The 106,296-nt window shown below is 36.9% G+C and overlaps 1 protein-coding gene, 1 non-coding gene and 1 pseudogene across 2 annotated transcripts; 2 read left to right on the forward strand and 1 right to left on the reverse strand.

The window, feature by feature from the left end:
- Nucleotides 1-38,524: 38,524 nt before the first annotated feature.
- IL23R (interleukin 23 receptor) lies at nt 38,525-99,291 on the forward strand. Its single transcript, XM_044236431.1, has 10 exons — nt 38,525-38,594; nt 41,683-41,979; nt 46,955-47,078; nt 60,314-60,474; nt 65,164-65,309; nt 77,199-77,355; nt 90,066-90,155; nt 92,804-92,909; nt 95,453-95,543; nt 98,638-99,291. The coding sequence occupies exons 1-10, from the start codon at nt 38,525-38,527 to the stop codon at nt 99,289-99,291; spliced, it is 1,896 nt and encodes a 631-aa protein (XP_044092366.1).
- LOC122898733 lies at nt 54,915-55,226 on the reverse strand (annotated as a pseudogene).
- On the forward strand, nt 56,973-57,079 carry LOC122901587. Its single transcript, XR_006383583.1, has one exon. It is a non-coding gene; the product is annotated as a U6 spliceosomal RNA (small nuclear RNA).
- Nucleotides 99,292-106,296: the final 7,005 nt, after the last annotated feature.

Here is a 106,296-nt window from a genome sequence, read left to right on the forward strand (position 1 = left end):
GCTCATAAATTTGCACAAAGGTGACATTAGCTTCTTAAACAAAGGAGAACTGAATTCAGAATGTTAGCTACTCACCAATTTATAATCGATAAAATTTATAAAGCATGAATCTTATTAAAGTTCTTAGAATATTGCCATTATCTCGGTTAGTATTTATGGAATGCATACTTTGTGTCACAAGTTACAGTAGAAATTTTTAATGTCATATCTCATTTCATCCTTCATCTTTCATTAATATGTAATCTTTAATATTAAATTAATATTAATTTAAAATATTAAATTAAATATTTAAAATATTAAATTAATTAAATTTAATTAAATTAAACATTTAAAATATTAAATTAATATTAAATTTAAAAGATATTAATCTTTAATTAATATCTATGAGGAAAGTATTATCTTGAGCTTTAGAAATGATAAAACTCAAAGAAATTACATGACTTCCCCTAGTAACAATTAATATAATGAAAAATATTTTCTCTTTAATAAAAAACATTCAGTAAAATGTACACTAAAATAATCAAAATGAATTCTCTCAGTTAAATTCAACAGAAAATTACTGAATGAGATCATGAACCTGTTTACAGATAAATACTGAGTAAAAGAGCTTAATGAATGGTTTTATTTTAAAAGTAGACAATTTCTTGGGGCACTTGGGTGGTTCAGCCATTTAAGCACCCAACTCTTGATTTCAGTTCAGGTCATGATCTCAGGGTCCTGAGCTCAAACCATGCACTGGGCTCTGCTCTGAGCATGGAGCCTGCTTTAGATTCTCTCTCTCTCCCTTTCCCTCTGTCCCACCCTCTTGTGTACTCTCTCTCTAATAAAAGAAAAAAAAAAAGGCAAAAGTATACAATTTCTTAAAATATAAACTGAATTCTATAAGAAAGCAAAGAAAGTAATATTTGCAGACTTTTTCCTGCAAAGAGTGCAGACCAACCACAAAGTTAGAGGGTACGTTCCCAAGACCACACTCACTTCTGCCACCAAGTTCAAACCCTTGGTTTAGTAATTAGCTAGGACCCACAGAACTCACTGAAAGCTATTATACCAGGATTATGGTTTACTACAGGAAAACTATACAGATTAGAATCACCAACCAAGGGAAAAAGAGCATAGGGCAGAGTGTAGGAGAAGGACTAAATGCAGAGTTTCTGTTGTCTTCCTGAGGAGACAGGCCAGGTTACTCTCTTGGTGTGAATGTATATATACATAAGGAGTACTGTCAATGAGGGAGACTCACCTAAGCTTTGCAGCCAGAGTTTTTAAGTGGGCTTCATCAATTTGACTGATTGCCTACATGGTTAATCTCAGTTTCCATGTTGACCCAAAACACCCACCTTAGGTCACATTGTTGGTCCTTCTGGAGCAGCCAACGCCCACCTTAAAACATATGGGTGTGGCCAGCCCTCCACTCTAAATCACACTGCTAGAATATTCAATATGACCCATGGCCCCAAGTAAACAAAGACATTCTATCAGGCACAACATCCCTAGGACCCAAAGATTACCCCCTAGAATAGCAAAGGGCAAAGGCCAGAACTTCTCTTTGGGCAAGGGAATCTTGACTATAAATTCTTTCCTACATACCTACTATATTTGGTTTAGAAAGTATCTAAATTTTTACTTACCCCTTCTGAAATTATGAAAAGCCTGTGATTGCCCATCCCCATCTTCTGTTCTCTCACATAAACCATGAGGCCTAGGAGACATGTCAATATTCTTCAGCCTTCCTATTGTCCCTTTCATATCAATATTATTTCTCTTCTTTTGGAGAGGTCTCCTTTTAGGAGGTTTATGCCAAACATCTCTGCACACCTACTTACTAACAAAATTTCTAACCATTTCCCACTTGTACTAATTTAGGACTGTTCTCAGTATTCCTTTCCATATTAAACCCATGAAGACAAAAGCTTTGTCTCTAAACTCATTAACCTATAACCAGATTAAAGCTACCTTTACTTTTTTCTTTATCCTCTAAAATGATGAGTCTAAAATCTTGAGATCTGATAGATCATCTCTAACCACAACCTCTTATCCCTTTAGTTCATTACCTCTCTTCTTCCAGATAATAGGCTCTTTGTTCCCTTAATCATCGACCTTTATTCCATCTCTTCCATTTTCAAATCCAATGGACATCTTTCAGACCCTATGTTATTTGATCTTTGTGTTGAATTTGACACATTAATTCTGGTTCTTTGAAATATTACCATCCCTTGGCTTCAAGGATCCCACTCTCTACTACTTCTCCTGCCTTACTGACAATTTCCTTACTATCCTCCCTTACGAACTCCTGTTTCTCCACTCATTCCCTCGGATTCTTTCCTATTTTCTTCTCCCTTCATTCCCTTCCTGGGCTTGACATTGCCTTCAGAATACAGTCAAAATTACACAGCATAGACTATGGAAACTTGCATCATCTGAGTCTTATCTACGTTGAACTGAGTTCTGATTTCTTTTCCAGCTTTTCTTCAGCTAACCTATTGTACACAAAGTGACAACCTTACCAGTTAATGTGAATTCTTCAGATGTTCCAGATTTTTTCTATCTCTATGTCTTTGTTCATGCTGCTCCCCCTGCACAGGCACTTTAAAAGAACTTATTAAACCCTGTGGCTCCAGAGGAGGAGCACTTTATTTGTTCAGTGCCAATGAGACCACTGGCCACAACTCTGACCACAATGATTGGCTCAGGAAAAGGGGAATGACTCAGGTGAGGTCAATTAAGACCCAGAAAATTCAGTTCTGGGATATGGAGCCTCTGAGAAAGCAAATTCTCTCTCTTCTCCTAGTCCGTTTTGGCTTTGGGGGCCACCATAAATAGTCTGAAAATGTAGCTGATCCAGAGGAAACAAAGTGATAGATAGATATTGGAGGTATCATCTGAGCCCAGGGCAAAGCTACCACGGATGCTAGACCTTGTCAGCTTATGTGATGAAATAAATTTTCTTTGCACATAAACTAGTTTGGATTTATTTTTTCACTCTGTATAAGAGGAAATCCAAAAACTGATACTATGCTCAACATATATTTGTCAAATGAATGGAAATGGTAAAGTTAGGAGATTAATGATCCCATAGGACTAATCTGAGAATTAAAGGATTTACCAATCTGAAGCATCAAACACGGTGCCTACTCAAAACTTTCCTTATGTTTCTGTGCCCCTAGCCCTTTCCCTTTCCCCACAAAGTCCACACAACACAATTCAAAATTGTTGCCTGCACTTGATTTTATAGTCTAAGAAAATACATATTCTTAAATATTTCAGTTATTAAATCATAGACTTTTTCTCCATAAATCCTTTCCTCCTATTAAAGACCACAAGTTTAAACACATTCTTTTACACAGCATCTTAAAATGTTTTGTCTATATCCATGCAAAAATGCGATATTTAAAGTAAAATATTGTTAGATCTGACTTTATATTAAAAATTTCTGCATGTTAGAAAACACAATAACAAAATTTTAAAACATATTGAACTTGGGAAACTGCCCAATATATGTAAACACAGAGTATCTTAAAATCTTACAAATCATTAAGAAAAGGAAAAATACCATACTGAAAACAAAATATGTGTTGGATATAAACCATCTATTTGCAAAAGAATAACTACAAGTGACCATTAATTATATTTTTAATATCAACAAACTATTCAAAGGCATATATGTGCATTAAACCAACAAAATATGAATTTCTCTCTTATATTGGTAAGTTGGAGAAAGGAGCAGAGAAATACATATTCATATGTTCTGAGGGCACAAGAGTAAGTTATTAGGATGGTAACTTACAATTTACAGAAAACTTTTAAAAATATATAACCTATGGTCCCACAATTCCACTTCCAAAAATTTATATTTAGAAATTAATCATAGAAATCCACAAAGAATTAGAAATAATGATATAAATGTAACAAGTCTTTATAACAGTGTGAAAAATTAAAAATAGAATAATTTTATATAATTAAATAATTATATAATTAAACAATAATAATCTATTATTTATTTATTATCAAATGGTATACTTAGTTTCACAAACATTGTCTCACTTATCCTTTATTCTATAGATTTAAAATTGGATTCAGATACATTAAGCATCTTGGTCAAAACCATAAAGCTATTAAGTTGCAGATTCAGAATTGAAGTCCAGTTATATTTGTTTCCAAAACCTATGATCTTTACTACTGTTTTTTCATTTTCTTGTCTAAATTCTTGACTAGCCATATAAAGTTATATATAATGCATCTCTTAAAAGTGATATAAAGGAGCATTAACGACATAGGAAAATGTTTATATTTGTGTTAGTTTAAAAAAGCATATAGTAAGACTTTACATAGAGAATTATTTTCTTCTTAACAAAATAAAGTATGGGTCTCTGATCTCAAAAAAAATTCTGTAATCAGTTGCATTTCTCTACACCAACAACAAGACAGAAGAAAGAGAAATTAAGGAGTCAATCCCATTTACAATTGCACCCCAAACCATAAGATACCTAGGAATAAACCTAACCAAAGAGGCTAAGAATCTATACTCAGAAAACTATAAAGTACTCATGAAAGAAATTGAGGAAGACACAAAGAAATGGAAAAATGTTCCATGCTCCTGGATTGGAAGAATAAATATTGTGAAAATGTCTATGCTACCTAAAGCAATCTACACATTTAATGCAATTCCTATCAAAGTACCATCCATCTTTTTCAAAGAAATGGAACAAATAATTTTAAAATTTATATGGAACCAGAAAAGACCTCGAATAGCCAAAGGGATATTGAAAAAGAAAGCCAAAGTTGGTGGCATCACAATTCCAGACTTCAAGCTCTATTACAAAGCTGTCATCATCAAGACAGCATGGTACTGGCACAAAAACAGACACATAGACCAATGGAACAGAATAGAGAGCCCAGAAATAGACCCTCAACTCTATGGTCAACTAATCTTCGACAAAGCAGGAAAGAATGTCCAATGGAAAAAAGACAGCCTCTTCAATAAATGGTGTTGGGAAAATTGGACAGCCACGTGCAGAAAAATGAAATTGGACCATTTCCTTACACCACACACAAAAATAGATTCAAAATGGATTAAGGACCTCAATGTGAGAAAGGAATCCATCAAAATCCTTGTGGAGAACACAGGCAGCAACCTCTTCGACCTCAGCCACAGACATCTTCCTAGGAACATCGCCAAAGGCAAGGGAAGCAAGGGCAAAAATGAACTTTTGGGATTTCATCAAAATCAAAAGCTTTTGCACAGCAAAGGAAACAGTTAACAAAACCAAAAGACAACTGACAGAATGGGAGAAGATATTTGCAAACGACATATCAGATAAAGGACTAGTGTCCAAAATCTATAAAGAACTTAACAAACTCAACACCCAAAGAACAAATAATCCAATCAAGAAATGGGCAGAGGACATGAACAGACGTTTCTGCAAAGAAGACATCCAGATGGCCAACAGACACATGAAAAAGTGCTCCCTATCACTCGGCATCAGGGAAATACAATTCAAAACCACAATGAGATATCACCTCACACCAGTCAGAATGGCTAAAATCAACAAGTCAGGAAATGACAGATGCTGGCAAGGATGCGGAGAAAGGGGAACCCCCCTACACTGTTGGTGGGAATGCAAGCTGGTGCAACCACTCTGGAAAACAGCATGGAGGTTCCTCAAAATGTTGAAAATAGAACTGCCCTATGACCCAGCAATTGCACTACTGGGAATTTACCCTAAAGATACAAACGTAGTGATCCAAAGGGGCACGTGCACCCGAATGTTTATAGCAGCAATGTCCACAATAGCCAAACTATGGAAAGAACCTAGATGTCCATCAACAGATGAATGGATCAAGAAGATGTGGTATATATACACAATGGAATACTATGCAGCCATCAAAAGAAACGAAATCTTGCCATTTGCGACAACATGGATGGAACTAGAGTGTATCATGCTTAGCGAAATAAGTCAAGCGGAGAAAGACAACTATCATATGATCTCCCTGATATGAGGAAGTGGTGATGCAACATGGGGGCTTAAGTGGGTAGGAGAAGAATCCATGAAACAAGATGGGATAGGGAGGGAGACAAACCATAAGGGACTCTAATCTCATGAAACAAACTGTGGGTTGCTGGGGGGAGGGAGGTTGGGAGAAGGGGGGTAGGGTTATGGACATTGGGGAAGGTATGTGCTTTTGGGTAAATTGGAAGGGGAGATGAACCATGAGAGACTATGGACTCTGAAAAACAATCTGAGGGCTTTGCAGTGGCGGGGGGGTGGGAGGTTGGGGTACCAAGTGGTGGGTATTATAGAGGGCACAGCTTGCATGGAGCACTGGGTGTGGTGAAAAAATAATGAATACTGTTTTTCTGAAAATAAATAAATTGAGAAAAAAAAATTCTGTGATAAAATGTCCTAAAAGATGGTTATCTTAGGGTGGTATAATTTTACCTTGGAATATTTTTATTGCTTTACACTCTTAAATTTTCTAAATGCACAAAAACTAACACATAGAGAATACATAGGAATATGTATTAGTTTTGCAGCCAAAAAGTTATTTTAAGACTTCAATATGGTCAATATGGCCTCTTTTTGTGAGGTTTGAACAACCAAAAGCCTTTTAAAATAAAAGAATTAAAATGTCCTCCCATTTAACATTCAAAAAAAGTTTTTACAAAAGTACATAAAGCTAAATACAATAATAACTTAATGATTTCAAAAGTAAAGGATAAACCAATGAAAAATAAAAAGCTGAAAGTAAACAAAAGAAAGATTGTTGATACTTTGCGAGCAAGCCCTTTAAAAATCCTTTTGTTCTCTGTTTCAGGCTGAGGCACTTTTTTCTTGAGGAAGGGCCCAAGACTCGCTTCTGGGAATAAGAATTGGAGCCTCCCCAATTAGTCTGCTCTCCAAGATAGTTTACAAATACAGTATAATCTGCAGGAGAACTCTGAAATGAGCAAGACATTTTAATTTTGACTGCTGGACTCCTAAGTACAGATTGTATCCCAGAGTAGAAATAATAGATTAGTTTTTCCTATGATTCAAAATAATATATAAATATTTTTATTGCAAAAACTAGTGAGGATACAACCAATTGAATTAAAATAGAATCTCTAATGCTGAACTGAACATAGAATTCCTGCTTAGATTACCTTAATGTTGGGAACCTTATAATTCCAAAATCAGGGTTTCAACTTTTGTAGAACAGTGATAGAAAGCCAGTTTAACATGATTTTTGCAATATTTATACATTTTGGGGGCACCTGAGTAGCTTAATCATCAAGTGTCTGCCTTCGGCTCAGGTCATGATCCCAGGCTCTGGGATTGAGCCCCACATTGTGCTTTCTGCTCAGCGGGAGCCTGCTTCTCCTCTCCCTCTCTATTCCCCTGGCTTATGCTCTTTCTCTCTCTCTGTCAAATAAATAAATAAAATATTTTTAAAAATTTATACATTTTCTTTGAAATTTTGCAAAGGGGTTCTATTACTTTTTTTAAAATGTTCTCAGAAGTCTTAGTATTTTAAACTACTTGAAAAAATACTTTAAAACTAAACAAGAAAAAATATTATTATAGTCCTCACAGACCAGTGACAAACCACAGTCAAAGGTGGGCAGAGGAATGTAGGTAGAGAAGGTAGAAAGAACACAAGAAAGAGAGAAAGCAGAACAAATTGAACGGGAGGGGGTGGAGATAAAAGAGCAAATAAATTATTTATAAATAAGGAAAAATAATCATGGAAGGTTTTATGATACAAATAAGACTGTTGTAGATATCTCTTTTGTTATTTTCTTTTTGGTACCATGTAGAGAAAGAAGGTGAAATTTTTTTTTTTTAAAGATTTTATTTATTTATTTGACAGAGAGAAATCACAAGTAGATGGAGAGGCAGGCAGAGAGAGAGGGAAGCAGGCTCCCCGCCGAGCAGAGAGCCCGATGCGGGACTCGATCCCAGGACCCTGAGATCATGACCCGAGCCGAAGGCAGCGGCTTAACCCACTGAGCCACCCAGGCGCCCCCAAGAAGGTGAAATTTTAAGAGAAAGAGTGTAGGGAGAAAGAGCAAAGACATGTGTGGTACGTTTTATGTCCGTTATATCATTAAGGAATAAACCACTTTTACTGAGACTGTGTTAAGGCGTAACCTCATTCAATCTTCCCCACAGGCTTAGGAAAGAGGTATTATTATCTCCTTTTTATAGATGAAAAAAACTGACACTCAGATAAAGTAATCTGACAAATTTACTTAGGTAGTGAGAGGTTAATTTTCCTTTTCCTTTCAAAGCCAGGATCTTTCTACTGCTCCTCACAACATAACAGAATCAAAAAGTACACATGAACTTCATGGACAGAAGCCAAGCAGAGTGAATATCCTGTCTGTGACTCAAGACAAATCTGATAGTCTGCTAAGAGATAAACAATCTTTAGATTGTTTGAAAATGAGTAACATAGCAGGATACCATGGTGGGAAGAATTTTTGCTTCAAAAGTAAAATTAAAGGTGAATAGTTAATGAAAATATAAAGATCATTATAAAGGGTTCCACTGTCTTATTTGGGTTCTCCCAAAAGGAGAACAAGCAAACACATAAGGAGTATTTTGGTATACGTTGTTTATTTAGCAAGTATAAGGAGTTTATTTAGCAAGTAACCCTATAAAGTATGATGAGGAAGTAAAACAAAAGAAGAAAAAAGTTAATATGGTAGTGAATGGGGTCACTGCTCCTGGAAACTGGGGCTCAATACCCTTGGGTAGCTCTGAGAGCAGATGGAACTGATGTAGAACTCACAACAGAATTGTCTCTTCCATGGGTAAGGAAGCTAGGGTATTTATCTGCAACACTCATCTCTCACCGATTAATGGTTATTCTTTGTCTTTATATCCCTGTCACTTTCACTCTGCCCACAAATGGACTGAGCTCATACTTGAGACCAGAGAAAGTCTCCAGGCAGAGGGACACAAATGCTTGAGGTAAGATTTTATTGGCATATAAAGGAATTCTCCATGAAGTTGCAGGTGACCTGAAGAGTGGGCTAAGGGAGTGAGTACAGACAGGACATCAACCAATTTGGCCATAGGGACCAATAAATAATACCATGTGTGTCTGTGCATGTGTGTTTTACTTCAGTTTAAAAAAAACAACAACACAGTTTCAGAAGTATATCTCAGTAGAATAAATGAAGAGAAAAATATTTGCTTACTTGTATACATCCTCCTACCACTTGGTGGCAGTATACCAAAGTCTAGATGGAAGAGAAGAGAAGAGAAGAGAAAGAAGAGGAAGAAAGGAAGGAGAGAAAGAAAGGAAGTAAGAAAGCAAGGAAAGCAGACAGAGTAGAAAAGACTAACTTGAAGTGATAGAAATACGTCATGATAATGGTTACAAAACAACTTCCTCAAAATGTGCCCTTTTCCAGTTGGAGATTAAGCTACTACTACTATATTGGAGGGTTTTCAGCAAGGTTTTCTCCATTGCTTCCCTTCTACCCTTGGCCCTGACCATTTTTACACCTATTACAGTTGTGAAATTACTATTACAGTTCACTGAAACTATTGAATTAATACTTAACCCACTTTTTTTGTATGTCTCTTTACTCTTTGCTGCTACTTGAGGCCTGATTTTTCTCTTTATATTGACATTCTTTATAGAAACAGAAAGATCTTTCTTTTCAGTAAGAGAGGAGCTGTTTTCCTAACCAAAATGCTGACCAGGAATTATTATAAATGCTATAACTATAACCTTTTTTTTTGTATTCTTGTGTTATACTCACATTTCTTCTTAATCTACTTACAATGATTCATTTAAAAACATGTTAAGTAAATGTAATTAAAAGCTTGTATAAAACACCACCTTTGTTTTTGAACTAAATGTAAAATTAAATATTGGTAAATTGTTATTAATTCTTAAAGGACTGACATACTCTCACACTCAACTTCTACTTCCTTTTTGGTTTCCTCCTACTGATTAGGTGTTTTCCGTACTGGGCTCTTCTTTCTCTCCTCACTTTTTAAGTGTTGATATTATCCAGGGTTCTGTGTCCAAACTTCTATTTTCCCTCAGCTTAGTCATTTCCCCTAAACAATCTCATTCATAACTAATGTTCATCATCTCCTTCCACTTACTGACAATTCCTAGACTTATATTCCTAGCCTTATCTCTCCCCAAAGCTCCAGTTTTGTTTTGTGATTGCCTATTAAACATCTCCACTGGAAGTCCCACACACTGCAAATTCAACATGTCTAGAAGGTAATTTATTGTTTTTTAAAAGATTTTATTTACTTATTTGAGAGAGAGAGAAGTAGTGAGAAAGAGCACGAGCAGGGGTGTGAGAAGAGGGAGAAGCAGGCTCCCCACTGAGCAGGGAGCCCAATTTGGGGCTCAATCCCAGGACCCTGGGATCATGATATGAGCCCAAGGCAGGGGTTTAACCTACTGAGTCACTGAGGTGCCCCCAGAAGATAATGTATATCCCTTCCCAAACGTGTTCCATCCCACAGCCTTTTCCCTTTCACCTGATCATTAGAATGAAATACTGAAATCATTTTAATATGAATAATGATATTATTAATTGAGTTCCTACCTTGTCCCAGGAACTGAGTCTTTTATGTGCATCACCTTATTTAATGCTCAAAACAAGCCTATGAGGTAAGTACTATTGTTAAGATCATTTTACAAATGAGGAAACAGAGACTTGGCCACAGCTACATGGCTAGAAAGTAGAGGAACTGGGATTTAAACTCAGGCAGTAGGTTTTGAGAGTCCATACTACTAATCCACACTGGTAATGATAACAGCACCAAATATCCATATGTGTCTAACCCTTTTCCCACCTCCCTCACAATTAGGTTGGGACCATCCATCTAGTTCTGGTCAGTAAAATAAGAATGGAAGTGATGCATATCTCTTCCAGGCCAATGTATTTAAGAAGTGGTATTCCTCTCAATGTTTTTTTCCTCACCTATGGCATCCTTAGAGGTCATGAATTACAGATGGCATAGCTACAAGATAGAGGAGACTCCATACCAGTAAGGATAAAACCTCTGTGATAAGCTCTGGGATTTCGGGGGTTTTTGTGAGCACAGAGTCCTAACTAATACAGGCTATATCTTCCAATAAATTTCTCCCTCTCCTTTACTTTCCACATTCAATCAATCAGCAAATCTCATTCCTCCATAATTCTTCTTCCTCTCTGTTCTTTCCACAGTGCCTAAGGCTAAGCCCTCATTGTCTGAATTGGGACAGCTCAGGTTAGCCCTTCTAAATAACTGATCTTCCTGCCCCCATCTCCAATCCATCCTCCACAGTCCACCCCAGAATGACCCTTCTGAAATAATATTATATTAACATCCTGTTCTCATTTAAAATTTTTAAACGGCTTTCCATTCCCCAGTATATAATGCCCTAATTCTGCAGCATGAGCTACAGGATCCTTGACAAGCCTAATAACAAGTCACTGGCCACTCCCCTCAGCTTCATGTTCATCCCATTCAGGTTCCCAAAGGTAACTTATTCTGCTTTTCTAATATGCTTCTCTTCCTGGGAATGCCTCTTCTATGTATCTTTAGAAATTCAACTTAGGGGGCACCTGGGTGGCTCAGTCAGTTAGATGTCCAGCTCTTTTTTTTTTTTTTAAAGATTTTTATTTATTTATTTGATAGACAGAGATCACAAGTAGGCAGAGAGGCAGGCAGAGAGAGAGGAAGGGAAGCAGGCTCCCTGCTGAGCAGAGAGCCCGATGTGGGACTCGATCCCAGGACCCTGAGATTATGACCTGAGCCGAAGGCAGAGGCTTAACCCACTGAGCCACCCAGGCGCCCCATTGTCTAGCTCTTGATTTTGCCTCAGGTCATGATCTCAAGGTTGTGGGATCAAGCCCCATGTTGGGCTCCCCACATAGAACAGAATCTGATTGCCCCTTTCCCTACTCCCATTTGTGTTCTTTCTATCTAGAATAAATAAATAAAATCTTAAAAAAAAAAAAGAAATTCAACTTAATTGTTGCCTTTTAGGAAGAAATCTTCCCTGACACTTTGTTCCATCTCCTCTTTTTTCTGCTCCCATGGCCCTCTTTTTTCTAGTTCTTATGCACTGCATGTAGCTCTTTATTCCCTTATCTGTATTCATCTCACTGTCAGATTCATGTTAATGTCTTCATTACCATGCACTGGCTCTGGCACATATTAGATAATCAAATACCTATTGAATGAAATAATGAATATGTAAATTAGTGAATGTTATTTTTAGCTATAATGTATTTCTTACATAGCTTGTAGGAAAGGCAGGATCATTTTAAAAAATCCATAAAGCTGCATTCTCTAGCTATAGAAGACATTTTGCTGAAATAGTCCCTAAAGAACTATGCCTCCCAGTACTCACACCTAATGTAAACCATTCTCACATTGAGTCTGGACTGGCCCTGTGGTTAGTTTTAGTTAATAGAATGTGGAAGAAGTGACACTATGCAGCCTTTAAGATTGGACTTAAAATATCTGCAGTTTCTAATTTCTCTGCTTCAGAGATTCCTCTTTGGAAAACAGACAGCATGCTCTGAACAGCCCAAGCCATGGAGAAGATACAAGGAGGAAAAGTGAGGCACTTTGGTTAATAGTCCCAGCTGATTTCCCAAAAGCCAGATAACACAAGCTATGAGCTCAAAGCATAAGGCCTTTTGATATTCTAAACAAGATGACTGCATGTCCCATCAATATCATGTAGGACAGAAGAACCTCTCAGCTTAGCCCAATCAACAGCTTCTCTCCTATTCTGGCTTAATGTGGTCATGTCTTCTATGCATGTAATGACCAAAGTACCGATTCTGCTGCTTTGCAAGTCCTTGCCATATCAGACTGATTCCCAGAGCCTGCCAATGTCTTTGCTAATGCTGTTGATACTTAACGTTGAGAGTGCAGATGTCTATTCTGGTGTGTGGTCTCAGGTCTCTACAGAAATTTTGTCATGGATACTGCTAACTTCTCACACTGTGTCCCACAGAGATCACTATATAATAGCTCTTCTGACTGACTCACATTTTTATGGTACCCCTTTCAGTCTAGGGCTTGGGCATAAATCTATGAGGGCATGGCTAAAAACCAATCTGAGGGATAGACAGAAAGAATGCTACATTCATCATCATTTCTCTTCCTTTATTCTGGACATTGTCTTAAAACCTTACTCTGTGCCATGACATTCCCTTCCCTTGCAATGAAGTCTTTCCAAACAGGCACCAAGGTCCTTCATGGAAACAGATCCTAGGATAGAAGCTCACAGGACCTTCAGACATATCTAGAGAAGGCCAAAACCAAGAGTCAACATGATCAGATTCTAGTGAATTAAGACTAGAGACATTTATTGTTTTTTGTTTGTTTAATCAGTGCAGAGTACCTCTCCTTTACTCATCTTCATTTACTAACAGATACACTTCTGGTTGGAGAAACTGCCTTTCCTTCTTCCCAGTTAGCTGTGGTTGGACTGTTAATTACAGTACAGAGATACTAACCCACAGGGATAGTAACACCACCCTGTTCCCATGATAGAGCAATCAGAACCTTTCTTTGAGACTCTTTCTAGGAAGACCACTTTTTCATTCAACAATGAAAGAATTGTAATCTGGACTTCTATGTGAAAGATACTTGGAGAGAGCAAAGTCTAGAAGAATTAAGCAGATGAGAGATGAATGATATGAAAGAGAATGGGTCCTGGTCAGGTCAAGTTAGAAGTTCTCTCCCTGAAATACCTAAAGTGATCTGCTCCCCATAGAAATTCCATTAGAAGTTCTATAACATTAGTTCTATAACATTCCTTCCCCATTGATTCTCACTTTTTACTTAGGTCGTTTGAGTTGGATTTCTATCAGGTATAGTAAAAAAAAGTTCTGACTATTGCAAATACAAGCATGATAAAGTGATAAAAATATCTTTTTGTTTTGTTTTTAAGTAATCTTTTATTCATAATGGGAAAATGACTTAAGAAGTTGCACATATTTAGAGTTATCTAATAAGAAATCAGTGTGCTGTATATAATTTGTGGTTACTATGATCTACCATGGCTCATAGATTGTTCAAGAAAAGGAAATTGGATTTTCAGAGTTTTTTGTAATGGAAAATATATGTTTTGTTGTAATAAAATAACTTCAAAATCACTCAGCTTTACTATTTTCTCTTGTAACTCCAATTTGAAATTTTGCCTTAAAAAAAGAATGTATCTATAATTTTGCCATCCAGAAAATAAGAGATATAATATACAATATGAAGTAATGAAACTCTTCGAGAGTTCTTTACTACTGAAAAATACTAAGCTCTGGATTTGTTTTCTATTGCTTTTAGAGTGAAACATGAACAAAGATTTAGCTCTAACACATTGAATCATTCTTTTTTTAAAACACTTGATTAGTATTAACTGAAGAAGGATATCTCACCCAAATATAAATGTTCTTATAAACAAGGCTGTACAAAATGTGTAAAGTATAAAGGTGTCTAAAGAAGACAAATTACTTAAATACATCAGCCAAGATTTAGTCTGCAAAAATTTGACAACCTAATTTATATTAGATATCACCTTTTTAAATGTGTTTACAAGTGTAAACACTTTGATTTCCCAATACCAGGAGGAAAAGGAAGCACCATCCTGATGCCTCTCTCTCACAAACATAAAGATCAGATCAGGCCACAATCTACTCCTAAAGAAGCAGCAACTAGAAAAAGAGATATTAACTTGGAATCCTCAAGGATGCTTTCTTCAGAACTTAAGAGAGTTTATAGGCAAAATTATATTGTTTCAGGTGAAATATAACATTTCTGTTTCTCCTTTCAGATTCTATCTATAAAATTCTTAGTATAGTACTTGTTATATTGTAAGACTAACTAATTCTCTTCCAATTGCTCTCTACTTTAGCATTTTGGGATTGATATTTGTTTGCCCAACATCCAGTCTTTCTCTGGGAGCTGTTTCTCACATCTACCCTTTGTGGTGGATGAAATGATTCAGCCTCATCCTTTCCAATCCTCTCCATCTCACTTTGACTATAGTTTCACTGTGGGTAAGAAGTACTTTTCTGCCCTTTGACTTATTGTTTAGCCATGTGATTTACACTGACCAATGGCATGAGAGTAGGAGAGGCAACATTGGGATGGTTCTTGGTCTAAACTTCAGAGGCTACCCACGAACCCTGGCTAGCTTGCTGACTCCAGGGAGGATGACCAAGTTGTGGAATACAGATATCCTGGTCACCACAGTCTGAAGTAGAGCTGCACCAGCCAATCAGCACATGATGGAAATAAATGACAGTTGTTTTAAACCACTAGTTTGGGATGTTTGTTATACAGCATTAAAATGTTAATGGTTAGCTGATATAACCTTCACCCCATTCCATTCCCAATCATATGGTTTCCACAGGACTTACCAAGTTCTTATAAGATCTATAATATCTTCTTATAAGGTCCTGTCATCAGTTGGTCCAGAGGCTGACTGGGCTACTTATAACTCTTCTCAATGTTTTTAACTCAGAGGGAGAACATCAGGCATTCTTTCTATGGCAGAAAGACCAAGGTGTAAAACCTGGGAGCTACCATCAGCCTGTAGAGAAAGTACATTTTCAGAGAGAAATAAAATGAGTCAGGAGGAAAAGAGCAACAGCTAGGGGCTTTTTAGAGTCCCTCCTTGGTAGTTTTCTTTAAGGCTCTGCAGTATCCTTACCCTACGTTAGGTTCTCTGAACCAATAAATTCTCTTTTGTTTGACTAAGCTATTTGGGTTAGATTTAATTACAATCGAAGGAGTATGGGCACAGTCACATTTTTTCTTTTTATTTTTTTTTAAATTGTGGTTAAAAAAATAACACATAGCATAAAATTTACCATCTTAACTATTTTAAAGAATGGGGCACAATAGTGTTAACTATATGCATGTTATTGTACAATAGCTCTCTCAACCATTTTTCTTCTTCTCTATCTCCTCTCTACCCCAGCACTCCATTCTACTTTCAGTTTCTATGAGTTTAATTACTTTAGATACCTCAGTGAAGTGGATTCATTCAGTATCTGTGTTTTTGTGATCAGTTTATTTCATTTAGCCTAATTTCCTCAAAGTTCATCCATATTGTAACATCTGATGGAATTTTCTTCTCTTTAGACTGCAGAATATCCCATTATGTGTATGCCACAATTTCCTTATTCATTCATCCATTGATGGCCATTTAGATTGTTTCTACCTCTTGGTTATTGTGAATAATGCTGCAATGGACATAACTGTGCAAATATACACTTATTTTCTTAATGGATTCAAGCTAATAATTATTTATGCAATCTCTGCTTTTGTACTTTGGAAGGAAAAAAATGAATGAAATATGAATAACAATAACAAGGGTTTGGGGACATGACCACCCACCAGTGAAACATACTCCTGAGTTTTCCCACGTCAGGGCCTTTGTTCATACTGTATCTTCTACCTGTCAATATCCCATTCTACCCCATATTTTAGGGGCTATCTTCAATGCCATGTCCTCTATGGAGATTCTCAGATGCACCCAATGGAGAATCACCTTATTAACTTGACCCTCCATGAGGTATGTCTGCCTCTCTATGTCTCTTATCATATTTTACTTAGCTTATTGTCAATTTTTCTGTTGCAATCTTTCTGAAGAAAAAGTCTAATTTAAATTATCTGTATTTCCCCATTTACCCTTTCAAGTGACAACAGGCACTGAATAAAAACTGTGAAATTGTGTGCTTCCCCATTGAAACCCTTGAGTTAAAACTAGATCTCGATCTCTCTTTCTCTTTTGTTCAAGTAAGCCCATTTATTCTAATTCACCCATTTTGGACAGGCAGTTCATATTTCAAGCATTGCCAATCATTTGACTGAAATTAAATCCATGTTAGAATTTGATGAATGACTCAGTCAGCTAGTTTTTTTAAAGGCCAAGGTATTTTTTGCCAAAATGTCAACAGGTTGAATGTCATCATCCCTTAGGTTAAGGTCTATGTTACCATCAAGATTCTTTAGCTTTATGATATAAGCATTTAATTCTTTTTTCCAATCATAAATAAATGTACTTCCTAGTAACCTTCTTTGAATAGTTGGTAGAAAATTTGGCCTGGTTTATTTTTCCTGATATCTTTGCAAAGCAATGTTCTGGGCACAGTCCTAGGCTTCTCCCCATTTTGGTCTCTAGTTTATATCCACTTTCTTGGTAATCTCACTCATATTTGTGGCTTTAAATTCCATCTGTGTGCAGGTGACACTCAAAACTTTCTATCCCACCTGCTTCTCTCCTCTGAATCTCAACCTGATGTGACCAGCTGCCTACTGAACATCTCTGTCTGAAGGCATATCAGGTACTCTAAACTTAACATGTTCCAAAACAGATTTCTAATTCCCTTCCCATTCTTCTGCAAAATATTTTCCTATTCAGGTTTACCCCGTCTCAAGGGTCACTTTATCCAATCTTTCTAGTTGTTTAGACCAGAATCCCTGGAGTCAAATCATTGTCATTCCTCTGTTTAGATCCTCCAATGGAGGCTGGGTCCAAGATGGCAGAGGAGTAGGAGACCTTAGTTTTGTCTGGTTCCAGGAATTCAGCTAGATAGGTTTCAAATTATTCTGAATACCTGTGAACTCAATCAGAGATTGAAGAAAAGAGTTGCTGCAATTCTACAAATAGAAAAGTGACCACTTTCTGCAAGGTAGGAGGTATGGAGAAGTGAATCCAAGGTGATATATTAGAAGATAGACCACAGGGGGAGGGTGCTTCCAAAAGATGGCTACTAGAAAAGTGAGATAGCAGCAAAGCACAAAATCAGAACTTTTAGATTTCTGCTCTGGTGAGGGACATTCCTGCCTGAAAGGTACTCAGGTAGCAAAGTGGGGCAGAAACCTAGGTGGTTTTCTCAGGATCCTCAGGGTATCAGGAAGACCTGAGTGCAGCAGAGTTCCTGAGCATTGGAATGGGGAAGCTGGTTGTAATTGGTGAGCCCAGAAGTTGGCTCTCAACTCACTGTTGCCATAAACCATGATTCAGCGTGGTTGGGCGACCACTGTCTGAGCAGGGGCCCAGCAAAAGGCAGGTCTGAGGTGAGATTCCCCTTAGCCCAACCCCCAGGAGGAGTGGCATGGGAGATGGCCACAGGAGTCTATGAGTTTTGGAGACTCATAGAAGGGTTGCCTGCCTGAGATAGAAACACTTGGTCACAGGCTGGGTGAACACGGAGTGCAGGCTGCAGATGGAGGCCAGGGAGATAAGACTGATTCACTGCTTTTCCCTGAGGGCACACTGAGGAGTGGAGCCTAGAGATTTCAGCTCCAGGACTGGAGATTGGGAGGCTGCCATTTTCATTTTAATCCTCTAAAGCAGAGTGGAAAACCTTCAGGGAACAAAAGCCACATTGAGCAATCCAGAGTTGCAGCTCACTTGGCTTTGCCTTCTGGCAAGGGTGGTGCAGTTCCACATGGGGCAAAGACACCTGAGAATTGGCGCAGCAGGCCTTGCCAGCAGAAGATCAGGAAAAACATCTGGTGAAGACCAAGTTTACCAATCACACAGAACTGCAAAACTCCAGCACTAGGGAAACATAGTATATAGAATACATAGTTTTTTGCTCCTAATTCTTTACTCTTTTAATTTTAATTTTTTCTCTCTCTCCTTTTCAACCAATTTATTTTATCAACTCTTTTTTTAGGTCTTTTTAAATTTTCATCTTTACAGTTATATTCTATCCTTTTACTGTATTTAATTTTACATATATACAAATATTTATATATGTATGTGTGTGTGTGTGTGTATATATAAGTATTTCTTTCTTTACACTTTTGGGATGTAGTTTCTGCTAATAAACAGACCAAAATACACACAGGATCCAGTGTACTACTCTGTTCTGTTCACCTGTCTATTCATATTCTTTTTTTTGGCTTTTAATTTTCATTTTTACAGTTACATTCTATCACTTCATTGTATTTAATTTTATTTTTGTGTGTGTGTGTGTATATATATATATATTTTTTTTTAAACCTTTTTAAAAAGGTTTTTACTTTTTTATTTGACAGAGAGAGACATAGTGAGAGAGGAAACACAAGAAGGGGTGAGTGGGAAAGGGAGAAACAAGCTTCCTACTGAGCAGGGAGCCTGATGCGGGGCTCGATCCTATGACCCTGGGATCATGACCAGAAGCTGAAGGCAGATGCTTAACAACTGAGTCACCCAGGCACCCCCAAATTTTTCTTTCTTTAAAATTTGGGATGTATGTTTTCTAACAGACCAAAATATACATAGGATCCAGTGCATTGCTCTTGTCTGTTAATCTGTCTAATTATATTTTATTTTTTAATTTTCATTTTTTACAGTAACATTCTACACTGTAAATATATTTAATTATATATGTGTATTTATGTGTACATATGTATGCATCTACACATATATACACATACATATATATATTCTTATATATATATATAAATAATATATATGTATATATATATTCTTTCTTCATAATTTTGGGATATAGTTTTCTAACAAAAAGTCCAAAATATACACAGGATCCAGTGTATTGCTCTGTTCCATTCACCCGTTTGACTATATTCTCTTTTTATCTTCCTTTTATACTTTCTACTTTTTTTTGGTTTGGGGTCTCTTCTGATTTGCTTAGTATATATTTCTCTGGGTGCATTGTTACCCTTTTAGCATTTTGTTCTCTTGTTCATCTATTATTCTCTGGACAGAATGACTAGATGGGAAAACTCACATCAAAAAAGAGAACAACAGGCAGTACTGACTGCCAGGGACATAATCAGTATGGATATAAATAAGATGTCAGAACTAGAGTTTAGTATAACTATTATAAAGATACTAGCTGGGCTTAAAAAAAACATGGAAGACACTAGAGAATCCATTCTGGAGAAATAAAAGAACTAAAATCTAATCAAGTCAAAATAAAAAAACCTATTAATGAGATGCAACCAAAAATAGAGTCTAGGGTCACCTGGATGGCTTAGTTGGTTAAAGGTCTACCTTTGGCTCAGGTCATGATCCTGGGGCCCTGGGATCAAGTCCCACATCAGGCTCCTTGCTCAGTAGGGAGCCTGCTTCTCCCTCTGCCTGCTACTCTCTCTCTCTCTGACAAACAAATAATAATACCCTTATTATTTTTTTAACAAAAAAATGGAGGCTCTAACTGCTAGGAAAAATGAAGCAGAAAAGAGAATTAGTGATATAGAAGACAAAATGATGGAGAAAAAGGAAGCTGAGAAAAAAGAAGAGATAAACAACTACTAGATCATGAGGGGAGAAATCAAGAGATGAGTGATAACATAAAGTGAAATAATATTAGAATAATTGGGATCTGAAAAGAAGAGGGAAAAAAGGGGGGGCAGAAGGTATATTGAAGCAAATTATAGCAGAGAATTTCCTTAATCTGGCATTCAAGTCCAAGAGGAAGAGAAACTCTCTCAAAAATCAATAAAAATATGTCAACACCTCAATATATAATAGTGAGGCTTGCAAATCTCAGAGACAAAGAGAAAATCCTGAAAGCAGCTAGGGACAAGAAGTCCATAACCTATAAGGATAGAAATATTAGACTGGGGGAGAGGAATCAAGATGGCAGAAGAGTAGCAGGCTGAGATGACATCAGGTAGCAGGAGTTCAGCTAGATAGTTATCAACCCATTCCAAACACCTACAAATCCAACAGAAGATTGAAGAAAAGCAGAGCAGCAATTCTAGAAACAGAAAATTGACGACTTTCTGAAAGGTAGGACCTGTGGAGAAGTGAATCCAAAGCAATGGGAAGACAGACCATGGGCGGGGGCTGGCTCCCAGGCAAGCAGCTGAGCAACAGAGCACAAAACAACAACTTTTAGAAGTCTGCTCCACTGAGGAACATAGCTCCAGAGGCTAAGTGGGGGCCGAGCCCTTGTGGGGACAGCGTGGTCTTAGGTCCAGCAGGGTCACAGAAGGATTGGGGGTATCTGAGTGTAGCAGAGCTCACAGGTATCAGAGCAGGGAAGCCAGCTACAGAGATAAGAGCAGGGGAGTGAGCTTTCCGCTCAGGGTTACCTTAAACTGTGATCCATAGAATAGTCAGACCACTGCTCTTTGAGCAGGGACCCCACAAGTGGCAGATCCGGGGAGACCCCACTGGAAGAGTGGCAGGCATCTGCTGGGTTTGGAGACTCCAAACGGGGCTGTGTGCCAGAGACAGAAATGCCCGGTCACAAACCGGGTGAGCTCGGAGTGTGGCTGGAGACCAGGTAGATGGGAGTGATTGGGTGCTTTTCTTCGAGGGCACACTGAGGAGTGGGGCCCTGAGCTCTCAGCCCGCCAGGCTGGAGATGGAGGCCACCATTTTCATTCCTATCCTCCAGAGCTCTACGGAAAGCATTCAGGGAACAAAAGCTCCCAAGAGCAAACTGAGCAGATTACTTATTATGACCCCTGGCAAGGGTGGTGCAATTCCACCTCAGGCAAAGACACTTGAGAATCACTATTACAGGCCCCTCCCCCAGAAGATTAGCAAGAAATCCAGCCAAGACCAAGCTCAAGGAAAACAGCGGAATTCCAGAGGAGAGGAAAACAAAGCATGGAATTCATGGATTTCTCCCCATGAGTCTTTAGTCTTGCAAAGTTAATTAAATTTTTTTAATTTTATTTTTTTCTTATTCTAACTTTTTAAACTTTTACTCTTTCCTCTTTTAACGTTTTTTAACTAGTTTATCTAACAGTACCTTTCTTACAAAAATATCTTTTTGAATCTTTATTATTATAGTCATATTTTATCCTTCAGTGTCTCTAACTTTATCTTTGCATACACATAGGGTTTTTTCTTCTAAAAAAATTTTGGGATACAACTTCTTCTAATAGATAAAAATATACCCTAAATCTAGCACAGGGTTTGTTCTAGTCTCCAGCCTGAGCAAATTCTCTCCACTTTCTTTTTCTTTCTTTTACAACTAACTTATTAACTCTTTCTTTAGAATTTTTTTAAAATTTTCATCTTTACAATCATAATCCATCCCTTCATCAGGTTTACCCTTATTTGTGTGTGTGTGTGTTTGTGTGTGTGTATATATGCTTTTCTTTCTTTAAAATTTTGGGAGGTAGTTTCTTCTAAGAGACCAAAATACTCCCCAAATCAAGTGGGTGGCTCTGTTCTATTCATCAGTCTAATATATATTTTTTCTTTTTCTTTTTTTTAACTTCATTTTACTCCCTTTCTTCTCCCCATGATTTGGGGTCTCTTCTGATTTGGTTAACACACATTTTTCTGGGGTCTTTGCCACCCTCTTAGTATTTTATTCTCTTGTTTGTATATTCTTATCTGGATAAAATGACAAGGTAGGAAAACTCACCACAAAAAAAAGAACAAGTCGCAGTACCAAAGGCTAGAGACCTAATCAATATGGACGTTGGTAAAATGTCAGATCTAGAGTTCAGAATGATGATTCTCAAGATGCTAGCTGGGCTTGAAAAAGGCATGGAAGATATTAGAGAGACACTGTCTGGAGAAATAAAAGACCTTTCTGGAGAAATAAAATAACTAAAATCTAATCAAGCTGAAATCAAAAAAGCTATTAATGAGGTACAATCAAAAATGGAGGCTCTTACTGCTAGGATAAATGAGGCAGAAGAGAGGATTAGTGATATAGAAGACCAAATGATGGAGAATAAAGAAGCTGAACAAAAGAGAGACAGACAACTACTGGACCACAAGGGGAGAATTTGAGAGATAAGTGATACCATAAGACCAAACAATATTAGAATAATTGGGATTCCAGAAGAAGAAGAAAGAGAGAGGGGGACAGAGGGTATATTGGAGCAAATTATTGTAGAGAATTTCCCTAATATGGAAAAGGGAAAAAGCATCAAAATTCAGGAGGCTCAGAGAATCTCCCTCAAAATCAATAAGAATAGGTCCACACCCCATCACCTAATAGTAAAACTCACAAGTCTTAGTGACAAAGAGAAAATCCTGAAAGCAGCCCAGGACAAGAAGTCTGTAACACACAATGGTAAAAATATTAGATTGACAGCAGACTTATCCACAGAGACCTGGCAGGCCAGAAAGAACTGGCATGGTATATTCAGAACACTAAATGAGAAAAACATGCAGTCAGGAATACTATAGCCAGCAAGGTTATGATTGAAAATAGAAGGAGAGATAAAAAGCTTCCAGGACAAACAAAAACTAAAAGAGTTTGTAAACACCAAACCAGCTCTATTGGAAATATTGAAAAGGATCCTCTAAGCAAAGAGAGAGCCTAAAGGTAGTAGATCAGAAAGGAACAGAGAAAACAGTCACCTTATAGGCAACACAATGGCACTAAATTCGTATCTCTCAATAGTTACCCTGAATGTTAATGGGCTAAATGCCCCAATCAAAAGACACAGGGTATCAGAATGGATAAAAAAAACAAAACCCATCAATAAGCTGTCTACACGAAACTCATTTTAGACCCAAAGACACCTCCAGATTCAAAGTGAGGAGGTGGAAAACAATTTACCGTGCTAATGGACATCAAAAGAAAGCTGGGGTGGAAATCCTTATATCAGTTAAATTAGATTTTAAGCCAAAGACTACAATAAGAGATGAGGAAGGACACTATATCATACTCAAAGGCTCTGTCCAACAAGAAGATCTAACAATTTTAAATATCTGTGCCCCTAACATGGGAGCAGACAACTACATAAACCAATTAATAACAAAATCAAAGAAACACATCCACAATGATACAAAAATAGTTGGCGACTTTAACACCCCCCTCACTGAAATGGACAGATCATCCAAGCAAAAGATCAACAAGGAAATAACTTAATTCACTTGTGAATTCTACCAAACATTTGGAGAATTACTGCTAATCTTTCTCAAACTCTTTCAAAAAAGTGGAAAAGACTAATTTTATGAGGGCAGCATTACCATGATAACAAAGCCAGACAAAGACACAAGAAAAGAAAATTACAGGCCAATATCTTGATGAACAGAGATGTACAAATCCTTAACAAAATACTAGCAAACTGAATTCAATGGCACATTTAAAAGATCATATACCATAACCTAGGGGGGTTTATCCCTGGAATGCAAGGATGGTTCAACACATGCAAATTAATAAATGTGATACACATTAACAGAATGAAGAATAAAAATCATATGATCATCACAATAGGTGTAGAAATAGCATTCAGCAAAATTCAACATTCTTTCATAATAAAAACCCTCAACAAATTAGGTATAAAAGAAATGTATCTCAACAAAATAAACCCACATGTAACAATCCCATAGGTAATATCATCCACAAGAGTGAAAAGCTTTATAAAGTAAGATGAAAACAGAGAAGGAGACAACCATAAGAGACTCTTAACTATAGGAAACAAACAAACAAACAAACTATAGGAAACAACAGGGTAGTTGGAAGGAAGGTGGGAAGGTGGATGGGGTAATTGGATGATGGGTATTAAGGAGGGTACTTGATATAATGAGCACTGGCTGTTGTATACAACTGATGAATCATTAAATTCTTCCCCTGAAACTACCCCATATGTTAATTACATTGAATTTAAATAATAAATTAACAAACAAACAAACAAAAAACAGTGTAAAGCTTGTCCTCTAAGATCAGGAATAAGACAAAGATGTCTATTATTGTCACTTCTATTCAACAAGCCAGAGCAATTAGGCAAGAAAAAGAAATCACAGGTATACAAATCAGAAAACAAGAAGTAAAATGATCTCTGTCTGCAAATTTCATGATAGTATATATAGGAACCCTAAAGGCACCACCAAAAAAATAATTAACACTAACAAATTCAGTAGTTTTAGGATACAAAATCAATATATAAAAATGAGTTGCATTTTATATAGTAAACTATCTAAAAGAGAAATTGAGAAAACAATTCCATTTATAATAACATCAAAAACAATAAAATATTTAGGAATAAATTTAACCAAGAAGGTGAAAGATCTGTACACTAAAAACTAGAAGACACTGGTGAAAGAGATTGAAGAAGATACAAATAAATGGAAAGATGTCTTGTGTTCTTGGATTAGAATTAATATTGTGAAAATGTCCATACTACCTGAAGCAATCTACAGAATCAATGCAATCCCTATCAAAATTCCAATGGCATTTTTCACAGAAATAGAAAAAAAATCCTAAAGTTTGTGTGGAACCAAAGAGGACTCCAAATAGGTAAAATAATCTTGAGGAAGAACAAAGCTGAGGACACCACACTTCCTGATTTCAGACTACAGCATAAAGCAATAGTAATCAAAACTGTATGGTATTGGCTTAAAAACAGACATACAGATCAGTGGAACAGAATAAAGAGCCCAGAAAAAAACTCGTGCATATATTAATCTTTGACAAAGGTGCCAAGAACACACAATGGGAAAAAAAAATAAGTCTCTTTAATAAATGGTGCTGGGAAAACCAGATATCTACATGCAAAATAATGAAACTATCTTTCACATGCACAAAAACTAACTTGAAATGAATTAAGGACTTAAATGTAAGACCCCAAACCCTAAAACTCCTGGAAAAAAACATGGAGGGAAAACTCCTCAACATTTGTCTTGGCAATGATCTTTTGGATATGACAACAAAAGCACAGGCAATAAAAGCAAAAGCAAGGAAGTGGGACTACATTAAACTGAAAAGCTTCTGCACAGCAAAGAAAACAATCAGCAAAATGGAAAGGCAACCTTTGGAAGGGGAGAAAATATTTGCAAACCATATATTTGATAATGGGTTAATACCTAAAATATATAGAGAACTCCTACAACTCAATAGCAGCAAAACACATAATCTGATTTAAAAAACAGACAAAGGAACTGAATAGATATTTTTCCAGAAAAGATATACAAAAGTGAACAGGTACATGAAAAGGTGCTCAACATCACTAATTGTCAACAAAATGCAACTCAAAACCACAGTGATAACTCATACCCCTTAGAATGGCTTTTATAAATAGACAACAGATAAGAAATATTATGTATAGGGAGAAAAGGGATCCCTCATTTACTGTTAGTGGGAATGTAAAATGGGACAATCGTTATGGAAAACATTATGAAGCATCCTCAAAAAATTAAAAATTGAACTACCATAATATCCAGCAATCCTACTCCTGGGTATATATCCAAAAGAGCTGAAATCACTATCTTGAAAAGATACTTATAACCCATGTGCGCTGCAGCATTATATAAAATAAGCAAAAATGAAACCTAAGTTTCTGACAAGATGAGTAAAGAAGATATGATACACTCGTGCATACACACACACACACACACACACACATGCACACTCCCCAGAATATTATTCAACCATGAGAAAGAAGGAAGTTCTGTCCTTTGCAACAGAGATGAATCTGGAGAACATTATACTAAATGAGATAAGCCAGAAAGAAAGACTTATATTGTATGGAATCACATATAGGGAATCAAAAAAAAAAAGTTCAACTCATAAAAACAGAGAGTAGAATGGTATTTGCCAGTAACTATGGGATAGAGGAAATGGAGAGATGTTGGTTGAAAGGTGCAAACTTTTAGTTATAAGATGAATAAGTTCTGAGGATTGAATGTACAGCATGGTGATTATAGTTAATAATATTGTATTACATACTTGAACTTTAGGGGTGCATGGGTGGCTCAGTTAAGCGTCTGCCTTCAGCTCAGGTCATGACCCCAGGGTCCTGGGATTAAGCCCTGCATCAAGCTCGCTGCTTAGGAGGAGCTTGATGCTAAGCCCAAGGAGTATTTAAGGAAAATATTTGGTAGACTACTGAACTAGAGTCTTGGCCTGCTAAGAAGACTGGTTCTCCCTGATAAGAGAGACATCCTCCCCACTCATGCTCTCTGTCATTATCTCTGTTACTATCTCTCTCTTTCTCCCTCAAATAAATAAGTAAAATCTTAAAAAAAAAAAAAAAAAAGAATTTGATAAGAGGGTAGGGTAGATCTGAAGGGTCCTCACAAAAAAAAAGTATGTGAGGTTATGAATGTGTTAATTAACTTCATTTGGGTAATCATGTCATACATATATGAGACATATATATATATACATATATATATATATACAGAAAATCATCATGTACACTTGAAACAGATAATTTTATTTGTTGATTTTACTTCAGTTTAAAAAATAATTATTGCATTTTTTCATTGGCCTTCTTTCCTTTGGGCCATAAAGGCTTAAGGTCTATATTAAAAGGTATAAAAGAATTTATTTTTCTTCTAAAGGAAAAAAGAACTCTCCTCATTCCTACCCCTTATGGTTAAGTATGCATATGAAATGTGTACATCAGTAGACATATCAATAATTCCCTCAAGCTGTCATATATTTTAGAATCAACTAGGAAGGAAATTCCTTTTATATTCCCTCATTTAAAGTTTTCCTTGTCCTTGATGTAATTACTATTTTTTCTTTTCTTTGTGTGTGTGTGTGTGTGTGTGTGTGTGTGTGTGAAGTGATAGAAGTTTATTAAGTGAAGACACAGGAAAAGCTCTCAAGAGTGAGGAGTGCCGACAGGGTTCCCCATATTTAGTATTTTTTTCAATATTTTAAAAGTATCATATAATATACTTATCCTAAAAAATTGAAAGTCATAGAAAAGCAAAAGAAAGAAAAAATAACCATAATTCAATAATCCAAAGAAACCACTATTGATATTTTTATGTTTTTTTTTTCCACCACGTTTTTTTTAACCCACTGAGCCACAAAGGTGCCCCTCACCATGTTGTTGTTTTTTTTTTTTTTAAAGATTTTATTTATTTATTTGTCAGAGACTGAGAGAGAACAAGAGAGCAAGCACAAGCAGGGAGAACAGCAGTCAGAGGCAGAAGCATGGTCCCTGCTGAGCAAGGAGCCCGGGATCATGACCGGAACTGAAGGCAGACGCTAATGACTAAGCCACCCAGGCATCCCTCCAACACGGTTTTTGGTTGGCTTGTACAGTTGATCTCTAGTGCAGTAGTCTACCAAATATTTTCCTTAAATACTCCTAGAAGAAGCTTTTAAAAATAGGTACCCACTGACTTTTTTTATATATATTTTATAAATTTTTTATAAACATATAATGTATTATTAGCCCCAGGGGTACAGGTCTGTGAATTGCCAGATTTGCACACTTCACAGCACTCACCATAGCGCATACCCTCCCCAATATCTATAACCCCACCACCCTCTCCCTACCCCCCTCCCCCCAGCAACCCTCAGTTTGTTTTGTGAGATTCAGAATCTCTTATGGTTTTCTCCTCCCGATCCCATCTTGTTTCATTTACTCTTTTCCTACCTCCCAAACCCCCCACATTGCATCTCTACTTTCTCATATCTGGGAGATCATATGATAGTTGTCTTTCTCCGATTGACTTATTTCACTAAGCATAATACCCTCTAGTTCCATCCACATAGTAGTAAATGGCAAGATTTCATTTCTTTTGATGGCTACATAGTATTCCATCATATATATATAAGTATATATATATTTTTATATATATGTCACATCTTCTTTATCCATTCATCTGTTGATGGGACATCTAGATTCTTTGCATAGTTTGGTTATTGAGGACATTGCTGCTATAAACATTCGGGTGCATATGCCCCTTCAGATCACTACGTTTGTATCTTTAGGGTAAATACCCAGTAGTGCAATTGCTGGGTTGTCGGGTAGCTCTATTTTCAACTTTTTGAGGAACTTCCATGCTATTTTCCAGAGTGGTTGCACCAACGTGCATTCCGACCAACAGTGTAGGAGTGTTCCCCTTTCTCCGCATCCTTACCAACATCTGTCATTTCCTGACTTGTTAATTTTAGCCATTCTGACTGGTGTGAGGTGGTATCTCATTGTGGTTTGGATTTGTATTTCCCTGATGCCACTGGCATATTTTTAATTAATATCTAAAAGAGTAAACATAAGTCTAGACAAAATATAGATATAGACATAGATATAGAAGTTTATATAGATAAAGACAATAGAAACTATTAAACATTGAGATGATGATGACTTAGATTTAGATGATGAAACAGGTTCAACTAAGCTGGAATAGGAACAAATATGCCATGAACTACCTTATGGAATGAAGTACATTAAATCTGAAAAAAGTAACATTTTAACACATGCATTTTATCCAAAGTGTCTAGAAAAACTGCAATAGTGCATCAAAAATTTCATTTACATTTAAGTAAATAACTGGCATGCCTGGGTGGCTCAGTTGGTTAAGCATCAGACTCTTGATTTCGGCTCAGGTCATGATTTCCGGGTCATGAAATTGAGCCCTGTGTCAGGCTCTAAGCTCAGTGTGCAGTCTGCTTGAGTTCCCCTCTCCCTTTCCCTCTGCCCTTCCCTGATCTCTCTCTCTCTCAAGTAAATTTAAAAAAAAGAAAAAGAAAAGAAAACATAAGTCCCCATATTGCTTCTGACACCTGGCACTCAGACTATTCCAAAACAGATCCAAATTGGCTATCCCCAAATTGGTTAAAGGTCAGAGAACCTCAACATAAGCTGAAATGCAAGAATTTTGGTAATATTTCACATTTCTAAAAATATATCTAAAATGCAGGCAAAGACTAGAGAAGTCTTGAGTGTTTAAAGCACCTGCAACTATTTTTACCCAGGCTCATTCTCTGAGGAATCAAATTTAGAAAAGGGCACATGGTGATGAGGGAAGTCCACCAGACTCAGGAAACTGACCTCCTTAAAAGTGTATATGCTGTCCAAGAGCTAGAAATAAGGACAAGCTTTTGAAATCACCCACTTCTAAGCATTCTTAACTCTAACACGGGGATAGTAAATGAGATAAAGCTGACCTTTAATGCACACCTCACAGGAAATAGTGGTGATTCAGCTTGTACATATGTCAGCTTTCAACATAGTTAAACCTACCATCAGGAGTTTGACGCTGAGAGGAATCAAGCAGCTGAGAGGAATCAAGATACCATCTTCTGGATGAGTCATAAGATTTATGATATTTATTTCTCTTCAAAGAGTCTATATATCTCTTTATGAATAATGGGGTTATTAATTCAATGGTTGAGAAAATTAACAAAATGACACTTAATTTATCTGGCAAAATTGAAGAATGAATTCTTCCAGGTAAGACAACCCTCGAGATAATTAAAATACAACTTCAAGGCCATGAAATTCAAAAAATAAGTACAATATTTTTGATAAAAAACTTACTGAAATGAATAACATTTTCTGTTACCTTCTTAAATAAAGACTGCAAAACTAAAATTGCACTTTTTATAATTACTCAGTCGTGAGTGTTGAAAAGCAGGGCAGGCTCAGACACTGAGTTGGACGCCACCGGTGAAGCAAAGTGGGCATGGTATGGTACACACTCACTGAAGGATGACGGGGCAGGAGAGGTTGAAAGAGGGATGCTGACAGGATAAAATCGCCTTCAGAGGCACAAGTGTGATCAAACTGGAGGGAACACACAAGAAACTGAGCCCGAGTCCTTGATCCAGGTCAGTTTTATCCTATAGGAGTTGGCATTCAGGCCTAAGGCTTGCAAAAGTGTGGACCGGAGGCTGTTGTACATTCCTTTCTGTTCCCTTAACTGTTTTCCTATCTTCCCATTTAGCATTTTATTCCTTTGCACTTTAATTTTTAAATACAATCTCCTTTCCCACTGAAGAATCCTTAAAAGTCATTAACATCCTCTCTGTAGTCATAGCCCCACGTACAGCACATGGCTGGTACAAGAAAGGCACTAAAAAATACTCAGCTCTTTCACTGGGCCTATAACAGCATAAAAGCAGGATTCACAATAAATTAGCGAAAGAAGTCTTCACTTCAATTACACATACAGTCTACAGTATATTGGAGAGCACGGAAGAGTCCTTTAACCTGGGATTAAGTCCCTTAATGCACTATGTACAGGTCTTACCCAGGTTATGACATGTGACTCACTGTCCAAGTCATCCACAGTCACAGTGGGCTTTTCTGCTTTTATCCTTACTCTCTGGAGACCCACCCCTGCAGATGCAGTCACACTTAACCCATTATAGTACCATATACCCTCTTAAACAGGGACATCTATTTTCCACCCATGTATAGAGACAGACCAGGCTATACCCTGCACCCTACCTACCAATATGCAGATATGTATAAAGCATCTTCCCTGAGCATACCCATGTATCAGGGGACTTCCTCTGGCCCTTATGGGTAGCTACTGCCATCTTCTCTGCTTCAAAAACCAATTCATCCAACCACCTATCAGTTTCTCCCACCCTTCAGTGATATTGATTTTCTTATTTTTATTTTTTTAAGAAAAGATTGTATTTATTTATTTGACAGAGAGAGATAGCAAGAGAGAGAATACAAGCAGGGGGAGTGAGAGACGCAGAAGCAGGCCTCCCACTGAGCAGGGAGCCTGATGCGGGGTCAATCTCAGAACCCTGGGATCATGACCTGAGCCAAAAGTAGACACTTACCGGCTGAGACACCCAGGCGTCCTGATTTCTTTATTTCATACAGAATTGCTAGATAACTCTACAAAATCTTAAGCCTCCTAAATCAGTCTACCTAATGGGATTTGCCAATTTAGTGGTACCTCCCATGGAGTGTCTCAGGAGCTTTACACATGATAATATTCAGTCACTCACCTTTGCTAAAGCTACCACAAAGAAATGCAGTAATCTAAGTAAAAACGGTGTACCCTCTATACGAACTCAGGACTAGTTTCCTACTCCCCTTCTCTAACCAGATTATTTAATAGCCCTAAACCAGGCCTATTAAAACCACGAGGGCCTCTGTATCACTTCCCCATATAGAGGTTAGGTTTTCCATCTCTCTTCAGAGTCAAGTCTCTAGGTTCCCTTTTCAGAGGTCAACAGTCCACTCCCTGGTCTGCTCATTCTCATCAACATTTGGCATCAGTGTCCCGAGGCAAGGAAGAGCCCTCTAGGCCTGCTCCCTAGTGGGTAGACCAGTGTTGCTAGGCAACCAGTTTAACATTACAGGTCTTGGGGAGCACCTGGGTGGCTCAGTGGGTTAAGCCTCTACCTTCGGCTCAGGTCATAATCTCAGAGTTCTGGGATCAAGTCCCGCATCGGGCTCTCTGCTAGGGGGGGAGTCTGCTTCCTCCTCTCTCTCTCTGCCTGCCTCTCTGCCTACTTGTGATTTCTCTCTCTATCAAATAAGTAAATAAAATCTTTAAAAAAGCAAAAAAACAAAAAACATTACAGGTCTTGGTCCAGGTATACTTCTTAAACTGGGAAATCCTAACTAATCTACTTCAAGGAGTTTCTTCTAGTAGCCAGTTAGTTTATGACAATGTTTGTTATCTCTGGATAGGGAAACTGGAGATATTTTCTTTTTTTTTTTTTTTTAAGATTTTATTTGACAGAGAGAGATCATAAGTAGGCAGAGAGGCAGGCAGAGAGAGAGAGAGAGAGAGGAGGAAGCAGGCTCCCTGCTGAGCAGAGAGCCCGATGCGGGACTCGATCCCAGGACCCTGAGATCATGACCTGAGCCGAAGGCAGCGGCTTAATCCACTGAGCCACCCAGGCGCCCGAAACTGGAGATATTTTCAATCCACAATAGTAAGGTCAATTTATAGAAAAGCACAATTACATAAGTACATAAGTACTACAGTTCTAGCTGTTTTCTTCTATTCTAGCCTTAAGTGCCCTAAAGAGGATTTTTTAAAATTTGGGGGAAAATCTGAAATGCTCCATTATGATATATTTGCCTTGATGATGTGCTAACTCAAAATATGCGTACTAATTTAATATGATGTTTTCTGGATCACGCATTTTATACTAAATCATCATTTTCATTCCCCTCAGCCGACAACTATTCCAAACTTCTACCAAATACCAGAGAAAACTTGAAATAGTATGACTTTTCGGAAACTCTTAAGCCTTTAAAAGAGTGGCAATATATCTCCTACACTAGAAAAAAAATTTAAAAAAAAAATTTTTTTTAGGGGCGCCTGGGTGGCTCAGTGGGTTAAGCCGCTGCCTTCGGCTCAGGTCATGATCTCAGGGTCCTGGGATCGAGTCCCGCATCGGGCTTTCTGCTCAGAGGGGAGCCTGCTTCCCTCTCTCTCTCTCTCTCTCTCTCTGCCTGCCTCTCAGTCTACTTGTAATCTCTCTCTGTCAAAATAAATAAATAAAATCTTTAAAAAAATTTTTTTTTTAAAGATTTCATTTATTTGACAGAGAGAGACACACAGAGAGAGGGAGCACAAACAGGGAGAGTGGGGGAGGGAGAAGCAGGCTTCCTGCTCAGCAGGAAGCCCCATGTGGGGCTTGATCCCAGTACTCTGGGATCAGGACCTAAGCCTAAGGCAGATACTAATGACTGAGCCATCCAGGCGCCCCAAAATTAGAAAAGTTTTGAACATAAAATGGAGTGCTTTTTGTAATTACCCTGGGACATGTTTAAATTAGATTGTCCTGGCACACCCAGATGGCAACCTTGTCTATGGAGAAAAAGCCAAGACAGTGGGTCTTCATGCTTTCTGATTAGCAAATGAAGCCAAACCACTTACAAAGGAGATTTGATATAGTTGATCCTCATCATTCCCAGATTCCAAATTTGTGAATTCTTTAACCAGCTAAAATTTAGTTGTAACCCCCAAATCAATACTTGCGGCATTTGTCTGTAATTTTTAAGACATGTGCAGAGTAGTGAAAATTTTAAGTCACGCAATGTGCAAGTTCCCAGCTAAAAAAACTTGTTTCAGCTCTTGTACTATAAACAAATGTCCTTTGGGAGGTCTTCTTAGTACCACATTTCCCCCATTTTATATTTATGTTTGGTGATTTCACTAAAACAGCCCCCAAGCATAGTCCTGAAGTACTGGCTAGTGTTCGTAAATACAAGAAAGCAGCAATGTACTTTACAAAGAAACTCCATGTGTTAGATGAGCTTTGTTCAGGCATAAATTATAATGTTGGCCCTGAGTTCAATGTTAATCAACAATATAGATTAAGTAAGGTGTCTTTAAACAGAAACACACATAAAACAAGATTATGAATTAATCCGTTGATGAGAATGCAAGCATCACAAAACAAATGAAACAATAAAGTAATTAATGAATTAAACTTGATCAAAATTAAAAATTTCTGATCTCAAAAGGCATTGGTAAAAAAATGAAAAAACAAGCCACACACTAGGACAAAATATTTGTAAAATATATATGATATAGAACTGGTTTCCAAAACCATGTAAAGAACTCTCAAAACTCAACAATAAGAAAAAAAACCAACCAATGAAATGGATAGAAGATGTGAACAGACTGCTCACCAAAGAAGAGAACCGACAAGTGACCTCCACTAAAAAAATAAATCCTCATTTGCACTGAGCTTTCCATCAGTCTCATCTTCACTCTCCAAATTCCTGAAAGGTTAGCCAATGTCCTCTTTGGTTTTTATTCTAACTCACTTCAATCCCTTTTCTACCTCCATTTCTTTTCTGAAACTATTCTAAGGGAAGACTACTGTCAAATCCAATACTTTCTTTTAGTTCTAATCATATTTAATTTCTGACCATTTGATGAGGGCCACAAACTCCTTGTATCTCTTCTTGTCCTTTGGTAAGATTTTCTGTGTTTGGCCCCCTACTTCCTTCCCTTATCATTCTGGATGTGCTCTGTTTTCTTATTCTTATCTTAGTTTTAATACTATTGACATGCTGAAATCTTCCAAATTTAGATCTCCAGCTCAAACTTCTCTCCCAGGTTTACCTGTATCTATAATGTCCCACCCACCAGGCAGTTCTGTCTGGCTCCTCCAAATGAACATGACCAGAACCAAACTCATCACTTCCCCACGTTTCTTCCTGCTGTGTGCTCGGTTAATGTTGTCTACTAGGTCAGTAAAAATTACCACCAGAGTCACTCTTCATGCTCCTGAATTCTTACCCTGCCACACACATGTGTTGTTCACTGCGTAACTCCAGGGGTTTCTGTTCCCTTACTGTCACAATGGACTGTCCAGTCGTCCTCCACATAGCTCTCAGTTCCATATTTCCCCCTTAGTTCTGGCTACCTCTGCTTTGCTTTGGACCCTCATTAAGCTTTTGCTTTTCAATAGCCTCCTAACTGGGCTCTTCAATCTTCATTCAATTCTCCACACAATAATTAGAATTATCTTTTAAAAATCAAATCTAATTATGTTATTTCTCTGCTTACCAACCTTGGCTATCTCTGACTGACTTCAAGACAAAGATTAAACCATTTAGCAGGCATACAAGACTCTTATTAATTACATTCTGCCACTGACCTTAGTTTTCCAGCTTATATCCTATTCCCTTCAACCTGAAGAAACAATTAGTCAGTCCCAAAACATCTCTATTACATGCACATTCTGTTCTTATATGTGAAATATTTCCCATACCCTCTCTTTCACAGCTTGGAAAATTGTCACTAATCATTAAAACCCAGGCGACAGTCCATTTCTCTGTGTGGTCTTCAAAGACACTCTTATTCTTAAATTCAGGTAGTTCTCAACTCTGACTCTTTATTGAAATCACTTGGAATTAAAAGAATCAATGCCCAGCCTTCACCCACACAATTTCTAATTTTCATTGTTTAGAATAAATCTGAGTATAGAAATGTTTCAAATGTTTCCCCAGAGTATTCTAATGTGCTGGATACCAAAGATAAAAACATTTAAAAGGCAGGATGGAGTTTCTGGCTTTAAGAATTTCATTGATGGAACTGGAGGGGATTATGCTAAGTGAAATAAGTCAAGCAGAGAAAAACAATTATCATATGGTTTCACTCATATGTGGAACATAAGGAATAGCACAGAGTACATTAGGGGAAGGAAGGGAAAACTGAAGGGAGTGAAATCAGAGGGAGAGATGAACCATGAGAGACTATGGACTCCAGGAAATAATCCGAGAATTACAGAAGGGAAGAGGGTGGGGGGATGGAGTACCTTAGTGACAGGTATTAAGGAGGGCACATGTTGTGATGAGCACTGGGTGTTATATGCAAATAATGAATCATGGAACACTACATCAAAAACTAATGATGTACTATATGGTGACTAACATAACAATAAAAAAATGTTATAAAAAAGAATTTCATTGAAACAAGTAACTTAATTGTCATTTACAATAAAAAGAAATACACGAAGTGGAAAGATACTCATGTTGAAGTAATAAAGGATGTGAGAGGAAAGATTATGCTGGAAAAAGCCCCTGGTGACACCGACTACAAATGCACCAAATATCTGGTAATTTTTTATTTGCTTGTAGAATCCTGTTAAAGCATGGGTGATAGTTCAACTGATCTGTAATTAAATCACTTTAAACATACAACAAAAGAGCTGTCTGGTATTAATCAACATTATATCTTTAATGCCCAGAACAATACCTAACACATATTAGACACTCAAAAATGCTCAGTAAATAAATAAATGGTCAACAGTAGCATTTAAACTGTCTTAAGAAACTGGTTCATAATAAATATCAACACTAATTGCAAATTAAAACTAAACATTATATTTTTGTATATTTTGGTGTTATATTTTGATAGATAGACTCTACATATGTATTCTACTTCTTGGATGAGACAGATCTTTTTAAATTAAACTGAGAAAAAAAGTACTAACAAAGCAGTTCACGTTCAGTAATCTGGGTTTTCCCAAATAGTGACATGTGAGCCAGTCATTTCGAACTGGACAGTTTTTGAGTTCCTTTTCAAGAATCTGAAATGTAGGTCAGGGCTTTGCTGACATTTCCATTTGCCTCATTGCTGAAAATCTGAAGTGATTATTGACAAGCAGGCAGTGGAGATGGAGGACATGACGCAGGCTACAAGATAGCAACCTGGCCCTGAAGTGGAATTACGTGCTTCCAGCAAGTTAAAAGGTAAAGAGACAATGATCACCCAAATACCTAAAAACAGCTACATTTTTGTTTGGAAATACATGGGCCAGGTTGTTTTTTTCTTGTAAGTTCTTATGATATTTCATATGGTGGTTACTGATGAAAGGTGAATCTAAAATACTGTCTGATATCACATCATTTTAAAAAATAATTACTGCAAATATTCTATCGGGTGAGTAGTTAACTTCTAACAAGGAACATATTAGGCCTTGCTTTGCCTATTATTTATAAAGAGAAGACCTAACATTGCTAACAAATTATGAAAGGGATTCTTATATTCATGGGGGTCATGGGTACCCCAGTTTGTAAAAATGTTATCAGATATGGATGGGGTGCCTGATAGCTTAGTTGGTTGAACATCTGACTCTTGATTTTGGCTCAGTTCGTGATCGCAGGGTCCTAGGATCGAGCCCCATGTCAGGCTCTGTGCTCTGCATAGAGTCTGCTTCTCCCTCTCCCTTTGTTCCTGCCCCTGCTCATGTTCTCTCTCTCTCAAATAAATAAAATCTTTAAGAAAAAAAATGTTATCAGATACTTACGCTATATGATAAGTCATGATTTTGTTTTGCTGTTTTATATGAATGGCTCAGGTTTTATTAAACAGATAAAAATAATTAAATAATGTTGGTTATTGAGTAAGTGAATTATTCAATAATGTAGGTAACCGACTAAATAATGTAACTCTAATTGTGAACTGATGGCAATATTGTTTGGAATTTATATAATGCGTTTCTTTTCAACTACCTACAGATGAATAGGCTTTTTAAATTTTATTTTTTTTCTTCAATTTATTTATTTTCAGAAAAACATTATTCATTATTTTTTCACCACACCCAGGCTTGCATGGAGCACTGGGTGTAGTGAAAAAATAATGAATAATATTTTGCATGAATAGGCTTTTTTTAAATAAATGTAACTGGTGAGAGCACCTATGCCTTTGTCTTACTTAATCTTCTGTAATCAAAATTATGCTTTCTTTCTGGAAGTTCTTTTTTCTTTTTCTTTTTCTTAAAGATTTTATTTATTTAGTTGACAGAGAGAGAGAGAGACTGTGAAAGAGGGAACACAAACCGGGGGAGTGGGAGATGGAGAAGCAGGCTTCCCGTTGAGCAGAGAGCCCAAAGCAGGGCTCCATCCCAGGACCCTGAGGTCATGACCTGAGCCCGAATGTAGACGCTTAATGACTGAGCCACCCAGGCACACTTTTCCTTGCAGTTCTGGAATTTTTGTCTTTTCCCAAGTTTAACTCATCAAAGACTGATACTTCTGGAGCTTCTTAGGCACAGAAATCTGGTCAGGAGAATTTATCATCTGGAGTTAGAGCAGAGGTTTCTGATGAGAGAGATAAGATTAGATAAAACTGTATTTTATCAAGGGTCAAAAATCTACTAAGGTAATTCGCAGTGACTTTTGAAGGATAAAAGCCATCCTTTTGCTTTATTCTTCCATCTGTATTATATCTCCTCACATACCAGTGACTTTTCTTTGCCTTGTTTCCTCCTCCCTTCCGTTCTCACCTTCCTCTTTTCTTCCTTTCCTCCTTTCTTCTTTTCTTCCTATTGAAATGATCTCATCAAAGGCAATACTAAATGTTGGGGAAAAAAACGTAATGCCTTTTATTATTGTTATTTTATTAAAATATTATAATTTAAACATTTTTCATATTTTTTCTTTCCTAGAGGGGAACAACGAGCTTTTTCCTGCTTTTAGGAATGAACCAGGTCACAATTCAATGGGATGTGGTAATAACTCTTTACATATTCTTCAACTGGTGTCACGGAGGTATAGTATTTTTAGTACTTATTGTTATCTTTTATTAAAAAAATGTTGAGTGTTTATTATTTTCAAAGCATTATGGTAAGATTTCTGAAGAATGAGAAATTGTAAGATTGGAAAAACTATATGCACATAAAAATTTTATGCGTAAATGAAATAAAACAGTCCAACCTCCCTCCTAATGGCAGGATTCCTTTTTCAAACATCCCTAAGGATCAAACCTCTAACTCATATATGAATATTTCCATGAAAAACCTAAATATTCTGAGCTGGCGTGTTCTATCTTTGAACTCTTCTAACTGTCACATGATAATCCATCAAACATTTGAATTTAATTCAACTCCACAAACCACTGTTGACAGTTACTACAGTAACAAGCACTGTGCTGAACCTTTTATTCCTCACAACTTTGTGCAATAGTATTGTGCTATTATCATTTCCATTTTATAACCCACACAAACATGTAGCACTATTACAGATACAGGCATAAGCAGCGTTGAGGAATCCAGGAGGGGGATCATCAGAAATTTAGGCAGGATAACTGTTGGCATTTGAGTTTCTACTGAGGGCTTTGTGTCCTGGGCAGGTTTCTAGACCTTGAATAAAGTTTTAAAAATTGTGCAAGTTACTCAGAATAACAACAAAAGGAAACTCTCTTCTGTAAGTTGGAATACGATTATATTGGAGATGTAGAGGTAGCCCTATCATCAGAATTAGTATTCCTCCAGCAGGTATCAGACACTCCCAGAGTCAGACCACAGGTATCTAAGAAGATTTAGAAGAAATAAGTCCCCAGCTAGCTTTTTCCAGCTTTTTGAAATATGCAAACAATAAGTTGGACTTGTGTTCATACATTCAAGTAATTAATAAATGAGTCAATCCCCTCTGATATGGCATTAGAGACCCTCAGGCTGTCCCTTAGAAATTATTTTATAGGGATGCCTGGGTGGCTCAGCTGGTAAAGCATCCTCCTTCAACTCAGGTCATGATCCAGGAGTCCTGGGAACACTGAGCTCCCCGCTCAGCCAGAAGTCGGGTTCTCCCTCTGCCCTTCATGTTGCTCATGCTCTCTCTCTCTCTCAAATAAATAAAATCTTTAAAAAAGATAAAAGAAATTATTCTATATATTATTGTTCAACCTATGAATAGTTTTAAAATCATCCAGACTACATTTTTTCCAAGTTCCCCCTTTTCAATAAATAGCTCTGCCAAAATTAAACAAAAATTTAAGAGAAGTTTAACACTCCTCCGATCAATTGACTAACCCTATTAAAAGAAGAAATTAACGTATTTGTATAACTTATTCTTACAAAATCTGTGTTGATTCCCACTGGCTACTGATTTTTTTTAAGTACTGAGAAATCATTGGCTTACTAACTTATTCCTGAATATACTAAAGCTCTGTGGTCCAAAGTTTCTGGGGTTCTTCTTTATTCTATTTTTGAAAACCAAGACATTTGTCCAAATCTGAAGTCTTCTGACATTTTTTATATTTTTCTATTTTTTTCAAACACTACTCATAATAATTCTTTTTGGTATTGATATATTTTTTTTAAAGTCCTGGGGATTCAGTTTGTCTAAACTTGAATTGCTGACCTTATTTAAAGCAGTTGGATGCTTTCTTAAAACTTCCTTTTCATGTCTTTGGTTTCAGTGTCCTCTTAATAATGATGGAATTATTTTTATCAGTATTTCAACATTTAAATATTTATAGTTTATACATAAATGTTCATTATGTAAATGGAAATATTGAATTACATTTGTATTATACAAGTTAATTCTTTAGGCATTGAAATCTAAAGATAAGGACCTTTTAAAATCATATATTTACCTTTATCATTATTTTAAGATATTTTAATGCAAGTATTTCCAGAAGAAGACAAAAATATATTTTCCTTGATACGAACTTTATTTAACTGATACTGCATTGCACTGTCATTTGAGCTTATGAAAATGACTTTAAATTATTATTTTGGGCTATAAAAGTAATACATTCACTATGTAATTTTTAAAACACAGAAAAAATGAAATTAAAAATGAAAAATTAGTCTAACACACAGATCATCATTGTTAATATCTTAGTGTATTTCTCTTCACTCATTTGTTTCTGATATTGAGCCTATATTAAATACGTTGTTCTGCAATTTGCTTTTTAACAAAATATATTCTGAATATTTTCCCATATTTTTAAATTAATGATGAATTTTAAGTGGTTATCAAACAATAGATTTTTTCATTAGTAAGAGTGTAATTTTATTCATTAAACTCATAATCTTCTTTTTTTTAAGATTTTATTTATTTGAGAGAGGGAGAGAGCACTAGCAGGGCAGGCAGCAGAGGGAGAGGGAGAAGCAGGCTCCCACTGAGCAGGGAACCCAATGGGGGATTCGATCCCAGGACGCTGAGATCAGGACCTGAGCTAAAGGCAGACGTTTAACCAACTGACCCACCCAGGCACCTCTAAACTCATAATTTTCTGATAAAAGTAGCCATTATCTACAGAGCAATGAACGACTGATTGAGTAGATAAAGAATGGGGTTTGGATTCTGCAATGCCAAGTATTATTTCTAATCTTACCTTTGAAAATGGCCTAGCTTCATAATGCCCCACTCTACTTTAAAATAGAAGAGCCAATTACATTTGTTCTTGAGACAGAGTAGCTTAAAGGCTGACCCTTAAAGATTTGTATCATGTTGCTGAGCATCAACAGAAGCACAGTAAAAACATTATAATAAACTAACCAGGGATGCCTGTATGGCTTAGCGGGTTAAGACTGCCTTTGGCTCAGGTCATGATCACAGGGTCCTGGGATCAAGCACCACATCAGGCTCTCTGCTCAGCAGAGACTCTGCTTCTCCCTCTGCCTGCTGCTCTGCCTGTTTGTGATCTCTCTTTGTGTCAAATAAATAAATAAAATCTTTTAAAAAAATAAACTAATCAATTAAAAGATACAGTTAGTCCTAAATTTTTTTCCAATGAAGATCATTTAGTTAATAGAAAAGAATAAAATTTAAATGCAATGGCATATTCTTTTGAATCTCTTGTTGTAATGTTTTACATGGAATTTTGAAAATTTTATCCATTTGTTTCCAGGAATTACAAATATAAACTGCTCTGGCCACATCTGGGTAGAACCAGCCACAGTTTTTAAGATGGGTATGAATATCTCTATATACTGTCAAGCAGCAATTAAGAACTGCCAACCAAGGAAATTTTATTTTTATAAAAATGGCATCAAAGAAAGATTTCAGATCACAAGGATTAATAAAACGACAGCTCAGCTTTGGTATAACAACTTTTTGGAGCCACACGCCTCTATGTACTGCACTGCTAAATGTCCTGGATATATTCAAGAGACACTGATATGTGGAAAAGACATTTTTTCTGGATGTAAGTGTTGGGGTGCACTCAAAATTCAAATGAAAGCTCATCTAGCAAACTAGTCTAAAATCTTGTTAGGGCGCCTGGATGGCTCAGTGGGTTGGATGGGTGTCTTCCTTTGGCTCAGGTCATGATCCCAGAGTACTGGGAATGAGCCCCTTGTCAAAGTCCCTGCTCAGCAGGGGGGCCTGCTTCTCCCTCTTCCTCTGCCTGTCAGTCTCCCTGCTTGTGCACTGTCTCTCTCTCTCTCTCTCTCTATCAAGAAAATAAATAAATAAAATCTTAACAAATAAAATCTTGTTTGAAAATAAAGACAAAATGATAGAATTTACTTCTTATATTAGTTTAATATAGGAATTGCAAGCCCAGATGCTTCCAGGGGCCAGTTTGGTAAAATTTGAGTCAAGGAGGCTGGTGGGATCTGTGCAGAGAGGAAAGCACATAGATAGTCTACTGGGGACAGCCACCGCCCAGCTCCATCATTTATGATGACTCCGTATTCCTAATTCTTTTGACTCTTTAAAAGAAGACAGACATATAAACTTTCAGTATCAACTTTACAATTTTTTAAATGCTTCTGATGCATTCAATTAAAGTTGACACTAGCCTGTCCAAATGGCATACATGAGGGGCAGTGTCCTCAGATTTTAAATGTTGTTCTTTTCCTCTCTTCTACAGTTATGTTTTTTTATTTGCTTTCCAAACTACTATCATCTGCCTTGAAGCAGATCCTGTCAAGAAATTTTGAGGCTAAAATTCAGGGTGAAAAAACAGTTGCAAAACTAGCTTTGTGTTCCTGCTATACTTCTTACCAGCTGCACGACCTTGGGCCAGTTAATCTGTCTGAGCCTTGATTCTATGTCTGTAAAATGAGGCCAGTTACTCCAGCTGTAGTAAGCATCAAATTTTAATAAACTATTTGAAAGTATATTTTACACTTTAAAGTACAGTACCAGTATGTTAAATGCACTTAAAATTGCATGCTTTTGATAAAACATGAGGAGGTTCTGATTTAATATCCGGCTCCTAGTCCCACTGCCACAAATGTGAATCATTTTTTGTTACTATAATTATTAAGAAAAAGATTAGGGATGCCTGGATGGCTCAATGGTTTAAGCAGCTGCCTTCGGCTCAGGTCACGATCTCAGGGTTCTGGAATCCAGCGCCTTTGTCAGACTCCCTGCTCAGCTGGGAGCTTGCTTCTCCCTCTCCTTCTGCTCCTCCCCCCTGCTCTAGTGTGCACATGCATGTAGTCTTTTTCTTTCTCAAATAAATAAATAAAATATTTTTAAAAAAAAAGAAAAAAATCACATTATCTTAAAAATATTTGTTAAATTCAATTTGTATTTATAGTATCTTGAAGATGTGTAAGTTATCATAGTAATATGAGCTCACTTGTATAATTACATACTTAATTCTTGGTTATAGTATTATGAGAAATAGATCAATAAATTCGCACTGTTTTAACCCAGAGATTCATTCCCTAGAGCATCTAGACTCAACTCCAGTGAAGAAAGAGAGAAGGCTTTGGTGTCTTTGTCATGCTCCATATTTTTGGCAATCAAATATGCGTTCTTATTCTTCTGCATCTCCAGATCTTAACTAGCAAGAACAAGACCACCTGGTGGTCACCACTTGCCCCTCGAGTGGACACCTGAGAAGGAAGAGGCTTCCTTGTTCTAAATAAGGTCACTGTTGTCCTTAATTCTGGGAACCTGATCTTGCATGATTTTCAAAATAAAAAAGAGCTACAGGAGGTGGTACAAGTGAACTGAGGAAGGACCACAGTGGGTTTTGGGGTCAAAGAATAAAGTTGGCCAACTCATGCCTTAAACTGATAGTAGCAAACTAAACTTGCCCTAAATTATGGGAATTGAAGGCACAGGAAGACATCTTATCTGATGTATGAGGACTCCTTAGCTTGTCCACATCCTCAGGACACATAAACATCACTTAATGCTTAAATATTTTACTATTTATCCTTTTTGGGTGGAGGTAGGGAAGGTAGGGAGGTGGTTGAGAGAAGATGCAATTTCTTTGGAGGGCAAATAAGGAAATATGAGGATTTCCTCCAAATATGAGGAAAGGTTAGCTTTTAGTTTAAAAAGAGGAAGAAAGGAGTCAAAAGAAGTATGGCCTCCTTCCTTGGGTTGCAATTTGAGTGACGAAATTTGAGTAACGAATTACCCCCAACAGGTCTTCTAGTTTTGCCCCCAAATGCAACCACCAGGCCATGTTCAGGATCAGGCAACGGCCTTTGCTCCCCTCTGGGACAATATCACATAAGAATTTCAATTCACTGGGGCTAGCTGCTTAGAAAGAACATCACTCTTTCCATTTATGTACTTTGTGACTTCTTACATAGGGTTCTGGTTATGAGTGTTCAATTGTAACTGCCAGGTAAGAGTTTACTCTAACTCTTGGATCCAAGAACCCCTATGTTCTTGGGCTCTGCATTCTTAGCACATAAAACTTCCTAGTAAAGTAGGTCAAAAAAGTTTTTTGAAGGTTTTTGTGGTACTCTAGAAATCACATTGCTTTCACTGAGTTACTTTGATCACAGGATATTTGTCCTGTGAGCTTTGCTATGTTAACTTATCATCACTGTTTTGAATAAAATGATTATGTGTAGTTTTTAGACTGGAAACAGATCATAAAAGAGAGAGAAAATAAATGAGTCAGTGTTTTCCTTGAAAAGAAATCCAAATATATTTAGAAGTTTCTGTACTTTAAAATGTAATTTGTGAAATATAAAGTATTATATCACAATCTCCATTTTTAGTCATCATTTTAAACAGTTCCTAAAATCTCATCTATGATTAAATGCACACATATTATGGGAAGTTTGTTTTATTAGTTTCACGCCAATCATGGGATAAAATATTATAATATGTCTTTATTCATTCACAAATACCAAATTAGAAGTAAACCATACATGGAACAGTCTGTTTCCATTTAATCATTTATTTAAAAATTTAAATATCTTTGACTTAAATTTTGACCATCTTTGATCTCTACTTATTGTGGGAAAAACAGCCTTTTAATCCAAAAAGGTCCCTTAATATTTGTCCTTAACGCTGCTACCTCGTATCGCTCCTGGCACAATTAAGCCAGCCTGTGCTCTCCTTGAGAAAGGAATTGCAGTGATCTTTGCCAGAAACATTGGGCCTCTGTTCATTTTAAATTCTCCTCATTATCACTTTATTAATAAAGCTAATCAGATTATGAGATAATCTTTACTGAGTGGTTGCCATGCACCAAAAATGTTTTAAATCAAAGAAATTAAAAGAAGAAGGATTCTACCTTCAAGAAACTCTCGGTAGAAAATGATCCTTGGCTAGACTCTGAATTATCAAATTTGGCCTGTGATTACTAAGTGCTCCAATAATAGGGGAGGGATGGGATTGGTAGGATAAAGCAAACACATAAGTCTCATCCTTGTGTATTTTAGAGTATTCTCTGGTATCTGACCATAGAGCAGGTTTTTCCTCCTTGATGGTGGGTAAACTGACAATGAGATTAACAACAGGTCTTACTCTCATAACTATAATCATACTCCCATCTTTATATACTTCACATTAACAAATATTGCACTTATTTGCATGTGTGTATATACTCTATTTGATCTTTTATAAAGTTAATTAACCATGAGGCATTTATAACCCTGAGCATTCATTTTATATAGAATACTGTAGAATAACATAGCCCAAAAGATTGACCATTATCTTCTACGATGGCCAAATCAATGATACTCTGTCTGAAACTAGAGCGGGAAAAATAACTTTAGCACAAATCACTATAATCAGTAAGGGACCACAACTCAATCAATATTCAAAATGACTTAAATTTATGTTTCCAGACCTACCTCCTTTAAGACCCAAATGAAACTTAAATATTTCTTTTCACTAATTTGGAGTCCAGATTCTCTCCATTGAAACTCAATGCTACAACTCACCAGAATGTTTTAAAGTAGTTTAGTATGTTCTTATTGCTTGAAATTGTTTTTTAATTGTAAAATCAAATTGCATACAATATAGAAAGCTTTTAAAAATTTAGAGCAACAGAAAGGAAATATCCATTGTCTCTATATTCCCATAATCTTACTACTAACAATCCCTCTTTGATCATTTGAAATATGTCTTTTAAGTTTTAGTTTCTCTCTCTCTCTTCCCCTTTCTCCCTCTCTCCTCCTTCCCAATCTCTTCTCTTTCTGTCTGTCTCTCTCTCCAATGAGATTACTATATTATTTTGAAACCTGCATTTTTCACTTTATCATATGGCCAGAATCTCTTTCATTAAATGTATTTCTAGTGCTTTCCAGAGGCTAGATACTTAAATTATTGTCTATAACTTTGTTTTGAAATGTATTTTAGGAGTGTGTTTACTTATATACATATAAAGAGCAAATGGGAGATGAAATAAATGGCCAGTATAAAATAGAACCCTTAGTCTAGCTACTAAGAATAGGAGATACAGGGGCATTTGAGTGGCTCAGTGGGTTAAGCCTCTGCCTTCAGGTCAGGTCATTGATCTCAGGGTCCTAGGATCAAGCCGTGCGTCTGGCTCTCGGCTCGGCAGGGAGCCTGCTTCCACCCCTTTCTCTCTGCCTGCCTCTCTGGCTACTGTGATCTCTTTCTCTGTCAAAGAAATAAACAAAATCTTAAAAAAAAAAAAAAAAGAGTAGGAGATACAGTAGTAGATGAGGAGAGAGGATTTAAGGAGTGATTTTTTTTTTTTTTGATGAGAGAAACTTAATCATATTAGTACCCCCAGAGGAGTAGAGAATATAGTAAAATATTACAAAGAATAGCAATGCTTGATGGCAAAGTAGATTGTTAGGTGAGATGGTAGGGATGGAATGAGGGAGGTACTGAGTGCTGATTGGGCTGGTTTCCTAAATAAAATGAGAAGTTTATCAACTAACAACTTGATAAAGAACTTTCATGTTTCTTGGGTGGCTTCTAAGTGATATATTTTGTTGCAGATCCACCAGATGTTCCTGACAAGGTAACCTGTGTCATTTATGAATATTCAGGCAACATGACTTGTACCTGGAATTCTGGGAAGCCCACCTACATAGATACAAAGTATGTGGTGTATGTGAAGAGGTAGGTTCCTGCAATAGTTTAACATGAGCAATTCCACTCCAGTCCAGCCAGTGTTCTGCCTCCAGCAGGGATCCAAACAAATGAGCCTTAAACAGTAAATGTACACTGATAACCCCCAATTCCCTAATTATCATCAGTGAAGCTACCCACATCCTTTTTGGGCCATTCATATTTTCACTCTCTGGGACAATGTTCTATAAATATTTATTTATAGAAATAAATTTTCTATCCATTAATTCAATGGTATGTAAATTAGGGGCAGGGACTTAATGGCAATATAGCACAGAATAGTTTTAAAAGGACCTTTGCTTTCATCTCAACTCTATCCTCTTTCTAGGGTTTAGGCAACTTGGTCCACCTCTCCAAATTGTCTTTCTTTTACCTTTAAAATGGGCATAACAATAGAACCTAATGCACAGGTTTTTTTCTAATCATTTCAGTGGAATTTAGCTTTTAAAGCATGTAGCACAGGGCAAGGTCCACCATTAGCATTATTTCATGGAAGCCATTAGTTATTAATAATGATCTCCAAATCTTTCTTTTAACTTTTTAAAAAAAAGATTATTATTTATTTATTTGACACAGAGAGAGAGATCACAAGTAGGTAGAGAGGTAGGCCGAGAGGGGGGGAAGCAGGGTCCCTGCTGAGCAGAGAGATGTCTGTATAGGTTGACCATCTTTTCTAGTTTTTCTGAGACTAAAGAAGTTCCCAGGACACAAGACTTTCAGTTTTAAAACTGAAAGTAATAACTGAGTAAAAGTGATCATTTTCTACTTGGAGTCCAGAGGACTTTGAAGAAATACTCTTTTGTTACATTCTTAGAATAACCAGACCTCAAGAGCTAAAATGACCAAGCAGCCAAAATCTCTTAAGTTTTATGCTTAAACAAATAGTTGACCATAAAAGTTGTACTGCTATGTACTAAATTAAATTGGGAAACATGTATGCTCGTTCAGAAATGGCAAAATAGGAAAAGGTTGATAAGAAAAAATCCCCTTCCCTCCAATGTACATAGCTGAATTCTTTCTTTGTTACGTTTAAACTATATTCACGTATATTAGTCTGTTTTGGAATCCTCTGTTAGTGTTAAAGTAGGAAATAAAACCATTAATTGAAAAAAAAAAAGATTAAGTTGGTCACCCATCCATGTTTCTCATTTTGTTTAGTTTTTTGTTTTTTTTTTAAAGAATGCTTTCAATGGTGTATTTGAGATATACTTTTTTTTCTGTTTGTAACTCTCAAAAAATTTCCCAAACTACTTATTTTTTAAAAAGCATTTATGGAACCTTACTATTTGCCAAGCATTCAGCCACAAGCTTTATATGTGCCACTTCATTTAATCCCTTACACAACCTTGTGAGGTACATATGATTATTTTTCTGATTTTTGTAGACAAAGTGACTGAGTCTTGGTGGGGTTAGACAATACATCCAGGGCCACATAGCCAGAGAGGGAGAGGCGGGATTTGAACTTGGGCTGGCTTGACTGCCTTCTTCCCAATTCAGTTATTTTCTGCTGATATGGTGTGGGAACCAGACCACAGGGCACGTTTGAAAGATGATAACCAGGTCTCATCACAGTAGAAGAGAAAAATTTTCCAATATTGCTCTCTCTCTCTCCACCTGTGACATACTCAGAGTAATTTTAATTAAGTTAAAATTCCTAAGCACATGCCCAAGAGAAGTGAAAACCTAAGTCTACCGAAAATCTTGTACATAAAAGGTAAAACCTTTTTGTTCAAGAAATTCTGTGTAAAAACTAGGCAAAGTCTGCAGTCACCAGCTACATGCCATAGGCAAGATGCTCACACCTTTCATTCTAAGAAGGGATTACACAGAGGCAAGCCTGGGTATCAAAGAAATGACAGAAACATGGATATTAGGCATAGGTTGTGTTGTAAGGTGCACTACATCTTCAATCCTCAGTTCCACCTTGTAAAGTAACTATTATTATTGTCCCCACTTTACAGTGCTCATATAACAACTCCAAAGTCACTTGGCCAAGATGGCAAGAGAGCTGGGTTCTAACACACATCTGAGACTTAACCACTACCCTTTGCCTCTAGGGTAAAGTACTCCTTTTGACATGCAAAGAGGACACAAGGACAAGAAAACTCAAGAGTCTCCTTATAAAGTCAACTTTAGAAATCTGAAAATGAAGGCAGTATGGAAGCACCCCCCACAATGGAAGCTCACAGAAAAACTAGATAGTGCCTGATTTAGAGAGAAAGCATGACACCTTGAGGATTTTTGCTATCTCCTGGAACTTTTACTACCTCATGGGTCCACTGATCTTCATTGATTAGTTTCTTTCTTTCTTTTTTAATATAACAGCTTCATAGAGTATAATTCACATACCATATGATTCACCTTATTTTAAGTATAGCATTCAATGATTAGTCACAGAGTTATGCCGCCATCACCACAATTTTAGAACATTTTCTTATGCCAAAAGTAAACACTATCCATTAGTAATCACTCAATTTCCCTCAACTTTCCCTTCCTGAGGCATCCACTGGGTATTTGCCTACTCTGGACACTTCATACAATGTGTGGTCTTTTTTGAGTGGGTCTTTCATTCAGCACAAGGATTTCAAGGTTCATCCGTGGTCTAAAAGATAGATATAAGTACCTCATTCCTTTCTATAGCCAAATAATGTATGAATATACCACATTTACTTTATCCATTCATTAGCTGATGGACATCTGGGTTGTGTCCACTTTTTGGCTATTATAAGTAATGCTTCTGAGATATTCGTGTACAAGATTTTCGGTAGCATAGGTTTTCACTTCTCTTGGGCATGTGCTTAGGAATAGAATTGCTGGGTCATATGTTAATTCTGTTTAATGTTTTGAGGAACTGCCATACTGTCTTTTAAAACAACTACATTCCCACCAGAAGTATATGAAGATTCCAACTTCTCCACATTCTTGCCAACTCTTATTTTTATCTTATTGGTTATTGCCAATCTAGTGGATATGAGTTAATTCTTTCAGGTCCCACTTACTTGCCAACTCAGGTTCCAGACAATGAAATTGCATTATAAGTTTGGAACTGGCATACCACAATTTGAGAAGATATATTTGTTGAACTAAAATTTGCCAACCACCACCTAATTCCCTATTTTGTATCATTAAAAAAATTCTCCAAATATTTTGACTGTTTATTATAGTTTCTCTTAAAATCCATTAATTGCATTCAGTTTCATATGTTTAAGTTATTTACACATGGGTTTTTTGAGAAATACATCTAGCTTATAAAGTGAGAAATACCTGTAGCAGTTATGAGTATTGAGATTGTTCTCAGTACTCAAAAGGTCACCTTTAAAGTGTTAAGAATACATTTATTAAAAGAGCATGCTTTCAGAACTATCCATTGGAAAGAACAGAGAGTTTCAAATTTTACTTTTGATTTCCAGTTCTGAGATTTATCAGTTAGTTGTCTTTTATGATGCAAATAGCAGAAAACCCAAATGCAATGACTTAAACCAGATGGGGTTTTACTTATATCAAGCCATAGTGGTAGGAATTATAAAGCTGTCATGATATTCCAAAGCCTTTTTCCACCTTTCTCCTCTACAAGTTTTACTGTGTTGACCTTAATCCTTAGAAGCTGCACCTCTAGGCTTCTCATCTAAATTCCAAGCAGGAAAAGTGGTGAAGGAACATCCCTCCCACCCACAGACTTCCATGGCATCCCATTGGGTTACATGTCTACTCTATCTGGATGGGTACTTAGGAGAAGAGTATCGTTGCTAGAATCTAGTACTATCATCTAACAGTATCTGCCATAATTTCTAGCTGTGTGATCTTGGAAAAGTTATTTAGCTTTGCCAAGCCATAGCTTCCTATGAAATGAGGATAATACCATACTGGGTTCCATAGTTTATAAGAACACAAACTATAAAAAGTGAATTGCAAATAGGAAATGCTTAAAAACAACAACAAAAAGGCAGAGTATTATGGCAACATTCAAGGCTGACATCCTAGGCTTGTTTGATTTGTTCTTACATCAAAACTGACTGATCTGGGTGAGGAGATTAACATAAGGCCATTAAAAATGATCATTTATAAGATATTATAAATAATAATTTTACTTACATTATTTCCAAGTAATAGTTATTATAAGTAGGTGAACATCTAGAAAGAGATGTTTAATGCACTCTAAAAGTAAGACTTTCCTGGAAAAAAATAATAAAAATTATAAGTAAGACTAATTTTTTAGCTGCTGTGCTTATGTCAAAGGAAAACTCCACACATTCATTCAGACTAGAAATGTAAACTCAATATGGGCAAGAATTTTTGTTCACTTCTGTTATCACTTGAGCCTCAACTGGGGCCTGCTGCATTGTAACTGCTCAATTAATATTTATTGAGTGATTATTCCGATAAGTAGAAATAGACATTTCCCACATTCTCCCTTCACAGTCTAGTTAAATAATAATAATACAAAGTCTTACATATTAGAAAAACTTTTTTCACAGTATTTCTGAAATATAACAGTAAATTATAGTCAACTCAGACAAACTTAACCCAAATTCTGAATTAAGTCCAGATTAATGTAATTTTATCATATTTTAAAAAGGACATAAAAGATGTGAAGGATTAGCATAAAAACGAACATTCTCCTGTAGCAAATTCAAAGAAAGAGCTCCTCTAAGACAAATTGGAAAAGGGAATAAATATCTGTCCATCTTATAGTCAATTAAAAACACACCAATGAGCTGAAAAAAATTAGAGAAAATAAAGTTAATTTTTATAACCATCAAAAAGGTCTTTCCCCCCAGAAAAAAATTTGTGGTTGAGATAGTTTTAAAAAGGTTATTCTAGATCCTTGGTTCTCAGGGTGTTTTCCACTTTGGCAGATAGGTATAGAGATCAGCATTTGCAAGGTTTCACTTCCAACCTATGTAGTTCTGTTTTCCAGTAAAATCACATATACAGAAGAGGTATTTTACCTCAGTCCACCCACTTTGTTCCACTAGTGGCAGAAAGGTGGTATTCCCTCCACTGCAGCCTATGGGTCCATCATGGCTTCCCTACTGGTGGTGGGTTAAGTTGTGAAAGAAAGGAATTATATCTGTGTTGCTACAAAAGCTTTCGTTCTCCCTAGTATCTTTTTGGTAACCGCAGGAGCAGAACTGCACAGCAATTCACACACCCTCCTCTACCCCTCTGTATTTTGCTATATATCAATAAGTGGTGATAGGAGAAACCAAAGAAGAAGAAACATCTACCTACTATTGTCTCTTACCCTAAACAGCTTCATGTAAATATGTTCTTTATCTTGGAAATTCTTGGAATGTCTATTGCAGTGTCTTCTACTCAATAAATACTTGTTGAATAACAATGAATGCACAATGGCCCTTCATTCCATTCCATTCAAGCTAATTTAGCAAATATTTATTTAGCATTTTGTGACTTCTCATTACCATGTTAAATTCTAAAGATTTTTTTTGTAGATAGGCATCATCTCTGTGCATGACAAGGTCATAAACTTATTAGAATAACACCAACGATGGAATTTTCAGGCACTATGAGAGACCAGTAGGGCAATTATTTTTAGATGAAATATCATTTTAGACCCTCTAGGTCAATTGCCTATTCTGTCAGTTCATAAGTTCTGCTTGTTTTGGCCATTTCTACTTCTCCTCCATATGCATATTCCTAATAAACAGAAAGAGTTCCTAGGCGTGATTCTAAATATTCTGAAGACTGTGATCTTATATTTCAGTAATTCTTCTAGGACCTAATAAGCAATTCATGTTTTTAAATCCATTTCCTCACTGATTCTGCACCCATACTAGGAAAGCTAATTCTGACTGGGGACAAACACAAACTTACCTACTGATGGGACTTTGTATTAATGACCATTAATCTCAATGGGCCCAGGTAGCCACCCACAATCCTGCTACCTATCACTGGCCAAGTCATTCACCCACTAAGTCAATAATTATTTCATTACTTTTTCCTCTAATTTCTAGTCTTCGGTGTCTTTTCTCCCTCCTCATTCTTTATTAATGACCTGCTTTCTAATTTCACTGAGAAAATGGGAGCAATGAGAAATACCATAAGCTTCCTCCATCTACTGATGCATTAACATCTGACCCAAATACTTGGTCTTCCTTTCTACTACTGTGGATGAACTGCAGTTGCCCTGAGGCCAACTCTCCACCTCCTGTGCTAGATCTTACCCCTCCTGTCTCTTGGAGGACACTGCTCCAACAATTTTCCTCCCTTTTTTTCTGCATGGTCACCTCTTCTATCTTTACTGGATCACTCCCACCAGCTTTCAAACAAGCTGCAGCATCTGCCCTCTTGAAAAATGCAAAATTTCTTGGTCCTTCCTCTCTCCACTACCCTATCTCTCTGCTCCTCTTTGTGGCAAAACTCAAGGAGTTGTCTGTATTTTCTGTCTTTACTTCCTCTCTCATCTTTAACCTAGTTCAGTCAAATTTTTGCGGTAGACTGAGACAGGTCTTATCAGTGTCACTGACAACTTCCCCATTAGCAAATCCAATGGTTTCTCTCAGTCCTTATCTTTCTTATCAGGAGCATTTAATTAAGATTTTCACTTCCTTCTTTTGGCGTGGAGGACACTGCTGCCTTTTGATTCTCCTCCAAACTTCCTGGACACTTTTTCTTAGACTCTTTGGCTGTTGCCTCTTCATTTCTAGTAAAGTAATAGGTCCCCATAGCTTTATTCCTAGGATCTCCTTTTATTTCTATCTATACTCATTACCTAAAAGACATAACGCAAATTCAAAGTGTAAAACTTTGCAATTTATCTACCTCAAGTTTTGACATCTCCTCTGTCCACAGCTACCATATATCTAACATCTTATTCAACACTCTCTCTTAGACATCCAAAAGCCATCTCTAAGCCAACCTGTTCAGTACCAAATACCCTGTTTCCTTTACTCACACTGCATTCCCCTTCTCAGTAAATGGCAACTCCATCTTCATATTATTTAGGTTAAAATCACTGGAGTCCTCCTAGATTCCTCCCCACCATGCCCTTAACAAAATTAATCAGCAAAACCTATCATATTTGACCTCTTCTTACTACCTACTTTGCAACCCTGAGCCAAACCATATCATCTCTCATGCTGAGTTAGTAGAAGAACTTCCTAAATGTGCCCTAGCCTCCACTTTTGCCCTCCTACAGTTATTATTATATACAAGTAGCTGCAGTAATTCTTTTCACATGCACCTCAGATCATGTCACTCCTCTGCTCAAAACTTCCCATTTCACTCACAGATCAAAGCCAGAATCCTTCAATGGCTCTGTGTGACCTTATAATAACTTTGAAATTTCCCTCCTCCAGACTCTTTGATCTCATGTTTAATCCCTTTCTATCAGTCTTGCCTAAACCAAACATCACTGATGTCATTGCTGTTCCTTGAACAGGACAAGCAAGATTCTGAGTCGTTGAGTATCTCCAGAATGCTCTTTCTCCAGAGAGGAGGAAAGTCACCTTCTTAGACAGGCCTTCCTCATCTTCACCTTCCAAAAAAGAAGAAGAAAAAGAAAGAAAGAAAAAGAAGAAAATCCCCACTCCTGCTTCAACACTTCCTACCCCCTTTTTGCTTTATTTTTCTTCTAAACATTATCACCACATGGCATATCGTTTCCACCAGAATGCGTGCTCCATGAAGGCTAGGACTTTACCTGTTATATTTTGTTTGTTTTCAAGCACAAACTGCCCCACAAGAGGAATTTCACTGGTGGCACTAGTTTATTTTCCTCTTAAAAGACCAACTGCAAACAAATGAAGTAAACATAACCTCAAGATTTTATTGTCTTCATGATAAAACAAAATACGAAGTTTAGAACTATATCACTTGACCCTTTCTCTTATCTCCTGTCAATACAAAATGCTTGCATCTCTTAACAACCAGCATTCTCTTAGATCTGCAGTTGGGCTCAACACATGCAAGTCTCAGCACAATCCTCTTTGTAGTTTTAGCCTTTTTCCGGAAAATCAGCCTAGTCTGCCCACCATAACCACTCTGCTTCCTTTCATAAGGCTGCTTTCCCGGGCCTAAAGAGAATCTTTGCCTTTCTTGTACTGTGTCACTATTGTGGGGTTGGTGCTTGCCATACTTCTTGCAGAAAGTCCGATGGGTTTTAGAAACATTCTCCATGTTTGTGAGAGTGCTATAGGCTCAGAAAGAAAGAATAAGAGGGACATTTATCTGTTTTGTCCATTGTTGTACTCCCAGTGTCTTAAGTAGTGCTCAGACCATAGTGAATGTTAAATAAATATTTGCCGAATGAGTGGCTAAATAAATAGAAAATACCATTCACCATTATTACCATAGATTGGCAGTGTTTATTGAAAATCTATTAAAAACAGCTAGGGTGAGGTGCATGGGAAACTTCGGAGACATATAAATCATGCTGACATCCTTCAACAAATAATCTGTTATGTGTTAATAAGCACACAGAAACCAGAAATAGAAATAAGAAATTTGAAAACTTTGCAATATACAGTTCCATGTAAAAATTGCCCCAAAGTTATAGTCATTCATTCATTATTACTAGTTCTTCATCTAAAACAGTGTTTGTGATCTAGGTGCTAATAAGAAGTTAGACTTTAAAAGCAGAATTAAATTACCTAATAACTATGGTTAATGTCGGTTTAAGAATATATTTCCATTTTGACTGTGGTCTCAATATAAAACATAAAAGAATTAGCCACAAACCAAGGACATACATGTGGTTTTCTCTAACTGGAAAATACTCAGAGATGCCCTACTTGCTACTTACCTATATTTGCCATCTTCTTATTTTCACATTTGAAATTTTATTGAGCATGAGGTTAGCATACCTCGAAACAAACTCTCTGTAATTTATTTACATTCCATCTTATTTCAAAAGAAATATAAGGGAACTATGCAAACATCTGAATTTAATGGAAGGATTTGATTTCATATACAAGTAATACAAAAGAAATTTTGCTTTTTGAAATATAACAGCTTTAAAGGTTTCATTTGTATTCTTTAGAATGTGTAAGTCTTATCATAAATACCTTTTAATTCAAAATAATTATTGTGTGTTCAATAAGCCCTTAATTGCATGTGAAACCACCTGCTCCATGCTTCCTTATCTCACTCACTTATTATTCATGATCACAATGATGTTATTCTGTTGTCAGATGAGTAAACCGAAGTACACTGAGGTTAGGTAACAGGCTCCAAGTCCCACATTTTATCAAGGGGCAGAGCTGGGATTTGAACCTAGGTTGTTTTTTTTTTTTTTTTTTTTCCTAAAACCCATGCCCTGAGGTTTTCATCATTATGACATGTCCTTGTCCTAGCCTGGTGCTCATAGTGATCTCCCTGCTGCTGAAAGGAAAGAGGCAGCACTGGCAACTATACACTGAGTGTTAAAAACCTGAGCTGAACTGGAGTAGTTACTTCCACCTCCATGCCATTTAGACGCCTCACCCTTATCCACATTATCCCTGTCGGTCTTACAGAGAGATTCCTTGGTTGCCTGCTGAGCTTCTCCTGCTCTGGTGGTGGCTATAAGTTTAAAAATACAGATATATAAATTCTATAGTATTTTGATTCATGAATACATTTATCACATGGTAGAGTGAGGCTGGTCTCTCTTTTCCTCCCTGGAGTTCTGTGTCTCAGCAAACATGCCCCTCTAGAGTCTAACAGATCACAGTGGCCGGCAAGTTATAATCCTGGCTGGGATACTGCGGGGCTGGAGAAATTGGGGGAGTTGCTGAATAGATGCATAGATTAATAGGACCTAAAGAGTGCAGCTGTAGAGGTGAAATGATTGTGATTTTTAAACTCTTCCTTCCACATAAATCCTATCAAGTCAGTCCCCCAGGACAGAAAAAAGTTGATGGTATTAGATAAAGAAACTGAGCAGTGCTTGCCTAAGCAGCACAAATACTATAATTGAAACAGTGCAGAGAAAGCGAACATGACCCCTAATCGAAGATGACATACAAATTTGTGAAGCATTTCTATTTGTCAAATATAAGAATTTAGGGTACTTGTCTTTTCACCTTTGTTCAAATTCCAAGGTTGTTTCCCTCCAACTTAGTAGATCTATATTGTTAGGTTTCACAATGTAATAAAATTAACATAGGAATCTACAAGTAATATACCAAACAGATAATATAGAGCTAAGGCTTAGACCCTGGCCATAGCTATCAAAACAGGAACAAAAGATAAGAAAATAATAGTTAAAGAAATACTTCACCTTCTATGGTTGGCTCTTAAGTGATGGAGGAAAAGTTGTTAAAATGGCAAACCAAGGACATCAGAAAGGCAGCATACTGTTGACAATAATGGAGAAGTACGCAAGAAGAAGAATATACGATTCAGTTATAAATATGCTATATTTCTGTTCTCAGGCAGATATACAAATGCAGCTCCCAGTGAGAGTGCAGATATTCAGTATTGTATGTGTGGAATGTTTGTCCATTGTTGTCACTGGACCAGGAAGTTGAGTGAGCTGAAAGAACAGTAAGCACCAACAGATTTGACCCTGACTGTGGTGGGGTTAGAGGAGTAGAGAGGGCAACCCAAGTGGAGGGCTGAAGAAGGAAAGATGTCACTAAGCATGTGTGAGAAAAAGATGTAGGCTCTTTCACTCAGAAGGCAGGGTCTGAGTAGCCAAGGGAAGTAAGACTTGTAAGTTTTCAAGAGGGATGACTGCTACAAAGAGGATTCAGAGGATTTCACCTTGGAAAGGACACCGTTTTAGAAGAGTATTTTCATGGGAAAAGTGAAGGCAGAAGTCACAACAAAAAGCTTAAAGAACAAGTGGAAATGGTAATTTAGATGTAGTTACCAGGATATAGAAAATCTGATTGAGACACTTAAGAAAAGGAAATCAGAAGAGTTCGTAGTTCAAAGGGTTCAAGAAATTCAAACTTAGTGAAGTCTAGTGCAGTGTTATGAATTGATCTGAGTACAGATAATGGTGTTTAAGAGTCTGAGGTGGCTCAATATTTATCTCTGCAAATTTTCCTCATGAATTCTAAACCAACTGAGAGAAATAAAAAAGCCAATAGGTGAAAACAGAAATATAAAAATAGTTATGTTTAAATATTTTAAAATATATATTTAAATAATGAAACATTAAAAATACTTTATAATATTTATTACTGAAGAAGCTTGTTAATGGAGAGCATGGCTTTGGTATGTGGCAAAAGTAAACCTTCTAAACTGATCTTCCCAGAATAAACAGTTACTGCCACTGCCCTCAATCACAGCCAGTATTAAACAGCTGCGCAACCCCACTTGGGGACCAACTCCTCTAAATCTTATAGCTTATTAGAGAAGATCAGAAAAGATAATTCCTGTGGTCTTCTGACTCCCAAGGGAAAATGGAAGAGAGGAAGGGACTGTGAGGTATACAATCCAGTTCTTCATTAGTAGAATCAGGTCTATCTTCAAGAAGGATGAGGGAAGGAGGGACAGAGGAGAACAGAGGAGTTTTGAGAACAGTTTCTCCTCACAGAAACCAGAAGAAAAGGGAAGAAACATTTCCCAATACTCCCCTCACCACGACCTCCAGTCTCTACCCCCTAAAAATATTGTGGAGTAGAAATTTTTAAGACTGATTGATTAAGTAATCTCTCCACCCAATATGGGGCTCCAACTCAGGACCCCCAGATCAAAAGACACATGTTCTACTGACTGAGCCAGGCAGGTGTCCCAGAAATTTTTTAACAGATACAACAGAAAGGCTCAAACTTGCTAACAAAAGCCAATGAAACTAATAAAATTTAAAATTTTAGCCTTAACAAATAACATTTGAAAATTCACTAAGTTAAACTGGCTAATTAGAGATCCTCACTCATTCCATTATAAAAGCTTAGATAAATATAATTTGAAGTGATGATTTAGTAGCTCTATTTCTCACTCCAAACTGTGCTTCTCCCCTCTATCTTCTCCATCTTCTTTGGCAGCAAATGACTTCCTTTTCACCTTACCTAATCAGCCACCAGATCCAGCCAGTGCTCATTTCAAAGTCCACAGGAAGTCTTTCTGATCTTGTCTACTTCAAGTTATTTCTTGCACATTCATGCTCCAGAGAATTAACATGCTGAACTTTCTTGAAAATGGCATGCCACTTCAGTTATTTGTTTTATAACATGCCGGTGTGGGGGGGGGGGTTGTTATTGTTTATTTATTTTTGTTTTTTCCCCTGGAAGGTTGGTCTTTCTCTACCCCATCCAGATCTCTCACCCTATCCTGATCCTTCAAGCCATTCTTACCCCTCACTCTATACCTGGTAGAAATGTCGACTCAAAGCCCATGTACTGAGCTCCTATGCAATGCTCCTTCCCAGAGGGTACTCATTTATTTCAAGCTCAGTCTAGAGTCAACTTATCCTGTAGGCATAATGTCCAGGACCAATGATATCTTTTGGAGTCCATGAAAATGCTTAATTTCATTTAAAATCAGAAGAAAAGGGGTATCTAGGTGGCTCAGTGCGCTAAGCAGCTGCCTTCAGGTCGGGCCATGATCCCAGGATCCTGGGATAGAGTCCCACATTGTGCTCCTTGCTCAGTGGAAACCTGCTTCTCCCTCTGCTTGTGCTTGCTCTCACTCCCTCCCCTCCCCATGTCAAATAAATAAATAAAATCTTTAAAAAATATATAAATGAAATAAAATCAGAAGAAAAAAACCATTAGGTCAAAGAAATTGTTTTAAGATGTAATATTGATATATTTGCTTTTATATCAACAGTCATAGAACATAACCTATATGAACATATATATGTATCTATATAAGTATACACATACCCACACACATATGTTCTATTTTTTTTCTGGGTAGAAGAATCAATCCATAAAGGCAAAAGGATGTAAGACTCATGAAAGTCATAGTCTGGCCCTGAAGAGTCTTGAATTTATTTTTAAAAATTTTCAAAATTAAATAAATTTTGTATTCTGAAAGCAGGCTAAAAAAGTAGTATGAAAAAATTGAGGAATGGGGCACCCAGGTGGCTCAGTTGGTTAAGCAGCTGCCTTCGGCTCGGGTCATGATTCAAGGGTCCTGGGATCGAGCCCCACATCGGACTCCCTGCTCATCAGAGAGCCTGCTTCTCTGTCTCCCCACTCCCTGCTGCTCTGCTTACTTGTGCTTTCTCTCTAGCTCTCTGTCAAATAAATAAATAAAATATTTTTAAAAATTGAGGAATAACTCATTCAAACCAAACATAACTGTCATCACAACTTTTTTTTTTTAAGTTTAGAGACAGAAGAAGAGCAACAATATCTTTCTTCAAGTTGTATTAACATCTCTACTGATTCATTGCAAGGTGGCAAGAAATATTTGGTTTGGGTCCAAGCTGCAAATGCATTGGGCATGGAGAAGTCAAAACAACTGCAAATTAATCTGGATGATATAGGTAAGAATGAGAAATTAATAAGTCTTTACAACTAAACAACTCATTTGTACTGACCTAGTCAAACGAAGTCTAGCTCTGAAAGGAGTTCCCCCAAAGGTCCTGCAGGTCATGATACAGAAAACAAGAACTACCCAGCCTGAAACAACTCAAAGGTAAGTCCAGCTACCATTTTGTTGCATATCTTTCCAGTCTTATTTCTACATGGATGCATGTGGTTTTACACATATTTATTGAGAACTTATGTTCAAGCATTGTTCTATGGGCTAGGGATAATAAGATAAGCAAGATATCTACTGTCCTAAATATCTTGCAATCTACCAGGGAAGATGGAAAGAAACAAGGATTATAATAAACTATGGTAAGTCTTACGTTGTGAGAAGTACAGCATACTAAAGAATTCTATTGCATATACTATTTTGGAAGTTGTGGGGTTTTTAAGTTTTACAAAAAACATAAAAAATGGTGAATTATGTGAACAACTCTGTTTTTACCAGCCAGGTTTTGCTTCAGATACTTTAGAGTTTCCCTTCTAAAACTTATAATATAAATACTTCTATTTTTTGAATCTACAATATTATTTTTAATGAATGTCTTTAATCACTCTTTTATTGTTGGAAATGTAGGCTGTTTTCAAATTTTCACCATTATAAACTATAGTACCATGAACAACCTTTTGAATAAATTTTTTCATAATAGTTGCTTCTTTTTCCTTTTTTTTTTTCTTTTTTAAGATTTTATTTATTTATTTATTTTTAAGAGAGTCAGAGATAAAGTGCGTACAAGCATGGGCGGGAAGGGGAGAAAGAGGGGGAGAAACAGACTCCCCACTAAGCAGGGAGTCCAACTCAGTTCCATGCCAGGACGCCAAAATCATGAGCTTAGCCAAAGGCAAGTGCTCAACCAACTGAGCCACCTAGGCATCACTGGTATTTTTTTTTCCCCCTTAAGATAAATTCCAAAAGGTAATTGCCCCTGAGTTCTTTAAAGCTACATCCCAGTCCTAAAGCCAAAGTTCAGCCAAAGAGCACCAAGTGAATCACCCTCTATTTGGACATCCTAGTACCAATTATTTCTGTTTTTATCATTAAGGATGATTTCAGTTAAGCTCATATTTATGGAGCGCTTTCTTAAGTGTTAACTGCTTTTACAAAAATTACCTCATTTAACCCCCCAAACAACCCTATTTTGTAGAAGAGACTGTAATTTCTACTTAAGGGAATCAAGGCTAGGTGGCATTATAAATTTTGAGACTGTGGAGCTAGGAAGCTCCAATTCCAATATTCTCATCTTCTATCCTCAGTCTTTATTTAAAAGCATGGTATGTGTCTGACAACTTCCCTGCTGATTAGTGATCTAGGGGATGTGACACCTTTTGCAGTACAACATGGGTATCCTTTGGGGACCACTGGGGTCTTCCACTGGAACTAATATCTCAACTTCTCAACTTCTGCTTCAACTAAACTCAACTATTCCTGCTAACAGGTTTGGTTGAAAAGTCTGTCTCTATGCTCTGAATATTGGATTTGAAAACAAACACTGCTGACTATGATGATGTAGTCCACAATGTATAGTTCTCTTGACCATGGTGCACCTGTTTTTGTAAATTTACAGTTTGAGGTAGGATGCCATAAAATGCCCTTTTCTTAAAACAGGGTCCCCTCAGTGGATTAAGGATGTTTAGAGGCTACCATGTCCTGTATCACTTTGGCAATATCATCTTTTAGAACTAAATTATTTATTAGTAGTATCACTGCTATTAATATCATTGTGATCTTACTATCATCACATCCATTTATTAAACGCCTACAGTGTTCCAGACAATTAATATGTAAATCACACTTAATTCTGGAAACAATCATACATGGTACTACTGTACCCATTTTACAGATAAAGAAAGAGATAAATAATTTGCTCAAGATCCCACAGCTAGTAAGGAGAAGAGCCAGATTTCATTGCAGACTTGCTGTCTTGTGAAGAAGGTTAATCACCACCCTTTCTCCCACAAAGGGAAAATCTCATCTGGCTACCACTTTCAAATCTGACTTCTCACACTGTGGACCAGAAAGCCTCTTGTTTGGAGTTGTTATTCCACTTCTTTTTTTTTTCTCTAAATCTCAAAGCAAACTCTTAGAAACTCAGGTAGAAAAATATAGGTTGACTGTGTAGGACACTCCACCCAACAAAGCTACCAGATAATTAATGGATGAGCTATACTCATTTGTCACACTTTTAAGAATGAGACATTGCAAGTTAGATAAATGAACTGTTCTATGAAACTGGGGGCAGAGGATTCCCCTGAGAACAATTTCCACAAAACAGCTACAGGACTGGGCTTTAATTAAGTTAGATGGCTGGGTTGAAAGGCAGGCCTGAGCTACTAGTGCAGTAACACTGTGCCTAAGGGACTGTGAGAGGTGTGCCTCAGCTTCTGTGGAGAAATAAATGCCAGTGCAGAAAGTGCAGTGTCTTCTAGTTGCCATTTTGAAAGTTAATTCTCACATAGGTAAATATATGTGGACATTTGGACATCTATTTGGACATCCTAGTACCAATTATTTCTGTTTTTATCATTAGGGATGATTTCGGTTAAGCTCATATTTATGGAGCAGAAGATACCAAAACACTATAAATCCAGTACTTCATTTCAGTACAAGTGAAGACTAAACACATGATATCTATGATGAATTTGACAGTTTTTTAAAAACCCAAGATATGATGGGAATGTTTGAAACCTAAACAATGGGAGCAAACGTTCAACATTTGAGTCATTTAACATAGTCAAGTATTTATTATATAGCATGTTTATTTGAAAACATATGAGGTCATGCAAACCTAAAAGCTTAGGTCTCTGTTGCATCGACCTGCCCTGTGCTGACTCTATTTTAAACCTGACTTACTATTCCATCTGCATTTCTCATAGGACTAAACAGACTTTGCTTCCTCCCTGAAGTATTTCTTTCTGCAGAACGGTCTCAGGAATGCTTGTGCTACTCTACCAATAAGGCCAGACTCAGAAAAGAGAGGGAAGAGTGGGTGGGTAATTTAGCCTGAGGGTGCTTAAATGGTCCCAATTGGTCTCAGAACCCTGGGAAACAACTTCTCTGACTATAGAAATCTGCAAATACTGATCCTCATTACAAGAAGCCTACACTAGTAAAAGGAAATCAACAGTGGCATTCGGATGATAAAAGTTCAGTACAGTAATCTCTTTAATTAGACTGATTTTTGTCATTACTTCCTTCCTATGTTAGCTTTAGCTCAAGGATTTTATTATAGTATTATAGGACGGTGCTACTAAACAGCAACTCTTCAATTTTTGTATTTCTCTATAAATCATATACCTGGGCAAATAGTTTTAGATACTAAATCATTAATAATAAAACAATCATATTCCCAAAGAATCCTTTATATCCCTAGAATAAATGAAAAGGAAACTAATCCATAGAGAATATTAAACTATAATAATGGTCCTTAAAAACACACATATAGGCTCTTCAGTTCTTTGTTAAATAATAACTCTAACAAAGTCATGGGTTTTCATTGTTCTGTGGTACACATAGGAGAAATGGGACGTGCCAATGATTTAATTATGTTCAGACAAAACAAATGTACAAGAACTAATACAATTTAGAAATACAGAAATTCCAGTTACATCTTTACTCCTATAGGGTACAACAAAACTACAGTAACATAACCCAACAGAATTTCACTTTCTTTTTAAAAATTATTATCACAGAGCATGGCAATAATTTATAAAGCCTTAGAGTCTTATGAGACTTGCTTTGTTCAAATCATACTTTCAAGTAGAGATTTATTTTAATAGATAACAAAATAAGTTACCAATAGATTTAATTATTCATATGTTTCCATATGTTTCCCTATGACACAAGAGAATAAAAATATTATTGTGAAAGGTCTCAATTTAATATCTTATCAAATCAATAGATAACAAAATAAGTTACCAATAGATTTAATTATTCATATGTTTCCATATGTTTCCCTATGACACAAGAGAATAAAAATATTATTGTGAAAGGTCTCAATTTAATACCTTATCAAATCAGATTCTCTGAACTAAGTTTAGAATGCAAAACATCATTTTCCCGGGACGCCTGGGTGGCTCAGTTGGTTGGACGACTGCCTTCGGCTCAGGGCGTGATCCTGGAGTCCCGGGATCGAGTCCCGCATCAGGCTCCCAGCTCCATGGGGAGTCTGCTTCGCTCTCTGACCTTCTCCTCGCTCGTGCTCTCTCTCACTGTCTCTCTCTCTCAAATAAATAAATAAAATCTTTAAAAAAAAAAAAAACAAAAAAAAAATCATTTTCCCCTAAATGGATGCAGGAAGGAAAAGATATCTCCTTTATCTATTTTTCACTCTCTTTTGTTAATAAGGCCAGACTTTGGAATTTCATCATTTAGGATTATAAGGGAATAGGAGGTGGGGGAAAGGTGGACTATAAGAGTCCCACTTAAAAGAAATAGAAAATAGGTTGAATTAGAATTTTACTTAACAGCAGCAGGTTTTGCCTACACAATAGCTTAGAAAATAAGTAAATATTGTTAATCAGATCATGAAATTGTTTTTTAGTATTTTGAGTTTTAAAAAGTCTATTTATTAATGAAAAGATATTGATTTCTCCAAGGCAAGTTTTAAACTGCTAAGTATTTATTTATTCATTTAATTTTCTAGTGATACCTTCTGCATCCATCATTTCCAGGGCTGAGGATATAAATACTGCAGTGCCCAAGACCATAGTTCACTGGAATAGTCAAACAAAATTTGAAAAGGTTTTCTGTGAAATGAGATACAGGACTACAACAAACCAAACTTGGAAGGTAAGCTAATTTTCACTGTTCTTTAGCACATAAGTGAATGAAAGAAAAGCCAACCTGCAATGGACTTATGATGTTTATTTCACATGTTTTCATCTGTTTGTCTGATACTCAGACCACTCTAGCTTGTTGGGTTTTTTATGTAATCTCTGTGTCCAACACGGGGCTCGAACCATGGCCCCAAGATCAAGAGCTGCATGCTCTACCAACAGCCAGCCAGGCGCTCCTTAAACCACTCTAGTTTTACCTAGAACCACTCCTTAAACCACTTTAGTTTTGTTTGTTTAAAACTATTTATTTATTATTTTATTTATTTTAATAAATATTATTTTTAATAAAAAATAGATTTTATTTATTTATTAGAGAGAGAGAGAAAGGTGGGAGGGGCAAAGGGAGAGAGAATCTCAAGCCGATTCTGCACTGAGTGTGAGCCTGACTCAGGGCTAGATCCCACGACTCTGAAATCATGACCTGAGCAAAAATCAAGAGCCAAGGCTCAATTGATTGAATCATCCAGGGGCCCTAAAACCACTTTTATTTTAATAATCATTACCATATGTTTCCGAACGGATACATGTTTCCTGAAAATGTCCTCTTAACCTTTTTTAAGTTGTTAAATGGACAAGTACCAACTAAGAGAGATCTACTTGGCTCCTTTTAATTCTGTGCCTCCTAGAGTGAAATTTACATCAGTGATGATATATAAGATGTAAGCATTCTATGCTGAAATTTAAAGGCATCTCTGGTAATAACTTCAAAAAAAGGACTTCCGATTTATGAGAATCTCTTTTCAAATTAAAAATGCAAGTCAAATTGTAATATTTGTTACTAATATAGGCCTCAGGGGCACCTGGGTGGCTCAGCCATTAAACATCTCCTTTCGGCTCAGGTCATGATCTCAGGGTCCTGGGATGAGCCCCGCCTTGGGCTCCCTACTCAGCAGGAAGCCTGCTTCTCCCTCTCCCACTTCCCCTGCTTGTGTTCCCTCTCTTGCTGTCTCTCTCTCTGTCAAATAAATAAGTTATATCTCTAAATAAATTTTTAAAAACTAATATAGGCCTCTGTCTTATATGAAGTTAAAGTAAAAAGTGAATGTCTAGACAAATTATTATTTAATGTCAATGGTAAGTTACCAACTGACTTAGAATAGTCATAGGTACAAGGTTCATTAATGAAGTCATGTCACATAACAGCACTTGTGAACATTATAATAAAAACTAATTTGAACCATGGAAGAACACTAGTCTGACTGAGGAAAAAGTTCCAATTTTGGTGTATTTTAAAAGAAATGCCATTTTATTATTTTTAAGTAAAATGAACTACCATTTAGTCAAACTAATTAAGGACTGGAATTTCTGGCTCTGTTTAATTAAGAGTTATGTACCATATTTGACTTTATCTGTTTTCAGGGAGTTAAATAAAATGGTATGTATTTAACACTAATCTTTGGAATCATGCTAACCATCAGCTTTGCTGCAGAGCAGTGTGTTTCAAGAGTGTTGAGAAGGTGAGGGTAAAACTACACTGATTTAATATTTAAATAAATTTAAATATTTATCTACTTTAAGGATTGTTCTCTAAAAATAAATCCCTAACATCAACCTTATTTACCCCTGTTCATTTACATCAGAAATGTGATATGAACTTTACAGTTTAGATTACATTTAGAAGTGATCCCACATTGTGCATCATTTGGTCAATTATCAAGTGAAGATCCTGCCGGACTCATTGACTAAATAGTTATGGCGTATGTGTGCCCAGCAAGTTTGCGCTTAAAGCCTGGGACAGGCAGGATAAAAACAAAACACAACTCCACAGTCAATCCTCTTGCAAATGTGGAATTTAGGTAAATTTGAGAACAACTCAAATGAACTCCTCTGTGTCTTAGATATTGAGTCAATAGAATTTAATTCTAATAGGACACCTGGGGCCTTTTGTTTAGTGTCATGGTCATAGGATAATATTATTGATAATACAGAAATCCCTTATTTGGCATAATTAGGAGGAGATTATAGGCTATGAAAATGTTTAGAAAATAAAAAGTAATTACACTTTCAGTATCACTGAACAGTTTTCAGAAACCGTTTTCTGGTTGAAACTCTTGTTCTTTGCTCCCCCTGCTGGTGCTACGATGCCCTTTTGAGATTTGGTAACCCAGAAGCAGGTAAATGAAGGAGCTTGAGAGTATTTGTTATCTCATCTACTCTTCATGCTGATCCTTTGGGACAGGTAAGTATTAGCTCCGCTACAGAAATGAGGATGCAGAGCTGGAAAGACCTCAAGCCAGTTTTTTTTCAAACTTACACTTTTAGTAACTAAATGCCTCTCACAGACCTTATGTCACTTTGGGCACCCAAAATACTTGGGAAATGAAAGAACAGGCTTCAATCCAAAACCTATATCCTATCCCTTCTACCATGTTTCCTCTAAATATAACCATTCACACAGAGAAATGTGAATTACCATTTCTATCCAGATGACCCGTCTACTCAGTAAGAGCCAGAATGAAAGTTTGATTTTTTTTCCAATTTATTTATTTTCAGAAAAACAGTATTCATTATTTTTTCACCACACCCAGTGCTCCATGCAAGCTGTGCCCTCTATAATACCCACCACCTGGTACCCCAACCTCCCACCCCCCCGCCACTTCAGACCCCTCAGATTGTTTTACAGGTCCATAGTCTCTCATGGTTCACCTCCCCTTCCAATTTACCCAAAAGCACATACCTTCCCCAATGTCCATAACCCTACCCCCCTTCTCCCAACCCCCCTCCCCCCAGCAACCCACAGTTTGTTTCATGAGATTAAGAGTCCCTTATGGTTTGTCTCCCTCCCTATCCCATCTTGTTTCATGGATTCTTCTCCTACCCACTTAAGCCCCCATGTTGCATCACCACTTCCTCATATCAGGGAGATCATATGATAGTTGTCTTTCTCCGCTTGACTTATTTCGCTAAGCATGATACGCTCTAGTTCCATCCATGTTGTCGCAAATGGCAAGATTTCGTTTCTTTTGATGGCTGCATAGTATTCCATTGTGTGTATATATACCACATCTTCTTGATCCATTCATCTGTTGATGGACATCTAGGTTCTTTCCATAGTTTGGCTATTGTGGACATTGCTGCTATAAACATCCGGGTGCACGTGCCCCTTTGGATCACTACGTTTGTATCTTTAGGGTAAATACCCAGTAGTGCAATTGCTGGGTCATAGGGCAGTTCTATTTTCAACATTTTGAGGAACCTCCATGCTGTTTTCCAGAGTGGTTGCACCAGCTTGCACTCCCACCAACAGTGTAGGAGGGTTCCCCTTTCTCCGCATCCTCGCCAGCATCTGTCATTTCCTGACTTGTTGATTTTAGCCATTCTGACTGGTGTGAGGTGATATCTCATTGTGGTTTTGAATTGTATTTCCCTGATGCCGAGTGATATGGAGCACTTTTTCATGTGTCTGTTGGCCATCTGGATGTCTTCTTTGCAGAAACGTCTGTTCATGTCCTCTGCCCATTTCTTGATTGGATTATTTGTTCTTTGGGTGTTGAGTTTGTTAAGTTCTTTATAGATTTTGGACACTAGTCCTTTATCTGATATGTCGTTTGCAAATATCTTCTCCCATTCTGTCAGTTGTCTTTTGATTTTGTTAACTGTTTCCTTTGCTGTGCAAAAGCTTTTGATCTTGATGAAATCCCAATAGTTCATTTTTGCCTTTGCTTCCCTTGCCTTTGGCGATGTTCCTAGGAAGATGTTGCTGTGGCTGAGGTTGAAGAGGTTGCTGCCTGTGTTCTCCTCAAGGATTTGGGTGGATTCTTTTCTCACATTGAGGTCCTTAATCCATTTTGAGTCTATTTTTGTGTGTGGTGTAAGGAAATGGTCCAATTTCATTTTTCTGCACGTGGCTGTCCAATTTTCCCAACACCATTTATTAAAGAGGCTGTCTTTTTTCCATTGGACATTCTTTCCTGCTTTGTCAAAGATTAGTTGACCATAGAGTTGAGGGTCTATTTCTGGGCTCTCTATTCTGTTCCATTGATCTATGTGTCTGTTTTTGTGCCAGTACCATGCTGTCTTGATGATGACAGCTTTGTAATAGAGCTTGAAGTCCGGAATTGTGATGCCACCAACTTTGGCTTTCTTTTTCAATATCCCTTTGGCTATTCGAGGTCTTTTCTGGTTCCATATAAATTTTAAAATTATTTGTTCCATTTCTTTGAAAAAGATGGATGGTACTTTGATAGGAATTGCATTAAATGTGTAGATTGCTTTAGGTAGCATAGACATTTTCACAATATTTATTCTTCCAATCCAGGAGCATGGAACATTTTTCCATTTCTTTGTGTCTTCCTCAATTTCTTTCATGAGTACTTTATAGTTTTCTGAGTATAGATTCTTAGCCTCTTTGGTTAGGTTTATTCCTAGGTATCTTATGGTTTGGGGTGCAATTGTAAATGGGATTGACTCCTTAATTTCTCTTTCTTCTGTCTTGTTGTTGGTGTAGAGAAATGCAACTGATTTCTATGCATTGATCTTATATCCTGACACTTTACTGAATTCTTGTACAAGTTCTAGCAGTTTTGGAGTGGAGTCTTTTGGGTTTTCCACATAGAGTATCATATCATCTGCGAAGAGTGATAATTTGACTTCTTCTTTGTCGATTTGGATGTCTTTAATTTCCTTTTGTTGTCTGATTGCTGAGGCTAGGACTTCTAGTACTATGTTGAATAGCAGTGGTGATAATGGACATCCCTGCCGTGTTCCTGACCTTAGTGGAAAAGCTTTCAGTTTTTCTCCATTGAGAATGATATTTGCGGTGGGTTTTTCATAGATGGCTTTGATGATATTGAGGTATGTGCCCTCTATCCCTACACTTTGAAGAGTTTTGATCAGGAAGGGATGCTGTACTTTGTCAAATGCTTTTTCTGCATCTATTGAGAGTATCATATGGTTCTTGTTCTTTCTTTTATGGATGTGTTGTTTCACATTGACTGATTTGCGGATGTTGAACCAACCTTGCAGCCCTGGGATAAATCCCACTTGGTCGTGGTGAATAATCCTTTTAATGTACTGTTGAATCCTATTGGCTAGTATTTTGGTGAGAATTTTTGCATCTGTGTTCATCAAGGATATTGGTCTATAGCTCTCTTTTTTGATGGGATCCTTGTCTGGTTTTGGGATCAAGGTGATGCTGGCCTCATAAAATGAGTTTGGAAGTTTTCCTTCCATTTCTATTTTTTGGAACAGTTTCAGGAGAATAGGAATTAGTTCTTCTTTAAATGTTTGGTAGAATTCCCCCAGGAAGCCATCTGGCCCTGGGCTTTTGTTTGTTTGGAGATTTTTAATGACTGTTTCAATCTCCTTACTGGTTATGGGTCTGTTCAGGCTTTCTATTTCTTCCTGGTTCAATTTTGGTAGTTTATATGTTTCTAGGAATGCATCCATTTCCTCCAGATTGTCAAATTTGTTGGCGTAGAGTTGCTCATAGTATGTTCTTATAATAGTTTGTATTTCTTTGGTGTTAGTTGTGATCTCTCCTCTTTCACTCATGATTTTATTTATTTAGGTCCTTTCTCTTTTCTTTTTGATAAGTCTGGCCAGGGGTTTATCAATTTTATTAATTCTTTCAAAGAAACAGCTCCTAGTTTCATTGATTTGTTCTATTGTTTTATTGGTTTCTATTTCATTGATTTCTGCTCTGATCTTTAGATTTCTCTTCTCCTGCTGGGATTAGGGTTTCTTTCTTGTTCTTTCTCCAGCTCCTTTAGGTGTAGGGTTAGGTTGTGTACCTGAGACCTTTCTTGTTTCTTGAGAAAAGCTTGTACCGCTATATATTTTCCTCTCAGGACTGCCTTTGTTGTGTCCCACAGATTTTGAACCGTTGTATTTTCATTATCGTTTGTTTCCATGATTTTTTTTTCAATTCTCATTTCCCGGTTGACCCATTCATTCTTTAGAAGGATGCTGTTTAGTCTCCATGTATTTGGGTTCTTTCCAAATTTCCTCTTGTGGTTGAGTTCTAGCTTCAGAGCATTGTGGTCTGAAAATATGCAGGGAATGATCCCAATCTTTTGATACCGGTTGAGTCCTGATTTAGGACCGAGGATGTGATCTATTCTGGAGAATGTTCCATGTGCACTAGAGAAGAATGTGTATTCTGTTGCTTTGGGATGAAATGTTCTGAATATATCTGTGATGTCCATCTCATCCAGTGTATCATTTAAGGCCTTTATTTCCCTGTTGATCTTTTGCTTGGATGATCTGTCCATTTCAGTGAGGGGAGTGTTAAAGTTCCCTACTATTATTGTATTATTGTTGATGTGTTTCTTTGATTTTGTTATTAATTGGTTTATATAGTTGGCTGCTCCCACGTTGGGGGCATAGATATTTAAAATTGTTAGATCTTCTTACTGGACAAACCCTTTGAGTATGATATAGTGTCCTTCCTCATCTCTTATTATAGTCTTTGGCTTAAAATCTAATTGATCTGATATAAGGATTGCCACTCTTGCTTTTTTCTGATGTCCATTAGCATGGTAAATTCTTTTCCACCTCCTCACTTTAAATCTGGAGGTGTCTTCGGGCTTAAAATGAGTTTCTTGGAGGCAACATATAGATGGGTTTTGTTTTTTTTATCCATTCTGATACCCTGTGTCTTTTGATTGGGGCATTTAGCCCATTAACATTCAGGGTAACTATTGAGAGATATGATTTTAGTGCCATTGTATTGCCTGTAAGGTGACTGTTACTGTATATTGTCTCTGTTCCTTTCTGATCTACCACTTGTAGGCTCTCTCTTTGCTTAGAGGACCCCTTTCAGTATTTCCTGTAGAGCTGGTTTGGTGTTTGCAAATTCTTTCAGTTTTTGTTTGTCCTGGAAGCTTTTAATCTCTCCTTCTATTTTCAATGATAGCCTAGCTGGATATAGTATTCTTGGCTGCATGTTTTTCTCGTTTAGTGCTCTGAAAATATCATGCCAGCTCTTTCTGGCCTGCCAGGTCTCTGTGGATAAGTCAGCTGCCAATCTAATACTTTTACTATTGTATGTTACAGACTTCTTTTCCCGGGCTGCTTTCAGGATTTTCTCTTTGTCACTAAGGCTTGTAAATTTTACTATTAGGTGACGGGGTGTGGGCCCATTCTTATTGATTTTGAGGGGCGTTCTCTGAACCTCCTGAATTTTGATGCTTGTTCCCTTTGCCATATTGGGGAAATTCTCCCCAATAATTCTCTCCAGTATACCTTCTGTTCCCCTCTCTCTTTCTTCTTCTTCTGGAATCCCAATTATTCTAATGTTGTTTCGTCTTATGGTGTTACTTATCTCTCGAATTCTCCCCTCATGGTCCGTAGCTGTTTGTCCCTCTTTTGCTCAGCTTCTTTATTCTCTGTCATTTGGTCTTCTATATCGCTAATTCTTTCTTCTGCCTCATTTATCCTAGCAGTGAGAGCCTCCATTTTTGATTGAACCTCATTAATAGCTTTTTTGATTTCAACTTGGTTAGATTTTAGTTCTTTTATTTCTCCAGAAAGGGATTTTATATCTCTGGAGAGGGTTTCTCTAATATCTTCCATGCCTTTTTCAAGCCCGGCTAGAACCTTGAGAATTGTAATTCTGAACTCTAGATCTGACATATTACCAATGTCTGTATTGATTAGGTCCCTAGCCTTCGGTACTGCCTCTTGTTCTTTTTTTTGTTGTGAATTTTTCCGCCTTGTCATTTTGTCCAGCTAAGAGTATATGAAGGAGCAAGTAAAATACTAAAAGGGTGGCAACAATCCCAGGAAAATATGCTTTAACCAAATCAGAGGGGATCCTAAATCGTGAGGGGGGATTTCTCCCCCCTCACGATTGGGTGAGGGATCTCCTCTGATTGGGATCTCCTCTAATTGGGAACTCCCAATCTCTTCTGATTGGGATCTCTTCTGATTTGGGGATAAAAAGAGGTTCAAAAAGAAAAAAAGAAAAAAAAAGGAAAAAAAAGATTGAATTAAAAATTCAATCAAGAATTAAAAAAAGAATTAAAAAAAGAGATTAAAGAGATTGGGATCTCTTCTTTCAGAAAGTGGTTGTTTTTCTGTTTCTAGAATTGCTGTTCTTCTTCTCTTCGATCTGCCGATGGATTTGTAGGTGTTTGCAATCTTTAAATAAGCTCTCTAGCTGATCTCCTGCTAGCTGAAGTATTCTCAGCCTGCTACTTCTCCGCCATCTTGACCGAAAGTTTGATTTTTAACATTTGCTACTTTATCAATTTCATCTGGGTCATATACAAAGTGTTGTCTTTATCCCCTTGTCAGGAGACAGGAAATCAGAGGCAAGAAGAGGAGGAGATATAAAGGACTACAGATTTGATCTTCAACTTCATCTGTGCCTCTGTCATATTACTTGAGGGAGATTCTTTACTTAAAAGAGACAGGCAGCCAGCCATGCAAGAAAACCATGTGGCAGTTCCTATCTTCTTTGTGCCTCATTATCCCAATACCTAATGTAGGAATAAGATAGTCACCTACCTCATATGGTTGTGGGGACGATCAAATAATATAGTTAGCCCCCAGTCTGGAATAGAGTTCAAGTTCAGTAAATACTGGCTGTTGTTACTCTTCGCTTTAACCTACGAGGAGAGCCATGCAACAAGTTCGGTGGAGCAAAGGAAGCCCTCCTGAAAAATCAAGATTACTGAATTGAGGTTGGTTTTCATCTGCCTTTAACTAACCTATACAGACTTTGAAGTATTGAAGGGAACCAGCCAGTTCTTCAGGTGATCCTGCAGGGCTGACACCATGGGGAAAACATTTATCTACTTGTTGCTTATCCTCATGGATTATCTCCCTGGCACCTCAAACTTGTGTTAAAAATTAAGCTCACAGTCTTCACCAGCAATCCTTGCTCATTTCTGTATATCCCATCTCAAGAGCATTACCATGCTGTATATTTACCTGCTTATACTTCTATTTCCCCGTCCTTTAACTATAATCCCCTGGAAGGCAGGCTGTTCCATAATCGTTTTTTGTATCTTCAGTGATTTTTATAACGTGTAGTTCATGCAGATGACACATGAAACATTAGTTATAAATATTATTGTTTGCCTTTAATAAGAGCCCACCAGTAGTGATAGTAAGGCAGAGAAGTCTTTGCTGCACATTCCAGTAAGTGGATTAAGGGAGACTCCTTTCTCTAACTAAACTCGATTAGGGTATTGGTAACCTTTTTTTTTTTTTTAATATAACTTCAAGATTTTATTGTCTTCATAACAAAACAAAATGTGAAACTTAGAACTGGAACTTGGCCCTTCCTCCCAGTTCAAAATGCTTACATTTCTTGACAACCAACATTCTCTTAGATCTGCAGTTGTGCTCAACACATTCACGTCTCAGCACAATCTTCTTTGTACTTTTTAGACTTTTCCCAAAAGATCAGCTTTATCTGCCCACCATAGCCACTCTATTTCCTGTCATAATGTCACTTTCCCTGCACCTAGAGAGAATCCTTGCCCTTCTTGTACTGTATCACTTTGTGGGGTAGTTTGCTATACTTCTTACAGAAAATGCAGTGGGTTTTATAAACATTCACCATGTTTGCAAGAGCAGTATCAGCACGGAAGTGAAAAAACTTCTTATTCAAGGACCAGAGAGTAAACATTTTAGAATTTGCAGGGCTTAAGTTCTCTGATCTAAAGACTTGACTTTGCATTTGTTGTGTGAAAGCAGCCACAGGCAATATACAAATGAATGGGCACGGTAAAATTTCAAGTTTGGAAATGGAAATTTGAATTCCATATAATTTCCATTCATCACAAAATGTTCTTTTATTTTCATACAACCATTTAAAAATGTAAAAACATTTCTCAGTTCTTGGAGTGCATAAAACCAAGCATTCTTTCTTTTCCAGGAAAGGCTAATAGAACAGTGTACAGATAGCAAAGGATCAAACATTTGACCTTTGCATTTCAAAAGTGTAAATACTGGTATAATCACAAAGAACAGTGATTAGTCAGGACAAGTTTTCTCAATCAACATCCCACTCCCTCATCCACCAAACACTATGTAAAGATTAACTGGGCAGGCAGAGAGGAAAGTTAGAAGGGTGGAGGGAGTTAGGAAGAGGAACCAAAAGAGTTTAGACAGTGGTAGGTCCCTGAGAAGGGCTCCTTCACCCTGGGCTTGCCCCAACTAGAGGGCTGGAGGAAGTGGAAATTAGAGGCCTGACTAGGCTGGAGATTCTCCTTCCCTCCACCCAGTGATGCTCCCAGAAACTTAATGTAACCCTAAGAGAAGAGGGTACCTCAGACTGATGGAGAATCAGTTTCTATGCCTCACCTCCATTCAGAATTAAGATTTTAAATAGAAATAAACTGCCAAAAATAGTCATATTTCTTGCACTTGAGATTATACTCTCTACATAGGCACTCAATTACATCTCTCAATGTTTGTTTTAGCCGCTGAAAATAACTTGAGGTAACATTTTGTGTTTACAAGACCCTGAGCAGTCACCTGGGTTGCCTCATGGTGAAAAAAGTCTGCTAACAGTTCTGTAAAATTCTTGCATTTTAGAATTCTGGCTGTGCTTTAGTGTATTTCTCTTCTTCAAGGGGACTTATCTATAAATGTAATGGCAAGAGACATACTAGAGAATAACTCCCTTCCAAGAGAAGCAAATAGAAGCAGAGTACATTTGAAAGTCAAACTTCCAACTACAAGTAAAATCTTCCCTGGATCCCAGGAGACCCTAGATGCCTGCCTGTCATACTTACATGGCACAAAATTCCAAGGGCCAAGGGTGGAGACATAGCTTATGGATACTCGGAATGGTACTTTAAATGGATGACATTCCCAAAACAGATAGTTTCATGAATTTTACATTTTCACTACATTGCAGGTTTTAAAGATTTATGTTAAGATTGTGTTTCCACAGAAGAATCCCTCAGTAGGATTGATAGTTTGCTCTTTTTTAAAAAAAATCTTTACAGTTTCAACTTTCTTTTTCATGAGTATTTGTAACTGTTTCTTCCTGGTTATTGTCTAAGTGCATTTTTAGACATGTTTTATGGTTACTTGCAATCGTGCTTCACTTTTTTTTCAGTCAATCCACTTATCACAACATACGGAAGGTATGTAAATGCCTTGGTTTCTCTCTCCTATTTGAACCAGCTTGTTAGGGGGTCATCTTTCATTATGTTTTATAGCAGGTCATAGTGCTCCAGAAAATGATTTGTAAGTTTAGACCTCAGCTATGTGCATGCTTATCTTCCATTGGGTTTTCATAGCTCAGCCTTCTTAAGTGTTTTATTTTCTCTCTCTCTCTCTCTCTCTCTCTCTCACACACACACACACACACACATATAGGCTTTATAGAATCAGCAAAAGTCTACAATAAGGACCAGTTTAGCAGCTTAGTTTGTGAGTAATTTTCTCCAAAAGTCATCACTAGCAAGTGAAATTATTTCAATATTCATGAAGAATTATTGATGTAAATATCCAACTGCAGAGAGAGTGAGAGAGAGAGATTGAAGGGGAAGGGGGGAAAAAAGTCTGAATTCAAACAACTGCATTGAGGTTCCCCACTTCTTCCATCCCATCAAAATCAGCTACTCCAAAATTAAGAATATATTACATTTTGGACTTAAATTAAGATTTAAAAGCTTGAATGCACTGTCAAATACAAAGCAATGTGTATTTCACTTTTAATGTTAAATAAGATGTATTTGGTTATTTATGGTCATGCTTTATATAAAGGGCCCTATTCTTTGTTTTCCCAGGGTCTAGAGGAGTGCCTAGAACATCATCATCATCGTCATCATCATCATAATAATTATAGGTGCTCCATACATTTCGGCCTAAATACAAGAACTGTTTGTTTTCGAAGAACACTGTATCGTTTCATCTTGTTATTCATTCATTTTAGGTTAAAGAATTTGATGCCAATTTTACATATGAGCAACAGTCAGAATTCTACTTGGAGTCAGACACTAATTACATATTTCAAGTGAGATGCCAAAATTCAGGTAAAAAGTACTGGCAGCCCTGGAGTTCCCCCTTTTCTCACAAAACACCTGAAACAGGTGAGTGTATTTATATGTTTAATCTCTTAGGCTTTTCTTTTGACATCTGTCTTTCCTAAATACACACACACACACACACACACATATGTATATATAATATATATTTTTATATATTTATATAATTTATTATTTATATATTTATATATATACATATATATGTTCTCTCTTCTTTACTTGTATCAATATTGACAAAACTATTGTAGGCCAGGTAGTTACATTTAAATTGTCATTTTGCTTTGATTTTGTTAAGGCTGGCTATAATTTATGTAATGGTTCTCAAACATTCTTGGGAATAGAAACCAATTAAAAACCAGCTGGTATACATGTTCATCGTCCCTGCTCCCTGAGGGTCTGTGTCCATGGGTTTAAGGTGGTGGGTGTGCAGGTTGCTCAAGAGTAAGCATTTCTTACAAGCATCCAGACTGACCATGAGGCACATAATGATCTAAGACTTTATTTTGAAACACATTATTAAGAGTTACGTTAAACTCTTTAGGCCACTCTGACACAATATATTCTCCTGAGAGACACAAATCAAATCATATCAATAAATATTGATTACCTACCATATGCAAAGTAATCAGAAAGTTAAGACACTTAATCATGGGATTACTTAATTCTCTTCTCAGCAAAATTTAGCTGACCTATTGTTTATCTTTAGATATTTCCCTGCTCTTAATATTATTAGTTTAGTTTTCTATCCATTTACACGACATTCAGTAAAATCTTGGCTAAATAAACTTCAATAGTAGCAAGGAGAATCTATTGCAAATGTCATAATACTCCACAATGTCTTTCATTAACCTCATGATGTCTCCCTATCGTAGGTAGCTTATATACTAGATTGAAATTTTCTTTTCAGAACTGAAGCACTTAATTGTAATCACATGGATTGATAATACCATCTTTATTATAATATTATAATATAGCATCTTAGAATTGAGGTGTTTTTTTTTTTAAACAAACACTTTAGCATACATTATAAACATTGATGACTGCTACATAAGCAGAGGGAGCGAAATGGCAGACAAACTAAACAGTTCTTTTGGCGCCCCCTAATGCCTAAATCTTAGAAATGAATTATCAAGGGAATAATTTGCAATGCTAGCAATTCCTTTTTATTTTTATTTTTTAAGATTTTATTTATTTATTTGAGAGAGAGAGCACACAAGTAGGGGGAGTGGCAGAAGGAGAGAGAGAAGCAGGCTCCTTGCTGACAGGGAGCCTGATGTGGGACTTGATTCCAGGACCCAGGGATCATGACCTGAGCTGAGGCAGAGTCTTATCCAACTGAGGAACTTTAAGACAGAGGCTTAACCGACTGAGCAACACAGGCATCCCATCAGTTCCTTTTTAAAAGTTAGTTTTTAAATTACAATATTCTTTCTTAAGTTTATATTGCTAAAAGTTCTTCAGACTTTATATGCCATTTTATAACAGTGAGAATTTAGTTGATAACTCAGTTATTTTTAAATGAAATTTAGAATTGTCTAGCAAGATGATTCAAAATGATGACTAATATTTACTTACCATCTGCAAAGTACTACTATGTATAAGCCTGTCTGATCTTTATACCAGCCATATTTGGTAGTCTACTTGGCACCATTTTACAAATGAGAAAACTGAGGCATGACTTGCTAAATAGCACATTGCTAGTGACTAAAAGCACCTAAACAAGAACATAAGTTTTCTTAGTCATCACCAGCTTTCAGCAATTTCATCAAGTTCTTTCTTTAACCAATTACATCAAAGTGAAGGAGCAATTTATTGAAGTTTTCTACAAGTTTAATATAGGACCACAAATGTTCTCCTTTAAAGGCAAAGGTCCTAAACCTCAGGTAGAAGAAAACAGAATCCATAGCCACCCTACAATGAGTCTAAATGTAAAGTCTTTGTTTCCTAAAGGGGAAAAGAAATCACTTGAGGCAAAAATGCTACTTAAAATTAGATATTCCTGAAAACCTGCATCTATCCAATTCAACACGTAGCTAAGAGGAACCATACAAATTTCTTCCAAGACATATTAAATGAAAAATGGTGATTATGTGTAGGGAAAGTGTTAATATTAAATCTTTTCAAAACAATTTTTTGTTTGTAAAAGCAATGCAAATTTATTATAATATACAACCTAGAAATAACTGCTGTTTATATCTTAATGAATTTAACACTAGTTTTTCATGCACCTTTTTATTATTGAATATAACTCACATACAATGATATATTAATTTCAGGTTATGGCATTGATTCAACAATTCTATACATGAATCAGTGCTCACCAAGATAAATGTAGTGACCATCTGTCATACAACATCCTTACAATATTATTTACTATATTCCCTATGGTATAATTTTCATCTCCATGTCTTAACTATTTTATAACTAGAAGTTTGTACCTCTTAATTCCTTTGTCTATTTCACCCATCCCCCAACCCCCCTCTCCTCTGGCAACCACCAATTCTTTGCATTTAAGAGAGAGGTTGTTTGTTCATTTGATTTGTTTTTTATATTCCACATATAAGTAAAATCATAGGTATGTGTCTTTCTCTGTCATTTTTTTAATGATTGGTGTTGTGGTGTATATATTGTTTTATATTCTTACTTCATCTCTCTTGTTGAGTTAAAAAATCTATTTTATGGTCACACAGTGTATGGTGTACTCTAATACACTGAATCATTTCCCCATTTCGGCAATACAAGGTCATGCCATTTTTTCCATTATCAATAAACTTCTTGGAATAGCCCTTTAGGTAAACTCTCCTTATGTGTTTAGACCTTATTGAATCAAGACTTAAGCACATTTTAAGATGCTTGATGCAAGTTGCCAAATTGCTTTTTAATAAATCTTTAATATTAATTGCTTTTTAAAAAGATATCTAAGAAAAGACTGTCATTTATTTAGCCATTCATGAAATATTCAAGCAGCCTCTACCATGCTCCAGCCATTGCTATGTAGTTGCAGAATCTCTGTGAACGAAGGAGACAAAGATCTCTGACTTTTAGAGAACACAGTCAATAAAAGCAATCATAAAAAAATAAATTACATAGCACTATAAATATAAACAAAAGCAGTAAGAATCAAACCTCACAACTGAAATTTGAATTCCTTCACAATCAAAAAAGTTAAAAAATACAATTTCTATAATACTTTAATTAACCAACTTGTTTGAAAATGGGGCTTTTTGACCAGCCAATTTTCCCACTAATTAAAGGCTGATTTATTTATGAAGAAAGATAGCTCAGGCAATAAATATCCCCCATGCTGGAATTTGCTATTTTCCTCTAAAATCCTTATGTATGTACCACTGAAGAGATTTATCTCCAAGCAATGTATTTTCAAAATTATGCCAAAATGGTATTGCAGAGTAAATCATCCAGTAGATGTGGCTTATCCTGCAAACCCCCAGCTTTCTTCTGTATCACTTCCCTTGGTTTTTAAAAACCTAGCTTCCAAAAAAACCCCAAGCAAACTCATTTATAGTAAGAATTAAATGATTTATTACAATTACTCTCTTTTCCTTCCTTGGAGCATTTGGAGTTTATTATTTTTTTAAGATTTTATTTATTTGACAAAGAGAGAGAGCACAAGCAAGGTGAGAAGCAGGCAGAGGGAGAGGGAAAAGCAGGCTCCCCACTGAGCAAGGAGCCAGATATACGGGCTCAATGTGGGGCTCCATCCCAGGACACGGGGACCATGACCTAAGCCAAAGGCAGACACTTAATTGACTGAGCCACCCAGGCGCCCTGAGTATTTGGACTTTAATGAAAAACAAAGTGTTACACTAAAAAAGAAAAAAAATAATAAAACTCAGAATATAATAGCAGGCCTTAGCAAACACACAGGAGAAGTTTCTCTAGATTGGAGATGCATATTTTTTTATCCTGGTAATGAAGAGTGTATGCAAATAATAGAAAATGAAAGAGTTTAATATAACTTATATATTGTATATAATTTATATATAGCATGTGTGAATTATAGTATATAAATATAAATTATAATATATAAAATATATAACATGTAAGTTGTATTATATTATCTGTAAAATATATAAATAATATAATATAGATAATAATTAACATTTATTGGATGCTTACTATGTGTTTGGTACCATGATAAGCATTTTACATACGAATTGTCCTTTATTCATCACTAAAGCCCTATGAAAGTTTTATTCCAGTTGTACAGTTGAAGAAGATGAGGCCCAGGGAGATTAATCAGTTTTTCCAAATGTTCTAAAGCTGGTAACAGTAAAGCCAGGACATCAGCCATCCGGTGGGATTCCAGCACCTGCACTATGGCTTTGCTGGTCTTCCTAAGAGACCTAAGAGGGTCCTTTATCAACCTCCCCTCAGCCATCCCACCAAATCCTCCTCTGTACATTAGCTAAAAATAAAACAATGCCAGGAGAAGTTCACTTTTAATGTAATGTTTGTTATGAAAATGCAAATACATGAGAAAAAAGGAAACCACAGGATGCTATCAACTAATCCTATATTGACCTGAATACAAGATGAGGAATCACGTTTGGGTTATGGCAATGAAAATGAAACCACAGGACCCCAGGAACCTGGAGAACAGGGAATAGGATGGGGCAGTCTGAGATGAAGACAAAGTAAAGGTGGAAAAGGTGGTTCTCTTAAAGATAGGACCTCCACTTGGAACACTGAAAAAATAAAATAAAATATAATAAAATAAAAAGGGCCTCCACAAGGGCATTCATAATGTGTTTTTCTAGCTGGTCTTGGTCCAATAAAGTGTCTAGAAAGCAGTGCTTCTCAGAGTGGAGTCTGTAGACCATCTGCACCAGAAATGCTTGGGTAGGAGTTTAAAATGCAGATTGCTGAGCCATTAGCCAAGTGATACTTCTACAGTAAAGTGTAAAAAACCACTGCTCTAGGGGTTAGACACCCTTTAAGAGAAAGAGGTGTCATGAAAAATGACGTAGGGTGTGGGCAGGAAATGTGGACAGAAATGGGGAGACTTGATTGCTCAAGCTATTGCCTTAGTAATAGTGATTTGGGGGGTCAGAACAGGGTGGGTACATGAGAATTTCAGGCCATTCTCTCTAGTATTATCTGGTCACCTCTCTCTCTCTTCTCTTTCTCCTGCCCACCACTCTTGAGTTACTGAGCACCCCAGCCCACCTTGGCAGCTCAGGATCCCTAGAAGCACAGGATGCAGGACCATTGTGCCAGTGAACCATCATACTCCCATATTACCCCCTCTGCCCCGACCCTGCCCCACCTCTCTATGTGAAGCTTCAGCTGAGGTTCTGAGAACCAATGAGGACTGCTGAAGTTGGAGCTACTACACCACCACCCTGGAAAGTCACTGTAAAAAATTCCTGGGGTCTTTAAGCAGTACAGAAAGAACCCCAAAGGGGAAAAGATTTCTGAGTGTAGAAAGCCAACACTGTAAATGTGAAAGTCAGTTCCCTAAATTAAATACTACTGAACTATATATATTGAACAGATGACTTTTGAGCAGGAGTGTTGTTAAACTCTGCTGTATACAAGGCTCTTTGCAGTGAAGGAAAGGCATAGGCTCCAAAATCCCTTTAACGACAAGTCAGAAGCCTGAGGGAAGGGCAGTCATATTTCATAATGATTAGTTAACTTGCTTGAATTGCTACTTGAAGTAGGAAAGTTTCCCAGAGAAATTGTATTATTCTTTTTTTTTTTGACAATTCTCCAGAGGAAGGCAAGTATGAGCAAGGTATTAAACCACATGATGTTTTGTTCTTACAAAACACCATTGGTTATTGCATTACTGATGACTGAAGATTCTCATTAGTTTTTCAGAACTTATAAAGACTATAAGAGAAAAAAACAAATGTTATGTCAATGGAACTAAATATAAATGATATTAAATCGAACACAGATTAGAGGCTGGCACACAGAATTGTACTTTTCAAAAATTCCATTATTTGTAGTTAGGGGTTTCTGATTCATTTACATTTGAGATGTAAATGTAAATAAATAAATGTAAATAAATGCATAGATTCATGGTTACTAAACCAGGTTAAACTGACACACAATGTTCCCTGATATACTACTCAGTTTAATAACCTCAATTTATTTAATCTTCTTCATGTCCTATTCCTAATAAAGAATCAGAGTTCTATAGAATAAAAAAATAATGCGTAAGAGTTACAATCTGAGGTTCACAATATCCACTAAGAATAAAGATTATGATTTTCCATGAGGAAGTAATATCTTCTGTTTCCTATTGCTGCTTTAACAAGTTATTAAAGCTTAAGTCACATGCTACATGGCTTAAAACAATACAAATTTATTATTTTATAATTCTGGAGGTGGGAAATCCAAAATTGATATCACTGGGCCAAAGTCAAGATACCAGCAAAGCTATGTTCTTTCTGGAGGCTCTAGGAGAGAATCATTTTCATTGCCTTTTTCAGATTCTAGAGGATGCCTTCATTCCTTGGCTTGTGGTCCTGTCTTCCATCTTCAAAGTCAGAACCATAGTATCTTCCATTCTCTTTTTCTCTGACCCTCCTGCCTTGTGCCTTGACCCTCCCACCGAATGTGATTTCATTCAGACCTACCCCTATAATCTAAGATAATTTCCCCATCTCAAGTCCCTTTTGCTATTATAAATTATAGAAATATAAATATATATTTATTACATAAATTATATAATTTATATGTAAACATTTATTTGTAAATAAATTTAAAATATTAAATATTTATGTTATTTGTTTATATAAATATACTTATATGAATATTATATTATATATATAAATAAATATTTATAACTACAGCAAATAATTACATATAAAATATAGTTAAATATAAATATAGCAAATAAATATTTGCTATATCAATTTTATATATATATATATATATATATATATATATATATATATATATTTAAACTCAAAGGCTCCAAGGATTGGGACAGGGATATTTTGAGGGGGTAGGGAGGTCACTATTTGTCCTACCACATCTCACCTATCTACCTCACCACCTATTATTGCAATTTTTACAATTATTGTGATTTGATGCCAGCAATAAAACCAAATCGGTTCTTTTTAAGCAGAAAAGGAACTATTGGAAAGATAGCTAGAAATCAATATGAAGGCTGGCAAAATGATCATAAGTAGGATACAAGGGACAGCAAGAGCCAGAACTGCAGTCAAAAATTGCAGCCTAGAAGAATCCTAGGAGGACCCTGCAGCTGGCACTGTGGTCATTGCCACTACCTGCCCTGCGTCCTGTCTGGACTGCCCATGATGCTACTGTTACCAGACCCTGGGTATAGCTGCTGCTATAAGAAATTTCCTGGAGCTGAATGTTCTGTACCTGTGGAAGCATCTGAATGGGTAGGTTTAGGTCATCTGCTTGTAGCTACTTGTTGGCAATGGGGAGAGGAAGGCTTTGTTCCATCAAGGCTTCCACAGTGGGAAGCCTTACCTGCTTCTTACCTATTTTAGGAAGCCCACAAAGAAGTACGTCCTGGGGCTGGGCAACTAAAAAATGACAAATGTCCACTAGTCTATTCAGACTCGGTAATTGGCACATGCTATATGCTTGAGAGCAAGGTCGCACTTTTGAAGAATCTAAAACTACTGAGTAAGACTTGGTAGCTGCCCATTCCTGCACGTAGAGTTTTGTCACACAATGACATCAGCCCCATGCCTCTGTGTGTTCCATGTTACTTAGGAAAATTTCCTGGGTTTGCTGCTGCTTTTTACTTTTTTCTATTCTTAATCTTTTTCTTTAAACATGTGATCACATTATATATATTTCTCTTTCTTACCTTCTTCTCCCTATACATGGAAAGTACTGAGCCTATGAACATAAGCATGAAGATAATACTTGAATAGGTCTAGGCATACCCTCCTAGATATCTGTAATACACAAGGACAACACTGTAACTCATGAAATGATTCATCGTTTGACTTGTTTTTCTAGGTGTGGTAATGAGTTTGTCCTGACATATCATTTTCCCTGGCCTGGGCTTCTGGTGCCTATTTGATAAGTCTTCCCATTGTCTTCTGCTTTGCCAACTGACTCAGACCAGTGTCAAATCCTTACTATTACTCTTAACCCAATAAGGCTGAATTCCAACCCTAGAACTAAACGGGCCTGGGAAAATAGCACATAAACACTGTGAAACAGCTGAGATTATTAGGAGATAATAAAGAGAGAACCCAAAAGGAGATGTTTCTGTTTTAAGAAAAATAATTTGAAAAACACCCTTTGTGCCTCTGTGTCTTTTAATATGACACCTCTTTTATCTAGAAACTACTGAAAGGAGGGTCTAGAAAAGTTATTGTGTCAGCTGTGGTCAAAGCCTTTAAGATACAGGCCTCAGGTAGCATGGCTTTGACACCAAGATTGGCAAAGGCAAAAGTAAATAAAGATTTATAAATGTCCATACCCTTTGGGCCAGTAATTCCACTAAAGATATCTAGCCTTAGGAAATAAAGAGAGAGACGTCTGGGTGGCTCAGTTGGTTAAGCATCTACCTTCCACTCAGGTTTTGATGCCAGGATCCTGGGACTGAGTCCTGCATCAGCCTCCTTGCTTATCAGGGAATCTGCTTCTCCTTCTGCCTGCTGCTCCCCTGCTTGTGCTCACTCTCTATATCGCTCTCTCTGATAAATAAACAAATAAAATATTTTTTTTAAGGAAATAAGGGGTACCTGGGTGACTCAGTGGATTAAAGCCTCTGCCTTCAGTTCAGGTCATGATCCCAGGGTCCTGGGATTGAGCCCTGCATCGGCCTCTCTGCTCAGCAGGGAGCCTGCTTCCCCACCCCCCTACCTGCCATTCTGCCTACTTGTGATCTCGGTCAAATAAAAAAATAAAATCTTTTTTAAAAAGGAAATGAGAGATATAGAAAAAAGATTTATGTACAATGATATTTACCCAAAAACTAATTATAATAGTAAGAATTTGGAAACAACCTGAAAGTCCAATAATAGCAATAGCTAATGCTTATTAAGCTTTTAATTTGCATAAGGCACAGTACTAAGTGTTTGATATAAACTATTCCACTAGATCTCAGTGGTGAAGTGCTGTTATTATCTCATTTTGTAAATGAAGACACAGAAGGTTAAGCAGCTTATCCAGAGCCATGCAACTCCAGGTGGTGGAACCAGGATTTGAAGTGAATTTTGTCTGAATCCAAAGATTTATTTGAAACCACCAAACTAGACAGTTTCTCAACAGGGTGATGACTGAATAAATACACAAGCACAATATTAAATTGTTATTAGTATGACAGTTTTGAACACCTTTTAATAAAATGAGGAAATGTTCATGATATAATATTGAAAGAAAGGAAAAAACAAGACACAACATTTAGCAAGAGTGTGATCTACCCTGTGGTACAGAGATACACAAAAGATTATTCACAAATTTTTTTTTTTAATGATTGCTTCTAGTCTGTGAACAAATATAAAGTTGTACTTTCTTCTCTATACTCTTCCAAACTTTTTAAGCATCCTACAATTAGTGTGCCTTATGTGTATAATCAAAGAAAATAGTTGGCTTCCAGGAGGAAAGAACTGTAGGCTGGAAGATTCTAGGAATCAGTGCTACATGGGTGAGCCCAACCATAGCCCGCTGTGGTGGGGGCTGGAGTCCTACAAGGCCAAGCAGCTCTAACAAACCGTGGCCAGCCCCCAGAGGCGCAATGGCTAAGTCTCAGCTTGCGGGCCCCTGCTGCAGGGCTGACTGAGCTGCCCCACCCCCAGCCATCCTGCTGTGGAAGTGAGGTTATTAATTAATGAAGCCAGTGACCAGCAAAACTACGCATCAGGACTGAATGGGAATTTTCACTCTTTGACCTCTACCTAGGTGACTTCAGTTAAGTCATCTATCTTTTGTACACCTTTGTTTCTTCATCCATGAAATGAGGACAATAATATTTTCTGCCTGATTGGGTTGTTATAAGGATTAAATGAGAGAAAGCATGTAATGTCTAGGACATTACCTGGAAAATATTCAGTATTCAATTAATGGTCACCTAAAAAGAATAATAAAACACACTTGGCCCCATGGTATGGCCAGAGAGTGAAAGGCTCAAGAGAAGATTTGGTATCATCCCTCAGAAACAGATGAAATACATCATGACTAAAACCAAGCACTGCTGAGCATATCTGATTAAAATAGGCTGGCATTTGATATGGTACAGACTATAGTTATGCTATATGTTTCCAGTCTTATTCAAGAACAAGAGACTACATTTCTTGTTCAAAAAACCACTCTAACTCCCCTCTAAATTTCGTTTAAATGCACTGTCTTTGACAAGACTAATTCTAAAGTCAGATACCAGTTTGCATAAGATTTATAAAAATTTTTACCAACTTAGAGATAATTTGAGTTTCTGAGTATACTCAGGTATGAGCTGGGAGGGAAACAAGCAGGGACAGAATTGTCTCATTATGGATATAGCACCAGAGATATTAAATTAACAATGAAAATATCATGGTATTTTTCTGGCACATTAGGCAACACACTGATGATTAGAGCTGATAGACACAAATGTTTTTTTTAGTTCTAAGGCTTCTCTCTGTGTGTGTACATCATTCTGCGTTTTTGAATGCTTTTCTTTGTCAAAATACTTGGAAATACTATAAAATGCTAACAGCAAACGGATTAAGGGGATAGAATTAGGGATGGTTCTTTTCCTCTCCCTTTTATTTTTCCTCTTACAGTTCTCTCCAGTAAGGTTACTGCTTTTATAATGATAAATATTAGGTATGATTTAAAAGAAATGACCTAGCCACATGGTGGCAGTATACCATGAAATTAAACTATATATAGTTTAATTTCAGTCCTATGCTTAAAAATTTTGTCATTGGCTTGAATTCCTCTCTGACAATCTTGTTTATAAGTTGTCTTACTTCAGATATCTGATTTTTTGTGAAATTATGCTCTGATAATTAATCATGTCTTAAAAGAATTTTAAAATGACTAATCTAATTTAAATTAATGCACCTGGTTGATTTGAAACTATGATAACAAAAAGACCCTAAAGGATAATTGTGTTTATTCTCCCTATTAGGGCTAATAAAGCCCTAGTTAGATATGTACATTACTTTTATGTAAAATGAAATTAATAACCGAAATTTCATTGCTAAATAATCACCTGTTCTTTATACAACAGAATTAAGTTAACCTGCATTAACAGCCACAGCACCACGTATTACTTTTAAATAAAAATGCTAATTTTAAAATAATGAAAGTGAAAACAAAAATAATCTAGCAACATATGCTATAAATCCATGATCTTGCCAAGTTGAAAATTGCATTACATTTTAATGTAATATATCTAGTCTTAAAATTTCAAAATCATGTAGATGCAGACTCCTGCTTGGGCTTCCCAAGCCTGAACATCAGTCTACAAAATACTAATTTAGATGAATAAACCTGGCTGGTGACCACTGGGGCATAACCTTGCTCCCAGAGTTTGATGAAACCACATACTCGGGAACAAAAGAGACTTAGTGAAGCACTGAGAAGGCAAAAAGAATTCCTGATTTGTCACAATTCACAGTGCAACATTTTCCTCTCAATGTAGAGAAGACAGAATAAAAACATAGAAAAGAACTTTTGGTTCTTCTGATGTTTTCACCTTCTAAAATTCCCTACCCATTGTTCTTAGAAAACTAAAGAGCTTTTGCCTGCACCCAGGTCAACCTTTTTCAAAAATTTCCAAAGACCATAAGAACCTTTTTATTGAAACTACATGATAGTTTTCTCAAAGAGAGCTGTCTGGGCCATACAGCTTGTTATACAAGGCTGTGATATCATGGCGGCAGTTAAAGCTGCCTCAAATCATGATTCCTCCCTGGTCCTGCAAGTAATTCTTCAAAAAGAAAAATCTGAACACTGAAATCAGAATAACTGAATAAATAGGGCTTGAGGCACACTTGGGAATGCAGAGCTTAGAACCATTTTCAGGAATGTCTTCTGTCAGCTGGAAGAATAGTGTCCTTGAAGTCACCTCTGGGAGCTTTTAAATATCAGGAGGGAGGAGATGAGTAAGAAAGCACCAGGACTCTTTTGGGTTCAGAATGAAAGCGAGTTAGCTGCCAAGGCTGCTCACCACACCCCGGTCAGAAGCTTTCATTAGCTGTGTCCTGACAGTCATTATGACTAAACAGGGCTGGTCAGGATCTTTGCCAATGGGAAAGGAGCAGAGGGAAGTCATTAATAGAATTCCACACCTGTGTTATAACCTCAAAGTGTCTGCTAATCAAAATTGGGCTTCTTCTATGGAGCCAAGATACTGTTCCCCAACAGTATCTCAAAGATTGTGCAAAGGCAGAAGTGACACATCCTGGAGGCTCTTCAGGAAACCTAAACTTTATTGCATCATCTATTGGAAGGAATCAAGTAGAGACCAGTTACTGTGCATTTTTTTGGTCAGTGAATTAAGTAAAGCTCCTTGGTATTTGTTGCCTAGAAGCCTCATGAAATTAGAGGACACACCTTGAAGTTTTACAGACCGTAGGTAGTTTTTACTGTCTTTTCAGTGTTTCCTTCCTTAGGATTTGCCCAATTAAACAAAAGGGAGAATTAAATACACACATATTTGAAGGCCTTTGCTTTTATTCCACATTCAAGCCTATTAAAGTGTACTTTAATCATTTCCAAACAAGTGAAGAACCCTTTTAGGAAACTGGGTAACCTAAATGCAAAATGTAAGAAGCTCACCCTATTTCATTTTGTTGAAGTTCCCCAGGTCACACAGAAACCATTCCAACATGATACTCAGAATTCTGAGCATCTAACTGCTTCCATCTTTAAAGGACGTCTTACTTCTGGTAAGAAAATACTACTTGGGTTTTTTACATAGTCTTTACTTATCAGCCATTTGAATCTTCCAACTGAAAAATCATGTTTCAGGCATTAATTTCTTGATAATAAGATATGCTACATGTTTTTTTATAGGAAAATAATCAATAAGGATCACTTAAAACTGAATTTAAAGAATGATTCAGGTGGACTTAGCCAGCCTTTGCTATCGGTTGGATACATTTTCATTTCAATGGGTGCTGGGGCTCACAACCCCAAAACTCCTTCTTAAAAAACATTATTTGAGTGTCTACCATGTACTAGGAGGTTGTATACACCATTTGTTCAATATTCAAAACAACCAGGTGAGAAAAGTATTATGTATCTATTTTATATGTGAGAAAACTGGAGCTCAGAGAAACTGAGCTCCTGTTTTTCAAATCGTGAGTCTGTGCACTTTTTCTTATACATACCAGCTCCTATTTCATTAGGATGACCCAGTATTTTCCTTTGATGAGCTTACCTAAATGTTTTAGGCATAAAAAAATTATGAGATCAGGTTGTGCAATGGACCAATATACCCTAAATTGAAATTGCAAATTGAAAAACTTTAGGCATAACCATTTCACCTCTGACCACTGATACACCATTTATCTCCCTGCATAGAAATCTGGCAGGAATAGTATCAGAATTTTTGCAGGTTACATTGACATTCTTGAGACTTTCATTCATTTATTCATTAAGCAACTCCTATGTGCCAGTCACTGTTCCGGGTAAGGGGGAATCAGCAGTGAAAAAAAAAAAAAAAAATGACCAAAGGTTCTGTCTTCATGGCTTCCATTTTGGAGAGATGGGGAGAAAAAACAATAAACAGAACAACAACAAGAAAAGAGTCAGGTGGCAGTTAAGTATCATAAAGAAACATGAAACAAGGTAAGACCACTCAGTGTGTGTACACGTAAATCAAGTGCTTAGGCCCAGTATAGATACCTAATTACAAATAACTACCCAGGTCTGCACCTTGATAGTACTGTGGGAACTGGGGAGGCCAGAAGCTCCCTGCCGCCCTATTAGATAGGTGTTATAATCTCTGTTTTACAGAAGAGGAATCTTGAGTTTCAGTGAGTTTATAATTTTGCCTTGAGGTTACTGGGCTGGTAAGGGGCAGAGCCCAGTGTGAATCCATGTATTTTCAGTTGCCTCTTAATCACTCTGCTGTATCCTTAGAACCCTATGCCTGGCTGCCCGGCCCCATGTTATTGTGGGAACTCTCTACTCTCTCCCAGGCACTAATGCTTAAAGATATGTGGCAACATTAGTTGCATGAAATCTTCAGCAATAGAGTTTTAGTCCTAGAAAAACACTCATTCCATATCTCCCTTGGGTCTTTGGAGGGTAGAGGTTGTTGTTGTTGTTGTTTTTTAAGACTTATTTATTTGTAAAAGAGAAAGAGCAGGCACACATGTGAGCTGGGGGAAGGGCAGAGGAAGAGAGAAAGAATCCTCAAACTGACTCCTCACTAAGCAGGGAGCCCACTGCACAGGGCCCAACATGGGTTGGTCCCAGGGCTCAATCCCAAGACCCAGAGATCATAACATGAGCCAAAGTCAGACGCTTAACTGACTGAGTCACCCAGAGCCCCCGCAACCCAACCCTAGGACTTTGGAGTGAACTAGCTACACTGGCCTGGCCCCTGCCCACCAGCTGGCTTTGAGAGAGGGACCAGGCAGCCTGGAGAACCCCAAGTGCATGTCAGGTGCAGCTGAGAAATACCGAGGGCAGGGCCAGTGAAGTGTCTGTCACACTGTAAGTATCTGGTAGATATTTGCTGAAGAGAATGAGGAAGGAAGGAATGAGGATGGGAAGGCAACCAGTATCTATCATCACTCAGAACAAACTTCAGTCTGATAGTCATGTCTCAGTGATAGTCTATATTTGAAAATAGAAAATAAGATTTTTTTCATGTACTTAGGAGAAAATGTGATGAGCCTAGTAGGTAACATGTGTTGAATATATCATGTTAATTATCTAAAGATTTGGGGTGATTAATTGATGCTTCAAAATGCAAGAAAAGCATTGCTTTTAAGATAAAATTTGAGTGAAAAATATAAAGCAACTTGAAAATCTTTCTTATATATTGTTTCAAGTAGAGCAAAAGTCCTTTCTCAGCAGAAAAAAAATCATGAACAATAGATTTTGAAGAATGGTGACAACTTCTACATAACTTTTATCTTGCTCTAAAGATTAAAAAGAAAACCCAATAAACCTCAATTGTGATTGTGGCCAGCTTTAGACTCTGTTACCAGCAATTGGGAATTCTCACTTGTGTCAGACAAACCAAATGAGGTTCATCACTAAACCCTTTTATATAAAATATGCATGCACAGGCTCAGAAAAAAAGTCTAATGCTGACCACATTTGCCAGAGATGCACTTCTAGAAACCCACTGATATCAGATACATGCTGCCTAATTTTCTCGGAAAAAAAGGTATTGTCGTGCAGTTTGGAAGGACAGTCACTGTACACCCAGATCAGTTAATTTAAAGTTAATTTTGTTCTCCCATTCCCTTTTTCCTTTGGGATCAATGACTTTTGCTTTGCACAGAGTAGAGAGGACAATGATTCTGACATCACACAGACACTAATGCTTAGCTAAAGTTATTTTTCTTTCTTTCAGACAACCAGCAACAAGACACTGGACTTTTATCAGGAATGGTTTTCTTTGCTGTTATGTTGTCAATTCTTTCTTTGATTGGGATATTTAACAGATCACTCCGAACTGGGTAGGTCTCTGTAGAACTTCTATTTTCTGATTTAGACCACATATAGCAATTTGTCATTTCAGCTATTTACTAGGAAAACCCATCAACGTTTTTAATCAGAGAAAGAAAAATATAAAAGGAGCAGTGTTTAATGATTACCAAGCCATGCCAAACTCTTGACACATGTCATTCGTTTAATCCCTGTGATGACCCTGCCAGGAAAACCCGAAGACTTACTTTAAAGATTACTTACTTTAGGCTTCAGGAGGTTAAGTGGTCAGCCCAAGGTCATTAAGCATTAAGCCAAGAAGAGCCCAGACCCAGCTGACATCACAACCCACGTTCTCTCCTTTGCTACATAGCCTGCTCACTGTGCCTGGACTCTTTAAAGTGGTTAGGTGATAATCTGCCTCAAATCCTACCCAAACAAATCCTCTGAATCAGTGTGAGGAGCAGTGTGGCAACATTTGAATTCATCACTCTGATACCAGTTGTGCCTGTGTGCTACTATCCAGCTCCCATGCCCATTCTTGACCTCCTTCAATCACTGTTTTCCAGAATGAAATTAGTAAAGATCTATGCCTAGTTCTGGATAAATGAAAGTTTGAGAAATGCAAAGCCTTCAATTCTCTAAATTTTACTAGATGCATTAAGTATTTCTAATCTGTGAATAGACTAGAGCTGTTTGATGTGGCAGTCTCCCTGTATAGCTAATGATGCACAAATTTTAACCATAGGAATGTTCTTTGCCTAACTGGCACTTGGTTTCTCTTTCTTGCCATCACTTGCTTCATGATATAATCTTTCTTTCTTTTAAATCAATAATCAAAAGGCAGTAAGAAAATTCAGAATGAGCTATTCTAAGTGAGGTAAACTTCTGATTTTTTTTTTAAATTTACGTAGGCTTTTCCTCAGAGGTTAGTAATATTTCAAATTTTTAATTACCCACTAATAAATATATCCTTGATATCATTACAAAGTGTGTAAACTAATAGAAAAGCTTATTTTAGGTTGTTTTAAAAACATACTTGATTATAAAGCCCCCAGAAACATCTTAAAGTTTGAACTTGTATAACATAAAAATATTAATATTTGTTATTGTCCAAAGATACTGTGAAAATTTAAATAACCTTAAGTTTGTTATTAATAACATAAAAATTAATTTCCAGTTGACAAATAAGAAAATAGAATAATTCTTTTCTCATTTAATTATTTAAGTAAATATTCCTTTTAAAAAGATAAATGAAATGAGATCATTTCAATACAACTCTTTAATATATAAGCAGATACTCTTATTTACTCTAACTACACATAACTTATAGAAGCCTTACTTTGAAACAAAACTGGAAAACATTTTAAACTGAAACCAAAAATGAGTATATGTGTGTATATATATATATACACACATATACATATATATGTGTGTGAGATATATATAGATATATATGTATAGATTTGTGATATCTATGTAGATATATAGATCTAAATGTTCTCACTGTATTGGCATGCTGTATAAAAATTTTCTGTAATAGCATGAACTTATTAATTTGGTCTCATTTTAAGTATAGAAAGAGAGGGTGAATTAGTAAAAAAAAAAATTGAGTCATAAAACATTGTCTCAATATGTATAAAGAAATTATTTTTACCCTACAGTTCAAGGTGAAGTTGAATGAGCAAAGTTCATTCAGCATTTTGGTTGTTACTCAGTAAAAGTCCTTAGACAACTTGCTTAAACAGATAAACAATCTTATCTGTCGCTAACAGGTACTTTGTTTACAGGTAAAAATGCACCAGAGATCAGTTTAGTCTAAATTCCTATTGCAGCCTCTGCTCAAATCGATTTGTACTATAAAATGCAGAAAGTGTTTCTTTCTGCAGTGCCCAGCGTAGCTTGGGGAAGAAGTGGGGTGTTCACAACTTCTTCCTTTCCTTTCCATCACCCCACCCCAGTGGTCCTTAATAAACACACAACCTAAGTAAAAACCAATATTCTCACTGTGCCATACAACTGCAAGACAACTTCTTCAGCCTCCTACTCTATCCACATAAACAACGTTTGGAGACAGCACTATCACCTCAACCCTCTATGGAAACAGGACAAATTCAGAATTAGAGGAGCTAGAACTATACCATTTTATTATACAGCATTCTCTTTCTCAATATTTTTCTGTGGCTGTAGTCAGCTTGGAATGCTCTACAAAATATCCCTAATATTTTCCAATCCTTTCTACACTGATATCTGCTTATAATGGTTAGCCATATTGCACATGCATATAGTTTTACTTCCAGGGTGGTTCTCCCACTCAACTTGAATCTAGTGTGAGTGTTTTGAAATGTTCTGGCTCATTAGGAAAAAAATCAGAAAAATAGAGAGAGGAGGAAATATGAAAAGATATTAAATCAACTTCCCACTTAACTTACTCAAGTTAGAGGTGGAAATCTGCATCAGGAAGTTAACCTTTATTACGCATTCCATTCCAGGTGATTTCCTGGTTTCCTATGTGATTGCCTGCACCAATCTTTAAGTAAAATGCTTTTTCTAATGTGTCATTTTTATTTCCTAGGATTAAAAGAAGAATCTTATTGCTAATACCAAAGTGGCTTCATGAAGATATTCCCAATATGGAAAACAGTAATGTTGTAAAAATGCTACAGGTAACCAAACACCATCAAATAAAAATTAAGTGGCGGCTAAGACTAAGAGTGCAATCCAATAATTAAAATAGAACTTCTGTTCAAATAAATAAATGTGTGTACATTTTAACATAATTGTATAAACACATGTCAAAACAGAATTATACATATTTCAAGTTATACTTAAGGGAGATGAGGGGTTTAAGTTAGGGGAAGGAAAGAGAGAAGGAAGAAAGAAACAATGCTATTCAAAAGAGAAAAGGGAAGAGGAAGCTTGTGGGCCAGGTGTCAGTCACCTTGTGGCCAATAGTTGATAGATGACTTCAGGGATGGAAGGAGAAAGGCAGAGAAGCTCAGTAAAATGAGGCTCAAAGACAAAAAGAGTCTTCTGTTTCACATGAGATTGGAGAAGCAGGTGAGATCAGCTTCATTCCTGATGTCCAATGGATTTGAGAAAATAAATGTGAGAGGAGTGTGGAAGATAGTGTCACCAGGCCTGGGCCAGGTTTCCACTTCAAAAAGAACAGGAAAGTGTGCGGGGAAGACCCAAGACCACAGGGGACTTTGCCAGTTATGGAGGAACTGCTGCTGATTATGGAGGAGGGAAAAGATTCTGCTCTGTGTGCTCCTTCTACGTTTTGGCAGACTGGTTTCACAATTAAGGGTCTCAAAACCCATCGCTTCTCGGCCTTTTGGCTAAGATCAAGTGAAGGGTCTCAAAACCTAGCCGATGGGACAGACATATCATCCAAGCATTACAGTGCTCTAAGTGCAGTGACAGAAATGAGACCAAACATGATGGGGGTATTCAAGAAGCATATGGAAAGATGAGAAGGAGTTGCTTAGGAGAAACAGAAAACATTCAAAATACAGAGGACAGCATGAGAAAAAGCACAGAATGAGAAAAGCTTGTTAGTTGTTGCTTTATTGAAAAGCTTGATAGGCATGGTTGGTATATTGCTGGAATGGTGACTAGGATCAGATCATAGAAGGTCCTGTTACAGAACTCATATCTGCATGCAGTCAATGAACAACAGTAGCTTCAGAGGGACATGAGTCAGAAGCATATTTATATTAAATTGGTCAGGCTTAAGAGGAACTACCACAGAGAAAGAGGGAATATCGGTCAAATAAGACTGTGAAGAAGAGAGGAGGGGATGGTCTAAAGGGATGAGGTGAAAAGGTTCACCTTAGGCAGAAGGGAGGATTCCTATCTCTGGATACTTGAAGGTGAGAAAGTGTGTACACACAGCTGATTTTGAAGGAGATAATATTGCCTACTAATAGTGCAGGGGTGATCTAGAACAACTGAACTCACATATGTGATGAAGTACATAGTTAACAAATAACTGAAGGACAAGCATATATTCATCAAACTATAGATAATAAATACTGTAATCCTGTTTTTCTTTCCACTAGGTAGTTCTTATTTCTCTACTAATTATTATCCAATGGAACTGAGGATTTTCTGTGGCTCAGAGAACTGTCCCTGACCTTGTTGTGGTCAGATCCTCTTCTTCCATTATTATCTTCACTCTGGAATAATCCCTTTTGTTCTTCCATGTCCTTCATTACAGTTTGACTCCCACCCACATCACTCAGTTGCCAGCCGGAAGAAAAAACCTCCTTCTACAGAACATAGCCACCTTGTATTCTTTGTTTCTTATAACATGTCTAGTTTCTTTTATTTTCATCTGACCTTCAAAAACATGTCTGCTCTTCCCAACCCAAAGCTGGCATGCTCCCTAGGAGGCTGAATCTGAAGAAAATCTGAATGACACTTCATGTTGCTTTATTCAAAGTTTTTTGTGGTGTTTTTTTTTGTTTTGTTTTGTTTTTTGCCAAACTTTCTTCCCATTCTGGGCTACTGGAATTAGAAACAAATCTTCAGATGAAGTTTTGTTTTCTGCCCAAAGACTAAGGGGTAGTGTTCTAGTGGACTGCTATAACAGAACACCATAGACTGGATGGCTTAAACAGCAAACATTATTTCTCACAGTCTAGATTAAGGCACTGGCAGGCTGAGTTCCTGGTGAGAGCTCTCCTGAAGAGGGCCACCATCTTGCGGTCTCCTCACAGGGCAGAAGGAGAGATAACAATCCCATGTCTTCTTATAAAGGCACTAATTTTATTCATGAGAATTCCATACTCATGACCTAATTACCCAACAAAGGCCCCGTCACTTAATATCATCACACTAGGGATTAGAACTTCAACATATAAATTCTGGAGGAACACAAGCATTCAGTCCATAGCAAGTGGCTATAATTTTATCACAGCAGTTGTTGGGAATTATTTGCCTTAGGAAGCCGCCATCAGCTCTGAGGCCTCAAGTCATTTTCTTACCCAGAAAAATCATCAGCTTTTATACAAATAAAACCCCTCTTCACTGACGCTCCTGTTCATGTCTGAGTTATGAATAGCTGCATACATTTAGAACTTCAGCACAAAGCATTTATTATTACATTATTTGAAAATAGAAGCAAAACAGGATTCTCCCACTTTCCTTTCTTTTATTTAAGCAATGAAGTATTTTCTTGTAGTAATGCTCCATGATATTCAGAAATATTCCAATATATTAAACTTCCAAATATTAAAAGGTACTGAAATAATATGCAAGTTAATATGCAAGATACACTTTTCTTTTTAAAATTTTTAAACCAAGACATGTGCTTTGAACAGGGATTATTGGGGCACCTGGGTGGCTCAGTGGTTAAGCCTCTGCCTTCAGCTCAGGTCATGATCTAAGGGTCCTGGGATCGAGCCCCACATCGGGTTCTCTGCTCAGCGGGGAGCCTGCTTCCCCCCCCCTCTCTCTCTGCCTGCCTCTCTGACTACTTGTGATCTCTGTAAAATAAATAAATAAAATCTTAAAAAAAATAAACAGGGATTATTTTTATTATTCCTTTCTTTAGTCTCCTTGTGGGAGAATTTAATAAAGACTTGGAATTGAGGAGGGTAACAAAAGGAGGAAACTATATGGGAAGAGAAACAATATCAGAAGAGGGAGGGGAAAGGAAAGCTGAGGGAAAGCAGAATTCCAGTTCTTACTTAATTATCCAGTTAGCTCCTTTAAATGTCTTTTGTAAAATAAAAATAAAATCTTTCTTTCTAGGAAAAAAGTGAATTTATGAATAATAATTCCAGCGAGCAGGTCCTATATGCTGATCCACTGATTACAGAGATAGAAATCTTTCTCCCAGAAGAAAACAAGCCCATGGACCACAAGACAGAAAAGAAAACAGAATCCCTGGAGGCCAGAGACTGCCTGCAGAAGTCATTACTCACCAGCACTACAGCTGTGTATATTCCTGGTCTCAGCACTGGGTATAAACCCCAGATTTCAAATTTTCTCACTGCGGGAAACCATCTCAGCAAAAATGATGACGCATCTTCATCAACTCTCAAACCAATGGCTGATTCCTTAGACCTGGGGAAAAATGCCAGATTTAAAAAATACCCTAATTTTGCTTTTTCTGTCTCAAGTATGAATTCACTAAGCAACACACTATTTTTTGAAGAATTAAGCCTCATTTTAAATCAAGGAGAATGCAGCCCTCTGGACATGCAAAACTCAGTTGAGGGAGAAACTACCATGCTTTTGGAAAATGCTTCACCCAGTGAAACTATTCCAGAACAGACCCTGTTGCCTGATGAATTTGTTTCCTGTTTGGGGGTTATGAATGAGGAGTTGCCATCTATTAATTCTTATTTTCCACAAAATATTTTGGAAAACCACTTCAACACAATTTCACTCTTGGAAAAGTAGAGCTGCGTAGTCAAAGTGATTATGGGAAAGCTGCCTTGCAATCTGAAGTTGGATCATCTCCTCTTCAACCTAAGTTTAATTCCGACCTATTTTTTTTTTAAAGTTAGAGAGTTAAGTTCCAAGATAGAACATACTGCATAGTCACAAAGGAAGCATCAATATTAGGTACACCTTCTGTATTTTTTTTAGAAGTATCAACAATTATATTCTTTTTATTTCCCTTCATTGCAAGGCATAGAACAGATCTCTCTGTTGTACAAAGGATAAATACTACAAGATATGTGGTGGTGAAATAAATGTTGGAAATAGTTCTTAAAAATTGAGACATTAGTGTTTGTTTGCAAGGGGAGAAGCAAGTTTAATTTTCTTTTTATGGCTTAAAATTCCCTTGAGTGATAAAAATATAGTTCCAACAACAAAATAAGAATAGAATCAGAGGAGCATTAATTAGCATGTCTGTTGTATTATTTTTTTCTACTACTTTCTATGCAGGTATTAGGGATTTGATGTTTCTTTATTTTGATTTTGGACTAAGAGAGTGATAAAACAATGATGTGAGGACATCATGAAACTGCTGTCTTCATTCAGGTTAACTGTGATGGCATTGTTGTCTTGTGGTGTAGCTGGTGAATTAATTACACTATGGCAGAACTGAAGTCACAGATGCATTATCAGCAAGGTGTAATTATTCCTCTTGTAATCAACTGTGTATTAGATATATGTCAGGCAATTATTGTTAAAACCCATATTTGTCCAAATCTGGGATGGCAATACTTGCCATGCCCACCATTGCCCCATATCCCATGTCCCCTGCAGACATCACTAACTGATCACCACACACCCTTCTGCTAAGACAAGGTGCCCTCAGAATCTTCTCAACATGGTGCTCCTTCTATACTCAATAAGGTCAAGGACTGGAGGTGAACTTTATCACCCACCCAGCTCAATACTGAGAGATAGGTCATCTTAAAATATGAAATGTCTATTTTCAGCTGAAAAATGGTACTCAGCAAACTTCTCTACTTTTTTAAAAAATTTTTTTAGAGTGTGAGCAGAGTGTGGAGGGACAGAAAGAGAGAGACAATCCCAAGCAGACTTCACAGTCAACAGAGCCCAGTATGGGGCTCAATCTCATGACCCTGAGATCATAACCTGTACCAAAGTCAAGAGTTGGTCACTTAACAAATTGAGCCACCCTGGCATCCTGCAGACTTCTCTATTCTGATTAATTTTTATGGTCCAGGGAAAAATTTTTTCTAATGATCAGAACAGAAAACAGAGTAGATTATCCACTGAATTTCTCTTTTTCTTTTGAGCAGTTATCAACAATAATAATTTATATTCAGACTAATTAGTTTGATTTTATTATAATAAATTGAGCAGTTAATTTTAAAAGGACCAGTTGCCTACTGTGTATTAAGCACATGAACAAGCTATTTTGTTTTGTTTTGGCTTTTTTTCAAAATTTAAAAAAAGGGGGGGGGTGCCTGGGTGGCTCAGTGGGTTTAAGCCTCTGCCTTCGGCTCAGGTCATGATCCCAGGGTCCTGGGATAGAGCCCTGCATTGGGCTCTCTGCTCAGCAGGGAGTCTGCTTCCTCCTCTCTGCCTACTTGTGATCTCTGTCAAATTAAAAAAAATTAAAAAAAATTAAAAAAAAACTTTAAATTAAAAAAAAAAATTTAAAAACCCAAATGCTCTTTTATTGTCATTAAGTGTCCCCATGAGGAAGATGACCATACACCCTGGTTTATGCTGGTTTGTGGTCTTTTGCCCCAGTGCTATTTATGACCAGTGTACCCTTTCACTCTTAGAAGCATCCCATTTGGATGATAAATCATATGGTTGTTCTATCTATGAAGACTTTAATGCCCAGCATATAAGCAATTTGTTATAATTCACTTTTTTTTGCATTGACAATCTCTATTTTACTTTATATCATGTACTAAAACCATTTGTTCCAAAATGGAACATTACTATTCATAGTGTAAAAAACATATTCCTTACTATGAATTTCTATTGTTTGTCCTAAAATCTGTGTATATTTGTTGTACTTTACATATTCTAAAAGGAGTATATTTTATTTCACTAATGAAATGCTAATATTAAGCATGATCTATAAATGATCATATGCCTTTCCTTTATTCTTCTTTGAAGGGAGAATATAATGAAACAAAAAGGCAGGAAGTACATGGGATATAAATAGCTAAAGACTGAGACAAATCTTTGATGTCTACCAACCTGATGAAGACATCTGTTTACATATGAAGAATATTTTCATAGTGTATTTCAGTATAATTGTAATCCGCCACACATCAAAAAAGCTATTGTCAAGCTTACGAGACTGCAGCATTATTTGATCTACATAAACTTCCACTGCAGAGAATGCCTCCTTTAGAACTTCTTCTTGTCCTCTGGAGTGAGAAGGAGGCTCCTTTCTCTTCCTATGGTGTCTTTTCTATACCAACATCACTGCTCAGCACAGAGAAGATACTTCTAGTTCCATCTTTGCCATTAGTCCTTGCAGGTCCAATGGACTAAAAACTGAAGCTGTACCTATAATAGAGGCAATGTGCCTGCCATTGCTCCAACTAAGGGAAAGTTTCAACTGTTTCACCACAATGCAACCTTGTCAGTAAGAAAGGGTTTTCTTTCCATGATTCTTTTATTCAACTATCCACTGAAGTATTGCATGTGCAAAGCACTTTGAGCAATACAGATGTGAACAAAACCAGCCAAGTCCTTGCAGCCTTGGGGCTTATATTCTAGGGCCAAGAAACAGACAATATATGCCCTTCAAGGAGCTTACATTTTTGTGGGGAAGGACTAAAGCTAGGGCTGGGGAGAGGCAGAAAAAAAATAAAGAAGAAAAATTCCATATAATAATAAATGTTGTGTAGAGAGGTAAAATGAGATAATATAGTGGAGAGTGATTTGGTGGCCTCTTTTTGGGGGACAGTCAGGGAAGCTCTCTTCCAGGAAGGGACACTGATGTTGCCATCTGAATCACAGGTAGGAGCCTGTGGGTGAGAATCAGTTTGCCACATCAAATTCCTTTTATAGAAAAGTTATCCAGTGACTAATATCTCTACTTCTTTGTGTCCTGTACAAGTTGGCCCTAATACCAACCCCTTGCCACCTACCCATTCTCAGTCAGCATCTTCTGTAGACTGGGGGACAAGTATGTATATCTATTTATCTTTTCATCTGGCTTATTATTAACTTTCTCTCTCTGAGTCTCATAGTGTTTGTAAGGAGCAGGAGGAAGAAAGAAAGAGGCAGAAAAAGTCCCTCAAGATACCATTGAAAGGGAAGAAGGAGAGAGAAATACAAAGAAAGAAAAGCAGATTAATCCTCAGAAATGCTGAAGCAAAATGGAATCCCAATTCCAGACAATACTAAAACTGATTAAGGGACATCCAATTTCCTCCTGTTCTAGTATCTTCTTCACACTCTTCCGCTCTTTTCTTATATAGAAGCAATAGGGGAAGGCACAAGTGAAGTATGGTTTAGGGTTGTTTTCTTGGTTTATGTGTGTGTTTTATTATTTTTTAAATTAGGAATGTGTTTTTGACCAGAGTTAGATATACAACTGATAATATAAAAAGGCTTATGAGTGTTAGTATGTGGGTCTCATCTAATATTTGCCCTCCTGGTTCAATTGCAAGGTTTTCCCACCTTTTTTTCTTTTCTTATATATTTTTAGTCATTCTCTCTTTGACATAGAGGCAGCGCATGACCATGGCATAGAGAGAGGTTTTCAAAAATAAATTTTAGCAACTGATACCCTTTCTCCAAATGAAATTTGTTGCAGAAGCCCAAAATGTAAAATAGGTGAAAGCAAATCTGCTGAAACAGATGTTGAATGTCATGCCTGTCCCCAGCAACCCTCTTCTGCATCAGCCTGTGCATACAGGATGAAAATCCCAGGCTGGGGATTCTCTCTTCCAAATATGTGACCTGGGTCCTGGTCCTCCTTGAAAACCCTCCATCTTGGGATTGTACCAAATCTTCCATCTCCAGCCAGAAGACCACCAGCCCAGGTGAAGGGCACCCAGAATCCCCTCAAACCTCCTTACTTCTTGAACAGCTGCATTAAAAGGAGCTTTCTCTCAGAGACTGCTCAAAGAGGCAGTTCTATATGCAATAATTAACTTGTTTCTTTCTAATTACTTTATCATAAATGTTTGGGTTTTGTTCAAGATTATGCTCTTTTTGTGATCCCTGAGAATAAAATATTATGTATTAAACATAATTAGATATTATAAACCCAAAGATTGTCAAATTGTGTTGTGGTTTATCTCTTTACTAAGTAATTATACTAATTATAGGAGGTGATGTTTTAATGGGAAATGCTAACCACTTGGCAGACACTACTGATTTAAAATAAAAGAAGTAATTAAAAACAATTTATGAATTTCTCTTGGGTAAAAGCATGAAACCAATATAAAATAATTGGATTCTGATTCATAGAGTGGATTGTGTAACACGTTCTTGGATGCTACAGTTAAGGCAATATTACAAGGAACTCCAACAAAAGATTGATAGAATGTTATTATGTCTCTTTCCCACTGCTAAAATTACACCATTAAATTCCAATTAATGTTTCATGTTAAAACTCCTTTAGCCATCTTGCTAATTTCACTTTTCAACTTAATTTAAGATAAACACTATGCATCTTTTATATCTAGTATTTCCATCAGTTTTCTGAAGATGCATTTTCTTTATGCTTATATTCAGGAAAACAACTTATTCTCTAATTCTCATAATTAGCATTTCGCAACAAATTAGGAACTTATTCTTAAATGGTTTATTTTTGTTTGGGGTGGTAAGAGGATTCTGGCCTAACTTTATGAAAAGAAAAAAACACTATACCAGTATTACAGAAACATAGTTCTTTCCTGAGATTATTGGTTCAAAAATTCAAGCAAAGCAAAATGCTGTTTCTAACCATAAAGGCATACCTAAAATTAGTGACTCTGTCAGAGCACAGGAAGGAAATCATAGTCAAACACTGGAGCGTGAGTGAGATACGGAAGTCAATAAACCTGACTGTTTTCTTTCTGTTCATATCCTGCTTGAGAATATTATTAGAAGTGAGAAAGAATACAACAGTGACATTTTTAAAGTTAATTTTTAAGCTACACAGTAATTCATAAAAAGACACTTTAAAAAATCTAAGTAATACCAGTGTAAATGGAGTGAAATGGGACAGTACCTCTTCACACCTCTGCTTCCTGTGCTCCACCCCCATCATCTAGTGACTCTCAACACGTTAATGTTTTTCTTTCCCATTTTTTTTAGCCCAAATGTTTAACATATGGTACTGCTCTGTGACTTGCTATTTCCACCTAGCAATACATGTTGGAAATCTTCACATGTTGTTATATATAGCTTTATCTTATTCTTTTCAGCAGTTGAATCGTATTCCACAGAATAAACATATTTTAATATATTTTCCTATTCTGTTTACGGACATTTAGACTGTTTACAATTTTTCACTATTAAACCCATTCCTGTAATAATTCCTTTGGTGTATAGATCCTTACACACACATGAGAATTGCCTATATGGATGCAGCAAGAATGGGAATATGAGGTATGTGAGAGGAGAGTGAGGCAGGGAATGTCCGTGGGCAGTAGAAGTGTGGAATGAAGAGGAGGAGAGGAAAGAGCACTGGAGAACCTGCAAAGCATGTACTATTAGGTAGTGCAGGACCAGACTTGTCCACCTAGTGAGCAGCACTGACCCTCAATTCCCACCCTACTCTTGTTTTTGTTTTAGTCTTCAGGACTTCCTAGTAAACAAGCAAAGTCTGATATTGATAGATGATGTGATACTTATTCCAAACCTCTTCTTGTCCTGATTTAAATGAAGTTCAGCCCTCATTTTACTTTGGTATTCAATGTAGAAGATTTATTTTGTCTTGTTTGCTGAAATTGAAAATCACTTGTATTTCATTAAATGAAGAGATTAGGATTTTAAGAAGCTGCCAGCTGCAATGTATTTGCAGGTTCATTCTTCCTTTTTTAGTATTCATTGCACATTCCCTTCAATGTGCTACTTTGGAGATTGCATTTGATTGAAGAGAGGCAGCCTATGCAAAGCCCTGTGAGGGAAGGATGGGAGGGAGCTGGTGAAAGCCCAGAGCAATGCAGAAAAGCAATTGTAATGCAAAGAAAAAACAAAAACAAAAACCAACCCAGACATGCTTTGGAAACACAATACATGATAGATCCAACCTATCTTCATCGCTTCAATGAAATGTTCATTTTTAAAAACCCTCTTTAAAATTCTTGTGTTTTTAATTTCCATTTTGTTTCTTTTGTTTTACTAAGCAATGGAAATCCTCACTTAAGCAAAAAATTTGCAGAAAAGCATGTAGAACTACAAATATACCTGCTGTTGCAAATATGTGAACTAAATTTTCTTCCTTCATTTTCCCTTCAAGAACTTGGATTAAGGTCAAAAAATCAGGGTTTTTTATTTTCAGATCTACCCCATGCCAACTCTGTGACCTTGGGCAATCACTAGAGTTTCAGGTGTTCTCTCCTTGTCCTATTTTCTGAGACAGACATACAGACCTTTGTGTACCTTGCCAAAAAAAAAAAAAAGCAGAGAGCTGACCCTCTCTGCTTCCTGCAGTACTTTATTCACTTCACTGCAAGAACATCACAAGCCCATGACCTCTTTCTCTGACCACCCATTCTCAGTCTCTTTCCTGCTTTCCCCTAGTATCTCTGTCATATAAACACTGGAGACCCCACAGCACAGGCCCTACTTTCTCCTTTGGTGATCTCAACAATTCCTGTGGCATTAAGCACTATCTATCTACACATCATGAAAACAGATCAGTCCAGGGGCACCTGAGTGGCTCAGTGGGTTAAGCCTCTGCCTTTGGCTCAGGTCATGATCCCAGAGTCCTGGGATTGAGCCCCACATCAGGCTCTCTGCTCAGCGGGGAGCTTGCTTCCCCCCTCTCTCTGCCTGCCTCTCTGTCTACTTGTG

This window comes from Neovison vison, chromosome 2 (genome assembly GCF_020171115.1).
Source record: "Neovison vison isolate M4711 chromosome 2, ASM_NN_V1, whole genome shotgun sequence".
Classification (NCBI taxonomy): Eukaryota; Metazoa; Chordata; class Mammalia; order Carnivora; family Mustelidae; genus Neogale; species Neogale vison.

Bases quoted from the DNA above. Each gene is read 5' to 3' on its own strand.
- IL23R (XM_044236431.1), top strand. From the start codon at position 38,525: ATGAACCAGGTCACAATTCAATGGGATGTGGTAATAACTCTTTACATA. The intron at 41,980-46,954 runs GTAAGTGTTGGG...ATTTTGTTGCAG, and splicing joins AAAAGACATTTTTTCTGGAT to ATCCACCAGATGTTCCTGAC. The intron at 92,910-95,452 runs GTAGGTCTCTGT...TTTATTTCCTAG, and splicing joins AACAGATCACTCCGAACTGG to GATTAAAAGAAGAATCTTAT.